The sequence below is a fragment of the Anoplopoma fimbria genome, chromosome 15, assembly GCF_027596085.1.
Source record: "Anoplopoma fimbria isolate UVic2021 breed Golden Eagle Sablefish chromosome 15, Afim_UVic_2022, whole genome shotgun sequence".
NCBI lineage: Eukaryota > Metazoa > Chordata > Actinopteri > Perciformes > Anoplopomatidae > Anoplopoma > Anoplopoma fimbria.
This window is the reverse complement of record NC_072463.1, coordinates 17,074,032-17,218,210: the sequence shown is the minus strand read 5'-3', so window position 1 is coordinate 17,218,210 and position 144,179 is coordinate 17,074,032. Positions and strand designations below refer to the sequence as shown.

Below are 144,179 nucleotides of genomic sequence, written 5' to 3'. Positions count from 1 at the left end.
ATAATTTCATTGTGTACGTTTCCTGTTTACCCATCCCCACAGATGGTACTGCCAGCACTCCACAGTGGAGCCCTCGCACTGTTGTTCCATCGCCCCCGCTTTCTGTGGCCCTTTTGTGACAGTATAGACACAGAGCTGTCATTTACATTCAATAGCCACATACACTGGGGATGGATGACCCGAGCCATGGCAACAACTTAGCTATTTGGAAAGACAAAAAGCAGTTTTTCTGGAAACGGAAAGAAATTGATGATGCTAGCTTGGTGCAGCGCTGACAGATTGCAACGAGTATAATCGTGTGCATACACTGTCTAAGGACCCCCTGACTTCCTGTCGCTCGCCCCTTTTTCCACCCACAGTCCTTATTGAATGACAGCATTCACTTCAGTGTAACTGTAATACCATTGTCTGTGTGGTTGAGGAAATGAAAATAAAGCATTTGACCTTTGTATTCTAGGAACAAGGGCTTAAAAGGCTTCAGTATTCAAATAAAAATTATCTCATATTATAACTTTAATCAAAGTTTCTCGGGGCACCACTCTTCAAAAAGGACAAATGATAATTAATGAATTCAGCTTTGTAAAAGATACTGAACTATCAATTTGTAAGTCTGATTTATAATTAAATGAATAACTAACATTACCATACCAACAGCTGGTAGGATTGTAAAGTTCTGAATAGAACAGGTTGGCAGCATTCACTCTTGCGCAACATGAAATAGACCAGCATTAAGATTCATGAAGCATTTATTTAAAAGATAACAACTTAACTAACATCAACTCAGCGGTGCATATCCATGTCCTGTTACGCTACGCTAATGCTGAGTTGATTGGAAGAGTTGGGAATTATCATGTCGGGTGTCTTTGCAATTCTGTGTTGTGCTGCACACCTCTGTACACCTGGCAGAGTTAGCAATGCGGCGCTAGCTTGGTTTGTTGGCTTGAAATGTCAGCTTGCAGACTGACCGTAAAATAAGAAGTAAGCAGAGAGCCACCAGGTGTGGAGGGAGGGAGGAGGAGAAGAGAGGAGGACGAAAACCCGTTTTGGCTGCTCTTTTTTTGACCTGTTGATGTCATGGGTCATAGGCCCTAGCTAAACTTTGCTCAATGGCTCGGCTGCCATTTTGAGTGTTGGGTTCCTACAGTGGCTTACCGGTGGTGGCCTTCAAACTGATGGTGCAGTAGCATCCCTCCACACCACCACTCTCTCTTTAGTTATACATAATTGTTAAGCTTTCATATCAACACTAAACAGCTTTAATGTATTCTGTCCATAGCATAGCTCGAATTTGCATGAACTTATCAGGCTTAAAGCCCGGCTGCCTGTACTCAGCCCTTCATAGCGTGAAGTGTGCTAAATGTACGCACATGCACACAGCAGCCCCCCATGTCTGCTGCTCTGACACAACACCGTGCTTTGGCAGGGCCAAATGAGAAGATAGGGAAATCGATTTCCACATTGTATTTCACACCCTTTCATCAGGCCCCGGCCCTCGTGGCTGCAATGCTCGTGATTTCAAAAGCACTTAACATACGCCAGCCCCTTTGTTCAAGAAGCAAACTACTTCTGAGGAGACATCAATGCAAATAAAACCAACTAGCAGAGCGAACGGAAACTCAAGCTGAAGAACAACCAAATTACCCGTAGTTAATACGTCTTCATTACAATTTCTCTCCCTCTCTCTCTCTCTCTCTCTCTCTCTCTCTCTCTCTCTCTCTCTCTCTCTCTCAGCACTAATGATTTTCTGGGTATTAAAGAGGCACCCACTGCTGTCACTCTGGATATGAAACAAGAAAACAGATTATTGTCGAGATCACCCACTGTGAACACCCAAATGATACTTAAAAAATAATGATGTTCTTAACCATACTCATTAACAGCACAGTGCAGTGAAAGAACAATACTCTCCTCCAGGAAAGCCAAACAGATTTCAAATTAGAGCATAAAGCAGAGAGGCAATCAGTTTGGAAAAAAAACAAAAACACTGAGGACGGAAACAAAGCAGACGGTGTGGTGATATTCTGTTCCCACGCACGAGGATTTGTGTACGCTAGCAGTGGTTTAAAGTGGCTGAACATTTGGCCATGGCTGTTGGTGTAAACTCTGCATCTTTTGTGTTTCTTAATCACTGCTAACACATGAAAGGCATCCATTGAAAATGTAATCCTGTTTAGAAACTTGCTGCAGCAAATGTCGAATGCCTAGTATCTGCATGACGTGCATATTTCCCCCCACTGTTTTTTATTACAAACATGCTCTTTATACTGTATATTAATATACATCTGTTAAGTTTTTCCTACTGAAATAATTGGCACCATACAGTAAAAAACGAAGTGTAAACAGTATACACAGAATTTATTTTATTTCAACAAGTTGCCAATGAATGAACTAAAGCCTAATTTCCATTAACGATTCAAATGTTGGCCTATAAACAGACAGTAAAGGAAGTCCAATGTTCCATAACTCAACCCTTGTAATGGCGTACTTTCCTGAATAGGACAACTAGGGACACAGTGGGATTGTTCAGCTCTCGCCAAGCCAAAACGATTCTTTGTCAGCCAGGCATAAATAACATAGTGTTGATTGTTCTGTCAAAGTTAATCTGACAGCTCGGGAAGCAGTCATTTATCTAATGACAGAGTTTCTATGACGACAATCGATCCTCCTGCAGTGTCTGTGTGTGTGTGTGTGTGTGTGTGTGTGTGTGTGTGAGTGTGTGTTTGTGTGTGTGGTGCACAAAACATTTGCCATTGACAGTTGTGTAAAACACATTCAGGAACCAGCGGACAGATATGCTTTGTGGTAATTGTCCTTAAAGGTATTCCCTTACTACATTCTTGAGCTACAACAAAGTTTTAATGTGCCGTCTTTATATTTTTATTTTTCATTATTATATCATCACAATACTACAGCATGTCTTGTTTCCACCAGTGAATTGTGCGTGAAACCCTGTGATATCATTTATTGTCTAGCACTGAGGGAAATGAACACTTATTACTGTCATTCAAGTGTAGAAAATCTGACAGTCATGCTGGTATAACATCCAACATCTACATTCTCGCCTTTATTACTAAAGTGGCTGGATCTTTTAAAGCTTCTCTGCAACAGCCATCAAGATCATACAATTATATATATATATCTTTCTAATATCATAAGGGGAGTCTAGACCAGTCATTAATCATAAAGGTTCATATTGTAATGTAGGACAGAGTTTATTTTGGTAATTGTCAGATTTAACGTTATTACATTAATGCAATGATGGCTGCTCGATTAATATGATACATATATGGCATACTTCTGATATTGTCCCCAGTAATATGTAAATATATTCATAAGAATTATTCCAGGATAGTTTGTTGAGCAACACCACCAATGTGAAATTACTTTATCTTTCTAAAACTGCGTTGGATCTGTTCTCTTTTTGAGTCCTTCTCTTTTCACTTTTTCAGTCACGGCTCGGGTCACTGCAAAAACTTCACTCCTGCGAATTAGTGAGAAAAGAAAAAGCAATTTAATGGTCACATTTTTTTTTTTTTGCAGTTTAGGGCAGTTGGGTGTTTTGTGCAGCTGGAGAGAGGATATGCATGAATATTTAAGCAGCTCATATTATATTTTAGTACTCATCTGTGAACGGAGTCAGAGAGATCTCCACTCTTGGACACTCCAAAACACTTAGTTAAATTCTCGCTGTCACGTTTCTTGTTGCACCACACAGGTAGGTCACTGCCACGGCTGTCATGTGACCTTGATGCGTCATAACAATGGCTACGTGGTCTCAGGAAAGTGGGCAACTGGCAGAGAATAGATTGGAATAATCTTGGAAAGGTGTCCTTGTATGCCGCCGTAATCAAAGAAAAACATTTGATGTAACTTTGTCTTATTGCTTGTCCCCAGAGAAAATGAACGACAGCCAGAGGAAGTACACATGCCTTTATGATGATATACATCCCTCATAATGAAATGCATTAGTATTGCGAGAATGCTGAACGTGGTCAAATGCATTTCGGATTATAATGAGTAAAAAGGACATTGTGGAGCACTGAATGACCCAGTATCATTGGGTAATAGCTAGCAGCGGATGAATTAAAGTGTATTTTCTTGGCAGAAGTCTGGGTGCATCTGCTTAGCTCTGTCAGTACTTTTAACATCCCATTACTCTGAGGAACATTCAGCGTATTTAAATTCAAAATCTGCACTGCTGTTGCAACTTGTTTCGTTTCGCCATGAAGGAAATTAAGAAAGACTTGCTATCTGCGTCTGCCTTAGCTAATGTCCAAGTGTCCTGATACCTTGACAGAAGGTGTCAAATTGGGTACGTGCAAGAGAAAGAGGAGAGTTGGAAAAAAATGATATCTAAGACAGAACCTTGACAAATATCATCCATAACATTAAAATGGCCCCTGTTGTCATTACAGACTGAGAGATTAAATTCATCTCATCAGACGTAAGTATGACTGGTGCCTCAATAGGCGGACGCCAAGCGGCAAGCCATGAAGATTAGCAGGGCACTGATATCATTATTTCCGCCTATCAGGGATTTAGCAGGGAGGCAATTGTAATTTCTAGGCTTATTAGTTCACACTCGGAGGAGAGAAAGCCCAGCGATAGAGCCCACTGTGACAGCCGGGCATTCCAGCAGCAAGTGCTGTCACTGTGACACTGACCAAAATGCCAGTGTGCCTCTGTCCCTGTAATCCAGCCTAATGGAGGTTAACACACAATACAAAAGAGGTCCTCATCAAGGATCACAACAATCCACACATTTGCATTTTTTAAGTTTTAAAGAGCGATCACAGAGAAAATTAAAAAAAATTAGGCAAGGCGGTAACTTGTTGAAATAAAGACGAGCGGGTGGGGGGTAAAGGATGGAGGGAATTTATTGGGCGCACACAGCGATGCAGGCACACACACACACACACACCCACACATGGAGTGTATTTTAAAGTTGTGTGGAGAACTGGAGCGGCAATCTTGAGGGTGGCAGGCAGGCAGATCCTCTTGGCAATTCGAGACATCTGCCTCTCCTGCCTGGGCAGCCTGTGCCAACACCGGCCCCTGGAGAGGGCCCCCGCTTCCAGCACACTAAAGCCCAGAAGTGTTTGTCTAGCCCTAATAAATATTGCACAGCGCTTCCTCTTAATCTCATTAATGTTTGTGCATGTCTGTCGGTGGCTGTAGATATAAACAAGGGATGAACATTAAGCCCTTTAAAAAAAAGAATTAAAAAAAAGGACGGCCATCATCGACGCCACCGGCCCCCTCCCCTAGATATACAACTTTGTACGGCTTCCTTTAAGCCAGCGAGACACCGAGCGACTGAAAGACTTAAAGCACACAGGCATTACTATCTGCTCCCTAACACCTGAGTTCATCCCCAGTTTGATTTGTCCCTGTAAATCCTGGCCTGGGACGGGGATGCTGTCATATTTGGGCTACATGAAGATATCTGCGCTCTCTGTTTGGCAACATGTCTCCTTAATTATGCCTAATTTGTAGACCAAATAGCCGCTTATCACTCCCACTGTCTGTGACAGCTTAATAATCTCTAACCTCAGTGTGTGGGTGTGTGTGCGTGTAGGAGAGAGCCGGGGAGCGTGACCGGGACCTTAATATGATTTGTGTGTTTTGGTGTCATGGTTTAACAGCTTTATAAGCCAGCCCTGGTGATAAGTATCATGTTATTAGGGAGTTACATATTTGACTTTATTTTTCTCAAAGGAAGCCACATTGTGACCAATTGTATTACAATGATGGCATTAATCAGGGTCTCCCGGGAGGAGGGGAAAGGTGATTTGCATTGCGCGCAGCTGACAGCTCTCTGTTAATATCTTTGTATGCATAGTGGACTCCCAGTGTACGCTCCACAAAAGCTTATTGGTGGAAGAATAGAAGCAACCTAAATGATTTTAAGCACCATCCTCAGACTTTAAAATGGCATTGTGGTCACACATGATGACAAATAATCAAAGGGGGCTGGTGATTGCTTTAAAAATCATCAACGTTCTGTTTTTTTTTTTGTTCCTCCTCTCGACACATTCCTTCTCTCTCCACCGTTTCTAGTGTGATTGTGCGTGTGTGTGTGTGTGTGTGTGTGTGTGTGTGTGTGTGTGTGTGTGTGTGTGTGTGTGTAACATAAGGAGGGGGTATGGGAATGGAAGTAGAGGTGGGCGAGAGGGCCCTGATGGCCCTGCAATGAAATCTGCCTGAGCTTTCCTTTACCAGCTGCAATTATCATTAAGCCTCCAATGGAACTGGTCCACTCCAGAGACACCTAAAAGCCGCCGTAGACCCACACATAATATTGTATTAAATGGGACCAAAAAAATCAATACACAACGCAAATGAAAAGCAGGGGAGTAGGATCCACTCAGTATGCATATTTCCTGTCAAGTACACTTTCTGACCCGCTGAACGCCGTTCGCGGCGGAACTCAGTACTTTTGAAAATTACTGATGATCTCTTGTTATGAGCCCCTATCTGCCTGCCTGGCACTATTTGTGATACGCTTGTCTGGCATCGTGTGCTGAAAAAACCTGCTCGCTTCCTCGCTGAATTAAAAGAGTTTGCCCATGAACTGAGGGAGAATGTGCAGCTTATGTCCTTTTTGTACACAGTAAATGGAAATGTTGATAAATACCTCCTCCCATGAAGCACTTGTTTTGTGGCGGCTGTGTGCGGCGCACAACGGCACAAGAGAGCTAATTATGAGAAGGATGAGCCGGGGTGAGGAGCAGGGTGGGCAGCTACTTATTTCCCTGCCTTTCTTTCCATTGTGTGCAGATATTATTTCTGGGATGTAAACATTGCATTTGTGTGTGTTTGTATATGTGTGTGTGTGTGTGTGTGTGTGTGTGTGCAGAGGGTGGCATACAGTACATGGAAGAAATCCTCTCAGCAGGAAGGAAGGAAGCGTCTGAATGTCCTCCGTTAGTGCAAACAGATAAGTGCTTATCATATACCTGTAGCCAGGAGGTCATATCCAATATAGCCAAGCAATTCCTCCAAGCTCACTTCCCCTGGTTGAATTTGCAATCTTAACTGGTAGGGTGGCCTCTTCTATTGTGAACAGGGCACACACTGGGTTGTCAAGGTATTCTCTCAGAGGCCCACATTCACTCCGAGATTCATTCTCTCTCTCTCTCTCTCTCTCTCTCTCTCTCTCTCCTCTCTCTCTCTCTCTCTCTATCTCTCTGTCTCTTACTCACTCGCACACATATTATTTTAGACAACTTTTATTTGATTTACCGGAATCATTTTCAGATATCACAATTTGATATCATACATCAGCATGTGTGTCCCCGAAGAAGTAATAGTTTTATTTTCTGTGGTGGACTATGTGGCATCTGTATTAAATAGCTCAATATTGCAACGAATGACGCATTCAGAAATGATGCACAATTTCTGAATGCAAATGTGTAAGTATTTTTTTTTATAAGAAACAAAGTTAAACCATTTGTATTGTTTCTTGATGGGGATTTTAAAAAATTACCAAAATGTGTAAATCACAGTTGTAGAAGTGATTAAAATGTTCCAACTAAGACTCTTCCTCCAAAAGTAATTCATGTACTTTGCTATGTAAAAAATAGTTTGGGGTTTTAATTTGTTCTCATATCAGACCTATATAACATAATAATGTTAAAGTTAAAAATACGTTTTATGAAATCCTAAGTAAAGGGTGAAAATGAAAAACCAACGTATGGTTCACATTTTGCAGTACCTTGTCATTTGCAAGTGCCTTAATTATTTCAAGTATTAATTATGAACAGAAATTCCCTGTACAGACAACCTGTTCAAAAAGTTTAATATTCACTCCACCTTAATTGTTACCAGCTATATTTTAGTACCAAGACATTTAAACAATCTCAAATGAACAGTTTTTCTTTTTCTTATAGTTCATGTCACAACACCAGACACCCCGTAACCTTATATATAAATATTACAGGTAAGTGGCACTATTTTATCACACATCAGTGTCATCATCTCAGAGCAGAGATTTGCTCCCAGATAACACGCTTGTAAAATGGGACTTTACACAAGAACAATGTCAGTGACACTCACTGATGTGCTCTTTCCTTTTCCTCTTTCCCTCCTGCTTTCTTTCTCACACTTTCCTTTATTTTTATTTATTTTTTTCAACTGCACCTCAACGCTAGAGAACATTTGTGAATTTTCTTTTAGGTCAATGGTTATGATGTGAACTCATTATAGGAAAGGTCAGACCCATACATAAATGTATACAAGGCTACCGCGAGCGCGGCCCGTCTCAGAGAAGGATCTCAGGATGCTTAAAGGACCTCGCCCTGGGAAGAGAGAAGGGCAGACCTCACAGGAGGTTCACAGGAGCTGACTGTCTGTCTCGACCGCTCGGCCAATCCCGGGTCTCACTTCGCTGATTATGCACACTTCCCAGACCTCACTGGAGATACTCCACAGGGAGAGGGGCGAAGAAGCAGGGTTTTTTTTTTTTTTTTACACGTTGCCGTGTCTAAATAATGATGTTGGAGCCATGAACAGGGGTGCCCGCTATTCCCCTTGGAGTTTTTTGGTTCATGGCCTGCCGCCTCCCCTGGTTAAGGCTCCTGTCTCTAATGACCCATGTCAAAGACTACCCCCGCACTGCCGTAATGACATATCATACCTCATCACTTAGAACCCCACACTGACAATTATAATCATATATATATGGCTTTCGCTGCCAGATCAGGCCACTAGTATGACAAATTGATATGGTGATGAGAGACGTGGCGGTAGGGGAAGGAGCTGGGGAGAAGGAGGGCAAGAGCAGGGGAATATGTCCGAGCACAGAGCGCAGCTATGAGGGATGGCTGAAGACACCTAGTGAGGGATTGCAGTATCAGTGCTGCTTACACAGGGGCTCATTCTTCACGCAAGTTATTGTTCATTCACACCCTTGCCCCTTAAAGAGTCATATCCTGCCCTGTTTGGCTAAAGAACACTTTCTGTCTGTATGGGCCCTGTCACTCCCCTCTTGTTTCCTACAATGGGGGTTTTAAGCTGCCACACTAGATGTGTAAAGCCCTTCCCTTTTCTAATGGGGGGTGAGGGCAAGGACCACCAGCATACTTGGCCCCTCTGCCCCCACGATGCACCCAAAACAAAAGTGCATTGAGAGTCTCCCCGGTTTTTGTTCCTCGACCTCGAGGTACCGACACCCACGAGGCACTGGACTCGCTTCCTGTGCTGCACTTTGCTGTACATTTATTACCCTGTTCTGCCAATAACATGTCCTTCAAGCTCCAAGATGGATGTTTGCTGAATGAGTTAACCTTGTGTATCTTTGACAGTGGCTATTGGTGGTCCACCTCTTTGAGGACATCTTGGCACAAAGGGGCTTTTTGTTCCCAGATTTTCTGTGTCTCTTCCCTGTGTTCTTCTTGTTGTCCTTTGTTTCCTGCCTCCCAGTCCCTTTTTCCTAAAAAGAAAAAAGAGTAACCTTAAGGGCAGGCTTTTCAGTTCAGCATATTTGTATTCCCTTTGAGATATAATTTTTATATTGCCACAATATCTCCCTCTAGTCCCAGCCTCCCCCAGTTTCTATCTGCAGCCCAGCCTCCATGCCCCAGCCCTGCCTGTCCTGCAGCAGATTTAGCTTTTGTTGGCTAGTGTTAATAGGATTAAAATGGGTTACTAGCTCAATCACAGAGAGCTTCAAACCATCCCTAAATGTAAGTGTCTCATGGGGGTCGGGGGCATTGTGGTTCTGTCTCCCCCCACCCCTCCTCTGGCAGCCCTCCCGATCGGAGGGGAGACCCCAGGCCTGATGGGGGTGGCAAAGGTTTGGCCTCCAGGAAAATCCGCAGGATTATGTCAGCACTCATTACAATGTACACAAAGACCACAGGATCAGTGGGAGCACAAACGGAGCAGTTAAGTCAAATAGGGTGGGCCAGGGGATTCTCCGCTTCCACCCTGACATTGATTAGCCTTTGTGCTCCGGGACTCCCCACATTCAGACTGCAGCCGTCGGGTTACCGATAGGCAAAGTCTAAAGTTGGCGCTACATTAGCTTTTATACTGGCTAGAATCTCACTTTTGAGGCTCAGTCTGGAATTTCTAAATAAAGTCAATCGGTTTCGATGAGCTTCAGTATTTGGCCTGATGTTTCCGTCACAGATATTTTAACTGAGCCAGCCATGATAAAAATCAAACCTTGGCGGAGTGGATATTGCGGGTATAGTGCACTGTGTCCAGCACCCATACATAATTAGACAGTGGGTGAGAATAGTAGGGGATCTATTGTGATGATGTGAGGTCACATGGCTCTTGAACATCCATGATAATGACCGTATCCAATGAAGTTGTATCCATTAGGCACGCTGAAGTGTCCAGTACCTCGTTCACACAGCCCCGAGACTCGCACACACACACACACACACACACACACACACACACACACACACACACACACACACACACACACACACACACACACACACACACGCATGCATGTAACTCATTTGCATAGCGCTTAAACAAAAGTGAAAAGGAAAAAAACATAATTAAAAAAAAATAATAAAGCACAATAAACAGCACGAACAGGATTAATGTTCTGCTTCTCATTATAAACACCACAGAAGCATCCTGGGTGGAGCATGTGCGTGACTACTACAGTGTCACCCTCCAAGGCTGAAAACGCGAGGGGGGCCGGCCAGCGATTGATGTTTGTGTTCATTTGAATAGACACTCAGAGGCAGTGTTCCACCCTACGTTCAGCATTTTCATAGGTGACGATAGCACACTCACACACACATACGCACTTGAAGACAGATAAATACGCGGCGTGTTCATGCACACACACACACACACACACACACACACACACACACACACACACACACACACACACAGGCGCCATCTTCTACCACGCACAAATGCTTTTGTCCATCAGTGTGCACACTCGTGTTAAGCTATGCAAAACGGCAACATCCACACTTCACAAGTGCTTGTGCATGCTAAAAAGGGCTGATGTGCCAGCAGTGTGTATGTGTTTGTGTGTCTGTTTGTCCACTGTGGAGGCGTCACTGCGGCGATGTAACAAAATATGCACCCAAACTGAATCTACTGGGAACATGGATTCATTTTACTGACCAGCAAATATAATACAATCTCCATGTAGCCCCACGTTCAGGCCATTGCGCAGATGTCACATTGCCAATATGTCCTGGCTAAACAACAGGCTGCGATTGAAGGGATTTTGTTTCCATTTCTGCTGCATCAGGTTAGGAAACAATGCACTTGGTCCACATGCAGAGCACACAGTGATTCCTGTTAAAGTAGCTTCTCAGTAAAGATTGTTGAGGTCCTTTAAGAACATTACAGCCATATGGGTTTTCCCTCCACACATATCTGTTTATTTATTTACCTAGATTAGATCATAAAATCATGAAATTACCCTAAAATTGCTTTTTCGAGAATGCACACAGTATATTTATAAATATATATATATTTATATATATATATATATATATATATATATACTTTGCCCCTATCCCCTCCTGTCAGCGTATTCATAAATGTTGCTGGGAAATTTCTTATTCTAGCAATCCTCCAGATAGCCAGAGCCCATTTCCATAGCTTTAAATAATGTCAATCTGGGCAAACCCTGGATTGAAGCCCCTGAGCCGGAAGGCACAATTTCTCCTTTGCCTACAGTCTGATAATTTTCGGAGCTATTGGCAACTTGGGAATTTTGCAGCCTTATCACTTGGGCTCAGCGAAGTTCACTGCCACTAATCGGTGCAGGGATCACTCATTCAAGGATTGCATGATCATGTTTTTTTTCTTTTTTTTTTTTTCCTTCCAGGGCAGTGACAGCTGTCTGCACTGGGGGCATTAGCAATGCAGATGAACCAGCCTAATAGGTTAATGCGTAACACACGAAAATTAGGTTTAATCCCCTGGCGAAATAATCTAACATTTCCAAATTCCTTGATGTGGGAATAGAGACATCGCCTGTGACTCAATTAGGTGCAATGCGGATCAAAGCAAATTTACCTAGAGCATGTGCCCTAGATCCCCAGCACGCAGGCATGTGTGCGAGTGTGTGTGTTTGTGTGCGCATGTGACAGTGAGGGATATGGCAGTGTGCCTGTCCTCATAATGCTGCAGGCAAACCCGGGGCGGCAATAACATCATCATGACAGGACCTCTGCCTGCTTATTTATTCCCTTTAGTTACCTCACTGCTCAAATAATGTCAATGCACACATGCACACGGACGTACACACCCTGACACACACACACACACACACACACATTTGAAAATGAATAGCCTTAGCCGTGGAACCTGCAGAGAGGTGATAACTGAGACGGCGTGAGCAGCCTCCGTCGCAGCAGCAGTGTTTTCAGCCTAATTGGAACTAAGTACCAGACACATGTGGGAGCAAATATATGTGGCGATTCATATGCATGTGGTCGGGTCGGGATATATTTCTTATTCAAATCTAAATTGAATGGGGGTTGGCTGAATCCATTCCAAATGTAGCTCTAATGTTGGATTCTATCCCGCATCATGCACCATGATTACTATTAATAAGCTCCTGCCATGTGTACATCGGAAAGACCCTATACCCTGTAATGGAAATGGAGCATCGCAGGTTGTGTGTGTGTGTGTGTGTGTGTGCGTGTGTGTTTGTATATATGCGTGTGCACATACGTGTGCGTGTATGTGTGTGTATCATTAGCAGGGTGCAGCTGGCCATTAGGGGTCCTAGGGGTGGGTGTTGTTTTGCTCTTCTCCTCACTGTATTCCTGTCGGTTATTCTCTAATGTTTTACTCCGACCACCGGCACTTTGTTAGAGGACAAAACAACATTTCCGCTCACACAAGTGTGTGTGAGTGAGGTCGAGACTGATTTCGCAAAGCAGGTAGCGAGTAATGAAAGACACACTCTGAGCCTTCGCGAATTGGCAACCGAGAGACAAGAGTGAATACTTCAGGAATAAGCACTGTTTGGGGGTGGGACGCGTCAAAACGCACCAATTACTATCCCCAGACAGTTACCCCTCCAAAAAAAACAAAAAAACACCGAAATCAATGAGGACACAAACTGAACAATCAGCTGCAACTAGCTATCAACAATGGAGTGGAATATGCAAAAATGGCAATTAAATGTGTTAGCATACGCACAGGTTTTTTTCCCCTTTTTTTTGTATGATATCCCAACATCTGTGGCATTAGCCATGGCTCTCTTTATGTAAAATAGAGACAGGGAAATGAATACGCAATCTACCACTGTGTTTTCATCATTAGTGCGCTCCAACTCACGGCTCCGCTGCCTCCCAAGCCGCCTGAGTGGGGAGCGAAAGGAACATTTGTGTGCCCTCGCTTGCCAAATTAATTCTTGTCTTGACATCTTAATTCTCAGTTCTTGTGTGTGGTCAAATCAGCCTACTATAGAAAAGCAATCAAGCAATTATTCCCAAATTATATTTGCCCAACACACACTGATTGGTTATTCTTTTCTTATTGAGTAAGCTCATTAATTCTGAGCAGCTTGCTTGTTATGCCTCTGCCATTACTCCTTTCCCCTCTCATCCCCTCTCTCTCTCTCTTTCTCTACTCGGTCTCTCTCTCGCCTCGCCCCCCCCCTCCTGCTCTTCATCATGCACACTCACTCCCAGCTCTCACTCCCACTCTCCCCCTTGCACACACTCCTCTCTCCTCCTCTCTCCAACAGATGCACCCTATCTTCCAGCCCCAGCCTGCTGATGTTGTGGAGATGACATACACTACAAAAGCCCCATGATCTGTGGCATTGTCTAGTCGGCCAATTACTATTCCCATCTCTGATTAACTTTGATGTGGAACCTAATGAGATAAGGCAGCTTATCAAGGCAGCAGCTGATAGCGGTCTCATTTATTCCCGTGCCTGGCACAAGTGACAAAAAAACTAATGAGGAGGAGTTTGTATGGAAGCTCGGGTCCAAGGGAAGTGCTGAAATTGTTCATCCGCAGGTTCATCAGCTCCCGCCCGAAAATGGCCCCGGCGTCGACACTCCACATAACAGCACCATGGCTTCGGCGTGGAACAAGAGCTGCAGAGTTCTTCGGCGTCTGACTCCCTCTCTCCTCCTCCTCCTCCTCCTCCTCTCTCCGGCATCTTTCTCTTATCAGCTCCTTTCCCCCTTCTCCAGGCTCTAATGGTGCAGCTAATTGCTCAGGTTGTTTAGCTGGGAGGAACGGAGGAGTGTGAGCACAAAGCTGCTCCCTTTGCCTGATATCTAAGGGGTGAAACCTTAATTTTCCACTTCTGCCATCTGTGTCTGTTTTTTTATTTCATTCATTAATCCAATCAACGGCGGAATAGGCTGTTGATTGTATTCCTCTATAATATATTTCAGTTTGCTTTAAGCATTCAGTCATGATGCACATGTTTGTTTTTGGAATTTTAAGGAAAAATTTGACAATGTCTCACATTAAATTATGGCGTACAAAAGAGTTAATATCCCATTGTTTCAATAGCGGCGGAGGTAAAAAATAGTTTCTGTTTCTTATTAAAATTAAAATGTGGTAGCTCCTCTAGTTTCTGTGCCGCCGAAAGGCAGTGTAATAATTACTGTCCTTTAAAAGGGTTGTTAATATTTTCTTATCAACAATACCACTACATTGTAATGAAACAGTCCTCTAAAATAATACTTTTGTTGTGAAGCCGCAGAAGCACATGCTTGTAATGTGGTTGATGAAGGAGAGGAAAGAAAAAAACCCGAAAAAAAATAAAAAACCCTGAAGTGAATTGAACTGTGAATTCTCCTGCACGGACTGTGTGTAGAGAGGCAGGAAGTGTGTGCCTTTTGATTTGGAGTATAAAAGTAAATAATATTTGTACATCTAACACATACTCGAAGTGAATGAGCAGCCCCTGAATGTGTTTCTATGAGCAAGTGGAGAGCTCTACAGACTTTAAAGCCGGAGCCCAATTAAGCCTCGCCTCATCGGGAGAGGGAGAGGAGCTGAAAGCTGAATACATAAGATAATGCAGCCGCACTAAAGCAGCCAGCTCGCTCAGTGTAAAATTAGAGAGGGAAGAAAAAAAAAATCTTGATAAAGGGAGAAGAGAAAGCAGGGACAGACAGTAGGGGGAAGAAGAGGGAAAGAAGTTCCTTTGGGCCAATTTCCTTTGAAACTGGTTAACCAAATACAGCTATTCATATTCAGCACAATTAATAGTGTCTCTTTCTTGTTCAGACGGCACATCATAACGGGCAGAGGGGAAGAGAGAGAAGAGGATTTCTTTCTCCCTCCAAATTGTAGCCAATTTAAGGACAAAGCGGTACCCTCTAGTTCCCCAGAATAGGAGTCGCACGCATAAAAGAAGACTGACATCCAAATCTCATTCACGGACGCAATTTCCAAATGCTAATCATAATCTGCAGATGTTGGCCACTGATACATCCGTTTATTTATTTATTTTGGAAGCCCGCCTGTGCCCATTTGGACGGCCTGTGAAATTTGAAACAAAGAGGGGGAAAATCCCTTCTTTTTGAGGCACGTTGAACAGTGTGCGAGAGCGGCCACAGCATGGACATCTGCACCATCCTCAGATGGTGTGTGTTAGCAAGCACACACAAAAAATAAACAGTCATGCGCACACACGCTGAGACGAACAGTAAGGCACATGCACCGAAGGAAACACACTCACACACACACACACACACACATTTGTTTCTTTTTTTTTTACTTCTCTCACTCTCCCTTTCTCTCTGGGTCGTTTTAAAGTACCTCAGATGTGTCATCAGACATTGGTTTCCATCTGAACCTGAGGGAAAAAAAGAAATACTTGTCAGAAAGGTATATAAAAAGAGGACACTCTGAATTTTTGACATTTTTTTGCACAGCTGCTTCAAAATGAGTAGGATGGAGAGGCGCCCAAAAGCAACTCCCAAGACGCGTTTTTGTTTATTTGCTGCCTTTTCTCCCGCTCCTCTTTCAGGGAGATGGAGGCTAGCACAAGGCCACAACTCACTCATCCTTGTATAGAGGGACCGTGAAAGAGAAATAGACTCGGCAAAATTAATTCTGGGATCTGTTCTATTCAGCCAAACTCGAAAAGGATAACCCTTTTTTTCCCTATTTCGATACCAAATGCAAGGTGAAACTCAACCTCTCAGTTGGGTGACATTAAATATGCTGCTTCTTTTGATGGGTAAATAGATACAACAGCAACTGTAGCTGCTAACTAGTAATTAGATTTATTCAAATCATGGCTAGTATTGATCAGTCGTTGTGTGTCTGTCGATGTGCGCGCCTCTAGTTTTGAATTGTCTTCTTAACACACTTTTTATTTTTCAATCTTTTTTTCTTCCTCTTGTTTGCTGATGTAGAATTTTGTTTTCCATCTATATTTTGTGGGTAAATATACAGATAAATGTCCTTGGTGAATAATGCATTAGAAAACATCCATTTTTATTGCTACTTACTATCATTCAACCATTTTCTATTTGACATTCTAATCTGAATACAGATACAGACAGTTCATGTAAAGAGTCTGTGAGAACACGTTGACCCCTAGTCATGACTGCAGTCATGCAGCCCTCCATCATCTCTGATTGGCTCCCTCTTCTTATGTAATAATTAATATTCATACTTCTCTACGTGTGATCCGTCCTCTTATGGCTGCTGATGTTATGGAGCCCATTCTGGCTCAGTGGGGTTTATACTTGACTACAAAAGCTATTGATTGAGGTGACACTAGAGAGATGAGTATTGTGCTGCTATTTGTTATATTTCGCGGTGGCTTAGAGATGCTGTATAGATGCTTGTCTCCTTTGAGGACAGTCTCTGGACGTTTCCAGAGCCACCGTTGGCTCCTGGCTTCACTTTGTTGACTTTGTTCTGCCCCCCCTCCAATAAACAATCCTCCCAGCTGATAGCATGCCAGGTTCTTTTCGAAACAATCAGTACTCGTGCCCCTCTCCAGCATGCCAGGCCAATCAAAAGGCAGGGGAAGACAAACAGAGCTGTGCAGCTGTCTCTCCGAAAACAAAAAAAAGAAGCACTTCCGGGGCCGTTGGGTGCACCCTAAATGGACCATTGTACTCTCCCAGAAAAGAAACCTTCGGGATCACACAGCACCCAATTGTGGGCCAAGTGACACTCCTCCACACCCACACCTACAAATCACACATTTACGTTCATCCCCTCCCCATCTCTCTCTCCCCCTGCTACCATTCACTCCCTCCCTCTCCTGGTCGGTGAGACTTGGTTGTGTTCTTCATGGAGGGAGAAAAGACTCACCCCTGCTACGAACGGATGGAATGGCTTCAGTATATCCCCCCAGTCTGCAGCAGACTCTGCTGCAGACTGTTCCAGCCACCAAAACACTCAACATGCCGCAGCAGTCTGACTGGGGGCATTTTTAAATATTCATATTCAGTGCACCAATTCATTAACATTCTATGGGAGCCCACAATAGAGACTGGAGAGGCTCTGACCCTGCAGTTCCCCGATCAAGGTCAGTAACTAAAAAAATAAAATCTGAATTGCATCCCGGCACACAATTGGATCCTCCAGACCTGCTACATCCACGCTTAAGAAAAAAAAAAAAAAAAATTCCCCACTCCCCCTTCCCAACATGACGAACGCATTCACTGTGTTCTCAATAAGGGCACTTTGGAATGAAAAGGAACACGCTTCAAAAGTAAAAAAATATTATTTTGATCTTACAAAATGAAAGGCAAATTCATCTTCAGGACGAGCATCTGCAGAGCACTTATGTCGTCGCGGTGCCCCTTGTGAATTATGGATTTGTTAAAAGTTTTCTATTTAGGCCCCGCAATAAACACGCAGGCAGGGGTGTGTAAAGGCACTCACAAAAGCTCCCGTTTTTTTTAAGTTCACCCCAGCAGCTTTACAAGCCTTGCCAACTATGTGCATGGTGTCTGTAAAAGGTCACTCTTACTATTTACATCCCTGCACTGCACATATGGACACACACACACACACACACACACACACACACACACACACACACACACACACACACACACACACACACACACACACACACACACACACACACACACACACACACACACACACACACACAAAAGTAGAGTCAAGAGAATAAATCTAGCGGACCAGTCGATTATGTGATTGGGGGTTGTGACAAAGGGTGAGCATGTTGCTAACACGTTCCCTGTCAGTAGAGGGGCTATATATGTGGGCAGACACAAAGCCTCATTAAAATACATACAGAGCCGGTGCTGCTCCGGTGGGTGGGAAAGATGCTCCATCAAGATGTCGTTACAACAAGGCTATCTCCACCCACTGGCATGTATCTCCCTCGCACTGTCCTCCCCCATGCCTGGATAGCACAATGGCAGGCTCCTTTATAGCCAGTGTGGGCCATTCCCTCCATTCCCTTGTGAGGTCAGGGCCTAATCCTCGGGGAGTTCTCACATTGTGTTTTAGCGGACCGGGGTCAAACTGTTTGAAATGAGGGGGTTTAGTTAAACATCTATTAGGCAGGCCCAGTGTGTTGGGGTGCGCTTGATTTATGTGCAAAGCTGTTGTGTTCAGCTGTCTGGATACTCTGCAGCGCATTGGGCTGTATGTTCCGCAAGTCCTGTATGTGTCAGTGCGACACAAAAACAATCCTCTGGCGTACGTCGCCTTAAATAATACGCATTGACCCGACGTTCACCTCAAACACATGTTCACCTCAAACACATGCGATTCGTCTTCCACAAGGACAGAGGAATAGTTCCCGCGTCTGTCATCTTCTCCTGCCATTGAGAGGCGCTGTGCCGGGCGAAAAAGAAAAAAAAGAGGAGGAAAAAAATTAAAGAATAAAAGTTGAAAGTAGCTGTGTTGTCAGCAGTGCCGTGTAGGCCAACTGCCCTGTTAGTGAGGCTGACATTCAAAGAGAGTTGGGACGCCGACAACAATCCCACAACCTCCTGCTGCGAGAAGACATTTCGCATGGTGGCCGACTGCTTTGATACGGCTCTTGTGATCCTCGCTGGCGTGGCTTTGAGAAAGCAACACACACACACACACACACACACACACACACACACACACACACACACACACACACACACACACACACACAGCACAGAGTCCAGGCCATCACCATTACATACCATTTGAACACAGCGCTTTTTATATATTCCAGAATTTTCCATTATTATTGCCATGAAACCACCTTCTTTCAGCTCGGGCATTAAGCGCATGTTTTCATGGAAATGTGGCTTGTCTGATGCCTTTTATTGCCATCTTCATACCAATTTGGGGGTTTCATCTCATGTGTCCATTTCTGAAAATTTTTTTAAAATAGAAAGTATTACACGGTAACTATACAGGTACATGAAAATGTATTTCCACAGAAAAGACCACTTCACTGAAAGTGTCCTCTTGTCATAACCAAATAGAGAATAATTAAAACACGACACAGTCCTCATGCTGCCCATTAATAGCAAGGCTGCCTCTATAATAGCCAAATGTCTCTGCAAGCAATAAGCAGTAATGCAGGTTAGTGAATATGCAACCCACTTTCAAGACTAAAGGCAAACAGGCTCCAGTAATTATCGAGGCACTATGCAGTCATTTTTCTGAGCAAGGGTTACTGAATGGTTGCCTATTACTTCACTCTCCCCTGCACCAAATGCTTAAGATAATGACCAGTTACTAATTGGTGCTTACACCTTATATCAGTTTGTGCCGAATATAATTGCAGCTATTATGGTACTAAATAATCATTGGAATTAGCATCTTTTAGCAAAAAAAACCCGAAAACGTGCTAAATAGAAGTATGGAGCATTTTCCAGTAGGAGGTCTTAGTGTCGATGCACCACCGGTTGATTCATCATTAACTAGAGGGTTCAGGGCAGAAGGAATGCCTTTCCAATCATATAGTGGTGTCAGTGCATCTTCTGCACCAGCTAATGGAGGCACTGATGTAGCACATTCACATCTGTGTGCAGTCTTGTGTGCGTATGTGTGTTTGCCTTGTTCAGTAGCACATCAGGCGTGTTTATGTGCATAATGCGAGTGCATGGGCTCATCGCCGTTTGCGCGCGCTCGCCACGAAGTGCACAAGCGAAACGGAGGGAGGTCTATATTCTATGCAGATCACGCTCCCCGTGCTTCAGCAGCTCCTCCTTTGTGTTGGCCCTTCCGTCAGCTGTTGACTTCCTAAGTGTCTCAGACAGCCGTGTTTCTGTCTGCGCCTCTGTCCACTGCCTTGTCCCGCTCACATTTCTGAAGTCCGCTGACTGCTAATGGCCGTGTCCAGACAAAGAGCCCACTCTGTGGCCACTCTGCAGGGCCAGGACGACGGGGCGGGGGGGGGGCAGGGACAGCCAAAAGGGGGGCCGAGGGGTGTGGGGTCCAGGGAGGAGGAGGGCCGGGTTTGGGGGAAAGGGAGGGTCGAAGCCGGGAAGAGCACCCGGCACTGCCTGCCTCTCTACACTCATGTCACGCTTGTGTGACAACCACTCCTCTGTGCTTGTTTGAACTGTCCTTCCCAATTAGCACTAATAAGTCACTCTGTAAGGATGAGCAAGCATAGTGTGCCCAATCGCCCCCCAGTTCGCATACGCATAAACAGATTTGTACACAAAACACACACAAACACACCATTCTTTCCCCCCCAAGCTCAGCAGCCCATGAAAATCCCAGGAGCACAACCCCGCTAATAGACAGAGGAAGCCCAAAACGCATCTCGTTCCCGGCAAACAAGTGCCAGTAAAGAGGCAAATTAATGACAAGTCGTTTGAAGGGTTTGCCTAAGAGTAATTTTACTCTGGCGTCTCACTACCACTGAAGAATTGATTAGATCCCTGCTCAATCAAAGTGCCTGAATCAATAAAGAGCAGAGCAGGCATGCTCCAGCCCAATTTATTCACAGCATTGCTCTCACATAAGAGTCACAGGGAGACAGAGAGAGTGAGAGAAAGCATCTCTGACAGGTGACCATGCGAGGGCCTCACTGAAACTAAAAGTTAGTGTCAATAGCAGAGAGGCAGGTGTGCCATTGCACTGTTCATGACATTATCTCAAATGACTTGCAGCTTCCATTCAGGGATCCACAACACACCTTTGAATCGTCTGAAATTGTTTCGCTAATAAACATTATGCTGCAAGAATATAGAACCTTGTGGAAATAATTGCTGTTATTTAGTTTTAAGAACAGACAAACTGCACAAGGAAGAAAGCTACAGAACTCTGGAATAATGACTTCACTTGTGTTTCCCCAAAGTACAGACTGGAGGACTTAGTCAAGCTCGGCTGTGCCTGACTGTTTATTGTTGCCCGCTTGTTTATTGTCATGCAGAAAGCAGAGGAGGTATTAAAGGCAGATTCTGCCCTTATTTTAAAATGTGCTGCCGAAGATTAGAGCGCTTGCCAAACACTGTGGAAACACTTAATTGATTTCCTTTGGACTGTTTACCTCTACTGTAGCCCTCCTAGAGCCCAGCACTGGCTCGCACGCATGCACACACAAACACACACAAACACACACACACACACACACACGCACGCACACCCGTAGAGTACAACCCTGGCCCCATTGACGCCAACGCAGGCCTGCCAAGAGCCTCATTAGTATTCACAGCAGTGGCATTTGCCAGCCTGAGCGTTGCCGTGGTGACGCTGCCCACACAAGTGATGATAAATGGTGCTTTCAGCTTCTCTGCCTTCCATAGAGCAGAGCAGGGAGCTGAGGAGTTGCTGGCTAGGACCCAGCTACAGCCACGGCTAGCAGGGCCTCATCCCCGACGCCGGGCAACTGACGCATGACAACACAAGCCCGGGGCTGCTTGAAGGCTTTGGGTGCAGGGGAGTGGTGGGTAAGAGGGGTTTGGTGCCGCATGGGTTGTGTGTGCGGATATGGAGAAAGGAGATTTAGGTTTACGCTCTGTGTGTGTGTGTGTGTGTGTGTGTGTGTGTGTGTGTGTGTGTGTGTGTGTGTGTGTGTGTGTGTGTGTGGGGGGCGGGGGGACGGGGGAGGAGGGGGAATGTTGGGAAGAAGTGTGTGCTTGAACTTGTTATTGTTGGCTGAAAAAAGTGATGTCAGCTTCAGTGTTACTCGAGTGTGTTTTGTTCCCTGTATTTTTCCATTTTGTGATAATCTGATCACAAGTTAGTGACATAAAATATCTGACTTAAAAATCTCTCAAATTGTACCTTTGGTATTGTTGACTTCTATATATATGTATATTGCACCCCAAAAAAAGACTAAACCATTTCAATTGTTTTTGTATTAAAATATGTTTCATTTACACATGGCACTAACATACATTACCATCATGATCCCACAAAATCCTGTATTTTTTTAATACTGAATACATGTAAATATTTTTTTAAATAAAACAATCCTACGTAAAAAATCACTTTATGCATGTTTTTAGATAGGGATGTTCTATGATAAAAAATAAACACATATTATATTAAAGAAATCCAACAGAAAGTTAGTGGGTCAAATCCCTCACTGGGATAAAAGAATACATGCTTATTTTGAATATATATAAAAGTTAAACAGTACATGCACGTAAACCTGCTTAAAACTCTTGCACAAAAGCAAAAATAATTGATTACGGTGTGAATAATTGTTTTATATATGAACTACTCGGATAACAATCGAAGCCACTATGGGCTGATTCAGTCCCTCTCCTGTTTCTTTTGCAGCAGGTGTCACAGTGAGGGTTGTTTGAGCCTTAAATCAGCGTAGACAAACAGAGGGTTATGGTATCCAGCTACACTCGCCTTCCCCAGAGCCCACACATACAGATGTGTAAGCAATGAGGACGAGGAAGCTGGACTGAAATCCTCCTGATCCTAGTTAAATAGAGAGAGACGGTGTTATTCCCACATTATGGTGCACAGATACGTACCGCATTAAGAGCCTGCCTGATTAGAAATCATAGTATCGTATTAGAGATAGTGTGGCAGCAGAGATGGACATCGAGTGTCTTTATTTGATGCACATATCTAGTTTTAGTGTTGGTAGTGATTATGGAAACTTTATTAGGTTTATTGGGCTTGTGTCTATGTGTGTTTACTGTCATAACTCACCAATTTAAAAACACTGTAATATAAATATATATACATATATGTTGTTTTTAATTTCTTTAAAAATTAAGATATTCATCTTGGGTAGGAGGAGACTCAAAATATAAATATTTAGTGCGCCTTAAAAAAACTGCATGAACTACAAATTGTCTCAATAATCCAGATTTTTTTTTTTCTCTTAAGGCTTCTGAGTTGAATCCATAACTGAACCCCTCTTCCAGCATCAAAGTTGAATACAAGCAAACACAATATATCTACCTTACAATTATTGCACAGCTGGCCATTTGCATCACACATTCCTCTTACACAATCCTTCTTCTATATTCGTGGCACGGCCAAGATGCTCTCCTCATCTCTTTATTTTTTTATTTTTGAGTCTGCTAAATTCTAAACTGTGCAGTGAATATGTCTGATGAAATGACAGTAATTCTTACACGGAGCATGAGCGTCGTCCTCCTTGGTCGAACTTGGGGGATGACCGCCCCTTCAAAAGATGGCCTGACCCTTCCAAAATCAAGCCTGATTACCCATCTCTAGGACACTAAGAAGCACCCAACTTCAAAAAGGAGCAGAGACAATCACGGGTGGGGTGGTGGGTGGTGGTGGTCAGGGAGGGGAGGAGGTGTTCAGAAAACCTCAGCCCTGTGCTGTGGCAGGTTCGGGGCCAGACTGAACGGTCTCAGCCAGGGGGGCCGGGGCTATTAAAAGATAAATGTATCTCTCTGTTCCATTATTCATGATGTGAGGAGGTGGTTGGGGGGGGGGGAGCACAGGGAGCCAGAGGCTTAGCACAGCAGTGGATCCCTTCTCGGCCTCGTCAGGGCCGAGGCCCCCACCGCACCCGCCGCACCCACATACCCCAGATGCAGGAGCGGGTGGTGAGTGGGGTGGGGGAGTGCGGGGCGACAGCTGTGGGGTGAGAGAGGGAGATAGACAGATAATGCAACAGTGTGTATTCTCACACATAGGTATTAGGTACCATCATTTAATTTAGTTGTAAAATGAATTTCTTTATCAATATCCCATTATTACATCAGTTTCTGCTCTAGAATTACTCATAAGTGTTTTAAACTCTCATTTATGCACACACACACACACACACACACACACACACACACACACACACACACACACACACACACACACACACACACACACACACACACACACACAGATATCGGAAACTTGGAAGGAGCATCAGACGGTGGCTCTGAATAACCTCTCAGCCGCTGATTAAGTAAAGGGTTTGTGCAAATACTTTGCAGACATATTGGACTTCTACACTGGAGTGAATGGAAAAGTGAGCTTTTGTCCAACTCGTCTCTGATCTGCAAGAAAAGCAGATTAGGATGAACCCAGTGTCACTCATTTGGAGATGAGTCACTGTCAAGAAAAGCCAAACACACTGGAGAGAATGTCAAACAGCAGCAACAGCTAAGCCTCCTTTATTTGCTGCTACATGCAATTATTCCATTTTTCTCCCCTCTTATATTACCAATGAAAAGCATGTTAAAGCTATATTTTTTTATTCTTGATGTGGATTGATTTTTCTTATCAAAGCCAAATTTTATATAGGAATATATAATGTGTTTGAATTATATATGTATAGCATAAAAATCTATCTTTCAGAGATCAAGGCATAAAGCAATAGTTACAATGTGTTCAACAAAAACATTTATCTCACATGCCTCATGATGGGAAAAAGTACCTGTTCACGTTTTTTAATCAAATGCTTTTCAAATTGTTTCATAATTACCTATAATTGAACCCACGCTGTGCAATTTTGCTGTTTCACGCCAGTATCTATTTTCTGCGGTTGCTAAAACCGCACTGGCATTATGTTTGTCTCAACAATGGCACTCACTGTAATCTCTTCGTATTCCTTTTCAAACCTACTTCTGTAAATTACTTTCTTGCAAGATCACAAATGAAACACAAGTGTATTTACGATAGATGTATTGCAAAAATATTATGACATATATAACTTTCACTGACCACAAACCAGTCAATTAAAATTTCATCCATTCAACAGAAAACCTTCTCGCAAGTTAGACCAATGCAGTTCCCATGTCCATTAAAAAGTGCTTTTCCCTCGGCACAAGTGGTCCCCATTGCTTATATTAACAAAATCTGAGATGCATTATACCGGCATAAAATGCACACCAATGGTGGGGAGAAAAGACATGCTCTATGACAGAGTGGAGGGTGGTCTGAACACATCAGTACTCATGACTCCATGCTGGGATCATTTGTTTCCAGACAAGAGGGCACAAGGGTGGGAAAAAAAAAGAAAAGAATATAAGACGGCCGGGAGATGTGGAAAGGGTGGGAGCTGGTGATGAAATGTTTATGTGTGTGTGTGTGTGTGTGTGTGTGTGTGTGTGTGTGTCTGTGTCTGTGTGTGTGTGCGCACACTTGGACAGATGAGGGTGTTTTATCTGTCTGTGTGTACCGTGTTAATGTGGATCACTATTCTTGCTTTGCCACTCTACGCGTACTGGCTTGAATTAGAAACAAGAGACAAAAGGCTTCATATTTGTGCTTGCATGTCAAGGATTACTTGTTCCATTGAGCATGTGTGTGTGTGTGTGTGTGTGTGCCCCCCCCCCCCCCCCATTATCTGCTTATCACTCTCTGTGCTCTTTAATCTCTTTCTTGTCTCTACTCAATGGCTTCCTCTCACTGTCTCCCCATCACAAACGTAGCCTTTCTCCCCCTTCTATTTTTTAACACTTACAAAACTGAAAGGCCTGGCCTGGTCTGGGCCACCTGGAAGCACCAGTGAAGCTTTCTCCCAGGCCTGGCTCCCTGCCACTAGCCAGCTGTAGCATTGTGAGTGGCCCATCTCAATTAATTCCACGCATTGCAATTGTTGCCGGGCACTGTTTACAGCCACCTCCTACTCCGCCCGGGTAGCCCCTCCGATTGTCCCGGGGCCTCCCTTGTTTAATACTGTTTTGCAAGTTATTAAGCCCTGGAAGTCCATTAATCACAGTTCACGGGCTGTGTAAGCCCACACAAGGCAGCCAGGGGTGGGGGATGGGGAGGCACACTCGCTGTCCTCAATGGGCTTAGACGGTGGTCCATTCAGATCCCTAACGAGATCATTACCACTAACTAAATACAAACCTGACCCCGCGACCCGCTGGGAAATTACGTAGGAGCTCCCCGGTGCAAGGCATCAATATACACCCCACCCCTCCCCGTACACACACCCCTACACCCCACACACCCTCCGTCTCCACCCCTCCCGTCTCTTCCTGCAACAGTGTGTAAAACGCCCACCCCCAAAGTCTCCCGGTGCAACCCGACCCCGCTCCCCCGCCCCTCCCCTCTTGTCCATTCTCACTTTCTTGCCAATGGACAGAAAACTAAACCTGTCATCAAAAGGGGCCTAATCACTGCTGTGGTTGTGGTAAACCAAGCCTGACAGACATTTCACTGAGGCCTCAATGGCCACATCAGTGCCACCTCCCTAGCCAGCCCCCCCCCCCCAAAACCCCCGTCTTTCTCTCGCTTTCTCTCAGTCCCTCGCTCTCTCTTTTTACCAGGCCTCTGGCCAATGAGCAACAAACACCCGGGGGCTTTTCAGATTACTTGACACACTGTGTCCACTTTTGGGAGGGAGACCACCTGGTAAGCTCATTTTAATACAAAACCAGTCCAGTCTCCTCTCCCTTTTTTCCCCTACTCGGCTAATTCCGCCTCTCAAGCCAAGCTACCACCATGAATTCTGTCTAATCCAGTGACCCCCACAGAACATTCCTGGTTTTACACTCTTCGGAAGAGGCTGGATTTGGGCGGATTACATGCTTCCAGTTCTGTTAGGAGGCACCTGTGACTGGAAGCTGAAGGCAGGACCAACGATGACAGTGAAACACAGAAAGAGAGGAGACGGAGAGAGAATCCTTCCTTTCCTCTCAACCTTTCACCTTTCATTTCCACTTTTTGAATCATGACAGTCTCCTTTTTTAAGTGTCTACCTGTAACTTTCCCGTTGTTGAACGGCAGTTTGGATGTCCCAGCAGCCACTGGATGCTAACTGCGTAGCCCATGCATGGGGGAGTCGGGTGGGATAGGAGGGGTTAAGAGGGATGACAGAGCAGGGGTGAAGGATGTGGGTGTAAACAGAGGTTGGTGTTGGTTGGGGGGTTCGCTCTGACTTTCACTTTAGCCCCTCAGCTTATGTTAAGATGTTGTCACTTTCACCATCTCAAGTGTTGCCACTTCAGATGCCGGAGCTTAGCTTTTCGTGTTGGGTTCCAGGGGGGTTGAGGGAGGGAGAGAGAAAGCAACAGGGAGGAAGTCTGGGAACACTTCCATTTTAAACAAGCACAACTTTGTCACCTGACAACCATGGCCACCCCCTTTTCAATGTTTCCCCAACTTCCTGTCTCCTTCTCTTCAGCTGCCTCCCTTCATCTTTCTGAAGAACTCTTAACGGCAGCGTTTCCGCCCCGAATTCCTCTGCCAATTTGATGAATTGTATCTCACAGCCTTTTGAGTTTTGCGCTTAATTGTTTCGCCCCCCCAATATCATGGCAGATGCTTAAGCTGTGCGTGCAGTTGTAGATGTGCATATTTTAAATTAGGTGTAATATCCCCCCACTTTAATCCGTGATAAGATCTCAATTGTTCCATGATGTGAAATGGAGATGCAGCGACAACCAGCGCTGAATTAAATCGAAATCTTAATTTACCTGGATATTATACTCCAGTGAAATATAATCACTGAGTGAATAACTGGGCACACCAGCAAATTCTTAATTGACTCTTAATGAGTGTCATGGAACACATTCTTCGGTGTAGATGCAGAGATTAGGGAGAGGCAGCTCGGTACGCTTTATAAAAAAAGAAAAAAAAAGCCAAAACACTCGCATGACCACATGCGAACATAGGCACTCGTATTTTCATCCACTCTGGAATACACAACCATAAATACAAAATGACTCACAAAGTCTCACCGCATAGGCTGGTTGTAGAGTGTCTACCATGGCGTTGTATTGATTGTTCCTCAACACTGACCAATTGTAAGCTCATAATGATGATCTCTGGCATGACAAGTGATTTTAACCCGCCTGTGGGCCGCCCCCGCACCGAGTCACAGATCAGCTGCCCCGCGTAAACAAAAACATTAGGAGAGCGTTCCGCATTTAAGAGCATGCTAATTACAGTCATTCCCATCTGAAGTACTTTCTGCTGCAATTTGCTCAGATCACCAAACCTCCAATCCCTCTCATGTAAACAAATAAACTCTCACGCAACAAAGAGATAAAGCAAATAATAAAATAGACACGGGCGCTATCGGAACTCGCTGGGGGCACTGTGTTTGAAGTAGGCTTCAAATAGTATCATACTACTCTACGGCGCTGAGTCCTAGCGTTGTGCGCATCCCCAGTGAGGAATAATTATAAGGGTTGTTGTTGACGCGCTCAGGAAAACAAATCATTTGCTTTGTAATGGAAGAACGGAGATGAATGCCGTCATAATGCAAGGAAGTAAAGAAATTAATATTTTGACAAAAAAGCGAAATTGTGTTTGGATTTTTTGACGATGACAGTTTCTTAGGTCATAATTCGGAGTTCAGCTAATTGACAAGTTACCTCTCCCTTCAGTTGCCTCTTGATAGCGATTACTTGATTACCACTTCCTACTGGGCATCCCTACAGTCTCATTTGTTCACAACCTCTCACCTCTGCCCATATTAGGCACCGGTGGCTGATCCACGGCAACCAGATACCTGAGTGAATGTCACCGCAGCCCACTCCAGCCCTCCAGGTGAGTGTGCTTCTCCAGCGGTTGGAAGGAAACGAAGCAATAAATGATCGAGTGTTTGTTTTCTGACATTTTGTCTCTCTGCGGCCTCATCAGGGCTGAGCCTCGCAGGCGTCAAGTGTTAATTTAGGGTTCCTGCCGAGCGTGAGCCTGTCAGCGGCGAGGCTTGGAGGAGGGAGGTGAGCTCTTGCAGAAAATGACCCTTCTGGTCTGATTGTCTTCTGGCCTGCAGACTGGCACTGAGAGGAAAAACAAAGACACTGGGAGAGAGAGAGAGAGAGAGAGGGAGAGAGAGAGGAAGGAAAAGTGGTGGCTGAGTGCTAATGCACCTAGCAGCAATTAGAGAGGCTTACCTGACTGCGTGAGCACAGCACGCAAAACACACACACACACACACACACAATGTACACTCTGTAAAGTACACCCCAACCCCTCTCTCTCTCTCTCTCTCTCTCTCTCTCTCTGACACATACTGCACACTCAGGTAAATACATACACACCAGCTGATCCTTCTGATAGAACTTATTCGCTCAGCCGAGCGCACGCACACACACAAACGGACACACACACTTTCACCGAGGCCCGTTCCCAGTGGATGGCTTGCCGCCACCTTTTAGCCCAGTGATTAATAGGCCTGAGCTTACGACAGTTCCAAGCCTTTATTCTGTGAAACTTAAACAAAAAGGACAGGCCTCTCTAAAGATTACAGCAGCACATTAACCACAGAGTGAACCATGAAATTGCTTTTTCCCCTCCTGCAGTGTTGTGACTCTATAGTGGTCAATGCCAGTCACGGGGGAAGGTGCTCGGGCACCGGTGTTACATCACTCACAGACAGCACAACATGGCATCCGGGTGGAGCTTAAGGCAACCATTTCAGATCAGCTGACCAGTAGGTAAAATAAACACAGGTATGGTGGCGAGGTAATAGGCAGTGCTGTTTTTTTTATTCGTCAAAAGAGTGCGGTGCATCAAATTCACAGTGATAAAAAGGGGGTTTAGAGGGCTGTCACATTGGAAGGAAAGGTTAATTCCGTAATTATTTCAGTGTGAAAAATAAATAATGTACCCTTCGCCGTTTTCCATCATTTCCTAATTCGCTTGGAAATTCATTTTCTTTTTTTTTTTTTTCTCACTCCACCTAGCCCAATTCAATCACTTGAGTTCATCTGTCTGTGTTATGCAAATCTGAGCGGCTGAGATTGAACCCATTTGAATACCTGGTTCAACTCGCGAGCGGAGGGGCTGATAGAAAAAGATGAATTCTTCCGTTTCAATGTGTCTCCCTTTTTCACCCTGTCGCGCGGTATCAAGGCTACCTTTTTACACGCTGCTCTCCTTTATTTTAGCATATTGCACAATGCTGCTCAAATATATGAATGCGGAGAGGGAGTCACCCTCTCTCCCTCTCTCTCTCTCTCTGTCGCTCTACAGAGAGGCGAGGTCTGTATCTAAGATCATGGCCACTTGCAGAGGAGACCAGAAAGATAATTTTGAAAAAACACAAGGGGGGGTTCATTGGGAGCTGAGGATTGCCCAAATATCCTTCATTTCTGTCACTGGCATTTTCTTGTAAAAAAATAAATAAAAAAAGGATGGAAAATCTGTTTTTAACATACGAGACACGTGCTGGGCTTGGTGGATATTTTGGATACATGACGTCCTGTCTAACTGGTCATGGTTTTGATTGACAGCCGACAGCCCTGGGCCTGAGTAAAGCTAAGGCCGTTGTCTTGGAGGCATGCAGACATAACACTATTATTCCAACTTATCCCTAGGAATAAGTCCAGGCAGCCAGGGCCGCAGCGGGAGGCTAATAGACTCGCCCCGAGGAGCCCCCCCAGAATCTCCACGCATTGTGTCAAGGCCTTGTCTACTTCACGCACATTAAGGATCACATGCCACAATTTCACAGTACAGCAGGGGGACCGGCCCCCAGCCCCGGCCCCTGATTGGCCTGTGATGGATGGTGTTGACAATTACAAGCCGAGTACCAAGTGGAGCAACACAAAGGTCAAGGTTGAAGCTGCCAGTGTGGTCTGGGTAACAATGGAAGGTCTCCATAGTAGGAAAATGCTGTGTATACTAAACACTAACTATGCGGTGTGTTATATGGGCACAAAGGGCTTTAGTCATTTGAAGCCGTGGTATTTTGTCAAACAGCCATGATGTGCTAGCCACAGTTTAGCATTCAGGGGCTTAGAAGGCCCAAGTGAAAACATTATGATGTTAAAGAGTTCCATTTTAAAGACTTTTAAAGACAAACTGTTCAGAAATGGACATTTGCATGAGGAAACCACCTTGTTCCAGCTAGCAGTGGCCACATGGTTCTGAGAAGAGGGGGAATAAAACAGTTGCGCCCGCCGCAGTGTCCTGCAGGAGTGAATTCTTTTTCAATATAGCACTTCAGGTTGAAGACATTTCTCCTGTCATTTTCCTCCAGTACTTCAGTGTAATTCTCTTCTTTCTATTTTTTCTTTTTTCGCTCTCCCCTCCATTTTTTCCCCGGCGACTGCAGTATGTGGCAGTCTGAATTGTGTGTTATTACCCAGCAGGAGACAATATCATTACCACATATTTGCTGTCAAGGGTCTGCAAAGAATGGTGCTGTCTTGGGCCTCAGTGATCTAACAACCTCACACAGGGCTCCAGAATTACCCACTCCTGGCTGGGGGAAGTCAAACACTACCAGTTAGAGAGGGGAGTGAACAAAAGAGAGGTACCCGCTCACCCCCCACACCCCCCCACAGTCTTTCTCTCTCCCTCTCTCTCTCTCTCTCTCGCGAAGATGGAAGGGGACACACCTCCTCTGCGCCAAAAACGGAGGATGCTATTCTCCTGCACCTTGATAGAAATATATGTTTGGCTCAAGTGTTGAATGATATGAGACCGCAAGGTAGATGTGGACGGGCTGTATGTACGACAGTGTGTCATTTTAGATAAAGACACAAATTGTAATCTCCGGAGATGTATCATTGGTGTTGGATGAGTAAGCTCATAATTACCAGCACTTTTATCAAGTTTTCTGCTTGATGCCACCTCTGAATTCCACACACTATATGCAGAAATAAGAGGACATCTTGTCAATCTGAGGTGTATGCAAAAAAAGAGGGAAACAAAGTCAAGTTACTTTTCTGTTTTCCTCTTAACATATCACATTGTGACAGGGGATTCGGCATTTGAAAGGCTCCATGGAGAGATGACGTCTGACGAAAAATAACTTGAGAATGGACAAACAATCCCTTTCATGAAAACTGCCGTTCCGACTTTGTAGCAATGTCCCTCCTCATAAGACAAATAGAATTGCTATCATTTCTGTTGACAGCATACAACAAACAGGCCCAACAGTTTATGCATACTGAGTGACAAAGCCATCTATTTTCTTTCCGCAAAAATAGGCAATACACACGCTGGCAATTGAACCGCAAATGAGGAGTGAAAAATTCAAACTTCCTCTCCCGTCCGCCATCATTTATACAAGCCATAGAAATATTTGATTGCTCTTGCATATCTCCTCACGCTTAAGGAGGCAGCCAACCAATACGCGGCCACATAAATAAAGTCTTGGACTCTATATGAGCCTATCATTTAAGAATCCAAGCGAATCAAGCTTGCAAACAATCAGGAGCGAGAGGAAGAGAAACTCTGTGAGAGTTTCTTCTTCCAGTGCTTTGAAGGTGTAAACAGAGACCCTTATTTAAGGTAAGATGTGGCTGTGCATCCTTGATACACCTCTGGGCTGAAACAAGAGTCCTTGTTTTTTTCTTCACAACAATAGGGGCCGGCTCTTGAGGAAGACTCATTTATATTCATGAATTCAGGATCTATAGTGGTAAATTGTGAGCATGCAGCTCCATGTGGAACATTTGAAACTTACAAAACCACAGAGTATTCGTATAAAGGTTACAATGCTATATTGTACATTTCTACAGTGTACACAATAGGCAAGGTGAAATTTCTGATTAATTACATTAGATTCAAGGCAGTGTCCTTAGAAATAGAAATATGTAGAATGGAGAAAAGTGAAAACCAGGAATGATAAGGTCAGGCGAAGAGTTAAATGATAAACAACTTGGCATTTGTTTCATAGCGGATTGAAGGATTTCCTGCCGCAGCGCCGTCACATTCACTTTATTCAAAGGTGGACCGCTATCAATTGAAAATGTAATTAATGTGGGGTGTTCCTGAATACTATTCAGCAAGTGATAACCAAGATCATGCATCAGTCACAGGCGGTATCTGACATGGTGGTAAATTTTAACAGTTACACCTTACAAACAGAGAGCACTCAAAGACATCAGCTGATCGGACGATATGATAACGTTTTGAAATGGTTGGTACTAAATTAACCTGGTTCTAATAGGATTTGAGGTAGATAACATGGGAAATTACTGTTTTCTTTTCAAGGCAATATACAAAATGGGAGCGCTACAAATTGATTTCTATTTCCATCCTAGATGCCCCCTCCACCCTCCATCCACACGTTTCTCATAATTTGAGATGAGCCGATATGGCATTAATATTCACCTATCTTATCTTGTCACATCCTGAATTTGTTGGAGAGGGTATGATTAGCTGAACAATAGCATGAGAAATGCACTTTATGAAGGCTATCCAGGTTTTTATGTCAAAGAGAGTGGAGAGGTGGAGAATGGGCCAGGAAGCAGACACGATGGCAGTCAAATGCCCCCTCTTCCTGGATCTTGATTTGTCACAGCGGGCATTTATAAGAGCCCCGGGGCTTGACGATACATGCATGCCCACCGGTGTTGGCCATTCACACGTGATTAGCATTTTATTATTGTTTATAGGCCATTTAGGAAGCCGGAAGACAGCCCAGAGCCAATGGCGCAAGGAGGGCTCCAAAGCGCAGTGTTCTGGACTGGTTAAATGCACCATTAAGCCTTTTAAAATGAGCTCCACCCGTCAGAGACTAAAAACAAACGTGGCTTTCTGGCTATCAATGGGCACCACTTAGAGGAAACAATGCCCTGTTGAGACCCACCAGTTTCCTCATCAATGAACATCAAAGATGAATGAGCCCCGGCTGACAGCTTTGTTTTGACTCCGATACCCACAAAGCCCCGCTCAATATCATCCTGGTCCTTGCTCTCCTCTGGGCTGCCCTAACAGGTGCGACCCCTCTTCTCAATGCACCGTTTGACAAGACCACGGACGGGCAGGGGTGGGTGGGTTGGTAGGGGGGGGGGGGCTTTGGTCCACATCCGCCTTAATCCATCCCACTATAAAAAACACTTTGAAAAACAAACGTTTGTTTGGCCAAAGTCAAAGCTCTGGAGCTTGGGGCTCATCCGTCTGTCTGCCCAGGCTTTCTCCCCCTTTATTCCTGCCCGTTTTTGTCCAGGCTTTTTCTACCTCCCCCCCCCCCCCACTCATTTGGACAGGACATTAAACAAGACCGGAGAGGATCTGATTCCCAGCCATTTTCTCACAAGAGGAATACATACAGTTACAACAGCCAATTGTTTGGATTATGATAACAGCGCCTGAAGAAGAAGAGGAAGAAGAAGAAGAAGAAAGAGTGGGATAGAATGGGGAGGAGGAGGAGGAGGGGGGGAGTCAGAAATCTCACAGAGCAAAACATTCTGTAAAAGAAAAAAAAAAAAAAAAAAACCACCAGCATCAAAAGACGCAGAGCACGGATCAAACCCGATTATCATTCAAGTTAGTCTTTAGATGGGGAGCATTTTAAGCCGGTTAATTTCTGAGCTCCCCCCCCCCCCCCCCCACCCTCTTTCTGCAGTGAGAACTGCACGTTGTTTTTTTTTTCCTGCCAGTGATAGGCTCCCACTACTTCATGGGGAGATTAGAGCTCCTCCACTCAGGGATATAGAAAGGCCTTCAGCCTGGCAGAGAGAGGGGGGAGAGCCAGAGCCAGTGTTGAGCATTTTAATCTAGAGTCACAAAGATAAGATGCAATGGCAGATCAATATGTGCTCTATGGTGGCAGCTCCACGAGAACTTGTCTCTCCGACTGTGCACCGAGAAGCCTTTGCCCTCCGTGTCCCATGGCTTCATTTCTCCCCCACAGACCGGCTATCTGTAGTGACTGTCTCGCGGTGACATCTCACACCGGGGCATGTTTAACCCCCAGACGCCACGCATAACAGACGGTGAATATCTAAATAGGATCACCCCGTGAAATTTGCCTGGATAAATCTCTCCAGGAATCACCCAGTTTTGAATATTCGATATCACATCTGTCCTTGGCTACCTCAGGGGGACGAGGCAGGTGTGATAAGGGGATATTCAGAGGAGTGATTAGATAAAAAGAAAGCTAAATTCTTTTTTGATTGCCGGGAGATGCATAGAAATGGTATTTGCACTCTGCCATGTCTGTGTGACTGAAGTAAAGTGTATAGGTGGCATTCAGGGTGTCATTTTTACTTAATTTCCTCTCCTTGGAATCAGGTGCGGCATTCCATCATTCCAGCATCATCAGATGTTCTGTCAGCGTTGAGGCAGCGTAGAAAAATATCAAAAAAATACAAGATAAAATGAGAAATTCTCCTGTGCTTTTGAGAATCTTCGCGCTGAAAAGTGGGACACCTTGAACTCCTTTAATTTCCAGCCAGATAAACCGCTCCCGCAGCATGCCATTATGTTTCTAAGTAGACACAAAACTCAGCACTCGTACAGACGTCGTTAGCACACACACAAGTGGGTTACGGCTTCTCCCTTTCATGTGTGTCTCCAGCAGCCCACATGCTTCCGTGTTTACCGCCGTCCTTCACACTGCAGCATCCTGCCCCCGATGGGGCTTTTGACATGGCTGTGTCCTAAACAGAAAACAGATCATTAAAGGGGGTTGGGGGGGGGGATGCAAGGTATTTTCATGTTTGTTAATTTCCATCCTGGGCAGCAGTTCAGATACAGCAAAAGGCTCGGTGCCAAACTGGGCTCTGACAACTCACAGCTAAACACTGCAACAACAAGAAAAAAAGAAAAAAAGGAAAGTGCTGAACCAAAATCTGCATTTGTGAGTACAATACATGTGCTGCAAGAGACAACTGCAGTGCTTTGGGTAAAGGGTGGATGCTGCGAGTTGTTTGTTGTTTGTGTGTGCGCACCCTGACGGATGCACGCGCATGTGTGAGTGTTTGTGCGTCTGTGTGTTGTGTGACAGCAGACCTCGCTGAGGAGGACTAGCAATCACTCCATTCAGCATCTGCTGCCACACAGCTCATATTGTCATTCCCCAGTTTAAAGGAACCTTGAGCGGCTTCAAAGATCTTTTCAAAGCCTTAATCCTAATAGGTCGCGGTTTGTTCTGTCACATCAAAAGGGGGGAGAGAGGATGTAGGGGGAATAATGCATCGGGGGCTGGCAGAGATTCTTAAGGACGGAAGATTGGCAGAGGATTTGCAGTGCGGGGAGGACAGAAATCTGAAATATCGGACACAGAATGCCTGCTGTAATAGATATGAAATAGGTCTTCTCAAAAGCATGAAAGGCTGACATTTCCAGAAAGTTTGTCATGAGAAGGCCCTTTTATTCCCTTTCGTCTATCTGGGTTTGTACTGCCACCTTGTCCATAGTGGAAATTCGCAAGTGTCACTCCAACAGGTTATAGAATAGGTTTGGACCGTTTTAGATTTTTTTTTTTTTTTTTTTTTTTGCCTACCTCTTCCATTGCTTTATTGAATGTTTAGAATTTCCTGTGAGAGACCAATTGAGTCAGAGCTATGCAGAAAAACGCTCTCCTGCACGGCACTCAACTTTCTATTTTCATTCTATACCCAGCACTTGTTTCCTGACCCTGTGCTATAGCCAATTTTTACAAACCTCATCGGAGGTATTTGTGAGATAAGAAGGTTTCCTAGATGAACATATATTGCCCTTGGTGTGAAAAGCTTCGGTAGCATGGACGATGAAGCTCAAATCAAGTCTTGCCAAAGCATATGGTGGGTGGGAGACGTGCTAGACCATAAGTGTCACTTACGTGTTTACTCCTCACCTCTCTAACACTTTATCAGCTCTGAAGGTGTCTCTCATGCATTTCACACGATCGACTCGGCAGACAAAGAGATCCGGCCCGTGTTTCAACAGTGCACAAGTGTGCAGCTAATTAGGTGCTCATGGGAAACCGGGCATTGATTTTCTGTCAGCGCGTCTGCCCCCCAAAAAGAAACTGGGCTGTTTGTCTTTTTGTAATGATGCTCCGTGTGCCGCTGATAACAGCGATAAAACAGGCCAAAGGTGTAGCATTAGCAAACTTGGACATACTATACCCGTGGGAACCCATATATAATGTTGCCCTTTAATTGTATGTTGTGGGTTTTTTTTGGAAATAGGTAGGCAGTGACTAGTGGGAAGTAAACAAAGTTTGTCGGGGATGGAAATGGACTGAGTTGTCTGACAAAAACATACCTTTTCAGCTCTGTAAAGGCGTGAAATCCCTCTTGTGCTTGTTATTTCACACTCCTGTGGCTCCGACTTGGGCCAGCGCGGAAAACAAACAAACGCATGTGAATTCACGCAAACCGCAAACCACACACACACACACACACACACACACACACACACACACACACACACACACACACACACACACACACACACACACACACACACACACATACGCACACAGAAGAGAGGGGGTTTGGAAAGACAAGTTACTAATGACCTCCCATTTTCAGGATCCTCACTTGCACAGAATATGAATCCTAGAATCGCACAGAGCATTTTTGCAAGTTATTCAAAAACGGTGCATCTCTGGCATAAATCGAGACACGATCTGGTATTTTTTGGGGGGGGAAATTTTAAAATAACCAAGGCTGTTAATTCCCAGGGTGGGAAACATGGCTTTGCTGAGCGCACAGAGAACCGTTATGTATAAATAATGGTTTCAGTATCACGCTGGATGGTGTGCCAGCCACCTGCTGATCCAACCACACACAGGTAGAGCCAGCCGGGGTGACACAGGGCCGTAGACATGGGCATTCAATCTGCCAGCAAACTAATCAGTGAAAGGGATGAACTCCAAGCTTATCAGAGGGGGTCATGGATGTAGGTGGAGGAGGCAGGGATGTTTTTGCGCAGCCACAGCAGGGTGACACGGGTCCTAGAATGGGAAAAATCACAAATCTCAATGCAGGAGGGCGGAAGAGCGCTAACCCTCAAGGAGGTGAGGGAAGCTTTGCTGCCTACCACCCACACATCACCTGAACATGTCAGCTGCTAACACCTTCAGCTCAACGATGATATCATGAATGCCTGGTTCACTTGGCTTGCAATGGATATCTTGCAGCCACTGTGTGATTGGTAATGGGAATCAGTTGGACAAAAGACAGTATCATGACAAAGAGCAATGTATATCATGACTGCAAAAATATTGGTAGATGATAAAGAAATCTGACCAGAAAAAGTTTATAGAACCTAGACCCCACACGTCTGCTACGTTGGGAGCATGCTTAAGTATTGAATTGTCTCTCAAGCACTGCCTAGTTAAAAAAAAACAAAAAAACAATTCATTTCAAATTCAATAGATGAATTTCTATCTTTGAAATGCAAGGCTCCAGGTTGAACAGTTTGTCTCCAAATCAGAGAATGTTCTTTTGCCTCCGCACAGTGACACGCCGCTGAATGGAGGCATTATTTCAGCGCCTTAACTGATCACCGCTGGAAACCATTCTGTATCAGCATTTAAAGGCACAAGACTATAATTCAGGAGGTAATTTCACATCTTAACAGAATCCAATTAAAAAGCACGGACATTTCAATTAAACGTCCCCCTGGCTGGTCGCTACGGTGTCACGCCGTAAGTGAAATTGGAATCAGATTACGGTGAGAACCTGAAGAAGTAGTTTTCAGCACAATAAGGATCACACATTGCAGATAGAGACCCCTGTCATGCATACTGCAGGGGGAAAAGAAAATAGCCTTTCTTTGCCAACATTAGTCATTTAATTCTCCCTCCTTATTAATTTCACAGCAGATTACCTGGGAAGATACAGAATGCTGTCAGCAAAGAGTTTTAATTAAGTATGGGTTATGCTGCCATGAGTGCCTTATGTGAAACTGCTGCCTTATAATGCTCTTGTTTTAATTACTTCAGAGTGCCCCCTCATTAACCTCTATGGAGATGTGCTACAAACTACAGTGTGCATTACAAACACTAGATTTGGAAATTGCTTATATCCATGTGCAGAGCTTCACATTTGTAGTGTTTGAAAAAAAGAAGACGTCGAGTATTCAACGCAGGAACAAAAGATGTTTCCTCAGTTTGTTGTTGAGAAAGACGGACTCATTTTTAGCGTTTCTGAATAAAAGGAAGAGGCTCTGCCATTCTCAATACTGTGCTTTGAACTTGTTAATTGTGAGATAACCTTGGCGGTTAAGGGCGCCATGACGACCCCTGGTGGGAGCTGTAATCTCAAATTACAGGCTCTTGTTTGTGCCTTATATGTAGAACCGTCTGTTAAGAAATGGCATCACAGATTCGATTCAAAAATGTGTATACCAAATTATAACGGTGGGCCAAAAAATATATTTAATGAATGAAATTTATTCATTTTAATTTGATCAATATATATTTTGATGATAACTCTTCTGAGGGTTAATACAAAAAAATAATTTGAAAAGCGCTTCATATTAGACACTATACGCCTGTGAGCATGCGGCTGACTCAAAACCAGATTTGGTTTTGTTTCATCATTTCATTTCCCGTAGCTCATCTATGTCAAGCAGCTGTGGGTGGTCTCACCATCTAAAAAAAATCAGCAGCCCTGTGGACATTTCCCTTTTGATCCTTTTCATCCTGAAGTTTCTGAATGGCCCAATATAGATTTCAAAAAATGCTCAGAGAGTGGGCTCCTATTCACAATATGCGACTGGATAACCGCGCCACTGTCCACCCCAACACCTTAATGTGGTTTAACAGGATATATTAGCTTTTAATGGCACTTAATTGTACAAAAAGGAAATCCATAACCACATAAGGAGAAAAGTCAAGTATTTCCAAGCTCTTTATAAGAACAATTTAGAGCAGACAAGTGCTTTTCAAACCTTGGATTGGAATCAGTCCGACAGCCTGGCCATCACAAGTCGGTACTACATTTGTGAGGCTGCAGTGCCACCATTTGGTCATGATGGGGCTTTCATTGCATTGCCAGGCCCCGGCAATTGGCAATTCTAGGCCTGTATGAAAAATAATAAATTATGCTGGTTTATACTCTGGAAATCCCATTTTGAAATAAATGATCTCATTCAAAAATAATGTCACAGTTGGCTCCGTAATTGTCTAATTCGGCACTGAACTAATTTTCTACAAAAGCAGTGCAGGGCTCTACGGCAGACTATCAAGTTAAATTGTCTCAGTCTATATGGTAAGTCATTTTAGAAATGAGCTGGACCCGAAAATACGTACCAGGTGCGGGATGAGAGAAGTAAGAAAAACATCCAGTCCCATTGTTATTGTTGATAGATTATCATAGGTCCATGCCATCTTAGATAATGAGCAATAACCTGCACTTCAAGAACAGGGGAGGTTTGCCAAGAAGGAATGGTGATTACAATCAATTAAGACTGGTGACAAAGCACCAACAATAACCCTGTTTGTGTGTGTGTGTGTGTGTGTGTGTGTGTGTGTGTGTGTGTGTGTGTGTGTGTGTGTGTGTGTGTGTGTGTGTGTGTGTGTGTGTGTGTGTGTGAGCTTGTGTTTTATTCACGCATCCTTCCAAACTACCCTGTTTTGTGTAATCAACATCTGTTGTGACAGGCAACCTCCTCCTTCCTCAGAATGGCCCACTTCAGATAATGAGTGTCATACCAAACTGCAGGGCAAAGGCTGATTTTACTCCTCTTTTTTTACTCCTCCTCTTTGGCCTCCGCTCTCACTACCCTCTGTTCCCTCTCCTATCATTCAAGACATCCATTGTGCAGAACCTTGAAAAAGAGAGACAAACACTCTCGCAACATTGCGTGGGCTCAATATGTGGGGGTGGTAGATTAAATAAAATACAGTCTTGTCTTCTTTCTGGAGAGTATAAGATCCCTCACAGTCGACTACTTAACACTGACATTGTGGTCAATGCTTTTCTTTTTTCTTTTTAGTGTTGAGTTATTCTAACAAAACCTACTCCTTTTGTAAGACTTCTCTCACATTTTCTTTGATGAAAGTTCCTCCCTTTCTTGCTGTATAAATGATTTTACACCTATTTCTACACCTATATTTGCAGGATATACACATATGCACTTTTTATTCATGAAACTATATATACTCAATGAGATGTGTAGAATAAATCACCGATGGTTTCGGCGCCATCTCCTGGTAAATTTGGTCATCCCAAAATCTCACTTGACTCTCCCTTGAGCTTTTTGTGAGTTTAATAAATAGAGGATAATATATTTTTATAATAGTGGACTTTATCGTATAATACTAAGTCTGAAAATATAATATAAAAAATAATGTGATATGTGATAGGGGGAACAATGGCACAGTTATGATGCTATGTATATTTCTTTTTTATAAGTAGACTTTAGGTCTGAAAAGATTTCCCAGTCACAAAGTTGAACTCTACAGGCTAAGCCCTGTCTTCAATGAGATGTGTCTAAAATGTGTGAATAAAGTAATTCTCCCAGCTTAGCCTCAAAATTAATTGCCTCCAAAATAAGAGAGATAGGTTCAGACAAGCGAAAGTGTGAGATTGCACGGAATGTCAGTTTGTTGGGGTTGATTAACGGATGCATCCAATTTCTTCAAACTTAAGATTCATCTCAGAACGTAAACACTTGTTTTTTTTTTTCATTTACAAGATGGAATTTGCTGTTTGCACAACCGTGTAGAACAAATTATTTTTGAAAATCCATTAAAGACGCGAGCACACTGAACTCTGTTCAATTTAGCATAACCCTAAGTTCACTTTAACTGCAGGAGAGCTCTGCTATTAAAAAAAAAAATCCCTTGTATTCATATTAATTCATCAAAACCTCTAGTTTAATGTGTCAAGTGGCAGCGGCTTGAGTGAGCAGTGAAGCTGTTCTACCTTTTTTCTCTGTGAAAGTGTCACTGTAGAGGAGTGTGAATATCAAAAATACAAGTGTCTTTGATCTGGAAGTTAGGTTCCTTAGTTCACTCTTAACTGCGTTGTAACAACGGGTGCATTCATTATGGATATTAGTAGAAGGAGTATTTTTAATACAGGCTTTGACTATAACGTGACCAGGGTTCTGAGTTAACTACAGTAAGATTTGATAGGCATTGATGTGCTTTTATACAGCATGAGAAACTACATGAACAAACCGACCATTTTACACTCATACTACAGAATATTGTTTCACATAGAACATATTTACCTTCATTTAATAGACCTTTTTTTATTTTTTATTTTTTTTTACAGCAGACACATAAGCCCTATTTATTCTATTTACTCATAGCAGGAAATGCACAGGTGCATCAATACCATTAATGGTGATTCTGTCCCATTTAGAGCCAACATGCACACTACCAAAGCCCTGGAACTGAAACACTCAAATGGAATGTAGTCATTGTTAATGTTATTGATTACGTCTGTGCTTATCACACATGGCTAGTCCAAATGTCTGCAGTGAAAACTGTCTTGTCTACGAATAAAAGTGCAGACATTGTATTTGTAAGGATAATGTATACATGACAAACATTGAAACCACTCCATTGCGGTTATCAAGTTTCCTCTAAATATCAGACAAGCATATCAAATGTATCCATGCTGCACTGCATATATTTAAATATAGCCTACAAAACACAAGTGTGTTATAAAATGCATTATCATTTGGTTTCATTTTACTTTTTGTTGAAGCTCTTGAGAAGCTGAGAAAGACTAGTATCGAGTGTTAATGAATAGTAGATTAATCGATTAGTGAATAGACAGAAAGTAACTAATATTATTTAAACAACTTTAATTATTAATTTACTGTTGAGTCATGTTTTTTTTTGTTGCAAAAATGCCCCAAAAAGGCTGCTCGAATGAGAATATTTGCTTGTTTTCTACTGTGATATCAAACTGAAGATCTTTGGGTTTTTGACCGTAACGACATTTTATACATCATAACACTATCGAGAAAATGATGTGCAGATAAATCAATAATGTAAATATTTTTGGGTTGCAGAGTGATCCGAAACATACAAGCCATGGCCTAAAACATGTTGTCTATTTACAATAAAGCTCGTCCTGCTCTCCTTTTCATTCCCATGCATTTATATCAGGTGAATTGTGTTTGCCTACTTCAAACACCAGAGGGCGCTTGGGAGCTAATTCACAACCATTCTCCTATTATCAGACAATTGTGTGACATAAAGTGGAATGTGTTGTTTTGGACTGGATATGGGTGACAGCCTTGAAACTAAAGTTCATTGCAAGACATCGCACTCAAGCTTGTAGTTCCCATTTTCTACAGTCCCTGACAAAAGTCTTGTCACTTATCCATTTTGTAGAAACAACAGCTTATAACCTGACTTTTAATTTATCCATTGGTTTTAGAAATGGCTCATATGAAAGCTAAAACCCTCCCAAATTATGTTTAATATACTAAAATAAATTTGCTTCACTGAAGAAAGATTGATCATTTAATGAACACAGAAAGGTCAGATTTTGGCAAGACAAAAGTTTTGTCGCCTACAGAGAGTAATGTGAAAATTGAACAAATAATTTACTTCAAATACAAAAATATGTTGCATAACATCAGTGAATTAAGTAGTGGTGCTGTGAGATCCATATTTAATATCTTGTATGACTTCCATGAGCTTGAAGGACTGCATCCATGCGGTTCGACAATGATTCATACAATTTATTGATGAAGTCATCAGGAATAGCAAAGAAAGCAGTCTTACATGCCTCCCAGAGTTCATCAAGATTCTTTGGTTTCGTCTTCCATGCTTCCTCTTTCATTCTACCCCAGACATGCTCAATGATGTTCATGTCTGGTGACTGGGCTGGCCAGTCCTGGAGCACCTTGATCTTCTTCGCCTTGAGGAACTTTGATGTAGAGATGGAAGTATGCGATGGAGCACCATCCTGCTGCAAAATCTGACCCCTTGTATGGTTGGGAATGTAAGAGGTAGCTAATACTTCTTGATATTTTAGGCTATTGATATTGCCTTCCACCCTGCAAATCTCTCGCACACCCCCATACTGGATGTAACCCGAGACCATGATTTTTCCGCCACCAAACTTAACTGTTTTCTGGGTGAATCTCGGATCCATGCGGGCTCCAGTAGGTCTCCTGCAATATTTGCGGCGGCTGTGATGTAATTCAACCGAAGATTCATCTGAGAAATCCACCTTCTGCCACTTTTCCAACGTCCATCCTTTTAGCAGGCTATGGGCCTTGGCAAATGCCACACGTTTTTTTTAATTGCCTTTTGTTTAGTGCTGGTTTCTGGGCACTGATTCGACCATGGAGGCCATTTCGAGACAGAATTCTACAAACTGTCCTGGTTGACACGGGGACTTGAGGTGACCAGGCCTGGTGGAGCTCTGCTGCAGTGGAAAAGGGGCTGGCCTTGGATTTTCGAGCCAACAAACGGTCCTCCCGAGCAGTTGTCTTGCGGGGTCTGCCGGACCTGGGCTTGTCAAAAACATCTCCAGTCTCTTCAAATCTTTTTCTTATTCTTTGTACTTGACGCTGAGACACATTGAAGGTGTCAGCCACCTCAGCAGTGGATCTGGTCTTCAGCCTCTTGATAATCAACGCTTTGGTCTCAGGGTGAATCTTAGGCATGTTGTCAGAGGTCAAGTTGCAGTTGATGCGAAGGTCTGGTGTGCTGGGGTTCTTTTTATACACACCCACTAATTGATTGATCAATTATTGATCACAGGTGAGGCTGTAATCTAGGATTGGGTGCATCATATGACAAGGCGACAAGACTTTTGTCTTTGCAAAAACTGACTCAGTGGGCTTTACCAAGCTGTGAACGTTAGAATGCTTTTCAGCAGTTTCGTTTGGCACCAAAACATTATTTCAAAAGCTGTTGGGATTGAAATTAGCCATTTCTTGTAAAAAAAAAAAATTGATTACAAATATATTTGAGGGGCACTTAAGGTCAACTTGTACCCAAGCGACAAGACTTTTGTCAGGGACTGTATGAAGTTTATAGTTTGGGAATTCGCAAGTGATGAAACCCCTCTCTGTATAGTGTAAGAGCTTACTGTTACACTATACAATGATGCGTTGTTTTACTGGCTTCCAATAAAACAACGCATCATTTTCAAAGTACTTCTCCTAGTATTCAAGGCCATAAACTGTACCGGTCCAACCTACCTCCTGGACCTCCTCACCCCTCAATCCACATCCAAGACACTTAGGTCAGGCAACTCCAACATCCTTGCGGTTCCCCGGACAAAGCTGGCCACCATGGGAGATCGTTCCTTCTCTTCGCTGGGGCCACGCCTATGGAATAAGCTCCTGGAGAAGATCAGGGCCTTAGACTCCCTCACCGCTTTGAAATCAAATCTTAAAACTCACCTGTTCCTCTCTGCCTTCCCCTAAGGTCTTGGCTTTGTGTAGTTTAGATTGCGTTTCTTGGGTAGTTGTTCAGTTTTAATATATATTCTTAGATTTTATTATGATTAAATTAATTCATTTATTTTATTTTTTATTTGTATTATTATATTTGATTATTGTGATTGTTTGACCCTGTACAGCACCTTGAGATTTCATTGTATTTTAAAGTGTGCTATATAAATAAAATCCATTATTATTATTATTATTATTATTATTATTATTATTATTATTATTATTATTATTATAGCTTGGTGTCAAACTACAAATACAGTACCAGTCAACAGTTTGAACACACCTTCTCATTCAATGGTTTTTCTTTCTTTCTTTTTTAATTTTTTTCTACATTGTAGATTAATATTGAAGACATCCAAACTATGAAGGAACACATACAGTACCAGTGAAAAGTTTGGACACACCTTCTCATTCAACTACTTTGAAGAATCTAAAATATAAAACATATTCTGGTTTGTTGAGCATTTGTTTGTTTACCACATCATTCCATATGTGTTCCTTCATAGTTTGGATGTCTTCAATATTAATCTACAATGTAGAAAAAATAAATAAAAACCATTGAATGAGAAGGTGTGTCCAAACTTTTCACTGGTACTGTATGTAATCCCTTCAGACACAAAATTAGAAAATAAAACATAGCCCACTTTAGGGACCTTAATAACAAGCCAGGTGATCGTGTACTTCTGTGCTACATATTCCCCAATAAATTCATAATAAATTGACTCAAAAAACACTTTACACACAATAATCTTTTGTTTCTTCAATATTAATCTACAATGTAGAAAAAAATTCTAATTAAAATAAAGAAAAACCATTGAATGAGAAGGTGTGTCCAAACTTTTGACTGGTACTGTATATATATATATACATGAAAACAAACCCCTTGGAAGTGCAAGGTGGAGGCTCATAAACAAGGGGGCGTTCCCCTGCTCTCCTCTGACCACGCCCCCGCCAGGCTGCTTCCGTGTTTACAGCCCCAGGACTCCGCCCACCCATCGGCCCGATGTTGACCGAGCAGGCATAGAGAGGCGGTGAGGACGGGGACGGTCGCACTGGAGGCTCGGTGTATCGGTGTATGGTGAGACACAGGTGATTTCAGCGTCCACGGTCGCATCGCACCAGCGGTATGTTCACTCGAAGGGGTCATGGAGACGTCAAGAAATCTACACAGAAAGTTCTGGACCCAAAGAAGGACGTGCTGACCCGGCTCAAGCACCTCCGGTCCCTGCTGGGTGAGTGTGACGTCACCGGGCTCTCTGCTGCTGCGGGGCTAGCTGGCGGAAGCTAACGACAGCTAGCCTCAAACAAGGGCTGCAGGTTAGCTGGCTGTCACTGCGCGGACTCGTGCACGCTTTTGGGGCTGACAGGTTACACATACGTACGCACTTAAAACATAAAAAAAACACCTTCGAGATGGGACGTGTTGCCACTCACCCACACGTGTTCATTGATTTGATTCGCGTGGTAACATCAGGCATGTGTGCTAGCTAGTGTGAGCTAGCCCCCCTTGTGGCTAACTAGCTAGCCGGTGCTAGCCGGTGCTCCACCACAGCCTCTGTTGTCATCCTGCCTCTGCCCCCCACACACAGGGCTCCTTCTGTATTATTGTTGATAAATGAGACTATATCTGTCCTCTATAGCTGTAGCTGGTTGATCTGCTGCCAGGTCACTCTGTATTATGGATGTTTAATGTGGAGAATTAACCAGAAATGTAAACATAAAGACACTAAATTGGTGATCTCCTTTTGTTTCTTTCATTGGACAAGGAAGTGCTGTATTTATGACAGGCACAACACTGTAGTGGGGCTGCTGTCCCAGTTTATACATTTCTTCTACTATTTTTATTCATTGTTTTTATTTATTTTTTATTTAATTGTATTTTTATTGTATAATATGTTTTATTTATTATCTGTTTCTATGTAGTTGAGCTGCTGCAACACCCGAATTTCCCCCATGGGGATCAATAAAGGAATATAATAATACTAATAATATCCTAAAGAGACATTACTTTCCCTGCTGTAGCCTGCATCAGAGTTTTGTGTCACACATAATAGAACCTATTTCCAACCCACATTCATGGTGTCATTCATTGATCCATCTTAAAGAGTCTTACGGTGGATTACATTGTCCCCCTGTGAGTCTGAATGTGGAGTCCCCTTTGCACAATGTAAGAAGACGGCAGATGACATACAGGTTAAATCATTTATGTGCATTCTGTTTTGCTGATCTGAATCCACATGACTCAGGAACGACTCTGTAGTATGACTTTAGCTGTGTTGTAGGTATGCATGTGTACATACAGTACCAGTGACAAGTTTGGACACACCTTCTCATTCAACTACTTTGAAGAATCTAAAATATAAAACATATTCTGGTTTGTTGGCATTTGTTTGTTTACCACATCATTCCATATGTGTTCCTTCATAGTTTGGATGTCTTCAATATTGTAGAAAAAAAATAAAAATAAAGAAAAAACATTGAATGAGAAGGTGTGTCCAAACTTTTGACTGGTACTGTATCTCAGCGCATCCCACCTGAGTAGACTTGTTCTGTTCCATCCCAGATAACCTTCATAGTGCCGAGGACTAGAGCATATGTTTGTTATTCATAGATAAAACGGGGTCAGTAGGTACTTTGGGAGAGTGTGGAAAGGCAGAAAGTTGTCAGCAGGGAATTGTGAGATATGGAGGAAAACTGCAATGGGTTCATTATACGTGCAATATACTGTACAATGTGCTTTCCCTCCAGAATTTCAAAGTAGGTCACTTATGCTCAAGTATTGCTCTGAACCAGAAGAGTTTGTATCTCGTAAGGATTGTAATGCAGTTATATATCCAGTCTGATTGATTCATCATATTTATGCTAGAGGTTGACCAATATGGCTTTTGTCAATAGCTGATTATGATATTTGGAGAGCTGGGAGGCTGATGGCTAGTGGCCGATGTATAATGCAGATATATTGTTGTTGTTGTTGTTGTTGTTGTTGTTGTTGTTGTTTTTTTGCATCTGATAATGGCAACTTAATTATAATAACAAATGAGGCACAACATTGCTGAACTTTAATGACCTTTTATTTAGCACTCCATTGTCTATATGTTCAAGTAGATCTGCACTCTGTCTGCAGTGCACTTATATTAATGAACAAATGTATCATCTAAATAAATGTCCACAGGTAATAAAAAAATAAATGTTGGAATGAAAAACTGAGTTTTAATGCATATTATCTATTGTGATATTTATACCAAAATATTCAAAGTAAAATAAAGGCATGAGAACTGTGAACCACAGTAATATTACACTTGATGTGCAATTATGCACTTTAAGGCAAAGCTTGACAGTGAAGCTATGTCTGCAGTAGCAGTGGAAGTTATTGGAAAGAAGGAATCACCTTTGGTATCTTTTAGATGTTTAGGGTTTGAACTATTTGTTGACTGATGCATGCATGGGTCATAGTGGCATGTGTGCCGTTTTATTGATTTCTTGCACAGTGGCACAGCTGTGACAGACAGTATCAGCTCTACACTTTTCAGTTTGCTCGAACAAAGCTGTTAACACGGCGAGCCTAGATCTTTCTGCTATCGTAGCACACCTTCAATGTCAAGACTAGTGCGACCAAAGTGGAGGTCAATACCGAGCTCTACCCGTTCTCTGTTTTTCTTTGGCTCATGTGCAGTTAGAGATAAGGCCGGTCTGTTTGTCCAGCAGCTGATAGAAGGGCCTGCACGTTGATGTCCTCCTAACCTCGCTGAATTCACTGCGCTTTCAGCTAAGGAAAGACTTCCTCCTGGTGCTGCTGCTTCCTGTGTGGACAGGAAGCAGTGATGAGAAATGGGGTGCTGTGAGGATAGGACAGGGACTTGAGGAAATGTAGCTGGCCTCATTTAATTGCTGACAGTGTTTTTAGTTTTTTTAGTTTTTTTTTAATCCTACTCAGTCAATAGATTTGCAAGAATAACATTTGCCCTGGATGAAAACAAATCTGACTTGATTCCCTCATATGTTTGTTAAATGTATACAGCTATAGTGTATTTCATTGACATTAATCAAGACTATCATAACCTGAAATGGCAGAGAATTTGCTTTAAATGTCATCTTAAATTGTCAAGGGCGCTCGGAAATTCAAAATTTAAGTGTCCTACCAATATTTGTAAACAAGTTGAATTATTGGCAACTTGTTTACCGTGTCGTAGATGCCTCACGATTTGTTTTCTGTTATGCTGTATGATATTTTAGTCAAGTATTTTCTGTGTAGTTCCAGGACCAGAGGTCTGTTAAACCAGCTTGTTGAAACCAGTCATAGTATCGGTGGTATTGGAGTTGAAAGTACAATCTGTGGTCTGGGCTATTTTCAGAGTGGCACTGTATTGGTTTTCTGCTCACTCACTGAGCAGACCTGTGGGATAGAGTGTGAAAGCGGCTGCATGTTAATTTGCTGTTCATGCCTGGCTGGATTTGGCCGAGGTTGTTAATTACAGGAGCCCAGTAAACCACCTGATCATTCACTGCTTCTCTCAATGGAGGCACAAACGACTATTTCCTGCTCAAAGTCGTTCTCTAGCACGGTCCCAAGTCGTTTTGCATTTGTTTCTTGCATATAATTGGCCCAATGCCTGAAATAGAGATGTCAGACATCTTTCACTAATTTGATTGTACAAACTAAAAGGAAAAACGTTGGTCTGGGGGAATACCTATTGATTCCTGGAGGCGATTTTTCACTTGCTCCCTCCGTGGGGAGGTCAAAGACCAGTCAGTGCTGCTGGAGTTACACAATGAGATTTTTGATAAATAATCATCAGTATTGTGAATATAATGACTAAGTGGGTAAATGCAAAAAAATAGAACAGTTAGAACAATCAGGAAAACACGTATCAATCTGTTGAGCATCGGCCCTATGGTTGAAGGATAAATTACTACACCACCTAATCAACTGAATACAGCTACATCTCAAAGAGCTTTTGTTTGTTTCCTTTTGTTCTCTTCAACTGCTGTAAACAAGCTCAGCCTGGACCTGTTGGTGAACTGCATGGGAACAACAGTGAATGTGTGCAGGTGTTGTTAGTGACAACAGTCAGCTGTGTTTGTTTCTAAGAGTAGGTGTGTGAGTTTGTGGCCAAAGTTAATGCTTTTTTTTTTTTTTTTTTCTTTTTTTTTTTTTTTTTTTTTTAAAGGAAGATCTGTACTCATCTTTAGAATAAATGAAATGTAGTGTCATTACACCTTACGTTTCTCAATGTGCATGCTCCAAGTGTTGCTGAGGCCTTGGTCAACTGAAAGCGCTGCTGGTGTAAGAGGAAATCGCAAGGTGAAGCACCAGAGGAAACAATGTGCACAACACTGGAAGGGCTCTCAAACAAGGTCCTCTGTGTGGCTGAAGTAAAGGCTGAGATCACTCGACTTCTGATTCACCCCTTTTTGTAAAACACTCCGGTTAGACGTGTGAATAACGTCAGCCTCTTATCATCTTTTAATCTTTTATTACGCACTGTGTAGACATGATGTTGACTCTTGAGGTTTTTTTTCTTTTTTCGTCAAGTGTTAAAACCACCAGAGTGAGCTATCACAAATGGGCTTTAGGGTGAAAACTTTTTAGGATGTTGAGGCTTTTTCTCTTATTTCCTTTCAGCCTTTCACACACAGAAGTTGAAGCTGCTGACGACCCTGATTAGCACAAATAGACTGAAAATAAAATCTGTCAAAATGTTTTCAATTACACCATTGGCCAAGATAAAAATACAGCATTTGAAGCAGTATGAAACCTACTTTCACAAGTAGAGGGTAAAGACATTATCATTTCGGCATTTGTTAATGACACTGTTAATAGTCTTTAAGGCAAGAGTGTATGCTATTGAGGTTAGGCAATACTAGAGGGCCATAAACAGGCCTATGTGTGGTGTTGCCTATTACGGTAACAGCTTCTGTCATTATGGTCTTGGCATTTGACATCTTAGCTCTTGCCCTTGGCATGAGATCTACAGAGCTGGTTGAGAAGAAGATTTGAAAGAAGAAATAAGGAATGATCCACAAAATCAGCAGTTATAACTATTTTATTTGGAGTGCACTTTTTTTAAAGAACTAAATACAGATGACTTGATTGGGCTTAATGTTGCAGTGAAATGTCCGTGACCAAATTCACCATTATAAACTGGTAATATCTGACTGCCAATATCAGGCAAGCTCTACTTGAGATGGAGAATCTGGGTTTGTCCGCATCTCAATTAAAAACAAGCTGCCTTATTGTGTTTTTTTTGATGGGCTGTAAATTGGTTGAAATAAAAAAATAAAACTCATCACATTACATTAGAACCAGTGCTGGTGAAAAAAAAAAAGAGTCCAAGTTCTGTCCTCTGTCCCACTTCCGAAAGTAAAATATTAGTACCTCGTCATCATTTTAACAAAGATGAAACCATGTTAATTTTGTCAGCATTCATAAGTAACAAAGTAAATGCACAACAGACTTAAAATTACGTTTTAGATATTTATTATTTAGATTTTTTTAGATCATTCTTTTTTTTTTATCTCAAACAGTATTTATGTAATACTCCATGAAAAAAACCTTCAGAGCATTTGCTCTCAATAGGTTGAGAAAATGTTGCTGTTGTAGGAACAGCTGATTTTACAGCAAGCTGACGAGCGGTATTTCGTCTCATATCGGACTCGTTTTCAGATCATTTTTCCTCTCAAAAGTTACCACCGGAATATATAACGAGACACTTTCGGCTCTTAATCGTCTTTAAGCTCCACACTCTTGTTGTTTTATCAGCCTTTTAAAAAGCCCAAATTGGGTGGCCTCTAAATAAACTCCTGTGCCGCATTCCCAGGAGTTTTAAAATAGCAAACTATGATAAAACAATAATATAACACGGTTGCTGGCTCACCAAAACCTCATAGTGTCTGCTTGGATCTCAATGGCGTAGTGGATGCTGCGGTCCACAAAGGCTATGTGTCAAATCATTATCAGGTCTTGTTAGTTAACAACCTCTGCAGTGATGTCACGGGTTTGAATTATGGTTTGCTTTGGTATTCTTTTTAAAGCACCAAAAGGCAAGCTAAGTCATTTCTTATCAGTCTCCATCAAAGAGCAGACTCTGTTATGGTCTGGAGCTTGCATGACATAAATACTTGAGTCTATTTCAATATCTTGTGTCCTTCCTCATTTGCACTTGTATATAAAGAGTAATCATTAACTATTTCAAGACTTTTTCTGCTTAATACTTGGAAGACCTTTTACCTAGTATTTCATTTCTTTCCAGGGAAACCACTATTCATAGAGGGGGATCAGAGCTAACTGGTTATACGTTTATATTTTATTAGGCTGCATGTCGTAACACATGACTTCTAAAAACATTTCGTCAACCTCTAGGAGGTTTTTAGTCCTTCTAAATTGCACAGAAAGCTTTTGAGAGGTTTCTGTTTTTGGGTCTGTGGTATGACTGTTCATGGCTTCCTTAAAACACTTTTCAGATGTGATATAAATCACATGGTTATGAATGAAAGGCTTTATTTTATCTCCTCTGTTGGCCTGCTTGGGAGCTAGAGATAGGAAGACGCCAGTGCTCTTGTTGTGCGCAATTTTACACTGCACACGAAAAACCAGTTTGTCTAGTTCCACTGTGTACCTGTCACGCTTTGAGAATAGCCAAACCTAAACCCAAGAGCTGCAGTTTACTGGGATGCGACTTGTTATGAAGATAGGATCTCAAAGTGGATTTATGTTTCATGTTGCCTTTCTGAATGTCCAAGCTCCCACTAATCTGCTATGGATTTTCAGGTTCAAAGCCAAAAGGAAATAAACACTTAGCCTTGGCTTACAATACAAGCAGATTGCTACACAGAGTTGTCAGAGGGCATATTTTAGGTCGATAGAAAATATCTACATATACACGTTTGTTTTCAAGGCAGCTCCTCTATCTTTTATTTAATGTATTCCATTCTGCGAGCCCCCTGGTAATTTCATTTGTCATGTAAAAAAGTGATGGAACTGCTAAAGTTTAATGGCAATCACCACAACCAATAAAATGAGCTGTTCCTTCAACATTTACTTTTCATTTTAAGTTATAAGTAAATATTCTTGGTGGTTAATTTATTGATATAGTTATTTTTGTTTTACTTTTTTTTACCCTTTTGCTATTACATTATTTATGGCTGATGTTTTGTCTTATGCTACCAATGAATAAAATGCTCCAGGCCACCCTTTCTTTTCACCAGTTTGCATTTTCATATTAGCATTGTAAATAAACAGACATGAAGCACAAGATTTAACTATAGCAAACAATTTTCCCCTTAATAATCAAACATAAGAATAACTTGGAGGCGGCTGTGGCGTAGTGGAGAGCAAGGTAGTTCTCCATTCAGAGGAGCTTCGGCAGTGTAAGTCGCTTTGGATAAAAGCGTCTGCTAAATGACTGTAATGTAATGTAATGTAATGTAACTTGTAGGACGAGTTTCTTGCACATATGTTGAGTTGCTGGAAGGAAAGGTGAATTAGGCAACAATGTAGATATTCTTATATCCCTGTGTACAGTGAAACAAATGCTTTGAGTTCCACTTTCAATTTGAGATATTTTTTGCTGGCCTTCGTTTTGGAGAAGGGGTATGTCCAGACGGACTCATTTTAACAGGGAGACAAATGAAACCCCGTTGTTGATAAAGATGAGGAGATTAGTGCCACCTGATGATGAAGAGTTAAAGTTGCCAGTTTAGCAGCTCTTCAGTGCTAAGCTGCCGAAATAAGCCACTCTCTAATGTGTTAGCTCAGACTGGGATAAGGTCAGGCTTTGCCAGTTCTACCATGACTCTTTCCCACTGTGCTCTCTGTAGTCCCATGGTCCCCAATCTGTTACACAGCGAGACAGACCGCAAGTTGAGTGGCATTCATGGAGCGTTTGGCACAGTGGCATCGTAATGAAATTATATTATGCACCATAAGTGTTGTGATTGCTGGAAAAGCCCTGTTCATAATTATTGCAATTCTTGGATTTGTTTTAATACAGCTGCAATTTGTGCTGAACCCTGAATCACAATCTAATATAATGAAGCTCTGCTGTTACATTTATCCTGAGCTTCCCATTAGTTCTTTAGAGCCATTACACGCCTGTTGACAATTTCAATAAGGTTTAGTTTATTACGGACTGCCATACCTGAGGCTATATGAAATGTTGCCCATGCTGTGCTTCTGTCAACTCAGATAGAGCTGCATGCTAGTTTGTTCCATTGCTTTAGCCTGGCAGTGTGTTAATCATTCTCTGTGGATGCATTGCTCAGAGAGGATGATAAACTGCATAGCCAAGCTAGTTATTCATATTTTTTCCTTGACTCTCTGCGGCGCCTTGTCAGCGGCGAGCCCACTAAAGGCTTTTATGGCTGTTGGTCTACTATTGTGCTATGCTGCAAACTGAAAGTTTAACAAGTTAAACCAATTCATGGAAGAAGGTTCTCTTGTCTGAAAACTAAGTGAACGGGCTCCAATCTACCCCCTGATAAGGAACATCAATTTGGCCCAGCGAGTGATGAATTATGATCGACGTCTCCAGGCTGGCACAGCTTGGAACACAGTCAGAATCAGCTGTGTGCTATCAAGGCCTTAGACGAGGCTCATACAGTCTGCTACTAGCCATTGTAACTGTAACTCTAAATTGAATCATGTGACACACTTGACCTCCTCAGCTGATTTCAACAGATTTATGATTAAACGCATTTTACGTTGGTCACATATCAACTTCCTCACGCAGCCATTGGTCATGAATCAGCTCTTTCTTTTTTTTGTCTTCTCTGCGGCCAAAGAAAACATGACAGAAAGCACATAGAATACAATATGGTGTAATTGAATAGACATTTAAGTATTGTGTTTGAACTTCTTTTAGTGAAGGTATAACATTGAAAGACAAGATTGAAAAACTATGGGGGGGGAATGTGGTCATTGAAAATTGTGGAAAATGTATTTAGTGACTGAAAATGCAAAGCAGCTAAATGTGTAGATTTCTTTCATTATAAAAGGGTAAGATTTAAATGTAGAAACTGGAATCGATGATAAGTATGATTTTGGAACTGGTTAAAGTACCGTGTCCGTCACTGTTCCTTCTGGGTTCTCCCTCATGCATAACTCCAGATAATTGCCAATAAAAAAAATAAAACATCCCTCTGTCCTTGAAATGATCAATCTCATGCAGTCTCTTTAAGTTGGTCCTTCTTTGTTTGTAGAAACCCATTTAAGAAGGGAAGCACCATCTATGCTGCATCCATTAGCTTCCACATTAGCTACCACCCCCTCATCTCTCCTACTATGTGTTGGCACCTTCCAGGCATCCCTCTGCCGGAGCTCTTAAAGAGTCCTCTGTGTCTGATCTGAGCGCACTGCCAAAGAAACCTATCAGTCTTTTCTCTCTCCCCATCTCCTTTCTGGCAAGAATAAAGTGCACCTGCAGTGTAAGCTAGCCCAGAGCTAATGCAAATGAGTGTGTGTCGGATCAAAGGCCTAATTAGTCTGCTTTTTGAGTATGACGTGGCATATTAATGGTTTTGCTTGAGGTACTTTGAATGGTATACATTGTAAGTTGTCCAGAGGGTTAAATGTGGGTTGACACAACCCTCGAACATTAACTGTGAGTACTTATTATGTGCTGATGACGTTTGAACAGGGAGCTGTGGGCAGAGTGGCCAGTTTGGTTTTGATTGTGTAAATATACCGAAGGCTTCAGCTGACTAGATGACCTTCACCCGTTAGGCTAACAAGCCCTATGTGCACACTGCTGTGTGCGCTCTCTTAGTGCTCGCTGGGCCGACCCAGTTTAACGTCAGTTCATTAGAATAGCAAGCAACAGAAAGGGACACTCGTTATTCAGCTGAAGCTTAAAATGATGCTGATTGGCCCACCAGATGGACGGTGTCCTGTGGTTACCTTATGCAAAGTTGTTATGCACCAAAGGCATGCCATAGGTTTATTTAATACTGTGTGGCACTCAGCAGTTCAATCCACCCTTTCACCTTTGACCCCAGAAGTCACAGTGAGACCCTTAGTGACGTGATGCTGCCAGGGGTCGGAAAATAGTGGCATAATCTTTGCACTGACGTTGGTGGGATATTTTTTCCCGTGGAAATGAAAAACATGTTTCTAGAATCCGCTTCCACAGAACATTTTGAGAAGATGCCGTGTTTTTTCTGCCCTTCATAATATCACAGTTTGGACCTCAGCTGTGGCTGCACACTATTATTTTCCAGCTGGTCCCTATCATATGGGGGTTTGGAACATCTGCCTTTCCCTGACATTTAACAGGAAACATTTCACAATGGAGAACAGTGTCACCCAACACAAACCTGCCACGGCTTCTCTGTTTGGCATGTGTTTATTGATCCACTAGGGAAGATTGCCGGTCTCTGCATCATTAAGTTATCACCGTCAGCAGTATCCGGTCCACTGTTCATACCGTTTTTTTTGTCGGTTAACAATAAGGCTGACTTAATATCCCCTTACAGAACAGTCATTTTACTGCAATTAAGGCAGCTGAAGGGCAATAACTGAGTATTTAGCCTCAGTCAATAGGAAGTGGATTACTAAGCTAGCATTTAGGGCAACAATTGACCCTTGGTTGGTTTTGTTACTGAACTTGGCTTGGTTTTCTTATCCCCTTTTATCTGTCCTTCAGTTCTCTCCCCTCTATAAGAAGTGTTTTTATGTGTGAATCTCCATCACTGAGTGTTGGCATTAACGTTACCTCCTCAAACAGAGGGGTTCTGAAAGACGAGGGAGCCGAGCTTTCGATTCATTCAGCTGCAGTCGCCAGTGTTAAGACACACGCTTTCCTCCCACCATGGCGGCCCTGTCTGATCACGGCTCTCTACAGCTGCTGTTCATCCAGCACTCTTTTCCCTGCCATTGACACACCGAGTACTGCAGACGGAGGGGTGTCAATTGAAGGCCACAGTTATCTTGTCGGGCTCAGAGGATACGGTGTCATCCCCTGAATTCCCAGGGCTCCGGAGAACAGGTTCTGTCTCTCTCTGTCCGCATGATGTTACCTGAGAAGGCAGAGGAGCCCATTGAGTGAAGGGCCTCGCTGGATATTGCAGTTCACGATGCTGACAGCCATTGTACAACTTCATCCTTTCAGCCAAGTATTTATTTTACAAAAAGTAAAACTTAAACCAGAGGGCAGGGGAAAAAAAGAGAGATTTTAGTCAGCAAATATTCATTAGTCACAGACAGTTCATGCTGAATATTTCTCACTGGTGTTTATTTATATACAACCTTTTACTTGTACCCCCTTCAGCTGAATCATAGGAAGTAACCAAAACGCATTCAGCCAAGTGCTATTTTAATTATCATATTCTGTTGATCCAATATTTTAGCATGCACAAGACAAACAAGGATTCTGAAATATTTAGAAATTGAATGCTTTTTGTTTAATAATTTAAAGACTCTGTTAATGTCGTCTTGTTCGGTTCATATTGTCTGTATAAAGATTTAGTGAACAGATGGCTTTACTCATACATGATACAGGATTAATGATCACCTTTGACCCTTGGCATACTTTATGCAGCCTGGACAGGAACCTGTCAGTACAGATACACCTTGAACTTTAGAGTTTGACTGTTTTCAGGCTGAATTTTACTTCCGGGAGGCTGATCATTGTCTAGTCAGCCTTTTCTAAGATGGTGAGCATCTGCCTCAGATTCTTGTTTGCTCTCATAAGGCTGGTAGTCTTTTTTTTGAAAATCTTCATTACCCTTGAGTCCTTTCCCTCCATCCGTCATGCTGCAGTGGCTGGTTAGGGGTATTTTGAGCAGATGGGGAGCAGTGAGTCTGAAGGAAGTGGAGCATAAGAGGATGGCCCTGTGACATGCAGCATGACATATGAAATTGACCCACCCCCCATCAACTCGTCACGCCTGCAACAATATTAAAATCAGCTGTATAATTCTTATACACACTTCCTCTCTGTTCTTTCTCTGTCTCTCTCACGCACACAGGTACAACGTTTACTCTGATCAGACCGGTTTGATATTTAGACATGTTCAAATCTTGAATTGAAAATTGATTTAGGCATTACATCATTATCCTTGGAACTGATCTTAAAGAGACAGGCTTGATTATTTGTCTAATTATAGAACACAGACCAACGCAACTCTTAGTTTGTTTGCTGAATGTAGAGTATTAAGCAAGTCGGCTGTAATTTGGCTCAAACCTGTTTTATCTGAACAGCAGCCCACTCTGTGACATGCATGACAAACATGCTCAAGCTGTCTCAACAACAACACACCTACGCTGACCATTGCGGCCTCCGAATTTGGTTTCCTTTACTCTCTTCCACTGTTTTGCTGAGCTTGCAGGCTAACAAGAATTCAGGAACCCCCCCCCATGAAATATTATTAATATTATATTATATATTATATTATAATATATTAATATTATTGTGTCGGTGTGAGCTCAAGGCATTCTCTACAGTTAACTGCACATGTCCAGTATAAGTAGAATTGCTCTGTGCACTTCTTACTGGCTGTAAGACTAAGTCTCTGCATGGAAAGTCATTACTCCCACCATTAAAATTTTCCTGAAACAGGCCCTATTATGCTATTTTCCGGGTGCATATTTTTATCTCAAGTTACACTTACAACATGTTTACATGCGTTAATGCTCATAATCCGCCTTGTTTTTCTCATCCTGGCTGTCCTGCAGCACCTCTTCTCACCCTCTCTGAAACGCTCCGTTGTAGTGTTTGCTCCTTCCCCCAGAAAGCAAAGTCTGCCCTGATTGGTCAGCTAGCCCGCTCTGTTGGGATTGGTCAATGTTTCACATGTAATAAAATTCTTCCTCCGGAGCTTCAGCTCCGTCTCTCTCTTTTGTTGTTTGAGGGCCAAACTAGCCGGAAGGAGTTTAAGTCACTTCCGTAACATTGTGATCTCATAAAGTTACAAAAGTGAAGGAGAGAATTCAATGGCGCCGTTTCAAGCAGCTCAGGAGCTTCTGAGGGGGAGGGTAACTCCTTTTAGGCGTGGACTTCCGGTTTTACACTCTATGGACCTTTTACATGTACAAAAATATATATAACACACTTAAGGAGAGGGAAAAAGTGGAAAAGCCTAATAGGGCCACTTTAAGCTTTCCAGTCAGTGTTTGTTAGGACGTGAAGTTGTGTATGTCTGTGTTTGCACTTTAATGTGAATTAAACATTTCTAAATGTTTATTTCCAGTTGCAGTATATGTTAATGACATTTGATAGGAATCTAACATGAAGTAAACATTGAGCGAAGCTTTTGCAGAGCAATGCAATTCCGTTGAAACACGCTGAAATGGAGCGTTTCAGACAGAAAGTATGTACAGGTATATTGAGACACACGGTATGAGGAAAATAAAGTTATTTCAAACATTTAAAGAATGTAAACATGTTCTAGTGAAACCCAAAATACAAGTATGAACCTGGAAACGAGAAAGATATGTCTCCTTTTACTTTATAAGAGCCAGTCGCCCACTTGGCATCCTGAGACGATGCCTTGCTGGTTTTTCCTACGCCTAGGAGGAAAACTAATGGCAGTCGTGCATTTGACTTGATCTTCCCATCATGCATCATCATTATCTTTGCTTTAATCTCAGGGCAAGGATAATTCATCTGAATCTTTGTCACACACTACATAATTCCAGTACTCCCCATGAGCTGGACTGCTTTTGGGAGTCTTCCAGTTTGCCATGTGGTAGAGGGAGAATTGCAACAGAAGGTGAACCTTAATTGCTGTTAGTGTGCCAGGACTCCTCCTGGCCTATATTTGATTATTCAGACCAGGCCTATCTCATTAGCACGGTTGTTATAAGTATGACAAATGATGGTTCATTTCATGGAGAATTTGGGACTTTGTCAGTGCCAGTGTGTTTCTGACACATGTACTACCTATTTCCCTCATTAACAGTTGCAGCTTGAGCTTGTGTTGCCATCAATGTACCTAAGCCTGGCCTTGATCCTGACCACACCTCTCCATCTCCATTATACCACACAACCACATGAAATAATCCCCGAACTCATCTAAACTGAAATGACAAACTAACATTCCAAATGGTGACTGAAAACCTTTTAAAGAAAATGTCGTTTCAGAGTTGAACATAAGTGGAGAGGCACATTGATGCGAGTTCCCATTCAAAAATGATCGTTTTTTGTACATGAAGTCTTGCATTATGCTTCTCTTTCCACCGCTAACGCTACAGATTTAAGAGGAATTGATTGTACTGTATCACGTTGTCAAAAGAAAAGAGAGGTTTTAGAAAGGTTTTAGGCAAAAGTGTTTCTCAACACCTCCAAAGAGTCTGTCAGCATCTCACTAATGATAACAGGTGAGGGGTAGTGAAGTTAGGCAGTATGAGGAAGTGAGGCAGTTTGTTTTGATGTAAAACAGACGTAGTGTGCGAAATGGGAAGCAAGTGGAAAGTCGTCAGTGCAAAAGTGATGTTAAACAGTGTCACTTTTTAGTTAAAGAGACAGCAAGTCACGTAGCTGCTCGAAAAGAAATAATAACAGCCAAGGGACAGCTCAGAAGCATTCATTTGTCTCCAAATTTGAAGTTTGTTTGTAAGATTTGTAGGCGCAGTTTGATTCAACTTTCTGTACACTGTGATGAACACTGACACATGGACACACGCTACTAACGTGTTATCAATCCCAGTACATCTGAAAAATACTTACAAAATCAAATATTAACCTTTAAAACAATTCAATGATGGAGGACTGTTGGTTGGGAAGATATACAGAAATTCTGAGAAAGTAAATCATCAGCAAAAGTGATATAATGGTCAAACAAGTAGCTTCATCTATTGTTTATTTAAATAAGATGTATTATCGTATTGTATCATTAACTGTTATTCTGCCTATAAAACAACAATAAAATCTATAGCAGGAATAATATGATTGACAGAATTCTAGATAAAATTTGTTTTCATTTTGAAATATTTCTATATGAAGTCATTGCCTTGATCTAGATTTAATGTGCAAAAAGGTATAATGCTCTATATTCATGTAGCCAACTTTGTTTTCCATTTTATATGTTATTGACACTTTTTCCCCTTTCTTTCACAGATATCATTGATAAGAGTGAATTGAAGGCGTTCTTCGAAAGCAACTGTTCTCAGATTTATTTTATCTTCTATGAAAATTTCATTACACTGGAAAGCAACTTAAAACTAAAAGGTGAGTTCAAAGTTTTATTGGAATTTTTTCCAACATCACACTCACTAGTTGCCCACAAATGGTTCAATAATTAACCCTCTCCCTGCTCTCTATGCTACACGTTACAACAAGGCTTTATTTCCCTCTGCCCCACATTTACAGAACAATGAGCATAGAGCACATAGAGTAGACATTTCTGGTTAAATCCAGAATAACTCTGTGTGGTGAGCCAGACTCCAACACTATTGGGGGTAAGGGGGTTAAATCCCTCTGGGAGTATGCTCTCATGGCAACACAAATTCCTTTGAATAATTGTTCACGGAATGCCCTGTATTATTGTTGCATTATTGATGAGGCTAATGCAGTCTACCTCCCCAGCTATGTGTTTAAAAACCCTAAGTACTCTCCTTGTGTTTCAGGGAACAAATCTCAAAGGGAGGAGCTGGACTCTATCCTCTTTATTTTTGAAGTAAGTCATTCCTCCTTTTACTCTGTTACTGTCTCCATCTCTGATCTCCACTGATAGCTGCCACAGCCTCAACCTGTTTACTGCTGATCTCTGGGGCGGAACCGTAGTTTCCATGGTGCCATACTGCATGTACCTCTGGCTACTTCCTGAATTTGCCTTAAATAGCCTGGAAATCATTCGGAGATTGTGCAGATGAAAAAACAAAAAACAAAAAAAAAACGCTGTCAATTCGTTCCTTGTTTCTAAAGCCTAGGTGTGCATGCAAATCGTGGAGGTATGCCTTGTGTCTGTGTGTGCAAAACATTGTTGGTTGGCCCCTCCCTCTGTTCTTCTGAACACTCTTATGTTGCACATGCAGGTTAAAGTCCCCCACCTTGTGTTTTCCCTCCTGACTCCAAAGGCGGCTCCAGTTTCCATTACAAACAGCCAGCTCTCTAGTTACATTTGCTCAGGGCAGGGCTGTTAGGATGGCAGCAGATCAAAAAAAAAAAAATGGAGGGCAGTCTGTTTGCGTCCCTCTTTGTACAGTATGTCTTGTCCTAGTTTTTCTGGTCACCTGGGCGAACTCTGTGGGAGCGTGCCTTGCACTATGTCTAACATAGTGTAAGTCATTCTGGCTTAGAAAGCACAGAAAGAGAAGATCTTAAAATTAGGATTCAGACACACTGACCAATTCATTTGTTTGTTAAAGTAGCATCAGGCCAGACATTGCTGTTATCTGTCTTTAGCTATGGATTCCTAATTTGCTAGGCAGGTTTATCTATTAGAGCTTGCACTCTATTTTAATGTTATCACGTTACATTCATCACATTTTTTTGTTTCTTCAGTCCGGGTGATGCATGTTGTACTTTGTGCATTTCTGTTTGTCTGCTGATGCTAGACTCAATTGCTCAGGTTTGTAATTCATGGGGCTTTCTTAGCTTGCTGTTTGGTAGATATTTTGATAATTGAATAAATGGAAAATCCTCCTTGAGATCAGTTCTTTGCATCTGTTTAAAATATAAGCAAAGGCTAACTCACTAGATGAACTGTAGTTTTCTCCTCTGCTCACTAAGACTGCCTGGCCGCACACATCCAGCCATCTAACCTGTAAATAAAGCCTGGATTCATGCTTCCTACATATTTATGGATATAAAAAAAAAAACTAATATTGAAAACAGCTTAACCCTCATTTGTCCCCTTTTAGCCCCGGCCTGTGCCAACGTGTGCTTTTACCCGTGAGCTGAGAAGATAAGCTTGCTCTGAGTGGTGTGTACAGGACAGATACAGAGTTGCTTTGATCCTGAGCTCCGCTGCACTCTGCAGACTTTCTCTGTACGCCACATTAGGTTAGGCATCTTGGATGATATGTGGTCGTGAATATGATATCAATGGATGCGTTTGTGCTCACAAGCATGCAGTACTAATGTGTGTAGTGTTTTCCCAGTGCTGATATCGCGTAGTACAGGGACATGACAAATGCAGTAAATGATTAACTAACATTACATTTTAAAGCGAGTGGATTGTGCGTTCTAACTTATTTTCTGCAACAAGCGCAGTCATGTGAAGCCAATGTTGAATTTAAATTTGTAGCATTTTTTATCATAAACCCAATTTCTCCGGATAATTCTTTTTTTCTAAGTGCGTATCAGTTGTTTTAGTCACAGAGGTCAACCAACCAAAACATAAACCTTTTCCCAAAAAGCCTCAGAGCGGTGGCTATGAATGGACGACGGCTGAGACAAAGGCCATTTTGCGGCCCCGTGCTTTGCGCCACACTTTAGCGCTGTATGACAGGTTCATGGGAACGACGCAGCACATCACTGTCCCCTCTTCTTTCTGTGTCAGAATTTCCCACTAAATCCACAGTCGTTTCCTCATTTCTCCATACACATGGGAATCCTAGTCCCCTGCCCTCTCCGTCACCTGAGTCCCTTCTTGCATACAAATCTGGCTGGCCGATACAGTACATGTCTCCAGCATGTGTGTTTGCTTTGAGCTGGCTATGTGGGGATTACTCTGCTGTCATGATGAGGTATGTGACCCCCTTTTTTTCCTGGTTTGCCGTAGGGGGGGGGGAGTATGATTCCCCCAGTGCTGAGCCTGTGTGAGTAATAGATATCTAGAGGGGGGTAATCTTTTTGTCCCTCCTCCTTAAACTCTGCTGAACACCCCACCCCCACCGCCAACGCCACCAGCAGCCATTCCCTTCCAGGATCCCTTTGTGTCGGCTGCCACGAAGGCATCCACCGTGGCAGCTCGTGATGCTGCACCGGAACTGACGAGATGAGAGAGACCTGATCTCTGTGAGAATCATACAAGATGATGGATAGAATAGAAAAATGTCCATGTCCTTTTTTACATGACAAGTTAAGTCTTATTGTCCCAATGTGGAAAATACTGCGATGCCCCCCCGTTGCAATAACGCAACTTAATTATCACTGGTGCTGCTAATTGTTTTAAAAAGTCGCATAACAAGTTCAGCGGACATCTTTGTGTAATCAAGGCGTGACAAGTAATTGTATGTGCAATGCACTTACATATAACTGCTCGGCAGTCAATGAAGACAAAGGATCTTTGAGGTCAGTCAAGAAAACTCTGTCAGTCAGTGAGGGATGGGCAGTAGTAAGAGGAGGCTGCCAAGAGCCACAGGGGCCTGGAAGGCTTGTGAAGGTAGAGAGTTGAGGGAGAAAAGCTTTTGCCATTTCAGGACACACATGTTTGCAAAGTTTTAGAGCGTCAATGCTAGGCAGGTGTGTGAGATGATGTCCTTCTCATTGGGATTATGTCTGTTTCCCGTTGGTAGCCATTTCTATTAGAGTCTAGATGCATTCTTTCTGATCGGCTCGTTTGTCGCGTCTTGCCTCTGTACAGAAAATGTTCAAGCAATTGTTAGTACGTAGTGAGAAAGCAACCGGAAAAGCTGTTGTAGAAAGATACTAATTGCGCGTCAGGTGTGCGTACGTGTCATCCCAGAAATGAAACCAGATGAGAATACTTTCTGTGTTTTTGCTGTCAGAAGACTAGATCGAGTTTTTCTGGGTCAGAGGGACTCTGGTTTGTTTACGCTCCCGTATGACTGTAAATGCCCCCTCACTGTCTGAAAGCAGCTCGGTGCTGGTGCCACTGAGGTTATGGGACAGGTTAAGGGACAGCTGTGGGACCAACAAAACTCAGAAGGGAAGTCTGTTCGTATCCACTCTCTCTCCAGGATATGACCTCAGCGTGACCTTGCGTCCGTCATCCGGACCTGACTCAGCATTCTCAATTCCCGCCGTAATGCCCTGTAAAAAACCCTCATCCAGATTTGAGACTTGACTTACCGAGTTGCCTTACATGGGTTTTCCTGATTATTATACCTAGTTAACCTTCTTTGATGTATAAATGTGAATTTAAGCTGTTGTCTTTTGACTGGTTTACCTTTATTCCACCAATATTTCACTTTAGATGGAGATCTAAGGCTCAAAACGACAGCACAACTATCTCCAGAAAACCAATAGAAACCAAAACAGAATGCAGAGGAATTCAGAAAAGGGAGAAAAGGACAGCCTAAAAGCAAGATATTGATATTTCCAAATGACTATATGTTCCAAAGAATTTAATTTGCCCAGTCAGGAAACTTAGCATTCACAAATGAATCCCGATTAAGGAGGAATGAGCCATATTGTTGTGGACCTGCCATAGCTCATGGCAAACAGACGGTTCATTATGACTCTTGTTCATTTAAATGACTCACCGAAATGCACAATTTCAGCGCTGTGTCTGTAAATGTTTAGTAAGTAATTAAAAACAAAGCGTCCTTCTGTGTCATGAAGACCCGTCAACTGTCTTTTTCTGCCGGGTGTAATGGCATCATATTCCTCTCGATGCACATGTTTGGTTGATTCTCTGAAACTCTCCTCTACATGTTGACTAACATGTTTGCTGAAAAATTAACCCAAGGCCATTTGGCTAAGTGATTTGCTTTCCTCCCTGTTTCCTCTTTATGCGGTCCTAGTTATGACTGACAGTTCACCAGCAGGGGGTTACTGGTTAATGCATGAATGCAAATTTACTAAGTGTAGCTCGGGTGTGCACTTGGGGCCGACTGAGTAAACGAATCTTAATGAGGATATGCTTTAACCTGTGCCCATTTTTACCCTTCAAACTCTAGCAGATTTAAAGTTCTGCCACACAATTTATAGATTTCTATTTTTGTCACATCGTATGCAAGATCGTAGACAAGTCAGTTTATTTATTTAACACGCCTGATGGGTTAGGATCTGCCTCAATCCAGGTATACATTAAAGACATACAAAGGTGCATAAAAGACAATGATACATAATGAAATACAGCAATAAAAGGAAGGTAAGCATGTCATAAAATATAGAATAAAACCAATAGCAGATCAAAACAAGTAAGAAGACATTAGAAATGTATTAAGTGGGGACTTGACAAAAGCCATGAGGCAGACTGAACTACAAAAAGTGGGTCTTTAAATTCAGAACACTTGGTGGATGCATATTTTCTTAAATAAATGTACGTCATTTAGCTTTCTTCTGTTGTCCAGCCCTGTTCTAATCATAAAAAAACATTTCAAAATGGTCCTAGAGGAAGCCTACTGCAGCTTGGCTTTCACATAGAGCAAAGAGGAAACCCTGACGGCGATAGTAACCGGCTGTTGGTCGCCAGGAGAGGAGTTTGTTTGCACTCTGCTGCTGCCCCCCACTGGCTGCAGAGGAGAATGAAAACATCTTAGTTATTTTGCTCACACTTCAGTGTATTCTGATAAATTACTCTAAAGTAAAACTCAAGAAAGTAAAAGTTAAATTTAATTATATTTTCGGGTCATATGAGAAATGCACTGTCAGTTTAAATTTACTTATCAACAAATAATGAGGGGCGAGCTTAGAAATTTGGTTAACATGTAAATAAGTAGTCTGGTTTGGTCTGCAGTGTTTGGACTTCCTCTGTAAAGCACTTTAAACAAAGCAGTTGTGCAACTGATGGTTTTAGCGTCGCTGTCTAACTTACAAACAAAGTATGTTTTATTGCAAAGATAATACTTATTAACAGTATTGCACTTTATTCCCTACACTATATAAATATACTGTGCTTTACAATCTTGGATTGCTATTTATACATTTTGTAATGTGATTGACTTGCTGTTCATTGTCTTATTGCTGCGTTGACATCTTGTGTTAGTGGCTTTGCTGTATGTTAGTGGGATAGTTCTTTGTGTCTGTCAGGAGATTCCATTGTCTTTAGACGGTATAATCATCTCTGAGTTATATCAAAGTACCTACACAATATGTAAATGAGTACATTTCTCCTGAGAGTGCTGCATGTCTGTCCCCACCATCAAAAAGCCCTTGTGGACCACCTCTTGGAGAAGTGTATTCTATGTCATGTTCAGGCCCTGCGACTGGAAACCTAAGTGCGGATCATGTAAATGAGTTAAGGCTGTAGTTGTACCGCAGTAATGCTCCCATCTTTATGCCGGAGTACGACTGCAGCTTAGAGTAACTCCACCAACCTTCAGTCCGGCAGACTCTCCATTCGCCTGATACCAGCCAGTAAAGTCCTCATTGTTGCGTCGACCATTCCGGCTCCGCGGGGAGTCTTTCTGAGCTAGCTTCTCCATCTCATTCCCACTCTCCCATCCTGGTGCTCTGTGAGGAGAGAGAGAGAGAGAGAGAGAGAAAGTGTTATTGTGTCTGCTTGCGCACACACACACACACACACACACACACACACACACACACACACACACACACACACACACACACACACACACACACACACACACACACACACACACACACTCACAGGGAAAAGCTTAAGCAGGCTACCCCGCTGTGTTACCGCCCAGCATAATGTGTCGGCTGCCCCAAGGAGACGGAGTGAAGGAGGCCAGTTCGAAGCCTGTACGGTGTTGTGGTAATCCTATGCGGGATCAATAGCGAGGTGCAGCCACGCGCCTGTACACGCATACCATCACGTCTGTGGATCAGAGAGAAATTGAACAGCAGAGATAGTCATCCAGAGCCCCCTTTAAGTGATGTGTGTCTTTCAACATCTCCGCTGTCACTGATAATGACAGAGATTTAGTCTCAGAGGACAAGAAGGGAAAGTTAAAGATGGAGATTGACGAGGGAAGAAGGATGTTGTTGACAAACTGAGACACTCAAAACACGATGACTTCTGGACCACCAAAGCTCTCGGCATGATGTAGTGTAGCACAGGGCAAAAATAAGTTGGCATATACAATCTTTCAGAGCAATTCTATCGTGGAAATATTAAGATTTAGCTACAAAAGAAGATTATTTGGTTGTATAAGTCAACAACAGAAAGAGGCAAACTAATTACAAACTAAATTAAAATGACAGAGAATTTTGTTATTTATAGGTTAAAGATTACAAATACATTTTTATAAACTGCCAAAGATTTGTATCCAGTCTAAGTAAATGTTTTCTATTTCCATTGTTTTATCAACAAAGATAAAAATCCTTGATTATAAAAGCTGTCACTTGACATTTTCTTGTCTCGGATGCCATAAGACAATGCTCCATAGTCTCAGAAGCTTTCCCACATACTCTGTCATCTTTCTTTTTGTCTTTTTTATTCCTCACTCAGACGCTGCTGTAGCACTTTTCATCCGTGGCTGGAGAGGAATTCATCTTTGTAGCTCTTTTTTTTGTAATGCTCCGTATCCCTCTCCTGCCTGTGTTTCTCACTCTCGGGGGCAGATGAGCCTTTTATAATGCCGGCCAGAGTTGTTCGTCTGGTTGAGTGGGTCACAGCCGTATACGTAAAGCAGTAAAGGACAAACTTGACCTCTACATTACAATCATGAAGTCTTATTGGGTCAGTGATTAGGATTTGATAAAAAAAAAAGTGAGCCATTGGGGGCATCAGTTGCTCACAGTGCACCGACTATTAACTAACCCACGCATGCACCCGCGCACACATCCCCCAGACTTTTTTTTTTTTCCTCCCCTCTCTCCAGAGGGACCCAGTTAACCTGTCGCTGCATTCAAGAATAATGATAGGCTGCTGAAAGGTTAGGGCGCTCTAATTGAGTTGTAAAGCGGTTGTTGGCGAGGTGATGACATTTCTCAGTGCCGTCCGGTGTCACAGGGATCTGCAGACATGCGAGGCCAAGTGGAGGGAAAGGGCAAGGACACTGCATGCCTTAAGTGTATACTGCTTTGGAAAAATAGTGCCACTTACCAAAATTAAGTTAGATGTTGTTTCCTCTCTCTTTAGGATTAATTGAAGAAAATAGGGACGCAAACAACAGTTGTTTCCATTATTATCCGCCTAATTATTTTCTTGATTCATCGATTTATTGTTTGGTCTGGAAAATGCCAGCACACAAATTCCCCCGAGCCCAAGGTGACGTCCTCAAATGCAAGCTTTGTCTGATCAACAGTCCAAAACCCAAATTCAATTTTCTATCACAAAAGAAAAACTTGGAACCAGTGGCTGTTTGACATTTTTTGCATGAAATAAATTAATATTCTTTTGATTCATTTATTGAATAATCAACTAATTGTTCTGCTCTGAAAGAAAATGTATTCTTCAGCAAAAAGCCTGGAGATGGTCAGTCAGTACTTAAGGAAAAACGCCCTACTACTGAAATGTGCTAAAACTCTAATAATTTTCAATTTTTTCATCAGAAAATTCTGCAACATCTACCGGAGAAAATCTACAACCGATGGCAGTTTCACAGTATAGGTATGTATTTCTTTTTTGTACCATATGAAATACTTTGAATGCTAAGCTTTGTCTCTCTGTTCCACCCGAGAGGTAGTTCTATACTGTGCATGCGTCTTTCTCCTTGTGCCTCTGTAACCTCCAAGATACACTTTAGGACAAAAAAAATGTTCACCACAGCCATGCCTAAGCCTTTCATTATGAAGAGAAAATAATTAGTCTTAGGAGGGGATGTAAATGGGAAATGCAAATGAGCCCTTAATTTGAAATGCAAATAAGTAATTGAATTATGCTGCCATGATTTCAGTCCCACACACACAAAAAAAAAGGAAAACCCCTTTGCAAGAAGCGATAACCCCAATTATAACTGTTGTGTGTCAGCCGTTGGCAGCCAAACAGTCTTAGGTCTAGATCATTGTTGGAGATTGGCCTTCCCCTCAGGCTTGCAATTGCAAATATCAAGACTCATCTGGGGTCGGATGCTCCAGACAAATTCATCACTTTTTCAGTCATTGCACAACAAATCATCACAGGCTTAAGGCTGCCTCTTGGCTTGTCTTGAACTCGCATTGAATGTTCTTTGGCGCTCATCAGTTCCCGTGTCACTGGTCAAGATGCGGTGCTTTCACTATGTACTTCTGTTTTGAAGAATGCACGGTGGTGGCTCTATAGCTGCTCGCCATACAAGTTTTTATTTAATTGAACAATTTTTTCTTTTCTTTTTTTTTACATTCTACAGGCCGGCTGCATTGCTGAAAGCATTGTAGTACCCTGGGACAAATTCCTTGTGGTGTGTCTGGAAGCCCAGGAATGACATTAATGACTTGTAGTGGTTATGTCCTTTTTAGCTGAGGATTGCAAGGTCACAGACAAACAACTCAGACAATTTAAAGATAATGAAAATCCTTATACCTTTTATCATCCTTTTTCGGCTAGCTTCTTATTCCTTCTCTCCTGAACATAAGGCCTTTTGAAAGGATCTCTTTATGTGTCCAACATAGACATGTTATTGATTGAACCTGACGAGAGGAGAACAATGCAAGCACCAGACAAACGCACTCATAAACTCGCCCACTCAGATGCGAGCACATCAGCTTTTCTTTACTTCTTTAATAACTCAGCAACTTCTTAATGGCTACCACTTAATTGTGTCTAGGTCAAATCACTCAGTTGAGCAAGAGTTCTTTTTCTTCTTCTTCTTGCCTCGGGTGTAGCAAATTTTTCCCCTAATATAATCCCAGTTTTATCCTTAAATATAAAATATCTATAAAAACTAGCCATAAATTTGATCACAGCCTTCAGGGACCTCATAGAAACAGGTGCTGTCTGCAGGCTGACACACACACACACACACACACACACACACACACACACACACACACACACACACACACACACACACACACACACACACACACACACACACACACACACACAGACGCACAGACCCACTTCCACTCAGTGTATTAAGCAATCAGAGCGATGTCTCGTTTGATTACAGCGGAACCCGATTGCCTTCATGAATGCATGTCACTGCCAACTGATGCTAATTTTCATCAGGAAAGAAAGTGAAGCCTCGCTGCTCTCCCCACTAGTTTGTGAGAACCAGCCATTAATGTCAATTTGCCTCAGCGAAGATGACGAGCGGGTTCCTCCTGCTTGTCGTGTAGCAGACTTCTGTTGAATATTTGGATTTTTCTTCCTTCCAGGGTCCATCCTGAAAAAGCTTCTACACACTGGAAATTCATTCAAGGTAAGCATTTGCATTGTCATCATTGCCACAAATCACCATCTTCCAGCTTCATGAATCACCACAACACTACTCTTTGAGTGTCCGTTAATACGTCCCGATCTCGTTCTATCTAGATCCGCTGCGAGGGGATCCGTCTCTTCCTGCTGTGGCTGCAGGCCCTGCGGGACAACTGTGCTGAGGAGCAGTTCCTTATCTTTGCCTGTCTGGTGCCAGGATTCCCTGCTGTGCCCTCCACCAGAGGGCCCTGCACCCTCGACACCATCATTTACAACCCCTTCTCCAACCCCCCTGATGGTGAATACGAATGTTTCTACACGTTTGATGATGAATTTATTATGACGTAGATTCTGAGACATTTCTAGAGACTGCGTTCTGATAAAAGTGGTCACCGAGGTCATCTATACTACAGCAAACATGCTATAGCGTACTATATCTATATCCTTCTAGCTTCCCTGCACTTAACTCAGCTCTTTTGTATCTGTCTATCTGAACAGCCAAGGTGGTGCCTGAGGAGATTACCCCGCTGGTTCCTGCTGTGGTCGGAGAAAAGGCTGCAGATGACCCGACCTGTTACATCCTCGAAACCCTGCTCAAGTACATGGTCATACAGGTAATAACTAATTATGCTAGGAAGAGACTTGGCAACTTTTTTTCACAGATTATCGGCTCTTATTTAGATCTCAAGTTCGAACTGAATCCACTGTTATTATGGGGTGGCATGCAGTGGCACAGGTGATAAGTGATCAGTGTGTGGTGTCTGGTATTTTCACAATGCATATGTGGCCTACATGACCCTGATTCATCCTTTTTTGCCAAAACGCTTTATTGGCAGTTGGCACAATTTCACCCATCCATTATCTTTAACCGGGTTAATTCAGGGTAGCGTGGGAGGGGGGGGCGGGGGGATTGGAGTCGATCCCAGCTGACGTTGGGCGAGGGCAGAGAATTGAAATTGGTGCAATTGAAATAATTGAATCTGTCCTTTTTAAACAGTTTACATTTTAGAGTACCCCGGTAAAAATGGAAATCATGGCAAAAATGCATCACCTGTACATGGAGAATATTCCACCACCATGTATATTTTGGTTAAGCAGTGCGAGTGTGTGTGTTTTCACGGGCATTGTGTTGATGTGAGTGCTCAGGGAGTTTGTGATCTCTGTCTTGTGAGTGACATGAAAAACTAAATACAATCTCAGTAGTTAAGTGTGTTAAGTATGAGTTGTTTTATGTAAAACCCATACGAAACAATTTTCCCTTTTGTGCACTGCATGGAGGTAAAATAATTTATTTCGATAGTGCACTTGTTTGTTAGAGGAACCTTCAAAGCATTGTGTTGCAAACAATATACTGTTGCTTTCTGAGCAATGCTGGAACCATCTTCTCTGCCTGAAGCCTGACCTTGTCTGCCTTTGTTCTCTGTTTGCCAGGCATCCAGTTTGGAATGGCGCAACAAAGAGATCCAGGACACAGGCTTCAGGTTTCTCTTCAGCCTGTTCAAGAAGTACTACCTTCCACACCTATTCCCCTCCTTCACCAAGCTTACAAATCTTTACAAGCCTTTATTAGGTAAGCTGACATGCAATGTTTATGTGTATATATACTTTTATGCACTGTTATGAAACCCCAAGTTGAACCCATCGGCTCCTTGAATTCAAGTGCTGAGTGGAAGCTGTTCAGTAAGTAATTATATTGTGGGTGTTAAAAAATGCAGTAACAATTTAATTAAACTACACAAACAAATCTTTTTTGTATACAACAAATAATGATGTGTGATGTGTGCTGTAGTGACTCCAAAACATGATTCTATAGCTGTAAAACAGAAACAAGTGAGCAATATAGATTGATAAAATGCTGCTTGTTCATTTCCAGAAGTATATCATTATTATTATATTAGTATAATAAATGCTTTTCTGCTTGTTTTGTGAGACTTTATGGTTGAGTGAACAAATTTTGAAGCAGCCGGAAACTGGAGAACCTGGTGTTGACGTCTAATCTCTCCCTCTTTGTCTTTTTTTCCCGCTGTTCTCCTATTGTCCTTCTTTTTTAACCCTCCCTCTCTCACCATCTTCCACTCTTCATCCCACTATATTCTCAAATAGACCTCCCCCACCACAGACCAAAACCCTTGTATGTGCCAGTGACGCGAAACAACGAGAGCACCTTCTGCACCAGGGACCAGTACCTGGCACCCCGTGTGGCCTTCATCACCTGGCTGGTCACCTTCTTCCTGGAGAAGAAGTATGTCAGCAGTGCTGCTGCGGCGCAGAGCGCCAAGAACGGCACCGAGGTCATTCCCAAACTCATCCAGGTGAGCATGAGAGTACCATTCTGTTGATGTCTCATGCTGTCACTGAGGATGGAGGGGGTGGGCTGTTATGAAAGAGAAGTGTTGCAGCAAAACCTCTGAGCCGTATCTGTATGGAGACTCCCTAGAGGCACAGTAATCATGGGAAGAGAAATATGGGAATTAAATGCAAAATTTACATGATTATGATTGCGTGGAGGTGAGAAACATTGTATAGTAATAACCAGTACATTGGCTCATTCCCCATAGAAATGACCATAAATCACGACTTAGGAATCTTTAGTCAATGACACTCTAGGGCCCAATTATTGAACTGTGCGGAGGCAGCCATGCAGCATATTTCACTGTGTCTCTGTGGTGCCCAGACTGTCACTGCAGGCAGTAGCAGCCAGGAGAAGGAGAAGGATAAGACATCAGATGGGGATACGAACGGGCCAGCGGGGGAGCCGGAGAAGAACCACTCCAACAGCAGCACGCTGTCAGATCGACGACACAGCGATTCCAGTTTGTGTAGCATCGAGGAGGAGCACCGCTACGTCTATGACATGGTGCACGCCATCCTGCTGTCAACCAGAGACAATGTGAATTTTGTCAACGAGGTCTTCCACCAGGTACGGTGGTGTCATCAAGCAATATGTCTTTATTTAATGTTGTAAAAAGGAATTACAGTGCAGGTATTGTTTGTTTTTATTTTGGGTCATGATTAGAATGCAGACTGGATGGTGACTCTGTGATATCATGTCCTATGCTGCCCTCTGCTGGCTGTTTGTGAACATAGCTTAAAGATGCCTCCGATGACCAGGCTACCTTTTTTAAATCCATTCACATGCCCGTGTTCTCCCTCCTAAGGCCTTCCTGCTGCCGTCTTGCGAGGCCTCAGCTACCAGGAAGGTGATCAAAGTGTACAGGAAGTGGATCCTGCAGGACAAGCCGGGCTTCATGATAGAGCCGGAGAAAACCACCCAGGAAGACGAGATTGATGACCGCTCTGAACAGATACTCAGCGCAGAGATTAACAGCATTCACGTACAGGTAAAACCTCTGATACAGACAGCCAATTAAAATACATGGGGTCCTATAGCATACATAGATACTAATCTTGTTCTTGGTTGTATATAGTATAAGGGTCCAAAAAGACCTGGTATGTGCGAACCTAAGAAGAAGCAAAGTTTGGATGTTTAAAAATAATGTACATACAATATGTATTAGGAAATCTCTGGTAAATCTTGGGATTGGTTATCTAATCAGCACACATTATTACAGATTGCAAAATAACACATTTTAGGTGCTCGATTTTAAACTAAAACAGCTCATTTGATAACTTTTTTAGCAGTTAGGAATATATTTTAAATGTATTTAATTGTTAAATTGTTTGTGATTCTCACTTAATTTTGCCTGACATGACATACTCACCTTTACCAAGTGGTGAGTACTGGAAACTCAACTCAAGTAAAAGTACAGTTATTCCCTTAAAATAAAAGTAAAAATTATGATTCAAAAAAATAAATAAAGCAATCGGCCAATAAATTGCTTAAAGCACAAGTTACTTTTTGTTTTAATATTGTTTACTGTGCCGAGTCACAAGTTATTTTATTGAAGTCCAAGTCAAGTCTCAAGTCTTTGGTCATAAACAATGTTAGGTCAAGTATCAAGTCTCTTTTTGGAATAATAATTGTAATATTCCCTGTGCATCAAGTTAGAAATAGCCATGATGCAACATGGTTAATTCTAGTGAATGCAGATGTAGCGAAGAGAAGTACAGTTTTAAAAAGGAACAGGACAAGTTACCACCCCTAAAAAAAAAAAAAAAAAAATACCTTTCTTTCTCATTTGCGTTACTTATATTGCGTTACTATCCATCCTTGGGTACACATGACATCATAAGTTACATCAGCCACACTATGGAGGTCTCACAACAGCATAAATAAACAAGTTATGACCATAGGATGTTTAACCATAACATTCATGCAAGTATCTGTCTAAATATCGTAGCTTTTATTGACTGGCCTGCATTTTTTCTACCAGGCGGTAGAGAGTCTAGGCCACAAGCGTTCGTCCAGCTGGGGGAGGACTTACTCGTTCAGCAGCGCCATCAATCGTGGCTTTCTTACTGAGGGGCAGAACAGGGATGTCAAGGCTGGTATCCAGCCCACACTACAGGTCTGTCTTTATCGCTTCATTGTGTTTTTGTCCTGAGATCACAGCATCTCATGATTAGAATCCGTCTCACCTACTTTGTCTCTGTGTCCTGTTGTTTGCTCAACCTTACTGTGTCTTCGTGCACCCATCGGTGTAGGTGTTCCTGACCAACTCATCCAATGTTTTCCTGCTGGAGCCATGCCAAGATGTAGCTAAACTCCTGGATAACCAGGTTGAGGTGTGCAAGGGTGTTCTCAGCATCTACCGGCACATGATCATGGAGCACACGATGAATACACAGACATGGTCAGTGAGAAATTCAGACACATATTAAACAGTTATTCCTCCGTGATCCTTGAATCTGATTTATTTGGGCTCAACACCGTTTGGATTTACTCTCTGTGTTCTGCAGGGAGCAGATGCTGCAGGTACTGCTGAGGATCACAGAGGCAGTAATGAAGAGGCCACAGGAAAACCAAAGAAAAGACAACTTCGCCGAAGGCTTAGCATCTATACTTTTTAGGGTACGTCTACGGGTGCTTAGTTTTACATTAGCTGGTATGCAGTGTTTTTTATTCAAATCATTTAAAGAAAGGGAGTGAGTGTTGCTATGTTATCATACCTGCTCTCAGCATTCAGTCACTGTAGTACACTGTAATTAGAGAACATTAAATGTACATAATTCTGTGCATTTTTTTTTTTTTTGAGCAGCCACCATGATTTGTTGCACAGGGGGGCCTATATGTTGTGGGTGTGTGTATCTTGGATGGATCGGTAGCTGACAAAAAGCCAAAGAGACACTATACCAAATTAGCTGTATCATTAGGAGAATTCTGCTGTCACATGTTATCAGGGGCTGTAAATCAGAGCTGCAACCCTGTCTGTCAATGCTAATTCATCTTTCCCCATCTCGTCTCACATTCAGACCATCATTGTGGCGTGGGTGCGAGCCAACCTGTGCGTATTTATCTCCCGGGAGCTATGGGACGAGCTGCTGGCAGTGCTGTCCTCTCTTACCTGCTGGGAGGAGCTGGTGACAGAGTGGGCCAGCATCATGGACTCGCTGACGGCTGTGCTGGCACGCTCCGTTTACGGCCTGGACATGGCCAACCTGCCTCTGGACAAACTCAGCGAACAGAAGGAGAAGAAGCAGAGAGGACGTGGTGAGGGGGGAGAAATGGGAATCGGGATGGCTAGAATTTGGGTGAAAAAAGTTTTGAAATAGATTTTTGGGAAGATTAGTCTGGTTACTTTAGAGTTTAGCCATTTTTTTTCTGGCATTTGACTATTTGACGGTTGGTTGTGTACGTTTCTCTCTCTTTTATATGAAAAAGTAATTTCTCTTTGATATTTGACTCTGTTCTAAAACGACAGAAATAAACAACTTGCAAAAGTCAAAATGGGGATGAAAATTGATCATTTACACTGGGACAAAATAACAACTCAAATATTTAAGTCGACATATTTTGCATTTAACTTCACTTCTATTAGATTTGGTTCTGTTTTTTGTGTTATACATTTTCTGAACTGATGTTCCAAAAAATAATTCATGCATCATATTCTCTTGCTCAAAGTTGTTTGATTAGTCAATCACCACAATAACAACAATTTGATGAGCGATGAATCAGTTCAATCTGGCATAAAAAGAAGCCAAACGTTCTATTTTCTGCAGCTTTTTAAATGTGAAGATATGTGCATATTTTTCAGTTTTGTGTCATTGTACCGTGAATACTTTTTATGTCAAACTGCCATCCAGCAGTGTGCCCTGCTGTCTGCAAGAGTGTCTTTTCTCATACAAGTCATATCTGTTCAAATACTATTTTTCTGAGCTTTAAGTGTGTACTTGAAAATGAACTCATTCTAGTTCAGATAATACCCGCATTTCATGCAAGTTTAAGGACATTGGCAAACAGAAATTGATGCTGACAGCCATTACAGCAGTGTGTGGGGTTATGTTGTAATATGCGATAACCACAACTGTCCTTGTTGAGACATTCTGTACTGCTGAAAGCCACAGTTAATTGTGTTGCATGCCAGTAGAGGATGAGGGTTCTAAATCCAAGTATGAAGCTGATTATTAATAAATAATGTACACTGACACCTCAGTATTAGCACTAATAAGTGTTGTTCTCTGCATGGCAGGTGCGATGCAGGACTCCCAGAAGGCAGCAGCAGTGGCGCGTTCCTTCTCACTGAGTTGGAGGAACCAAGGGGAGCAGGGCGGGCAAGGAGTTCAGGAGCCCATGAGGATTCGCTCCGCCACTACATCAGGAGCTCCTGGTGTAGAGAAAGCCCGTAACAACGTCCGACAGAAGGCCTCCGGTAAGGACTTGTAATGCTAGTGAAAGCGTTATTGTTGTATTAGTTGTATGTAACTATACCATCAAAGCATCAAAGCCTTCAGAAGACCCTTCGTATGTACGAGTGATGCTATATCCATACTGTATAAATCCTCTGGCAGTGCTGATAAGCCTCCCGGAGCACAGCGTCAGACCCCAGGGTTTATCAGACGTATCGACTGCGTGAGAAAGCCTTCAGACAGGTCCATGTGTACGCTAGTCCAGGTGTCGTTGAAAGGCCCAACACCGGAAGACAAAGAGGCCAGCAGATGGCCCCCATTGTTCCCCCTCACATGTCACTGGCCAATGTCAACATGTTTCCATGTCAGCTCGATTGTAGGCATACATAACAATCCCCCCCCCCCCCCCCAACACCACCGACAGCATGTCAAAGGCCAGCTTTGGACACTCATTGTCATTACCTCATTTCAGACACCACAAACACCCCTTATCTGATGGGAATGTGGCAGGCTAATTAGAAGTTGAGCTGGAAGGCAGTAGAACAGCAACTCTGCTGCAGTGCCTGTCTTGCTCGTCTTAATTTTGTCTTGACAGAATCTTAATGTGGAGGATAAAAGACAGAGACGATGCCTTTTTACTTCGCTGGCCTTCCGCCTCTCCAATTACCACCGACATCCTAAAATGACGAGCTTGTTGAGCTAGGAGCAGATGTATTTGTGCCCGAGAGATGAAGTCTCAGAGGGGGGGTGTGTGTGTTTGTTTGTGTGTACTGCCACAGCTATTATGCGTCTCATGTGCATGTTTATGCACCTATTCAGTTAGTCTGTTTATTTGTATCTACGTGCAAGCGAAGATGGACATTAAAGGCTACCGCTTCAAATTCCCCTTCCTTTCTTTGGCCTAATTGGATTTCTCCCACATTGATCTTCAAAGGCCCGACAGCCCTCCTCCCCACTCCTCAAGAGAGGGCCCACACATCAATTGCACGGCAGTTTTTGATAGTTTCATTAAGAGTGTAATTAATGCTCATTAATATGCATAAATGGGAAGCAGTGGCGGGCTGTAGCAGAGACGATGTATCTCTCTTACTGAAAGGCATAATTAAAGTGTGCTGAAAAGCAGAGAATAGAACCGTCCTCTTCCCTTTGCTCTCTTTGAGATTAGGCCTGAAGTGCTATCCAGACACAATGGCAATGCCTCAGCATAGACAACTGTCAAAACTTGACTGAACTTCTGCATGCAAATACAAACTAATATTGTTCAGATTTGGACTTGCTAATAGAGACAAAGGGCTGGCTATTTAAATATGGTTCTCTCATTAAACGGACAGTTCAATGCAATATCCATTATTCATAGTTTTCCTTTTACTTGTAGTGCTTTTGATTAATCTAGATTGTTTTGGTGTGAGTAGCAGTGTGTTGGAGATATCGACGGTAGAGATGTCTGCCTCTTCTCCAATAGAAAAGAACTAGATGGCACTGATCCTGTGGTCCTCAAAGTGCCCAAAAGACACATTTGAAAAACTCAATAGCAATGTCTCTTTTAAGAAATCATGTCCTAGTTACTCAAGATAATCCACAGACTTCTTTGTGAGCAGTTTCATATAGTAAATGTTTTCTCTCTACCCAACTACACAAGCCAACCGTATCACTGCGCAGACGGAAACATGCATCTTTACTCACTACTGCTCACATACCTAGCACCACTGAACTGGTTGATTTAACATCATAGTTAAAACACAAAATCATCCCATTTTTTTCTTCCAGCAAAAGAACTGAATACACTATTCATCTTATGAATGTGTATCTGGATAGGGACAAGTATGTAGCCTAAACCAACAGCAAACACAACACAGCATTTCCAACCTAAGATCATTTGCAATGTCAGTCCTAGTCTAGATAACCAAAGTAATAAACAGCATGTGTATGTTAGCAGAGGGTTTTTGGTTTATTACAACAAAAAAATACAAGTGATACTTTTAAGTTATGATAGATTTGGCAGAGCAGTATTGCTCAGTGTCAAGAAGTAGTACGAATTAAAATATGACAATTAGGCTTTCAAATTAAAGCTGGGTTTGATAATCTTGAGAAACCAGCAAGAGTACGCTACATTTGAAAAATGTTCTGAAACACCAGCCAATTGTCATTTCCAATCTGAAAGTAGCTAGAAGCATAAGCTCCAGAAGTCACCAAATCTAGCAAGAAAGTCGCCAAGTCGGCAACACTGAAAGCCTGCCCCTTCAGGCCTCTCTCCAAAGCCACTCCCCCGAAATGTTCATTATGATAGTAAACAACAAACATGGTTATTTAATAAATATATCCAATAAAGGAATATATAATATTTCAACAACAAAAAAAGCAGATTTCCAACCTTAGCTTTAATGTTTTCCTCTGTTTTCTTTGTTACTGTTTTTATGTTAATTGTGCTCTATTTGGGGTATTTAAGTCTAAATCTTATTTCCAATTCATTCTCGGAGCTACAGTTGTCATTCTTTCTGGAATTTTCCCCTCCATTTCAACCAACACTTAACTTGCCAAACTCTGGTTCTGCTGTGTTATTTACTCTGCAGGGATGTTTTTATTCATTGAACCACTTTTATAGCGCTCTCTACTTGTGATGCAGTTATTGAATTCTGTCTCCTTCCCCTTTACCTCTTTTCTGTTTCCACTGTCTTTCTTCTTCTACCTCTTCTTTCTTTTTTCCCTGATGGAAGCGAAGCGAAGCCAGTCCATCAGCAACTGTGTCCATCTGTACGAGGCTTTGCCCAATGCTAAAAGCGTTCCTATGCTGCTCCACACTGTGAGCTCTTTCTTGCCTGGTATCTCTTCTGGTAACTCTGCTTGCTCTCACAGACTCTCAGGTAAAGTGTGTTCTGGGAGCTGCATGTGTTTGTGTGCTTGTGACCTCCACCCTGCCTTTCCATCCATCCGTCACTATCTGTTATATGCTGTCAGTGCCTGTTGTGACCGTATCTGGAGCGGAGAGGTTTATGTTTTTACAGGATCTTAAGACTGTCTTGTGCTTACTTAATTAAAAACATCTCTAGGTCAGCACTGCAATGTGTAGGAATACAGTCTATAACACGAGTATGTCTGCATCACCTCTGCATGTGTGCATGTCCTCACTTCCTTCCAATGTTCTCATGGCTTTGTCAACTCCCTAAAGACGACAAATGAGATATTTCATCGTGTTAACATTTGAAGGTTTGTGCCAATGTCTGTTTGGTTCTTGTGGCTCGACCTTACTATTGTGTGTCTTCTTCTCCTCTGTCTGTCAGATGTGGAGGAGTGTCAGCTGTCAGAATGTGGGGGAGAGGAGGAGCTGGGAGGCGGGGATAGCCCTCTGCCACGTAGCAGTAGCACCTCCGACATCACCCAACAGCTGTCTGACACTTTACCAGGTATATGCAAACACCAACTTGATTTCTGTTCCTTTCACGTTTTCCTTCTGATCCTGACAGAAATGACACCCTTGGCCACACACCGTGATTGTCTTAAAATATGATTTAGCTGAGCTAAATGTAAGCCATTGGTTAGCTCTATGATGGGAAAAGTAATTTACCAGTTGAGTTGCCATTTTATTAATTATACAGTATTTACAATTTGATCCAATTCAATCACATAAAAAAATACTTCATGTTCAGTTTTTGGATTCTTACTTTTTGATCATACAACTTTCCTATTTTTGAAACATTTGAGCAAGTTTGGAAAAAAAAATACTATATGTTGCTGTTTCATATGTAGTATATGAATTAAAAATGTTAAATGTCCCTTCGTTACCTAAGCCGTTTTACCTGATGTCTGGAGAATCAGGTCAGGATACACAATGCTTTGTGATTCTGCATTTTTAAGCTTTTCACCAGAATAAAAATATATTTTTACGATAAATAACAGGAAATCCTTTTTCATATTAGTGCTGGCTCCACAGCTGAGCATTCAGGAGCAGTCAAAACAATATCAGTCTAAACCAAACTGATCCCTTACAGCCGGAAGAGAACCATGAAAGATCCACAAACTACATTACTGTGTTCTGAGTATCTGTCCGGTTGCATAGCTTTGCAATTTGTCTTGACAAACTATGACATTTATGCATTATCCACTCTGAGACAACATTGTATCTCTCACTCACTAGTGAAAGTACAGAACACAATGAAAAAATAATATTTTCTAATAAATAGTGCGATATAAACTGAGGTTTAAAGTGATCAGCTTTACTGATCATGATTGGAGGCTCTATATGGCAGCAAATGTCACTTTCCAATGGTTATTAAAATAAATATTCCCTGCCATACCTCCCTTTGCCTGTAGCTAATTTTACACCCCAGCTTCTAACTAAACTAGTCCCCCATACCTATAGAGAGGACATGGAGGAATCATGCATTTAGAGTGTATTCTCGTATGGATTTTGATGCATTTTTATTTATTTATGTGGTATTAGTTGATTTGACAGGGCATGAATGAGCCAGCTAAGCCTTGAAAACAAATTTTCTATTGGCCTTTGCCAGATGTTAAAAAAACCCAAATGTTGCCTATTAAATTCAACTCGGGACAAAAAGGTAGTAGTAAAACGATAAAACCTTTTTAAATTAACCTAATTTTCTGATTTCTTATAATTTGCCCTGTTGCACTTCAGCCCAGAAAAGAGAGCACTCCCCGACTTCCTGTGGCTCTGATAGCAGGACATCTGAGGGGAGGAGAGAGAGCAGTGAACCACCAGTGGTGAGAAGAATCATCTTGCACTATTTGTATTATGTCAAAGTAATGAAACTAGATTATTCCATACAAGTATCTCTTTTTTTAATATTTGCCTCTGTATTCCTAGATCCACATCCGGCGGAGCAGCAGTCCAACTGAAACTGAGTGCAGTGCCGAGGGACAGACAAACTGCACAAGAACCAAGCTCAGAGAGAAAAGTTAGAGATAACACCACTTTTAATAAGCACCGTCATTTCTGTGTAGCTCTGTTTTAATTTACGTGTTGGGCATGAAGAATTACTGTTTTTCAAATTCAAAAGTGATCAGTTAGATCAAACATAGAAGTATCAAACTCTTTGCATGGATTAATGTTAAGCCAGTACCTTTAATCTCATACTTCTCTGTATTTAACTTCTTTCACTTTCTATGTCCTTCATCCATCTCTTTCACCCGCCCTGCCTAGGTGAGAGTATCAGCAGCGAGACATCCAACGGCTACCTCAATGAAGCTGAGGTTACCTGGCAGGCCTTTGATGAGGAAGCTGACACTCAGTCCACACAGTCAGCCCACATGGACGTGACTACCGACCCCCAGAGCCAGGGGAGTCTGCTGCTCAGCCATAATGAGGCTCTAGCAGGTATTGGAACTGATACAAACTCACCAGGAGCACCTTAAACAGATCTCGACCCTCTATTTATTTCAGATGTCAATTTATTTCACAATCTGTACTCCACCTTTCAGGGTACATAGGCTGATCTAGAGTTTTAAATCGGAATGTGCTGTGACCAGGAGCAGGGTACTGCTGATCACAAAAATAAATGAAAAGAGTTCAGCTGTTCCTCTGGTTCTTCTGAAGTGTGTCCCATCTAGCCAGGGTTTCGGTGCCTCCAATTACGTCACTTTTTAATGGATTAGTCATAGCCAGGTAGAGTGACCCGGTAAGGCAACTTGATCAGATTGTAAGTATCTGCTACAGCAAATTTTCTTGTTCACTGGGCCGTTACAAAAGGTTGAGAACCACTGTGCTACGGTTCCTCACTGGCTAAGCCATTACATCTTTTAAATGTGCTTACATAATGTATGCTTATGCTACGTGAAATTTTGTGACGGGGATGTGACCTGTGGTCTACAGTGATTTGCACAGAATTGTTATAGTCGTTTGTGGCTGTTTTGTTTTTTATTTTTCATAGGAAGATAATCACGATGATTTACGCTTCAGCTTTTAGTTCACCCCCTCCCTGGTCGTGGTTGCCCCTCTGCCCCCTCCCAGCCTTGCACGTGAACTTCTGTCGGTGTTGTCCCACATCGTGATCATCATGAAGTTGTCACTCTTCCTTTGTCCTTGTGCTCCCATCCTCAAACCCAATCTTATCCTCCCCCCCCTTGTCGTTTTTAGGTCCCGAGTGTGCCCTCCCTCCCCACTCTGCACCCCTGTCCTACCACCAACACAACCACTACCACTACCCCCAGAACTCGCCCGCCTCACCAGCCCTGCTGGTGCACACAGAGTGCCCGCGGGACTGCCCCCTGGACAACACCATGCATCAGTCTGTCTTACACATGCCACAACACCTGGGTACTGCTCCCTAGCTGCTACTCATCATACAGACCAAAGAGTCCTCATTAACCATTGACTCTCCATGCTCTATATTTTTCCAACTTACATTGACTTCTTTTGTTGCATTACACTATCCATGTTTTGTTTATTTGTTCCCGCTCACTTACTCGATAAAAAGCATAAAATAAAAAATGACATTAACATTTTTCTTAAAGAGCGGAACAATCTTTCATACAATAACCACCTCAGATCTTTTAAACACATTCATTTTTTTGTGTCTTTTCCCGGCCTTTGCTCCCCTTCACTCCCCACCATTCTTCTGATGCCCACTAGGTGGCACTGTCCTCCCAGAACTCCGCTTGTTCATTTTGATCGTGCATGTGACTTGTGCCAGTTTCCCAAATGTCCTTTGATCAGTTCTCGTGGGCAAAGAACTGAGTGCTTGGATTTGGTGAACAACTGCTCAAACAATGACAGATTGGCTTTATTTGTCTTTCAAGGCTCTGAATTTAAAATGCTTTTATAAAAATTGTTCTGCATTTGTTGACTGAATCCCATACCCTTTATAAATGAAATGTGATTCATTTTGTATTAGGTACCTACAGCCTCATTTAAAGGTGTCAGCAAAGAATTGATTCTCTAACCCAAACCACCCCAAACTCTCTCTCTGACCATGCAGACAGTAGTGAGTGTCTGGCTGATGATGTCAGCATAATTGCGGGCGGGACCTTGACTGGTTGGCATGCTGATTCGGCCTTCGTCCTGTGGAGGAGGATTTTGGGTATCCTGGGAGATGTCAACAGCATCCGCTGTCCAAAAATCCACGCCAAGGTCTTCTCCTGTCTTTATGAGCTTTGGCACAAGCTGGCCAAGGTAAGGTGGAGAGATCAAAACCATTATGTAAAAGGAGAAAAAGATATACCCACTCTTACAAAGAGATAGTTTGCATGAAATGTAAGTACGCAATTACTTTAAAGTGAGTGACTGCTAAAAGTGCATTTTGCAAATTGGGGGTCATTTATGGATTTAATTATGTTTTTGTAATAAGGCCTGTTTATTTACGTTAACAGGTAAAGTAAATGGATTTGGCTTTATAGATAATTCATATTCATATCAACTTTATTTTGTACTTTCTCACGCAACGATTATTCGCAATGGTTACATTTATTGAACAAAAGTGAACGTATGCTTCCAGATCCGGGACAATCTCGGGATCAGTGTGGACAACCAGTCTTCTCCCCCCCAGCCCGCCTTCATCCCTCCTCTACGAATGCTGGCCTCCTGGCTCTTTAGGGTATGAACGACACATAGGCACAGCAGACAACATCCAGAAAACAACAGTCACAATAATGAAATACTTTTATGTCTTAAATGAAAAGTGGGCAAAAAAACAACCAGGAAACTGAGGGTTAGATTGAAGGTGTGTTATAGTTTAGTAGGTTTACAGCATGCAGAATAAATAATCAGACTGTCAGGTCCTATAGATAATAATGTGAAGCATTTCTATTGAACACTATAGTTATTTCACTTGTTGCAATCTCAATATGTGGACATCAGCTGTTGTAAACATTAGTTTGTAGGTGTTTTTTCCTGGGAGAATCCTCTAATGCTCAGGAAATCAATTTGATTACAATTCCAGCCGTAGCAGCAAGTAATAAACAGGACTAAATGTTTAACTTAAGCAGCGTCAGACGTTGTGAAAACACACAATTAAAATTAGCTGTATCTAATCGTTCTGTTTGTGCAAAAACATAAAAACAAGAATGTTGCATACTAAAGTCAAATTGATTCCAGTGGTGACAGGTGTAATAGATGTTCAACATGTCAAAGTCTTCATCTCCTCACCTCAGTATCTCTCCCCCCTCCTCTATAGGCCACCATGCTGCCACCTGAGTACAAGGCCGGCAAACTACAGGCCTACAAGCTGATCTGTGAGATGATGACCAGGCACCAGGATGTGCTCCCCAACAGTGATTTCTTGGTGCACCTCTACCACATCATGCATAAGGGCATCACCAGCAACGACCAGGTACATCCAGCAGGTGGCACCGAATGTATGGCTGCCAGTTGTGTCTTTTATTCACCACAAGATGGCGCACCAGTCAAACTCATGTGATGTCCATGCATTGGCCCTGTTTCAAATCTGAGAAATGGTTTGTAGATGCCAATTCGCAATCTACTTTTTCTTGCGCGATGTGACTGATTCCTGTTAGTTTTTGATTTAAATCAGGTCACCTTTGGCTTATCATATTCACCTTATATGTGTCCACTGCCAGTTCTTTTTTACAGATATTTAGGATCAACTTTAACTGAGTCAGTACGGGGGTCATATAGGTGCACTGCAATTTAACATCGTTGAGGCTTTTTTCTCAGCCAGTGATTTTAAAAACAGCTTGCCAACCAGTGGTGATGAAGCCTGGCTCTGTGTTTTGGCATCTTCCACCTCCTTTAGCCACACCCTCCCTTGTATTTAAATCTGTCCCAGCTCCATTCCTTCCAGACGAAGCCGAGTTGAGATGAATGGAGTCCCCAAAAAACAAAGGACGGGGATAAAAGTGTGTGTGGGTGGTGTTTTCGATGCGTGTGTGTGTGTGGGTGTGTATATATGCCCTCCTGGCTGGGTTTCTATTGCTCCTTGGCAGTGCGACAAGCTTATTAGAATGTTTTCCATGTCGTTAAATAATGTTTTGAGCCCCTGCCGCGTATACGTGATTAATTAAGGATTGACGTCTGTCGCGCTCCGTTAGACTGACATGTCGGCCAGGGGCCCAGAGTGGGCTGGGCCTGCCTGCCTGCCTGCCTGCCTGCCTGCCTGCCTGCCTGCCTGCCTGCCTGCCTGCCTGCCTGCCTGCCTGTGTGTATGCAAGTGTGTGAAGGAGCGGGAGGGGAGCCTGGGGAACGTAGTGTAGAGTAGAGCAATGAGGGGGGGGGGGGGCACATTGAGGGACGAGGCAACATTCTCCAGCTTTTGTTGTGGCTCTGTTATAATGCGTCGGGGGGCCAGAGCCAGGCTGGCCACTGAAGCATGCTCAAATTGGCCGGAGAAAAGAGTCCTCACGCCACACAATAGAGGACAGCCGCACGCCTGCTTAACATAAGAAAGTGGCTCTTACTCTCCCCCTCCTCCTTCCTCTCTGCCTCCACCCGCATCCCCCACCCCACCCATAAAAAGGAAAAACATGTACTTTTCCAAATCCATCATACGTGCATATTTTTTCCGTTTTTCCATGCACTCATTTTTCAATTAGCTTACATGATTAAAGTAGCCATCAGTACAGGCTGGTATGCAAATAATCTGATATGATGATGTGCAATTAGTAAACCAAAAAAAATGGTTTGTGTTTAGTTTAGTTTTTTTTTTTTTTTACACATTTTAAGTACTGTACATTTGTATCTTAAAATACTCCAGCATACAGCTTGGGCATTTTTGATTAGACAACCTTTTTCAGGTCATCAAATGTACCTTAACCGCCTTTTGTCATTTAAACAACAGAGGGTTTCCTAGTGTAAATCCTCAGCATTAAATTCAACTAAGCTTAGAGAAAAAATGACAGTTCCCTTGTAGGTAGACAATAGCCCCGACCCTTGGCACTGACGGAAGGAGGATTCCTTCCGTCAGTGCCAAGGGTCGGGGCTATTGTCCCGGTTGTCATCCTCTGGTCACTGGCCACACATAGCACAATAGCAGTAATCCATCTAATAGGTCCACTGTCTGGCCTGCAAGAGTCTACAGCATATTTGTGTATAGTTGTGCACACAAATAAAGCTTTCTACCTAATTATTTTGCATAGGTGAAAGTAAACGTATCAACACCAGTTAATCTTGGGGACTAAAAATGTAATCTGGTAGCTTCAAGTGGACAGACCGTTCTCCCTACCAAGACTAGCTCCTCCTCAACTAAAAAAAATAGGTTTTGTATGATTAACTTAAAGTCTGATTTTAACGTGACAGTTGACCCCTAAGCCACAAAACCTGGCTGTTGATTAAATCCCTCACCTCGTAGTTATGCAGGTGGGTTATATCCCTCCCTATCAGCTCATGAGGGGAAACCCCCAGATATTCATAGTGATGATAAGAAATCTAGCCCATACTAAACATGGATATGACCATGATTAGTAAATAAGACAAAAAAAATATCTGACGAGCGATGTTGAACTGGACTGAACCCTCTCACCCCTGGAGCCAGCAGGTGGACAGAACGTGATTTCCTCGAGATGGAAGGCCAAATGAAAAGGCCTGAGGTGGCTCCATTCAGAGTTACATTAATGCACCTTTTGTTGATGCGGGGGCCTTTCCTACTGCTAACACAGAGCCACATGTGGGGCTCAATTCTCATTTCTGTACACACACACCTCAAAATCAGTTTCCCTCTACTTACACGTACAATAGAAAACACTTTGCATTCTACATTTGTGGCTTCCTCTAAAATGCTCATTTCAGGCAATCAAGCAACAGTTTGTTGCATGCTAATTACCTCCGTCTGCCATGCACATTATGCTCCAGAGGTCAATTACTAACAAAATGAGGGTAAAATGGGCCCTCAATCCGAAAAGCTCTTCCCACCAATTTTCCACATGCAGTGCATCACGTTGGATTGCCTCTGCCTGTTTATTCTATTCCTCTTTTGTTCAGCTACATTCCCTGTTTACCAAAGCCTCAGGTGATTAATGTCCCAAATAGAAAGGTGCTACACTGTGTGTGTGTGTGTGTGTGTGTGTGTGTGTGTGTGTGTGTGTGTGTGTGTGTGTGTGTGTGTGTGTGAGACTAAGATAGATACAGAACTCGTGTGCCTGTGTGTTTGCTAAGGTGCCCTTCGGTTCAGCGAGAAGCGTCTGATGTTTGAACTGTCCGATTTACACAAGTTTATGGCCAAGACGGCAGGTGCTTCTAACGTGGACCTTGCCTTTGTACACAAATATGCACGCGTGTGCCTCAAATCTTTATTGCTTTTACTGATACAATGCATACTCATACCAATAGTTTTCTTCTGTCAGTGAAGATTAAATAGAACCATCTACCTTCTATTGACAACCTGTTAAGAGCTTTCTATGCTCTTGCCTGGGATGATATTACGCTGTACATACTTAAGCACTTTTTTGCCAGGTCTTCTGCCCTACAGCATATGTCAATGTTGAAAGAGCACCCATCTGCCACTGAGCCGCCTGCACCTCAGCAAAACAATGCCTTGTCTCTTGCTGTAATTACAGGTTTGCTTCTGTGTACATACATGGGACTCACGAAAGTCGAGGTCTTTTGTTCCTCATCTCCTCTGTGAGCAATCCATCTGCTGCCCCCCTCTCTCTCTCCCTCTCTCTCTCTCTCTCTCTCTCTCTCTCTCTCTCCATCTCTTCTGTCTTTCTTTGCCAATCTGTTTTTTTCTTTTGGTGACATGTACCGTTGAGCGTCTTAATCTCCTCAACACACCTAAAACGCTTAGCCCACCTGTTAGGGGGAAAAGCTTTCTCCTTGCAATGTCTCTCACATTGTGGCACATTTACCAAATATTGCTACCTCCCTCCACCCGTGCAAAGGGTGCATTCACACCTAACCTGTTTGGTTCGGTCAAACCCAGGTCACATCCATTTCTTCTGGTTAGTATAGTTAATTTGGTCTGGTGTGAAAGCTGACAATTGAACCCTGGTGCGGATAAACACCCAAACTGAAACCACGTCAGCTCGGGTATTTTCCCTCATTAATAGGTCAAAAGCTGTTTAAGGGACTGTGCTTGTATCCGACTCTGTGTTCTTTGCCAATTCATTAAGTCCATTAAAAACAGTGTGACAGAGATTCCACAGTAATAAGCCCTGATTCATTGCTGTAAAAGACGCCTCTTTTTCGTCATGCCTCTAACTGTTACTCATAATTCATACCATGCGGTCGATTTGCAGTCTATTAATTCTAATAATGCTCTTAATCAGTTACTTCTTCGTGAGCCACATCATTTCGTCATGTGGGTCATGTGGATGATAATCACCAAAACTGTTCAGTCAAAGAGTTACCTGCCAGTCTGTATAACTTTAAGTTCAACTCTCTTGGTTTGTTTGTTAAAAATCAGTGTGAACAGGACACGGACCAGAACTGAAATTCAACAATGTATCATTTTTTCCCCCTATCCGGACGAAATGAACCAATCTACAGTTGTAAAAGCACCCTGATAAGATCTGCTTATACCAAATGCAAAAATTCCATTTAACTGTAGAAAATTGCTGAAATACTTGTTTTGGTTCTGATGGATTATAGCTGTTTATGCCTCTTATTAATTCATGTCAGCTGGTGACGGCAAATAACATAAATGTTAAAATGAAGGTTTGACTCCTATCAACCTTTTGTGTGTGTGTGTGTTCATGCTTGTCTTCAGGATGTTTTGAACACCATCATCCGTTCCTGCTCTCCTCGTTTCTTCTTCCTCGGCCTGCCGGGCTTCACCATGCTTGTTGGAGATTTCATCACTGCTGCTGCCTGCGTTCTCAGCTCTGGCTCCGCAGAGGTACGTGCACACTTTTCACATTCAGATTTATCATGCGAATCAAACTGGAATCTAAAAATGGTTTATTAGAAACCAGAAAACGTTCTTAAATATTACGCATATTTAAAGGCTTTCAGGAATGTCATTGAAAACTTCCTGCTCACACTTGTTGATCTTAAGTAACTGTCTCATTCATTCACTCACTCATAACTGATGGCTTTATGAATAAGAATATACATTTTCAGAATTTTACAGCTTTTTGACATTTGCAAAGTCCAAATTATTTTGTCAAATCCAGTAGTTATAGAAGAGAATCTGAGCAGATGTAATGTTTGAAACTTCTTTCATTTGGGAGGCATTATTGTACTTTAAGACAGGATTGTGCAAGTAATTCTGAAGTGAATACCACAAGTTATTTGTTCTCAATATTGCCATAGAATCATTGATTATCTGTATTCCTCCATCTTTGGGAAGTAAAGTTTATTGAACGATTGACATGTAGCACAGAATGATATTGGCATTACTTCAATTTTTAAATTGTGCTGTACCTATTGCCTATGAATAAAACTTGATATAATTGTGCAAATATTTAGCTCAAAAGCCTACAGCTGCTGTATTCATAAAGCAATGAGCAGTTAATTAAAGCTAAAAGAAATAGTCAGACGTATGTGTTTCATTAAATGCATTAGAGCATCGGATCTAAAGTGTTTGATTCATTGTGGAAACCAACATGTTTTTGCAGTCATTGTGGGCTTTGAACGCAGTCGGCATTGTCGCCTCTGCCATTAAAAATAAAAAAAAAAAAAGCATACAGGTGATTCTTGAAAAGCTCTATACACAGTCTCTTGGAATGGTGTGCTGATGTAAATTTACATGCAGGGTTACATGTAAAAATGCCGAATTTGGAAGATTATGTTGACGGGCAAAAAAGATAACCAGGTCACCAGCATTCACAGATGAGTTGAGCTTCAACAGAATCTTGAATAAAGAAGCAATTAATTCTGCTGGATCCCCCCAATCCTTTTTCCCCTGATAGCAACCTGCCCGACTCCTGGCAGAAGGTTGTTTTCACGTAGCTTAAGGGAATGATTAATATGCTTTTTTTTTTTCTTCATCCGTTTCAGGCTCCGAGGATGGAGGCTCAGACGATCCTGGGCTCCCTTGTGTGTTTCCCCAACCTTTACCTACAGATTCCTGTACTGCAGCGTGTGCCTGGCTCTGACGACATCAGCATAAGCGATGAGAATATCAAGGTAAACGGTCAACATGTGCATATTGGATATATGGGACATCTGAATACAAAAACTGCTCACTGCACGTTGTAAGTGTATTAGTCACCTGCAGTATGAAGAATAGTGAAAAAAGTTACTTTTAATGGTGTCAGATCTTTACATTGATTAAATGAAGTGAATGGCCTCAGTTGTCATTCGAGTTACATGTAATCTTGTTGGTTTCTTTGCGTTTCAGGATTATCTGGTCAACATCTTGCTAGAGACGGCAACAAAGGAACACTGTGAAGGGTCCAGGTATGATCGGCAATGTTAATTATGCTTATCTGTTCTTAGGTTACATTTTACTATTAATTTTATTAGTTTGATGTGAATGTGTTTTAAATACATAAGGAATTACAATTAAAAAACTAATTGATGCAGAGCATTTACTAATGTCGTAAAAGTTCTGCGCAAAGCCAGCCGCTCGCTCAGCCGTCTCCATGTTGAGAGCCCGGAGGAGGCAATCCCACAATTAAGCACCTTCTAGTTTAATTGCAGTATATTTTTTTCTGAGTACATTTTGTACAATTCAAATAAATCTTTGATTAACAGGTTAGTTTTCACTCTGCTTCTGTCATTCAGGTGCATTGCTGTGTGCAGTCTGGGTCTGTGGGTGTGTGAGGAGCTGATGCAGAAGAACATCCACCACCAGGTCAAAGATGCCATCAATGTTCTGGGAGTAACACTAAAGGTCAGTGACCCACTGAGGCTAGGAGGCTTGCGTTTGCAGATGGATATCTGCTCACTTATGAGTACAATATGATTTATAGAACACAAGTGCACTTCTAAAATAAACAGATGCATCACGGGCGGTGTTGACGATTGTAACTGTGGCAAAGATTCTGAATAGAAATGATGTTAGCCACACTGTCTTAAAATAAAATTGATATAGGGAGTCTGGATTTTCGTCTTTTTTTCTTTTACCACACAAGCTCTATAGTGTTTAGCTCTAACAGAAATGATAGTTGATTACATAAAAGGCCTGCAGGACAATTTCAACATACTGAGTGGACAAAAAGTGTGAGAATAAAACACGTCCAATGATGTGACTCATGGGCATATTTTGGAAGAGCCCTCTTTTCTCCCTGAGTGAAGAGATGCAGAGAGCCAGTGGTCGCTATTTTTTTTTTTTGTGTGTGTGTGTTTTTTTTTTTTTTTTTTCATGGAAAAGGGTTTTGGGGCGGTGGCGTAATTTCCAGGCTGCCCGCTCTCAGTAGATGTGGGCCAATTTAAGCAGCTACATCTCCCAGCTTCCTGCTCGAGCAACCCCCCTTCTCTAATGGAGCAGTAATCACTCCCCTGTACAACTTGACACACAGACTCAGCCAGCCCCAAAATAGAGGGTATAGGCTGGGTGGGGGATCTAGGGGGGAGAGTGGCACTGAGAGTCTCTTTTCTAAAAGCAGGTGCTGAACTCTCAGGGCCCCCTTTTTGTGTTTGGCCATTTCTGCACTCCCCACATTGTCTGCCCTTGTTACATGTTGAGAGGCATTCAGCTGGAAGAAATGGGAAATTCTATTTCTCCACAAAGAATTTCAAATCACTAAAGAAATCCACGTTTGAAAGAAAATTGTCAACAGCTCAATTCTTTCCTGCAATGAGTCTGGAGAAAATGAACTGTGGTTTGAAGAGGAAATGAAATTATGCTGATTATATGCACAGTAAGTGAAAAACTAAATTTAAGGGAAAGTGCTCAGATTTTTTTCACAGTCTGTGTGTACCTGAACTTTTCCCTCCACCCTACACCGGCAATATTTGTAACAATTATTTATGGGAGTTACAGTTTGGAGTCAGCATTAGAGGCATAGCTTAGTGTACGTTCAGTCCTAATCAATGAGCTACAGTCACCATTGAGCTATTTGAGCAGTGTAAAGTCGCTGTTTCTGTTTAGGGTCATTTGTCATATCGATTAACAGATTGCTGAATATGAATGCAAATCCTGAAGGCAACCGGACAAGATTTTGGTATCAGAAACGTTCAGGTGTTTGTAGTCAGAGTTGTACTGACCAATCACGTTTGAGCAGGCTTTGGTTGCATGCAGGTAAACAGTCTGTGTGAAGAGCAAAATAATTTTAACGCAATGTCTTAAATGCAGTCTCTGAGCCCATCAACTATAACGTGACAACGATTTAGCTTTTTAGTTGCTTTTGTATTTATCTGCACTCATATGCTTATATCCGTTTATAGCAAAGTGTCACTCCAACAGTGTCAAAGCAGTCGCAATAAAAAGCATTCTTCTGTCCCGAGAATTTCCATGTATGACAGAAAGATACTGGTTCATCAACAAAAATGTTCTCTGTGTGAACATTGCCCATCATAAAAGGAGCCAAAGGCTTTGCATCATTGACCAGTTGTGATCCTGTCCTCTTATTTGCTTTTTTTGTCCAGTTTGGGAACAAAGCCGTGGCTCAAGTGGCCTGTGACGTGTTTCAGCTGCTCATCTCTCACTGGGAACATCTCCAGAGGTTGGAGCCCACTCTGCCCAAAAAAATCATTGAGGTAACACACACTTACACACACACATACACACACGCGTGCAAACACACAGTTAAGTTGCCAGTAGCCATTAGGGGCCTGTGAGAACATATTATAAGTAAGAAATTGAGTGCGAAATTACTATCAAGTCACTTAAGCTTCTTAAATGCAAGTCTTACATGAGTCATTACTCGTGCATATGCACACTCAACATCCCGTGGCATCACATCCATTTTAGCACACAGCCCTGACTCAGCTGATGAATAGGAGTGTGTCATCCAATTATCTTTCTCCTTGATTTGTCCCAACACAGATCTTTGTGGCCACAATAGCCTTTTTGTTGCCGAGCGCAGAGCACTCAACAGTGGAAGCAGACAAAAAGGTACGTGTTGGAAAGGAGGTGACGTAGCTGAGATCTAAAGTCCGTTGATCTACCATGTGGGAATTGTGCATTTGCAGAGGAATGTTTCTTCTGAAGTGAATGTTCTTTTTACCTCTCGCTACCTTTTTATTTTCTGTCTTCGCAGTTGTTATCGATTACCTGTTGTTTCTGAGGAACTGCCCAGCTCTCTTTTCCTGTATTAATATATGTATATGTATATTTGATGACCAAACTTCTTCCTCACTTCCACAGTTGATGGTGTCACTGCTGCTCTGCCTGTTGGACTGGTGCATGGCCGTTCCCCTGAGTCTGCTGCTGGAACCTATCACCATGCCTTCGATCGAGGACCGCACATCCCACAAGGCCCCGCTGTTGGACTACATCTACAGGGTGGGTAGCCTCACTGGCAGCTGATAGTGGGGGAAAAGCTGAAAAGTTTACAACAAACAAACCTGGCCATGTTTTACTACTGTGTGCTTTCCAATATATTTGGAAACATACATAGTCTTTGCCCCCAGACACAATAACTTAAGCTTTGACACCTCCACCCCCACCCCACCCAGTGGGCTTGCCACTTTAATTAGACTCACCTCCACCGTGACCTCATGACTATGCCTCATTTAACATTATAGTGACACAACAGCAAAGAAGCACCCGTCGTAGCCGACGCACGCTGTTAGCATTTATCAAATGCAGGAAACCCGTACAAATTGCTATGTTGTAGCATTTACTGCATTTGCTTAAAACAGGCAAAATATGCAGTATTCAATCTACTTCTCCGTATATGTCCCACTAACCCTTTATTTTATGGTCTGACCCAGAGGATGAGGGCCCAGCTTCAGGCACAAATGAATGAGGTATTATTCATTCCCTCCTGTCTGGGCAGATGCGGTCAACGGCAGATCTTTGTAAGGATGTCACCCCTGATAAGAAATGGTCCAATTATTCAAACAGGACCCTTTGTCCAGTTGATAAGCTCAGGCTATAAACGCTTGTCCTGGAAATTTGAATGGAATATGTCTTAATATGAGAGCAACTGCAGCTGCTATGAAAGCAAAGACAATTAGGCATGATTGGTTGTCTATCAGCACACAAAAGGCCTGGCCCCTCTGGGTTTCATTGGAAATAATATATTAAGCAAGGCATCGCAAGGTGTGACAATATTAATGCTATATCAAGACTGAAATCTATACATTTCCACAGATGCCTTGGCTGCTAATTATTCTCTGTTGCAAGTTGAGAATAGCTTCCCTAATAGAAAAGATATCTCCCTTTTATTCCATCAGTTGGCCAGTGTTCCTGACAAGGTAGCAGGGAGGGTCCATTTATGTTTGATGCTTCACCTTCCTTTAATTACTGTTTATATTTAAAGAATAAAATACCAAGCCATCAAACACCAGCCCAATTCTCAGCTAGCAAAAAGGTTATCATGCTATTTGTTCTGAGATGATGAGACAAGTGAAAAAAGTTGTTCTTGGTGCCTAACAGCGTGCATGTCGATATAAAAGGCAACATTGCATTAGACCTCATTGGTTCACTGGAGTTCTGCTCAAGCTTCTCCATCTGCTCTTTCAGCTTGCCTCGGCAGCCAGCTGCACCACCTCCTCTGTGTGTGTCTGTGTGTGGGTGTGTGTGTGTGTGTGTGGGAGAGAGAGAGAGAGAGGGAGAGGATAGATGCATTTGAGCATGTGCACACCTTTGTCTTTGTTTGCGTTTTTATTATTTGATTTATGTGTGTACATAGGCGTACACAGACTATGCGGCCCTCTAACTACAGTATGCTCTGTGAGTTACCTTCCAGGAACTGTTGCTATGCGAAGTGCAGTCACTTAGTTGTCAAGCACAGCTGTGGGTCGTCGTCTCTCCCCCCCCCCCTCCCTTTCTGTCTCTCCACCTCTCCACGGAGGAAGCTCTTTGGGGCTTTGGTGTAGCAGCTGTTTGGTTCAGGTCTTTTCAGCTTCAAGCCTTCAATCCCTCCCCCATGCGCCCAGTGGTCTGCTGGGTAGAATCATCCACATACTGTCTACATTGCCCCACACAATACTGTTTCAGATGTCAGGGCCAGCCTGCCTCTCGGAGCGTCTCTCGGCCAAGTTTGAGTGCATGTGTGTACTGAATGGGATTAGTCTTTGCATGGCTTTACCCAAGTTGCTCCACTCTGAATGAGAGGCCCCCCTCATTTACATACATTAGGCATATGCTTTAGCCACTCGTATGCAGCACCTTCCCTCCACTCAGATTATACAGTATACAGGTGTGTTTGTGTGCGTGTGTGTGTGTGTGTGGCTGAGCGTGCATGTTTGTGGTGGGAGCTGAGCACAGGGATAAAGTCTTAATTAAATCAAACAGTGTAAACCTGTCCAGTGCTGTAATCAACTACCCCAGCGCGCCTTATCTAGCCCTGCCAACGGATGCTCTGCCATCTGTTATGTAGATCGATACACTCGCACATCACAGGAGAAATGGATTAGTGGCAGTAAAGACCCTCTTTTCTCTCCTTCTCTCCCTCCCTTCCTCCATCGCCCTTATGATGTAAATGGACCATATATTCCGCTTTCATATGCTCCTGGTTCATGTCGATCTGTAGCAGGCCCGCAGGACTGTCACTGTGCCGTCTGACCAGACACCACTGTATCTAACAGGGCTGTGTCTTTTACACATCAAAGTTCAAGTCCAGTCATCATAAAGGGCCACTTCACTGTCATTCTGTAAAAAAAAAAAACTACCCAGACACTCGCTGAGTCCTACCCTTTCTCTGTTATTCCTCAGGTGCTGCACTGCTGTGTGTCCGGCTCCAACCTGCACACCCAACAGAGCCACTACCTCCTCAGCCTGTCAGACTTGTCCAGCGACTATGACCTCATGTTGGGTCAGGTAAAGAGCTTCGATCCGCCACCCTCCCAGACCAACAGCAGCGACTTCGGCAACCTGCTCACCGTAGCCGAGGGTGAGAAAATGGAGCCTTCCGGGGGTTTATTTTAGTTTTTGTTTTACAACCTGTAAAATTGTACTGGACTGGCAGATAAAATGGCGATGCCGATTTTTTTTTTTTTTTTTTTTTTGGAGACATAGTATGTGTCCGTATGTATGGATGTATGAGAGAGTAAAACCTGTCTGTTACTGGATGATGTCAGCTGTGACATTATAGCTTTTCCTAAGATGACAATCTGTGATCACATTTTTGACACACTACTTTATTTCAGCTCCTGCCGTGCTTCTGACAGACCAGAGAGACACATACCCCCCCCCCCCCCCTCCCTCCCTAAAATAAATCCAAAAAAGGATTACAGGGAAAAGCAAAAACTCTGAGTAGCCCATCCATTTGGAGCCTCTCCATTAAATGTCAATATCTTATTAAAAGTATAAAAAGGAAATCAACCATCAGATGTTCGCATTAGTACTCAGCCCTTTAGATAAATATGTGATTTTTTTCCCCTTCTTTTTTGTGACCTTGTGATTCCATTAGGCAATGTATTCCTCTCTCTCTCTCTCCCTCTCATGCCCTCAACTTCTGAAAAGTCCTTAGAGAGCCCAAATACAACGTGCAGTCTACTGAAACAATGTAAGAAAATTTGAGCTGTAGCTTTCACCCGGAAAATTTCACCACACCTCTGCTTTCTGGTGCACAGCTGCAGAGATTCTTAGTAGAAATAACAAAACAATATCAAAAGGGCAAACCAAAGAGTGCCGGCCTAGTTATATTCATGTCCCCACCTCATATTGATCAAGTCACATCAAAGGGCCAGTACATCTCTAATGCAGCTTGGCCTGCTTTCTAAAGAGCTTTCTCCACTTTGATGGGGGATGATGGTATTGATAGCACTGTCACAATGCAGGAGTGCATCTTCTTGTTTTTCCCACATCACTGCAGAATAGAGCACGGCATGCCTTTCACTCGGTAGTAAAAACCTGTGCATTTACATAAACGCAATTCACTAAGTAGAGTCGTATTAAGCAGCATGTAAAGATGGTGGTTCTCATTAGCACTCAGCCAGTCTCAACGCTTATGCATTGTAAGAAGACTCAATGGGCTTTTGAAAGTTGTCCCATGATTAGATGCTACCTACTCAGAGGTGTGCTGGCCAAGCTATTGTGAGATATGAATAAAGTACCCCTATTAGTAATCATGAATGAGATTTGGCTTTGTATAAAGAAGAGCTAACAGATGATAGCATGTCTACACACAAATGTGGGGCTTTGAGATATGGTTGGCAAAGGGTGCGTACGACGTATTACAAAAGAAAGCCCCATGTGCAGCTTTATTCTAAAACCATCAGTAACTTTAACCATTTACTAGGTTTTACTCTTTCTCACGTGTATTTTACATGGTCTCAGTATTTTTTATCTCCCTGCCTTCATTCTTTCACCAGAAAAGCGGCGTCGGAACATGGAGTTGATTCCCCTGACGGCAAGGATGGTCATGACACACCTAGTGAACCACCTGGGCCACCATCCACTCAGCGGCGGCCCCGCGCTTCTCCATAGCCTCGTGAGCGAGAACCACGACAACCCGTATGTGGAGTCGTCCGAGCTGTCGTCCGAGGTCTTCAAAAGCCCCAACCTGCAGCTTTTTGTCTTCAATGACAGCACGCTGGTGTCCTACCTGCAGATCCCCGCCGAGACCCCCACGGTCGGACAGCCGCCCCAACCGTCCTCCCAAGTCCGCGTCATCGTCCGGGACATCTCGGGCAAATACTCGTGGGATGGCGCAATCCTCTACTGCACCACCCAGGAAGACTCTGTTGATGCGGGCGTTTTTAATGCAGTTGATCGCCCTCTCTCCACTACCACTACTGACTCTCACAGCGGAAACCAACCCAACTCTCCAACAAAGGGGCAGTACAAAAATCACTGCTCCGTCTCGGACTCCCTTTCTGACTGCTGTGAGGAGGAGGAGGCAGATATTTTGGATATGCTTTTGGAGAACTTGGGCCACAGCAGCCCAGAATGCCTGCCCCAGCCACAGCTCAGGCTCAACCAGCCGGCCCCCTCACCCCATGGCATGAACATAGAGCAGGAGAGCGCCATCCTGGAGGCCATTCTGCGTCAGACTCATCAGGAGGAAGAGCAAGTGAGGAGGTGGGATGCTGATGTCAGCTTTCGGGCTGCCTGCCAGAGGGAACCCTCCCACCAGGAACCAAAAGCTCCTTTCTACTTCTGCCGGCTGCTGCTCAATGACCTCGGCATGAACTCTTGGGACCGCAGGTACACTACCAAATGAAGTTGGCCACAATAACTACTCTGGTTTGCATTGTACTAGAACAAGAAAGAGACACGGGGGGGTTGTAAGAAGTCATACAGGGGCATGTTGCTTATTTTTTCTCTCAATGTATTTCTTTATCATTCAGTCTGCAAAGCACATCTTAAATGTAAGCGGCATGACAGAAACAATAACGCACAACATTGTATTTTCCATCCTCAAGGTAACTCAGCTGTTTGCTCGTTACTCAAAGAGAGAAAGAGCAAAGCTAAAAGCACTGTGGAGTAGAGTGTCTTAATCTCCTCTCCACGGGATAAAAGTGCCCAGCTGTTTTCACTAAGGTCTACCTTGCAGAGCCACATCTTTGCCATGCTTCCCCGTAAATGAAAAGCTTACACCTCTCAATGGTGATGGTGCAACGTGCACACAGCTAGTAGGAGATTGCTGTTTGCACCTGTGACTTTTTTGCCTTTGTTAATCATGTCTGAAAAACTAAACTTTGGTTGAAAACCTTTTTTTCTTTTAAGGGCAATTTGCTTGTAGATCAAGCCACTTTATTATATCACAATTTGCTGTTCATTGTTTTCTGAATTGTCTTAGATACAGAATTGAAAATATCAGGTTTAATCGATACTGTTTTTTGTCAAACAGGAAAAGTTTCCATTTGTTGAAGAAAAACTCCAAACTCTTAAGGGAACTGAAGAACTTGGATTCCAGGCAGTGGTAATACCTTAATCTGTTTATCTCTCTATACCTCCATATATCTGCTAATCATCAAATTGTCACTGCAGTCCTATGGTTAACCTATTTCTACATTAAATTAACACAGGTTATAAATCAAACAGTTGGTCCAAGCAGATTATATTGCCCCCTCCCTCCCTTCCTCCCCAATTATCTGTCTAATGTGTACCATCTCCTGTTGATCACAGCCCTGGAAGTCTCCCACTATCACTCTTGCTGTCCTTCTCTTACTGTGTCTCTCTTAGTCCAATCAATAAGTACACGACACATTGCTAATGACAGGAGCTTATTAAAGATTTCCCTCAGGACTAGACTTCATTCTCCCAGATGGCCAGACTTGGTTGCGCAAAAAGCAACCTGTGCGGAAGCATTCAAAGTGCCCTAAATCTACCCCAGCGTGATGTACTGCCATGGCAACAGGGAAAGTAGATGGTGGCCTTTGCTACCGCCCTTTTTAAAATCATGTTAGAGCTGAAGGGGTAGTGATAGAATGTGCAGACAAACTTGTTTTTGTCCTGATTTTTAACAATTCAATTACATGTATACACACAATTTACCAAGGTGTAGTCTTTTGAGTCATTGGAATTGCATTTCAAAGCAAGTGGCAAGGGTAGTGAGAAGCTTTTTCAAGTTCTGTTGTGCTTATAAAATTGGCTGATGTGTTTTTGTGTTCTGTAGCCGAGAGACACACAAGATTGCTGTGTTCTACATTGGAGAGGGCCAAGAGGACAAGTGCTCCATCTTGTCTAACAGCGCAGGCAGCCAGGCCTATGAGGACTTTGTGTCTGGACTGGGATGGGAGGTGCCAGCAACCACACCCTCAAATCAACACATCCTCTGCATCCACAAATACAGCCTTATTTTGAACACACTCACAGGCATTAAATTGTACATGTATCCCTCAGGTGGACCTGGCCACACACTGTGGCTTTATGGGCGGCCTCCAGAGGAATGGCAGCACGGGTCTAACAGCTCCTTACTATGCTACCTCCACTGTGGAAACCATCTTCCACGTCTCCACTCGCATGCCATCTGATTCTGATGACTCCCTCACCAAAAAGGTTTGTGTTTTGGATCTGTTTTTAACAGCTGTTATGATAACCTTCCCGCCTGTCGATGACATTTGGATTATCATAATATGTTTTGTGTTAATTGCAAACAAATACTGCTTTGCCTGTTTGATCCGGTGAAATGGCTACACAGTCCTGACTGCCCATAGCAGTATATTGTTGTAGCCTTCAGCTCTGTGTTAAGCTGTAGTCAGGAGGTGTGACTCCGGAGTGCGGGCATTGATTAGTGACCCCGGCCATTCAGACCTGAGGGGTAGTGAGTCGCAGGCGCGTGAGTGAAGAGAGGGCATGTGCCGCTGCGGTAATGACTATGATTCTGCTAGCCCATGCCCCCCTCCCTGTGTGCTGTGACCAGGGCCTGGATTCAGCCATTAGCTCTCCCTGCTAGGGCAGGCGCCGGCCGGATGCCGGCAGGATCCTTTTATCCAATTCCTGCTGCCGCCACAGGAGCGATCGATTGGGTTCTGCAGTGGGATTCTGAGCTGCAGTGTACCAGTAGCAGTTAGCACGAAGAAATGAGCCGCAAGGCCTCTGCCCGTGCTGCCAATCTTCTCATACAGTACCCTGCTGAGAAGGGAAATTCATCAGACTCCTCATATCCAACCCCCCTCCAGTCCTCCACAGACCTACCTCCTCTCAGTCTCACAAATAACCCCATACTCATTCCAAACTCATCCTGAACATGTGCTTAGTGGCCGCAAAAAATTTGTTAGCCTAAGTAAAGATTTTGACAATTGTTGGCCAGAGTGAGGCGCTGGAGGGGTGGCCATGCCTAGAGTGGAGTGTGCTGCCACTCCTCTTCCATCCATTTCACAGGGAACTTCTGTAATTGCTCAAGCTCACCTTGCACCGATCTCTCACAGGCTGCACAGAAATTGGCAGGCTGGCTGCATGCATGGATGCATCAGAAAATGATGGCAGGGCAGTGAGAAGAGAAAGTGGGATGAAGAAATTGATTGAGAAACGGACTTCGTCTGTGTCCAAGTAGGATGTTTCCCTGTCAATTTAAAAATAACACTTTTAGTCCAGCAGTCACCCGCTTTACTGCCTGTAGCCGTAGAGGCATACTGTGGTGGGAGTGACTGAGGGGGGAGCTCTCGCTGGGCAGATTGCCTGTTTGAAGACGATGGAGGGTAAAAAAAAAAAGAAGAAAAGTGAAAGAAAAGAGGAAAAAACGTGAATTCCTCAATCCAATTGTGGGTTTTAGGGCAGTGCAGGCTGCAGCAGTAGCAGCTGGCTTCAGTAATGCGGTTATAGAAACGACCTGCAGGGTTGGGGTCAGGCCATGTAGACTGCGTGCGTGTCTGTGTGTGTGTGTCTGTGAAAGAGAGGGAAATAGGCGGGTGCCTTAGCTATCACATTCACCCCCAGGCACCAGAGCTTAACTGGGCTGCTGCAGGTTGTTTTTATAAGGAGCCTCTTGTGTTCTGCGGTCCTCTGCTCTCTCCATATGTGTGAAGCCCATTGGCTGGGTGGGAGGTCAAAGAAGGCTAATTGGACAAGTGCCTTTGACTTGAATCCCTTTTTATAAAAGAAGTCTCAAACATTTGGATGTGATTACCAAAAGAGTAAATAGATTGGTGCAGAAGATGATTGACTAGAGCACAAGCATCCTCATTAAACTTGTTATTAAGCTCATCCAAATGCTAATATCTTAACCTAAATTAACATCCCAGTGTTTATTGTCTACCGCAAATGCATATTCAACATTTTCTCTGAAATTGTCCCAGTGACTGACCTGTTTGGTACCTGCTGATCCTTGGACAGAACTGGCGAGCTCCAGTAATCAGCATGCCGTGGATTTGTTTAAGATTACCGTATTACCATAATTAAGGGCTTATAATAGAATGTGCTAATTGCATTTTTGGTGGCGAGGGCATGTTTCTTAATGGCTCATTAGGCCCACAGTACATTGGCAGATGTTTTCTTCTGAGTAGAGGCTCACTTTTCAGTGTCCATGATACCCCAGAAAACATCACTGGGCTATCAGCTACTATCCACAGTGGAAAACGAAATAAAGAAAAGGACCTGGTACCGAAACTGAGTCGAGTCGAGCCCCACCATGCAGTGGAAATGAGGAAAAAGTGATCTACAGAATACAACACTCGAATTTCCCCCATGGGGATCAATAAAGGAATATAATAATACTGCGAAAATATAATGTAACTGGTTCCCACTATTTCACTTTGGGAAAGGGGGAGCTGTTTACCTATTTCAAGCTAGCATCCATCAATTTCCTGTCATTTAAGTATACGTTCTTGTCCTGCCCAGTTTCATTTGGGTTTGTGAATAGTGTGGAAATGGGAAGCAATTTAATCTATGATTGGGAAAGTCAATTGGATTTGAATTATTTGGTTTTGAAATGCTCAATTTTGCTCATTTTGTGTCTGCAATTTGAATTTGTAATGAAAAAGCTATGAAAAGAGTCAAAACTAGAGCCCAGTCGCTTATTTAAACCATTGTTTTCGCACAAAGTTTGTGATTAAGGCTTGCGGTAATCAGTCACCCTGCTCTCCCACCTGCTGCACCAATGTTTTATATTTATACATACAGCAAATTATGTTTTATTATCCCCTTTCACATACCTCTTACACCTCTTACCTAAGTTCACTCTAAGAGGTGAGAGCTGAAGGTACTGGCTGGATGAACCCAGTGACATCAGCACCGTTGGGATGAAAATTACCTGCACTCGCCAGGAACTTGATTAGACTGATTTTGTTTGTTGACAGCTGCGTCACCTGGGAAATGACGAGGTGCACATAGTGTGGTCGGAGCACAGCAGGGACTACCGACGTGGCATCATCCCAACTGATTTTGGAGACGTGCTGATTATCATCTACCCAATGAAGAACCACATGTATTTCATCCAGATCATGAAGAAACCACAGGTAAACAACTGCCGTTAGTGGGGGTTTTATTAAGACTACAATCAACTATACACATACAAGATCGATCAACTCATTGGAAGTGGGAAGATACGTTTATTTATATGTCAAACATTTTTTTAATTAGCTTTTTTTCTTTTATACTAACATTTTTTAGATTAGAATAGATGGGTTTATTTTGATAAAATAAAGAATATGTAAAAAATACCTTGAATTTTAAATACACCAAATTAATAAATATTATGTATTTCATAAGGTCCCACACCTCTCTATGACTTAAATTACTTCCTATAATTAATAAACAATGAACTTAAAGATTTACTTCAAACTTAAGCATGTTTTAAAGCTTTAAACTGTATTTTATGACATATCAACGCTGCTTTTTAATATTGATATTTCTTACCAAATGTATTAAAATCAGCATTTCACGGTTAAAAAAAATGCCTCAAAACACCATCTACTGTTTTTAAAAACCTTAATCTTCCAAAGCCAATTCTGACATTGGTTTTGGACTAATCTGCATCATGAAACCTCTACTCAGACCCCCCTCCTTGCCTCTTCTCACAGCGTCTATCGTTTTTACTTTTACCATAACTACTGTGTAACATTTAGGCATGGACGTGAGGGTGAAGTTCCACTTTAATGTTTAACATGACAAAGTGTCTTAGTTTCCCAGCACAAAAAAAACACTCGGGCTATTTTGAGCACTGCACTAATTCCCAGTCTCTGTTTACCAGTTAAAGCAGTCCACTCTCCTTGCTTCCTATTCAGACTTTGCCATGAGTTTCATAGATCCTTTCTCCTGTTAGGGTTTCTGACTGAAGGCCCTCAGTTTCCCCTACTCCAGCTGTGCATTATTACCCACACTGTGGGTATGTGCTCTCAGAGATGGTTACCATCCTTTCCTGACTCGCTTTCATCTTGGCTGCTCTGAAGTACAGCACTCGATGTGTGGCCTTCCAGAGAATAGTGGAATTTCTTTGTCTGAGAATGTCTGCCTTCAGATGTTCAGATGTATTCACAATATTTTCTATATGAACGTGATTCAGATGAAAAACAATTTAATGTCATTTAATTTGTATTACTCACAGAAGGCATGCTCATCTTTAATGTTGTCTTTTAAACTAGTCATTTTTCAAAGATGACCAAAATACATAATTTTATGCAAAACACTATAGAATCTCAGCTTAGTTTTTTTAGGACAGTAGAAAGTATAACAACAGCCCTATTGGACCAAATATCCTATAAAGAAATTACTTGATATTAAGCATGGAACATTCCAATCATTGTGTTTGGATAGTCATATGTCAGCCCCTAGAATTCACTGTAATGTATTAATATAGTGGGGTGTATCTCTTTCAAATGGTGTTCATTATCTTACCGTTATTTACTCTGTTACCTTTACCTTTCCTTTCCCCTGAGTGACTATGACAAATTATCCAATAACACACAATGACAAGTGTGCATCACGTTTAAATACTTCAATGGTTGCAGATGGTTCAAATATAAGTGCATAAAACATATTCCAGCCTCAGATTGTCTCAACTGCCTAAGCCCCATAACCACACCCCATGCAAGCCAGTGAATTATTCCAAAATTGGAAATCTTAAACTGCTTTCTCCAATTCTGATGTTATTTTACACAGTGTCACCCCGCTTTTCTAGCATGTGATTAAGTTAATTGGTCCGTATCATTTCTAGTTAATATCCATTTAGTGCATAATTTCACTGGTTATTATACTAGCTGAACTACCAAGTTGAAGACAGCAGGACCTTTTGGAGACTTTGACATTCACGTCAACTTCCAGGTCAACGACCATTGAGCTTCAGTGATTAAGGGCCCCCTTCCAATATGCATGAACAGACGCGTGTACCCACACACAATCACACGCTGCCGCTAAAATGCATATTGCCCCTTTGTGTTTGTTCGGTAGCTCAATATGAGGGCTTTGTTTAGTATTGATTGTCATTTTAATTTCATTTGCCTAACATTGATTCACATTAGATATGTGTGGTTGTCATGCAAAGTTAGGTAAAAATCCAATTTCATCTTGAACCCTTGCCCTAAACAGATGGAGAAACGGTTAAATAGGAAAGAAAGGGGAACAACAAGATTTTTAATCAATCCTTTCTGATTTTTGGACGCTTACATATACAATGATAGGACACTGACCAAATAAGCTTAGGATCAATGTGGAAGTTTTGATGCCTCAATTTCTTATTCGTTTTTTTCTTTCTTCCCCAGGTTCCTTTCTTCGGGCCGCTGTTTAACGGCGCCATCATCACTGGGACGCTGCTGCCAAGCTTGGTGCGGGCCACCTGTATCAATGCCAGCAGAGCTGTCAAGTCCCGGCTGACTCTCTACCAGAGCTTGTATCCTTTACTCCTCATGCCTTCTGCTTCGTTTAATGTTCACCGTCCCATATGGGGGCACGGCTCATCAGAGGAATTCAACAATTCTTTCAAAATCAACCATTGATTGCACATACAGCTGAGAGCCATTAAGGTTATGAGCATACATTTAGCTATGTTTTTATGATGATTGCATTAGATGTATCACACCACTGAGCTTAAATGTTCAGCACCACCAGTGGCCCATTTGGGTAAATTCATTGAGACATGTGGCGTGCCTGTCACGTCAGCCAACGCACACAGCTGAGTGCTGACAGTGATCTTTATGGGCTTACTGATTTACATACAGCTATTAGGCCGAGGCTGTTTCACAGCCTGGAGCAGCATGGGAGGTTGTGTGAGGCCGTTTTGGGCAGGAGCACAGATAATGTGTCATCATCTATCACTACCGTTTTATGGAGCACACGGAGAGCCAAAATAAGAGCACCCTCAACAAATACATACAAGTGCATGCAGACACAGGCGTACACATACACACACACACACACACACACACACACACACACACACACACACACACACACACACATATACTCGCTCTCATCCCTCCACCCATCCATCCAACAGTGTGCCGTTAAGAGCCTGACTCCAGCTGTAGTTGTCAGTTGGTTTAAAGGGAGTGTAATCACCAATGGAGATGAATTAGCATGTGAATGCCAGCAGCGCAGAGTTGGGGGGTGAGATGGGGGGCAGAGTCGGGATGGCCCCTGGAGGGGGGAAACCTGATCTCCCTCAACGCCCAGCTCCTCCTCGGACAGCATGTACGGCACCGCCTCACCAGAACCACGCTGCCCCTCTGGCGGTTGCTATAGAAACCTCCCCCGAGGACGTTTCATTTGGGTGGAAGGCTAGCTTCTATTGTTTTTGAAACATTGACATATTTGAAAAGGCTGTTGTTGTTGTTTTTGGATTATTATGAGGTCTTTGAATCCATGTCATTCACCAAAAAAAGGCTTTTGGTCTTTAATTATCCTACAACACACCTTGCGTATGTTGTTTACAGTTGGGTATGTGTAAGTATGTGTCTACTCGTATGCGTTTCACAGTGCATCACATCCCCTGGCCCTCCCACCCCTACATCAGGCCTTGTCTGTGTGTCCCCGGGGGAATCCTGAGTGACAGATGTCTGTTACCCGACGCCAAGTGAATTAGCCCAGTGTGACTCTCAGTGCCAGAGGGGGGCCAGCCACAGGCCTGCCTGCCTCTGTGAGCCTCAGGGGGTAGCGAGAGGGTGGGGGGGGGCTGGGACAGTACCGGGACTGTGCTGGGCCACAAAAGCCTTACCTGGCATTCCTTAGCAGAGGAGCAGACCGCACAAACGCATGATCTATGAGAGGAGATAAGCGCTGCCTCTAGAGCTCTGGCACTGATAGGCTGCCAGGCCTCACACACTCCAAGAGTGGAGATGAATGAATGTGCCAGGAAAAGCACACTGCCAGCATGAGTATCTGCATGTCTGGGTTTTTTTTCTGCCTAGCTTGAGAGCTTGTGAGGACAGAAGCAATGTATTAACTAATGAATAGCCAAAATGTTACGTGTGGTGTATGCCATGTGATAAGCAAGTTTTTAGGTTTTAAGAGAATGTCCTAGCCGGCACAATGTCCAGCTCTGGCATAAACCATACGCAAAAGTCTTGATTAGCATGGGGAGTTGCTCTTTTATATTTCCATTGGATTTGCTGTTGAATTACATCAGCCTTTTGCACTTTTCCCTCTCCAGTTGTCATTCTTCCATCTTCTCAGGTTATGCGGCTCTTTATCTCTCACAGGTTGGAACAATGACCCAACCTTTTTTATTTTTTCTGGGATGTGTTTTTTTTTTTGTGCAAGATGGGAAATCCTCATCCTTACTTTACCCCTTCACAATGCCTTAACAATCCACAGTCTGCCCTCTGCCTGTGAGGCCACTCTCTAAGGTAATTAGTTGAATATTTCTTCAAAGAGAAGCTATATGACCCCTGTGTGTCCAGATAAAAGGCCAGTATGGCACTGTGGCCCCCTCTCTCGCTCTGTCACAAGGCTCGAGAGGACTCCAGCAGTCTGCCGCAAGGCTCACAGGATCTCTCAGGCTAATAGGATTTGATATTGAAAAATGACCTCCAGCAACATTTTTTGAAAATAGACAGATAGGTTTGAAGAGTGTTTTTCAGATAGATACCCCCCCCCCCCCCCCCCCCCCCCCCTTGCTGCCTTTCTCATCACATCCTCTGTCTCCTCCTCTCTCCTTTTCCTCAATCTCTGAACTGTGAGGGTTTGTTAAATCTGTGTACTTGTTGTATCGTACAGGGTCCAGCTCTCATTGTCAGTTAGAATTTGTGTCAGTTTCTTCTGTCAAGACACAACCACGGCCTCGCATCGTATCACAAGCCTCACAGACGACTCATAATGTATCATCTATTATTTACGTGCCTGATGGAAAATGCAGCTGGTCTGGCTTTGTGTGTCCTAAGTGTATTGCCTGCAACTAGTCCAGCCTTCAGAGCAGCATTTTTGAATAATTGAGACCGCAAAACGTTCGATCTAAAACAACTTAAACCGGAAATTCACCACCTTTTTATATGTGATGGATGTCCATTCAGTGTTGATGGTAAATGTAGTATATTGAAGCAATAGATTCCTCAGTGTGTTTGCAGATGCATAGTCAGTGCTTTTTATTGCATATGACGTGTCAGTCAAGCTTGACTTATTAGTCTCTGCCTATGGATAGCCATAGGCCACCATCAGCACTGATTGGACATCCCCTGATTGGTAGGGGACTTTTCCCTTTAAAGTTTTCACCATCCTTTTTTTATTAGCAACGGAGTACAATAGATGTTATGGTACTTACTGCATGCACACAGTGTTTGATAAATTGGGGAAGACACGATGAGTCTGTTTGTGTCACCTGAACCCGGCCCGTCACTAAATGGCTCTGCTGTCTGCTGCCATTTACTGTATCATGAAGATCCCTCATACTGTCACTGTCAAATAACGTCGTCACCCAGAAGCTGAGATTCATTTCTCTCTTCAACAAGCACTTGAGTTTGATGTGCCGTCCATCGCTCTTTGTGATGGGGGTATTGTTGAGGGTAAAAATTGTCTGCGTGTGTGTGTTGGGGAAACGGCAAGTTTCTAATAGGTGAGACAGTGTAGAACTGACCTTGATTCAGAGACATAGCCTCCCTGCTGGACAGAATCAATAGTTTTTGCACACTGCCCTTAGTCCCAATCCTCTGCTCTGACACACACGTAAACACACACACACACACACCCGCACACACACACACAGATCCATCTCCAGGCAGCGATCAATAACCATAATCTGTTTCTGCCCATCGCCAGTCATGCGAGCCAGGCTTTTAGGTGGTGTGTGTGTGTGTGTGTGTGTGTGTGTGTGTGTGTGTGTGTGTGTGTGTGTGTGTGTGTGTGTGTGTGTGTGTGTGTGTGTGTGCAGTAGCAGAAAGAAGAGAGGGATGCTTGATCCTTTCAGTGCTGAAGTCTGTCATGTTCCCTCACAGGCTCGTGTGAGCATATCTACAGTCCCACAGCTCCCCTGAATGCCAAAACCAGATATACATAATTTCAATGGATGTATACTGAAAACATAATAGATATGATATCCTGTATGCACTCCTTTGTGTGCTGTTGCACCCCCCCCCGACGCCTTCATAATTATTACAGTCACTGCATTGGCAATGACATATTCTCACACCCCTTCTGAGCAAGTTATTGTCCCACTCTCGCTGTGTCTTTGTCCAACGGCGGTGCGTTCTTTTGTATACTGTAAGATTCCTCACCTAGCGGAGATGAAAGTGCGCCTGTATGCATGATAGGATGTCGTGAATAGGATCTGCCATGTTAGTGTTGTCTCACATGAATTATTTAGCATCGTTGATAGGTCTAATTTGCCAGCTGTTGTGCCATAACTGTCGGCAGTCTCATAGATAATACTCAGCAGTCTATATCACTGTGGAACACAATGCTTGACTGGGCACAGTGAGACGCCAGGCTAGTCATTATATGCTGGTTTCATGCAATGGTCTGAGCTGATATGAGTATAACTAGCCAACTTCCTGTTTATGGAAACAGGACAGGCCAACTAAAATGTCTTATAAAAATGCCAGGAGTAGTTTTTAATATACAGTAAAACTCTTGAAGGGAGGCTTAATAAATCACAATGACATGTTATGCCACTTATATTAACTAACTAGTAGTGTATCCGTATTGACTGGATACAAACCTTTTAGTTGGAGGCAGTTGGCTGCTGTGGAGTGGGTAGGTAGTTGGGGGTTGGGCATTTCTGAGTTGAAGTGTCCCTGCTTGGAGTTGGCCAGGGTGGTTTGGGCGGAGGCTGGCATTGGCTTCGATAGAGCGGTTGAGAGTTTACGCAGTATTTCGGGGGGCTACGCGGAGAGGAGGGGGTCCTCTCCCCCTGCTGAATGTTTTAACCTAATCCCATTATCAGTGTAGCGCACTGCCTCCCATCTCTTCCCACTCCTTATCCCTACCCCCCCTCCCACTCTGCTCTCCAGCTGACCAGCTGTTCCTGCCGGGACTCACGACAATGTCCGATGTGTTCAGATCACTGAGTACCCCCCCACCTCCCTGCCCCCTCCAACACGCACACACATATACACAGAGCGCAGTCCATGCACAACCAAAGCAATTGGCCTAGCCCATTGCTGGAGCCTAGGAAAGGCCTGGAGGGAGGAGGGTGTTAGTTAGGGGAGAAGGGGGTAGCGCTGGGGGTGAGGAGGGGGCGAGCACAGGCCTGTCAAACCAAGAGCCCTGACTCAGGAGGCAGCCCAGCTCGGATGGCATATGGCGTCTAGCTTCATACAACATGCAAAAGTATTCTCTCCCTCCGCCGCCCCCCTCTCACTGTCTCCCTCCCCTGCTGCTAATGCAGAATGACTCATAGCATTACTCTTTTTTTATTCCCCCTCCGTACCCGACCCCCCCGACATTAGTTCCTCCTCCTCTTGCCACCCAGCCTGTAACAAAAGGCGTCCGCTGCATGGCACCCACACCATAGAAAGCCCCTGGGGGCCCAGCCCAGCCTGCACTCTGAGGTCTGAGCACGGGGGCCGCCCCTTTTAAACACAGGTAGAGCAGGCATGGAACCAGACGGCCAACAGCAGGGACCCAGAGCCCCGCCTGGGGTGGCGTACACACACACTGCTGGTGTCAACTGTTGTGCCTAGTGTTAGTGTGTTTGTGTTTGTGTGCATACGGAAGCTGCCTGTATTTTGTGGTGCCTCTGGTGTTTACTGAACCACGGGTGTGTCATACATACATTTTTGAGCACTGTGTGTTCTGTTGGTGTCAAACTGCAATTTCAGAGAAATAACAGTTGTGTTTTAATTGCCATAATAATAGAAGTGTTCATTTCAAGTGTAATTTTACTCCAGGGGTAATTCAACTTTTAGATTTTTTAATTTATTTTCCTACCTTTTGATTAGATACTATTAATGAACCATTTTATGGTGGGAGGGAGCTTTCAGCTGCCAGAATAAGCCCGTTTTTATACATAGAATATAAAAAAAATGAGTAGAAACAGCATGTCATGGTGTAACCCCAGAATTGTCATGCTCTGTGTATTTTTAAACTTGAACCCCCACCCTCATGCCCCTCCCCTTCTCTCGCCGTCTGTTACGCATTCATGTCTGACATCTGTGTGTTTGTGAGCGGCAAAGTGAAAGCCAGCAAGACCGCCAGTTTTGTGTGGGGTCGTCCAACCTGTCCCATCCACTACTCAAGCTTTGTGTATCAGGTAGAATAACATAAACAAAGACCCTCACAACTATATAATAATTTCATACATTTTTGACAGCTGCTTGGCCTGTATCAATTTTAGAGCATATTAGTATTTTCTATAAGTTGCTGATGCAGATTTTTGAAGATTTCCACTAATATCGATTACTTAAGGTCAGGCATTAAAATAATAAATGAAAAACATGTCATTAGTAATAGAAATTACAAGTGGTCGAGTTGGTGGTCAAATTTATATTTTAAGTACAGAAAGCATGGCAACACAAGTTGCTGTTTATTTTAATGCTATGTTTTTATACTGCTGCTGATGAAGAAAAGTCTCATAGTTCTACTAATTTCAGGCTCGATAGAGTAAATTCCCACCAAATGAACAGAAAAAGAAGATAGCACGTCTTTTATGGCTTTTATTACGTTTTGTATACACTTGAACATTTTGGCCCAACAGTGAGTAATCATCACAAATTGGCTACTAATATGTAAAGGAATGACTGCCTGTGTCGGTTTGGATGTAACACTAATCAAGACCTCCCCCTTGGCAAGACTGTTAAAAAAAAACTACAACTCGCTAAATATCAACAAAAAATGAAATTTGCTATAAAGACTTTCTCGCTAATAGGTGAGTGGTCTCTGTGTGCATCAGCCAGAATAACCTGACCCCAGTGTCACCACTGGACTAGTACCGACTGCATTTCTGTTAAGAGGACATGTTCATAGTGATTGATGTATGGTGGTGATGCTTCTAGCACGGGTGTAAAAACCTGTCTGTCTGCTTTAAGTGATAAGCATCCAGCTAGCCATTCCATCTGTTCCCCCTAGCCCTGTTTAATTAATGAACTTTCTTTCTCCGCCCCGTTGCCAGCCAGCGCAACACTAAAGTAAAAGCTGTTAGCCCTCTCAGGTTATCCAAATGGATGCGTGTTCTTGTCTCTCCCCCCCCCAATGGGTGCGTTCTCATTGATTAGTTATGTTTTGTTTTCCCCTCTTTTGTCTCAGGGTTCTTGAAGGGAGGGTTAATGAGCTTTCCTGGCAAGCCGAAGCGCTTGGAATCCGGGGATAAATGGGAATAATTTTGTTGTTTTTTTTGTTTTGTTTTGTTTTTTTGTGATGAGCTTGGCAGAGATGTGAAGCCTCGTGCCACTGTGTGCGTTTGTGTGTACGTGAATGATAATGTGTGTTTGTTTAGACGTGTATGAATGGCTTTGAGGCGGGGTATATTGCATTTCATCCCTGCTGGTCCATTATTCCTCTTCAGAAGCAGGGAATCTGGAACACTCTTTAACAGTTGGGTCTGTCACTATTCATCGTTCAGCCGTCTCAGCACAACTCTTGTCCTGTCCTCCTTTTCCACCAAGTACTCTCTCCCTCCCTTTATGTCCCCTCTTCCTTCCGTGTCTCTTGTTACAAGGCAGTGGACAGCCCTTTGTCCAGCTAAAGCTGCCCTCTTTTGTTTGTGCGGCCTTTTTTATCCTTGTGCTAATCGCCGTGGTCGTGTGCCTGAGTTGGACCCCATATATCACGCTCAGCTCTCCTTTGTTTGACACACCGCCCCTGATAAGAATCCCAATTCTAGGGCCTCTCTGATATTGAAATCCAACAGCGGCGTAGAAAGAGCCTTCAATCATCCATTATCTGTGCCCCAGTGATTACCATTCAATCTCCCAGGATCCAGGCTCCTCATCACCGGCCCCAGAGCTGCGGCGTCCCCTGAAAGAACCCGCATCCCTTAACGCCTGTGTCACATGCAAGCATATCCATAGACATTTCTGATGCTGTCTTGAGACAGCCCTGTATTGAATGCTGCTGGGAAATGTCAGTGAAATGTCACCCACCGTTCTATGCTGGAATCTCTTGGTCTCTGATTTGGTCCTGGGTTTTTTGGGACTCCTGTGAGGACACCTTGTGACATTATTGGGTTCTTTGTCCCTAAATGGCCATTGCATTTTTTTCTTTTTCATTTTACACGGGTTGCGTTGCTTTTAATGTCACATACTTAATTGGATGTTTTAAGAAGAAATGAGTTGATTATTTATAAGTTGCACATTAATGCCTCTTTAAAGAGTTCAAAGGCAGTGTCTGCTCCTCTGCTTGCCTGTGGCCATTGTTCTCTTTTAGAGGATGTACTTGGTCCCCGCTGCATTTGCATTTTTGCACTAAATGGAATTTTCTGCATTGACAGACAAGGCACGGAAAACAAAGCAATAACAAAAACGAAACATTTAAGTATGCATCGCTGTGCATTGTCGGCCTCTTCTTACAGAAAGCAGCCTTTGATGTGTTAATACTGATAGTCTGTCTTTCATTGTCAAGTGGTGGATGGGGCTGAAAGAGAAGCACTGAGAAATATTGGCCAAATCTTCCTGTGGCTCTCCACTGCAACAGGCTGTAATAATATTGAGTTGATGTCAAACAAAGAGAACGAATTGTTGGTTGCAGACACATGCACAACACATTCTAATTGTAGGATCCCCTTATCTTAACCATTATATGCATCTTTGTCATACAGTATAACATAAAAAGAAAAGATTGATACTACACATGATTCTAATGGTAATGAAATTTTTAGAAAAGCTTTGTGCTGCAGACATCCACTTATCCAACACTCTATGTTGAGATACACAACAGCTCTCGGTACCTTTGTTTAATGTAGTGTACACATCTTCATTAGTTATGTATAGCCTCTAATTACTATTGATGAGACTCTAGCTGATTTGGGTACAAATCTATAGCTTTTGTTATTCTAATGAGTGTTATTTACCCTCAGATCTCTGAGCCAGGGGGCTTCGGAATGGGGCTTTGTGCAGGCAGATATAGCCGGGGCAGCTCTAGCTACACCCACTTGTTTTTTGTATCTGCCGACTTTGACGAAATCCAGTTTCCCTCCCCCCACATCATCACCCGTCTGCATGGACGTATAGCACTTCCCGCTCCTCCATCTGTTTTTGTCCGCCCATGAAAAGGTCCATTATAATCTGCAGGATGCACAGTTGATGTGCCGCGAGCTCCGCTTGAGCCAATCAAGGCAGTGCGCTGAACTTAGGCCACGAATCCAAGAGGCTCTAACCCCTCCCCCAAGTTCATTTTGATTATCTGGGCTCTCTGAGATCTTCAGTTGAACAAGTTTTTATAACAACATTGTCTCCATCATCCCTTTCCCCCGCCTATAAAAGCTTCCAGTCTGAATTGGGCTCTATGCTTGCCCACTGGATGATGGCAGGCTCCTGATTAACCCTGGAGTGACTAGCTAATGTCATTGAAGGAGGGCCACCTGGCTGTGAGACTGTACAGTCAGCTGCCACTGAAGGGCCAGAATAGGAGACGACCAGGTGTTGGGCTCCAGCCCCCCTAATTGTTGCCATGTAATAGCCTGCTTGACTGCACAATATAGCCCAGGGGCGAGGATTAGGAAAAAAGCTGTTGCCAACACAGAAGTCCATTTTCTTTTTTGCCCAAGGTTTTGTGTGTGGGTTTCTCTCTGTGTGCATGCTTATGTGTGTATACATATATACATCCCCTTTGCCATCGTCCTCATCCATTACAATTACAGCAGGTAGAAGGCTGGGCCCCCTTTTCCAGGCTGTCACCCAGACCTTCACCGTCCCAGCACGTTAATGTCAGACGTACACCATAACTTGCTTTAGACTGGGAAGGATTTAAGACCCAAATAAACGTACCAATTATTGACGGTAACTAATGCCACAAAAAGTCACAAAATATAATTTCCTAATATCATATCACATCCTCAACAACACATTTTTCATCCATCAATATCATTATTATTTTGACAAAAATACATGAGCAACCTTGCCTGGCTGGTGTCTTCATATGATATTTTAAGGTAATCACAATAGAATTGATGGAAATATGTCCAAAATTGCAAACGTGAGGCCAAATGAAATCCCTCTTGCCCCCGGTAACTAACCCTCTCTGCTCTGTGCATTCACCACAGCTGTGATCATATGTAACCCAGCGCTAATCATTATCATTCCCGCTAAATGCCTGGCATTTTGCATAAGGCCAAGCAGCCTAATTGGCCCGGTGAACCTTTCACAGAGGGGGCAATGGAGGAACAAGACACTTCACGTGCAGCACGCCTTGGCGGCGAAGGCAGACAGAGGTGCTTGGCGTTAAGGCATCACAGTTATTCTGCTGCACATGCCACAAGCATCATTAAAATTGCAAAAGCCTCTGTTCATTTTGTTTTAATATTTCATCAGTGCTTGTCTGAACAGTGTAACCGTAGGGTTAAAATCAGAGCCATTTGGCATGACCCAGAGTTGGCCCGCTCCTCATTAAGTGTCAGAGTGGTTTTCTAGATGTGTCAAATAGATTATAGAACATAAGGGTACTTTGATTGCTACCACGCTTTGAGTTGGGCAAAGGTGGGCTTGAGTTTGAGTCTGTAGCCTGATGATGATTATCACACTTTAAATTTCATCTAGAAAGTTTAAGAAAGAAAAGGTGATTTGCCTCATGAGTAATCAGATGAATTTCAAGCAACGTCTCGGTGGAGTGTGCCCTTCCCGGTTTAATCTTTGACTTTTTTATTAAAAGTTCAAATTGAGATCAGATAGATGCTGCTGTCCCCTGTCTCGATTTCTAAACAATTCAAATATCAGGAACTGGAGAAAGAAAAATGACGCATATTCACCTCAGATAACTCATAAGATGCACACCTTTGTCCTGACCTAATAATGTTTCGATATGGCTGAGGCATTCATGTCACTCTGGCCATCGTCACTGACAAAGGAGACCTTCAGAGAGAACTCTCACCCAGCCGGTCACAGAACTGTATCTGTTAATCTTCATCCCTATGAGCCTTTGCTCATCTTATTATGACTTTCTGTTAATGCACGGTGGGGGCCTGTGTGACTGTCTGGCTGTAATGGGCCTGTGTTTGATTAATCATGATGATCCATTGTGCTTCACATCTAAGGCTGCTGTGTTACGACTCATCAATGGAGACCAGAGTCCTTTGAAAAGGAGATTGGTTACAGACTCGGCTCATCTGAATACACAAGCCCAGTAGGCTTTGATGGCAGTCATGTCGTGTTGAACAAACCGCACGACAACAAATTATGATGTCACCATGTATCTTGTGGCTATCGTGTTTCTCTGTGGTGTAAGGAAGACTTGTTGCATTTTCATTTATGTTTTTTGAACCCCCAACAATCTGTCCTAACATAGTTTAGGGGTCATCATTGACTTTTGTGTAGGTGCTGTTCTTATGATTTGTTGTGGAACAGAAATCGATTTTTAGTGTCCCCCAGAGGAATGGTGGGCTTCCAGAGACTTGAGAAAATGGGTGGCTACTTCCTCCAGTCAGCTCATAAATAACCTGGTCATGCCAGCTAGCAGACATCAGATTTTGTCTGCAGCAGTGGCAAACCCGTGTGAAATCACCGACGGGCAGTGATGATGTCACAGGTTAGGAGTGATGTCACAGCCATAACTTCCCATCCGGCTGTCTGAATGCCAGATGGACGGTAGAGAGGTGTGGAGGTTGGAGCTTAGAAAGCACTCGCTGTGGGGAAACTCACCCATCAGGAGGTGTCATTAACCTGGGCTTACTGTTTGACCCGACTCCTTTGGGGCTCTGAGCTCCAGTTTCCTGGACCTGCTCCTAATTAGGCCACTTGTTAAAAAAACTCTTCTGAAACCAGCTATTCCTCTAGAGCATCTGATCTCCTGTATGGACACACAAACACCTCCACTCATCATAATGCATCTGTGACACATTCAGACATTTTCTGTCCTGCTGCTGTGTCTACAGCAAAAAAGCTGTTTAATGAGACACCAAGGTTTGAGTAGCTGCCATATAAAAACGGATTGGGACACACGTGCACACTGTAAAATCACCCTACTGGCTAGTTTCTGTCATACACGCTCTCACTTTATCCATCTCAATCTGTTGTTCCTTCCCACCATGCCATTATTCCAGCAGCCAGCTATATTGCCACATTCACTCTCTCTGTCCCCATCTTTCTTTCTCCCCGTGTCTCTCCGTCTAAATGTCTCTGTCTTCCTCCCCGTTTCCCCATAATCACCTCACACCTCTGAGGGCCTCTGCTGAGACGAGCTTCACACCTCAGCCCTCGTTGTGACAACAGGTACCGCTGGCACTCACCGCCTGGCCTCTCTCCAATCAACACCTGCTCGGCTTTATCCCTCTTTCTTCCCTTCCCCTTTTCCATCTTCCCCACTCACTCCTCTCAATCTCCGCCTTCTTTCCCCCCCCCATAGTTCCATCCCACATTTTAGTGTCACCGCCAATTATTTTCGCTGTGTATCCCCTCTTTACATTTCCCGGCCTCTCTTCCATTTTTCCACCTCTTATCTCCTTTTCCATAATGAGCAACAGACCATCCATATGCAGTCCAATCCATTTCTCCATACCAATGCCTCCTGGAGATGGCACTGTGATCCCCTGTTGATTTAAACATATTTTTATGTGACACTTGTCTTCTTTCATTACCTCATATGGCAGCAGCGTAATGACTGGCAACAACAGCCTGTATGCAAGTCATTTAAAGGTGTGTCTAGCCTGATTTTGCCACCAATCATTTTTGAAATCTGACACTTTCCCTTCTAGTTCACCACCTAAGCACAAGACTTAACACCTAAATGTATTTGTATAGATGGAAGGTATTTTTGTGTTATACTGCTATGAGCTATGAGAGTGCATGCAGTATGAGGACTCGAGGCACTGTGACTTTCAAAAAGAATAATGACCACATCTGCTTTATTTTACCTTGCTGCACTGGCACTGCGGGACAACCAAGCCCCCCCCCATCCCTTCCTCTCAACAGGCCAATTATGTGACTGCTGGGAGTCAATGGTGATACCAGCTACTCCTGAGCTCTTCTCCTCACCAAGGTCAAGCTGATTGGCCCAGGTTAATGGGCAGATGTGGGGCTAAGAGAGGAGGGGGTCAAGCACCTAGAGGCACCCTCCACCTCATCTCTAAACTGTCCCTCTTCACTACAAGAGGCCTTTTTACCACCAGCGCTTCTACAAACAGGATTAACCTTGGCTGCTGCAGCGGACGCCCGAGAAGCGTAGGAGTGTTTCCTCCCCTAGCATGTTTTGTTTTTTTTTTTTTTTTTTATAGGGCTTGAGGTATTTTAAGGTGTGATGGTCGGTCATGTGTCCTCTTTGAGAATAATGTAAACAAACCTTATAATCCGCATTGTTTCTATCATGGGTAAAGGTGTTGTTTTTTTATTTAAACTTGATAAAATACTTTTTTTGACTTTCAATCAGCAATCTCTCACAGAGGGCGTAGACAGGGTAGCCCGCACAGTTTCTAATGAGGATAAGGCATAATTCACAGACAAGGACTTCTAAACTGCTCTGCATGTCTCTTGATTGCTGACTATTGTTAATGTATCACTCAAAACTGGCACTGCTCTAAGACTTGGGCTGTGGTAAAACCTACTTAAAAAATACACTCCTTGAACCAGAGTCTCTGAATAATTATTGCCCAGTCTCCAACCATTCTTTTCAAAAGTGCTAGAAAGAGCAACCTTCGGCGCACATATTTAACAGTAATCTTTTTTGAACCATTTAAATCTTCTTTCAGGGCCTGCCACTCCACCAAAACTGCACTTACCAAAGTGGTGAGTGATGTTCTTCGTACTGTGGACTCAGATTCCACCTTTGCACGTCTATTACTGGATCTCAGTGAACCTTTTGACACCATTGATATTTGTATACTCCTGGACTGACTGGAAAACCAATTTGCTGTCTCTGGCCGGGCACTCACATGGCTAAAGTCTTACTTCTCAGATAGAAACACAGTGCGGTTCCTACATCAAAATGTGCTGATGTGAAATATGGAGCACCTCAGGGCTCTGTCCTTGGCCCTCTGGTTTCAATCATTTCCTGACAAAGCCCTCTATAACATAACCTGAGATTGGCCACATGGCCTGTTGAGGCCTTTATGTCCATTTCAGTTAGTTGCTTATTCTTTGATTATTTTAGGCCTTGTAACTTTTATCATGGTACCATAATCCTTTCAGCAGGTTGATCTCATTATCGGTAATATCTGCAGCTGTTCTTCACACTATATACCAAACCCTTATAGGCAGAGATAAGGTTGATAATTAGCAGTTTCTCCTATTAAGTCTAGTCATTTTAGACCACATTTGTCCTGCTGTTTACAATCTTTCTATTATATCTTCGTCTGCTTTCGCTCTCCCTGAAATTCCCCCATTCTTTCCTCTTGTTTTGTTTCAGGGTACAAGGGATGAATAGATTTGACCTGACTATAAACCTTCCTCATCAAGCAAAGAGATTTTAACCTAGTCACTCAACATGATCAGGGCATCTTTGACAAAAGCGCAGGGGTCAGGCACCCTGCAGCACCCGTCATCTTACTTAGAAGTGGATAGAACAGGAGCTTAAGAAGTGAAATGTCAGCATGGTGCATCTTAAGACCCCTTCTAATGCTCGATTGCCTAATCTAGACCTTCACCCTCTGCCTTGCCTTAATCAACAGAATAGCAATGTGAGTCTCTTATCTGTCTGACTTGTTCACTCTGTTCAGTAGTGCCTATACTGGATAATGAGAGTAAAGACTACAAACAAAAAGGACCAATCTTTCATTGTATTTGTACAAGAAAAGCATTGGTTGCAAAAAACAGTGATCCATTATGGGATTTTGGAAGACACTCAGGCTTAACCCACTTCAGTCTTCACCAGTCTCCGAGTCCCTGTTGCTTTACATTACATTACAGTCATTTAGCAGACGCTTTTATCCAAAGCGACTTACAATCAGTAGTATATTACATATCATTCACCCATTCACACACTGATGACAGGCTACCATGCAAGGTGCCACCATCAGACTCTAACTAACATTCATGCAACATCCAGTCCACACCGATGGCAAGCCTTCGGGAGCAACTTGGGGTTAAGTGTCTTGCCCAAGGACACATCGACTGCCGAAGCCGGGTATCGAACCACCGACCCTCTGATTGGAGAACTACCTTGCTCTCCACTACGCCACAGCTGCTTGCGGCCATCCCTACAGCATGATGGTGCAACCAATGCAATTCACAATGGGGAAGACATTCCCTATCTTCTCTTCACCAGATATACCACTGGTGTTCACTTGACATTCAGACCAAATCGTGTTTTTCCCATCATGCTCTCAGAATCACTGAACTTCAATTTGGCAAACTGCAGATGGGCTGTCACACGGTGGTCATTTGGTTCGTATTTGCTGACCAAGACCTCTGTGACATTTCCTGAGATTGGCCACATGGTGAGCTCTAGAAAGAATTGTCATGCTTCAAAACATATTACATTTGACAAAGATAGTCCGTACTCTGCTCTTGGGGTACCTTCCGTTCTCAAACTAATGCACTTATAATAATTACTTTTCTGGAATCTGTGTTTCGAGACAGTTCTATCTCAACCTGGAGCTCTTTGAATTCTATGGCTGTGAGACCTTTTACTGAAAGGTGTTTGCCAGTCATTTTAACTGAACAAAGGTTGACTCATGATGTAGACTTATTGCAAGCATAGGTAAATGAGGTATTCTTCCAAACGTTACTGCCATAACAGTCTAGTTTTGATGCTCTGTTTGTATCTAACACAAGGATGCACATGTATGAGTATAATACACGTGAAAAGCAATACAAATTCCTGCTGATGGTTCGCACATTTGTATTGATTGACAATTTGCAGTTACCCATTAAGACTTGTTGCAATGCTCCAGGACTGCCAGCACTCGTAAACATTAATGTTAAGTTCACGATGCAGTTTTAACCTAAAATTTTAACACCTAATATTTTATGGGAAGCGAAATACATTTGCACATATTTATTTCAAGGATGCACACAATGTGTTGTTGATGAGAAAACCCTGAATATAAACTGTTTACATTCAGAGTACTTTCAACCTAAGGCGTACTCTCTGAAGCCATGAACATCCCTGCTGGCTGTGTGTGTGTGTGTGTGTGTGTGTGTGTGTGTGTTTAAAGGCTGTTGAGTGTGTGTCAGAGGCCAGTGGTGGCGTGAGGCCTTTTGTCAACAGGGGGACTGAGGAACACAAAGACGGAGGCTGGATGTTCAGGATGCTGCTCTCCAGAGAGACACCAGTTCAGAGGTCAACATAGGCTCTTTTGGGGAAGTGTGTGTGTGGGTGTGTGCTGTGCCTACTTATGCACAAACGCCTGTGTGTGAGCATGTGTACGTGTCCGCATGCGCTGGGTGGGGTTACACAAGGCACAAAACTGATCCCGGTGGACGGATATTTTCAGGACAGGTCCCTGTGGACGCAGATAGAAAAAGGGGAGCGAGATGATGATGAGGGGTTGGTGGCGTTTGGCGATGGGGTCCAGCAGGGATGGAACAGCCTGCTAATGAAGAGCCATCTGAGGCCTCCATTCACCTTGAACATGGGCCACTGCAGCTGCCCTGACCTTGGCTTTGATCCACAAAGATGCTTGACCCCCACCATTCCCCCAGAGCAACCCCCCCTGCCATCTGGAAGACACACATGCATATGTATACATATACGTCCATGCACACACCCACAGATACATATGCATGTACACGTAGCCTGACTCATATACACATGCACATATGCCTTTACAGGTTTCATGTTGTTGGAGTCTGTCTCTGGTGGTGTTTTTCAAGAACATAACACCATTTGTGTTTTTTATGCATGTAGTTTGCATTTTGTGTGTTTGGGCGTAATTGACCTGTGCGTCTGTGTACCAGTGTGTTGTTTTGGATACAAACCTGCTCTCAAACATGACATGCCAACCATAAGTCACTGGCTTTGTCACCAAGGAAGAGAGGGCAAGCAGGGATCGGGGTGGTTAAGGACCGCAATCCACTAAAAACACATTATCCCAAATGTGTAAATGTTGTAGTTAATAACCTGAATTTACCTTTTATACCTAATACTCCTTCTCCACCCTCATAATTCCCTCACCACAACCTTCACGTTTCGAGACATCAGTCCGCTAACTGAAGTTGTTTCACATTAACTCAGAACTCTGAGGTTTTTTTATTTTCTTGTTACTATCCCAATGGTTGCCACGCTCCATTGTCATTGGTTCCCCACTCTTCTCCCTAATAGGAATGCAGCGGCTTGGAACGTAGGGGTTCCTTGGAAATTCCCAAAGTGGCGCAACACACTTTTCTCCCACACACTGGCTTGTCTTGCCTGTAAATGACAGTTATGTCACGGGTGACTTGGGTTGCAGTCCATCTGTGGAAATGTAGACCTGTCTGCATTTTCCTTTTCACATATTTCATACCTCGCTTTATGAGTTTTTAAAGCAGAAAGTATAGAGGAGCTTCGTTCAATATAGTAATATTGTCATTCAGAAAAGGCTTTTGCACCATATAACATTTTCATAAAGTATAAAATTTTGTATTTTCTGATCCATCTTTCGAGAGAATGTTCTTATTTTCCCCGGGAAAAGTAGGTCAGTGTCAGCGGGTTTGGTGTCCATGACATGGACATGTTCTTTGCATCACCGTTCTGGAAGTGTCCATTGATTAAGTTACTGCATGGAGGCAGCCGCATCTGTGCATATGCAGGGGAACAAGCTGTGCCCATGGCTTAGTAATTAGAGACAAACAGAAAGGAGAGGAAGTGGGAGAGAGAGAGAGAAGGAAAGATTACCCCTCACTGTGCATCAGGTCTGATTTCTGTGCGGCAATTTTTTTTACCCACAGATAGCATCATACATTTACTTAAGTGAGCTGATTATGGCTCTTGCTTTCACTCATCTCCAAAATACCTTTTATTAGTCTCCCTCCCTCGCCGCCAGTCTTTCTCCCTGGCAGCCTGTCATATATTTTCTCTCGGCTCTAGATAATTCTACACTATCTCCCTCCATTTTATTCTTTGAAGTTTTTTTTTCTCACCCACCATAATCCATTTGTCTAACTTGGATAGAGGGCAGAGGAAGGAAGTGGTGGAGGAGAGGCGTGTGTCAGAGTCAGAGAGAGCGCCTGCTCCAGCTGGAGTCAATATTTGCTTTAGGAATCTCAATAACAGGCCTCCAGTCATCTGCATCTCTGATAATGGACAGCCATATGGCTCTGTTGACCCACGCTGTGCGGAAGGCTCTCTTTCTCTCTCCTCGTCCTCCCTTGTCTTTCAATTCTCAGCTTCCTTCTAACTTTTTCCCCATTTCTTTTCATTAAGTCCTTCCTTCTACTTTATTTTGTCTTCCACTTATCGCCTATCTGGGCACATTTTGTTCTTTTACAAACATCCTTTCTCTGTGTCTGTTATCCATAAAAGCCTGGATATGACCCACCACACAAAGCTGTGACCCAAGTTACCATGGCAGCAGATGCTGGGATGCCCACTCTTTGTCCAATACTGTTTCCAGGAAGTGACAGAAAACAGTGACATTGCATGTCAGGGTATGACTAGAAGAGCTCAAGAGTGAAGTGTTTTTACATGCTTCAAGTCCTGCTGCTTTGCTTCTCTTAATGGAGACCCTGGCCTTGTCTTTTCCTACTTAAAACAGGAAATATCAGCTTTTATTTATAAGGGATTTCTTGGTGTTCCAGACAAACGTCCAATTCTTGTGTTTATCCAAGAATCTCATTTTGCACCAAAAAATGATTATTAGTTGAGATCACAATATTTTTTTTACCTAGCCTCGGAAGTATTCAACCTTCACTTGGTTCAATTATGCTTTTCAGCTTTTGCTGTTTTAAAAAGACATGGACTGTAAAAAGACTATATTACACTTCAAAGGATGTGTGGAACAGAACATCACGACCATTTACCAGTATACGAACCCAATCCCCATCTTCCACTGTTACCCTATCCTTTGTCTCAGTCTGCCCTCTGTCCAGCTCTGTCTGTCCCTGTGAGCAGCTTGGCCATCGTACCCTCTGGTGCCTCCCGGCTCAGGTGCCCGTCACCCCCGCTTTGCCACGGTTCCCTCAAAGCCATTGGTCATGGCTGCCTTGGCCCCTGCTGTGGCGGCATGTGCCCACAGCAGGCCCCCTGCCCAGTCACTGTCTCGTCCTATCTATCTAACCCAGACCAGAGCCACTCGGCCCAGTCCAGCCTATCTCAGCTCAGCCTGGTTCAGCCTTGGCTTCAGCAACAGCCCAGTGCCACTCCACCCTGGCAGTTGTAATGAGATGAGGGGGAGGGAGCCTCTGGGTTGAGGGACTAGAGTTGTTTGTGTGTGTGAGAGAGAGACAGAGAGACAGAGAGAGGGAGAGAACGCATGTGTTTGTCAAGCAATTTGTTAGGTGTCGTCTATCAAAGAAACATGGTCACAACAGACAGCCGTGAGAATAATCAGACTCATTGTCAAACATGCACACACCCTGTTAAATCTCAAAAGTGCCATCAGACAGACCTTTTCACTCCAATAGCTCACTGCACCATATTTCATCCAGCACTTGCTTCCATTCTGCAACAGACTTAGCACGATATATCTATGATAATGATATGATAATGGCCATCAGAATGTTTTCCACCCTCATCCGGCAGACATTTTGCAGGCTCACTTATTTATTTATTTATTAATTTGAGCTTTCCCCATTTTCAAATCTGGCCATCCATCCATCCTGCATGCTGGCTGCCCAGGCTCCAGTCACTGCTTGTCACTCTGAATTTCAAATGGCTCCAATTTTCCCCCTGATGGCACGGAGAAGTGGCAGGCAGCACATCGGGGAGGGTGGTCCTAGACATGCTGCCTGCAGCAGGGTTCTATTAGAGAGAAGAGAGGGGACGAGAGGGACGAGAGGAGAGCTTTGGAGCATCACGCCAGTAGTGATGTATTCTTTCTTTCTTTTTGTATGATTATTTTTGAGTCTGCTTTCTTATTTGGGGCTGTGTGGCATGGCTGATTGGGCCATCTCTGCTTCAGGCTAAGTTGCTGATGATAGAGCTGCCCTGCCTCACACTCTCACAGTACATCTGTATGCAGTACAGCACAACAACAACAAAAAAATGTTTTGATGACATTCTGAAATGAGATTATTTTGTGAGTTTTAGGTTTAATAGCAATGCAAAGAATAACTCTACCTTGCTGCTTTAATCTTCTCCAACATGCCATCATGTTTTGTTCCTTAACGAGCGCTAACCAGCTATGAGGAGCGGGCGCTCTACCTGGAGGCCATTGTTCAGAACCACAGAGAGGTCATGACCTTTGAAGACTTTGCCTCACAGGTCTTCTCTCCGTCTCCTGGCTATCCAATGAGTGGGACAGGTGAGAACTGAACCACACTGCACCTACGTCCTCCTTTTGTGTTCTTTCCACTCCATGTCTTTTGCTTTTCTTATTCCGTCTGTGTCCATCCCAATGTTACGTCATCACCTTCGTGCATTTTCCCCTCCTGCCTTTCTTTTGCCCTCCTGTATCAGACTCTCCTCCTCCTCCACAAAACACCTGTGTGCCCCCTTCACCCCCTCCACCCCCCTCATTCTCTCCACTCTTCTTCCACGCCTACGCTCACTGATGAATATCAAACGACGGGCCCCGGCTCTTCACGCCGTCCGACTGACTTCAAACACTCCGCTTTCTCCACTTCCTCAAGCCCCACTCACGCTACTTTGTTCATCTCTTCTTGTTTCAAAACTGCATCTTTCCCTGCAATTACTTTCCTATGAATATAAGCAGCCTTGTTAAATGGCAGCCGCAGAGTGCAGATATGTGTGTTTGTGTGTGTGCGCGCGTGCACGCGTCTTCATGAGCTCATTCACCAACACTTACGGGATCCGACCAACAAACAGCAGCTCGCGGATGTCAGCACAGCGCCCTTATCAGTCCATGATGAATACAATGGAAAACGTGTCTTATCGTGTTCTTCCTCCTTGTACCAGCTCTGATCGATCTGCAACAGCACTGAAATCAATACGGAATTGCACTTTTCCACTCTACTGGATCACGACACTCATTCTGTTTTGACAAGAAAAGCGCTCCACAATACCACACCATAGATGTCTTGTCATTTTCAAATCTGTCAGCGCTTATATGCTCTAAGGCTGGTTGACTATGTATGTAATATTTCTATCCTGTGTATGCTGATATGTGAGAATGATATGTCTGAATGTTCTATTGTGTGTAGGACTTCACATTCTCAGACGGCAGGTGTGATATTCAGGCTGTTGAGGGCAGGCAAGAGGTAGTCACCGACATTAACATACTGTTTGCCAATAAAATCTCCTCAGACTGACCCCCTCTCATACCCAGCACCAAACCAGCTTAAAGTGAAGGACTGAGAGAAAAAAATAGATACAGATACAGAGGAATGTAGCGGAAAGGGAGCTGGCAAAGGAATAAGAGAGCGAGCAAGAAGTACTAGCTGACGTTGTAGACTATTTCAATTGTGGGCTCCTTTGTTGCTTGAAAGAAAGAGAAGCGTTAGAGAGGTTAGCCAGGCTTGAGAACAATGTTTCACAGCATGGGACATACAGTGTGGCTAATGTGAGAGACCATAACATAATGAAGTCTGTACGGCAGTTGTGTCACCCTCGCTGCTGCGGAAACTCGTTCTGAACAGCAATTTGTATTTCTCCGGAATCTACGCAGTTAAATAGATTACAAGGTGTGTGTGTGTGTGTGTGTGTGTGTGTGTGTGTGTGTGTGTGTGTGTGTGTGTGTGTGTGTGTGTGTGTGTGTGTGTGTGTGTGTGTGTGTGTGTGTGTGTGTGTGTGTGTGTGTGTGTGTGTGTGTGTGTGTGTGTGTGTGTGTGTGTCCATTCATATTTTATCCAGGACTCACTTGCACCATACAATACTGTAACACACTCACTTTCTTGTACGTTAACCATTATACCACAAATCTCCTTTGCTGCTGATGTTTGTCATTTTAAATACTGACATTACCCATCTTCTGGGTAATTTGTCCAAATCCACAGAACTGTATTTAAATTTAAGTGCTGTTTCCAAAGTAAGCACATCTCTAACTGTGATTTTCCGCAAAAAAAAGATCATTCTAGAACATATGTATTTTATGTTATGTTGCAGCCATGGAAACGTCTGACTATTTCACGGTTTATGATAAGGATCAGTTAACCTCACTGAAGTGCTTGTGAATCTGTGATTTGGGGTGAAAGAAGAGTTTTTCTCTCTAATTTTAAAGAAAAATAAATTATTTACAGAAAATCTAGAATTTAAGCCTAATGTATTAATAAGAAAACACACACACACACACACACACACACACACACACACACACACCAGGAGCGCCTACTGGGGGATATAAGGATATGAGTTAACCAGCTAAATTCCCATTTGCCTAAGCTAGAACCAGTGAATGTTAGCTATTTTTGCTTTAAAAAATGATAAACAATTATTTGTTTGTCAAAATGGTTGCAGATACATTTTCTATCATTCAATCAGTTGTTTAATTGACTTTAACAATAACCCCTAGCCTCCACAGTTGTGTGTGTTTTCATGTAATCTTCTCAACTGTATCCATAAACTAAAGGCTGCTCTTTAGCTTTTCAAAATCATAGGCATGTATTTAATGCTGTAGGCCACATGAATAATGCATCCTAGTATTCTTTATCGTTGTAGTTAATCATCCTGATCTTTTGTGTCCCATCAAGCATATAGCTTCAATGTATCATTAATGGCTGGCCGACACTGCTCCTCATTCTCACCCTTCTGAAATGTACTTTACTGCCCGTGTGTGTGTGTGTGTGTGTGTGTGTGTGTGTGTGTGTGTGTGTGTGTGTGTGTGTGTGTGTGTGTGTGTGTGTGTGTGTGTGTGTGTGTGTGTGTGTGTGTGTGTGTGTGTGTGTGTGTGTGTGTGTGTGTGTGTGTGTGTGTGTGTGTGTCCATCTATCTGTCTGTCCTTCCATCCTGCACTGGCGCCCATTGCTGCCACTAACATGTCATCCATGCTCCACGACAGCGTGCAGGCGTTGGCCGGGGATGGTTTGGGACATGGAGTACCCCTGGGCCAAACTGGACTGTAAGACTCTGCCTGCTTCCTCCACACTAGGCATGACGCCCAGCCACAGCCCACCAGCATCCATCCATTCATTCATTTAGTTCACTGTGAACCCCGCCGCCATCAAATAACTGGGGGCTGAGCTTGATTTAGCCCTTGTATAAAAGAAAAGTAACGCTCAAATTAGATGTACAGTTTCTGCATGCTAATTGCTAAATGAGGCGCTCCCGCAGTGTTTCACCGTTTCCCTGTGAAAGGCATTTAACCTCAGGCCTCTCTTGTAATTTCTTTACATTTTTTGGCTTGTCAGCATCCTCCACAGCGTCGTCAAACCATGATCCTGAATGCAACCTCACTTTGACCCTGTAACTTCACACCGGCGTCATGGCTTCCTGCATGAGCCAGTCCATCTGTCATACAGACAGTGCTCTGCTCTCGTTGTGATACACCTGCACTGCTTTGCTCAGTTTTTATTGTTCTGTTTTAATGTTGTGTGTTTTCATCCAATAGAATAGAAAGCAATTCTTTTTTTCTCGTGGATAAAACAACTTGAAATCTCCCATGACCCTCGGTGGTGCCCCAGCATCTTCTACTCTCTCACCCTAACCCTCTCTAAAAGTAACACTGGTGGTAAATGTTTCTGTTGTTGCCATGTGAACTGCCCACAATTCATGCTTTGGATTTCAAAATTGGCCTGATTTTGAAATGTGTGAATTGGACAAATTAATCAGGTTTCATCAGACATGACCTTAAAGGTGGCTTCAGGAACAAAATTGCACTTGCTGATTTACTCATCAACCAAATCAGTTAACCTTGTGTGACTTTTAAACCCTCCAGTGACGACTAACCTCGACGTCACACAAGCTGTCTGAAAATCCAGCTAGTCCAGCCCTTCAGATAGCTGACTCTTCAGCAGCGTTGTGTTGTGTTGTGTTCCGCTGCAGTGTGGTACGGTGTGTCTGTGTGTCCACTGCTCTCTCACATGATGCTCTACTCTGTTTTTCCCTTGTAGATTAAAAATATCTTAAAGGTCCAAATACTGTATATGGCGAAGGTAAGCCCCGAGTCAGACCGGAAGCTTGTTTCCGTCCAGCGGCCTACCTACACCCTCGCTCGATCGCTCATCTTGGCTGTTTTTTCCGCCCCACCCCTCCTTTTTTCATTCAGCATTAACCAAGCTTTACTTTCTGAGTGCTTTGACAAAGAGAAGGGGACAGAGAAACCAGGCTGTTTATTTGGGGGGGATGTCCTACTGTTTAGGCCAGGCTGGTAATTGAAAGTGATGCACGGTGGGGACAATTAGCACCTGACTAAGTAGCAGCATGAACAATACGGCTACACTTCTGGCCCTCGCTTCTGCATGTGGCGCGCCTTTATCTCTTCCCCCAGCAAACACTTTTCTCTTTTCTTTCTTTCCTTTTTTTTCCACCCAATCCCTCCACCTCCCCCCCCCTCATTTCCTCCTGTTGGAGTGTGCCTGTTTGCCTGGGGCAGACTGAGACTAACACCTGCCGCACTGGAAGATGTCTTTGTCATCTAAAGCCTTGTTTGAACTGCTGCGGAGGGGACCAATGGGATAGAAGGGCCATTTTAAAGACCCTCTTTGTTTTCTTTCTCACTCAGTCTCTCCCTTCTTCTTTCCATTTGAAATTAACCTCTCTGTAAAGCAGATTGGGCTGAGTAAGGAGCGGAAATGCTGGGTTCTTATGACCATAGTAATGATACATTAGCTCCTCTGGATCTGGGTTATTTTTCCACTCAGTAACTTACTATGAAAATGAATTCTTACATAAGGCCATACAGTGAGGAATGACATTTAGAAACTGATGTAACCACAGTCATTAAGTGCCTCGGTGGGAGTGATGACTGTTTAGTGCAGCATGTTTTAATAGGCGCTAAACGAAAAGGGAAGTCTGTTGAGTGGGTGGTGAACTGTACCACACTATTGTCCGTATACAGAGGATAAAATAAGTATTGAACACGTCACCATTTTTCTCAGTAAATATATTTCTGAAGGTGCTATTGACATGACATTTTCACCAGATGTCGGTAACAACCCAAGTAATCCATACATACAAAGAAAACCAAACAAATCAGTTCAGAAATTAAGTTACGTGTAATAAAATGGAATGACACAGGGGAAAAGTATTGAACACGCTTACTGACATTTATTTAATACTTCGTACAAAAGCCTTTGTTGGTAATGACATGGCATGCATTGCTAAGGTGTGATTTTGGCCCATTCTTCCACACAAACAGTCTTCAAATATTGAAGGTTCCGTGGGCCTCTTCTGATCTTTAGTTCCTTCCATAGATTTTCTATTGGATTCAAGTCAGGTGATTGGCTGGGCCATTCTAGCAGCTTTATTTTCTTTCTCTGAAACCAATTGAGAGTTTCCTTGGCTGTGTGTTTGGGATCATTGTCTTGCTGAAATGTCCACCCTCGTTTCATCTTCATCATCCTGGTAGATGGCAGCAGATTTTCATCAAGAATGTCTCGGTACATTTTTCCATTCATCCTTCCTTCAATTATATGAAGTTTGCCAGTGCCGTATGCTGAAAAACAGCCCCACACCATGATGTTCCCACCTCCAAACTTCACTCTTGGTATGATGTTTTTGGGGTGATGTGCAGTGCCATTTGACCTCCAAACATGGTGTGTATTATGGCATCCAAAGAGTTCAATTTTGGTCTCATCTAACCAGACTATTTTCTCCCAGTATTTCACAGGCTTGTCTAAATGTTGTGCAGCAAACTTTAAACGAGCTTCAACATGCTTTTTCTTCAGCAATGGAGTCTTGCGTGGTGAGCGTGCATACAGGCCACGGCGGTTGAGTGCATTACTTATTGTTTTCTTTGAAACAATTGTACCTGCTAATTCCAGGTCTTTCTGAAGCTCTCCAAAAGTGGTCCTTGGCTCTTGGACAACTCTTCTGATAATTATTTTCACTCCTCTGTCAGAAATCTTGCGAGGAGCATCTGGTCGTGGGCGGGTTATGGTGAAATGATGTTATTTCCACTTCCGGATTATGGCCCCAACAGTGCTCACCGGAACATTCAGAAGTTTAGAAATCCTTCTGTAACCAATGCCATCAGTATGTTTCGCAACAATAAGGTTGCGAAGGTCTTGGGAGAGCGCTTTGCTTTTACCCATCATAAGATGTTTCTTGTGTGACACCTTGGGAATGAGACACCTTTTTATAGGCCATCAGTTGGGACTGAACCAGCTGATATTAATTTGCACTGACAAGGGGCAGGATTGCTTTCTAATTGCTGATAGATTTCAGCTGGTGTCTTGGCTTCCATGCCTTTTTGCACCTCTCTTTCTTCATGTGTTCAATACTTTTTCCCTGTGTCATTCCATTTTATTACACATAACTTAATTTCTGAACTTATTTGTTTGGTTGTCTTTGTATGTATGGATTACTTGGGTTGTTACCGACATCTGGTGAAAACTTCATGTCAATAGCACCTTTAGAAATATATTTACTGAGAAAAATGGTGACGTGTTCATTACTTATTTTACCCGCTGTATATTAGCTGTAATAGGTGGTTTCCTTCCTCCTGTCTATCATGTGTCTTTGCAGCTCATGCAGTCAAAGTTTACTTTATAAAACAAAGTATTTACTGTAGGAATGAGCTGAAGAATACGGGAATGCAGGATTTGTTCTGTCCATCGGGCTAGCCCACATTTTAAAGCCAAGCCCATCCCCTTTTTTTTAGATTCATATGCAGATTTTAGAATTCATGTAAAGACCCCCCCTCCCCTTCACCTCCCTCCCAGCCCTTTACAATGCACACACCCAATGTTTCATCCATAGCCCAGCCCTCCTCTCCCAACGAGTCGCAGGCCCTGGATGCTGTCGGTGTCCACTGTGCTGCTGAGTGTCTGTTACTCCAGCCATCTGCCATTCCTTTTAGCCGCTGCAACTTGAGATGCCTCAGAAAAAAATGGCAGGAAATAAAAGGATAGGAAAGAAAATAGGCAACCAGATGCCATCTCGACAAAGCAGAAAAGTTGTTTAAACTCGGAGCATGGGGGCTGAGGCGGGTGGGGGTGGGGGGCCCCGCGGCCTGGGTTTGGTCAGGGGCACACTGAGTAAGTCAGGGCAGCGTTCACAATACTTGATTGTCCCCACCAGCGGTCCATGCCCACCTCCCGGCTTATTACAGTTTGCCATCCCCTAATCATGGATGTGAAGTTTTTGAAAAAGGACAATACTTGACAACGGGAAGGCTCCACATGTTCACAACAAGAGCATAATGTGCAATTTTATTTTCATTCAAAGCATTCTGCTGTCCCACTGTGAACTGAATCCTTTTTTTTTCTTTGCCCATAGCTGCAAAGGTTACCTCGTTTTTTTTTATATACAGCGGGTAAATTAAATATTGAACACGTCACCATTTTTCTCAGTAAATATATTTCTAAAGGTGCTATTGGCATGACATTTTCACCAGATGTTGGTAACAACCCAAGTAATCTATACATACAAAGAAAACGAAGCAAATAAGTTCAGAAATTAAGTTATGTGTAACAAAATGGAATGACACAGGGAAAAAGTATTGAACACGCTTACTGACATTTATTTAATACTTCGTACAAAAGCCTTTGTTGGTAATGACATCTTCAAGACGCCTCCTGTATGGAGAAACTAGTGGCATGCATTGCTCAGGTGTGATTTTGGCCCATTCTTCCACACAAACAGTCTTCAAATATTGAAGGTTCCGTGGGCCTCTTCTGATCTTTAGTTCCTTCCATAGATTTTCTATTGGATTCAAGTCAGGTGATTGGCTGGGCCATTGTAGCAGCTTTATTTTCTTTCTCTGAAACCAATTGAGAGTTTCCTTGGCTGTGTGTTTGGGATCATTGTCTTGCTGAAATGTCCACCCTCATTTCATCTTCATCATCCTGGTAGATGGCAGCAGATTTTCATCAAGAATGTCTCGGTACATTTTTCCATTCATCTTTCCTTCAATTATATGAAGTTTGCCAGTGCCGTATGCTGAAAAACAGCCCCACACCATGATGTTCCCACCTCCAAACTTCACTGGTGTTTTTGGGGTGATGTGCAGTGCCATTTGACCTCCAAACATGGTGTGTATTATGGCATCCAAAGAGTTAAATTTTGGTCTCATCTGACCAGAATATATTCTCCCAGTATTTCACAGGCTTGTCTAAATGTTGTGCAGCAAACTTTAAACGAGCTTCAACATGCTTTTTCTTCAGCAGTGGAGCCTTGCGTGGTGAGCGTGCATACAGGTCACGGCGGTTGAGTGCATTACTTATTGTTTTCTTTGAAACAATTGTACCTGCTAATTCCAGGTCTTTCTGAAGCGCTCCACAAGTGGTCCTTGGCTCTTGGACAACTCTTCTGATAATTCTTTTCACTCCTCTGTCAGAAATCTTGCGAGGATCACCTGGTCGTGGGCGGGTTATGGTGAAATGATGTTATTTCCACTTCCGGATTATGGCCCCAACAGTGCTCACCGGAACATTCAGAAGTTTAGAAATCCTTCTGTAACCAATGCCATCAGTATGTTTTGCAACAATAAGGTTGCGAAGGTCTTGGGAGAGCGCTTTGCTTTTACCCATCATGAGATGTTTCTTGTGTGACCCCTTGGTAATGAGACACCTTTTTATAGGCCATCAGTTGGGACTGAACCAGCTGATATTCATTTGCACTGACAAGGGGCAGGATTGCTTTCTAATTACTGATAGATTTCAGCTGGTGTCTTGGCTTCCATGCCTTTTTGCACCTCCCTTTCTTCATGTGTTCAATACTTTTTCCCTGTGTCATTCCATTTTATTACACATAACTTAATTTCTGAACTTATTTGTTTGGTTGTCTTTGTATGTATGGATTACTTGGGTTGTTACCGACATCTGGTGAAAATGTCACGTCAATAGCACCTTTAGAAATATATTTACTGAGAAAAATGGTGACGTGTTCAATACTTTTCTTACCCGCTGTATATCATATTAGCATCTGGCAAAACTGTATTGGGAAGAAAGGCAGCTTTTCTTTTAACAAGCTTTTCTTTTTCACAGCATGTGAAAGAGGCATGTCATTTCTGAAATATTTTTGATTCGCTCTCTCACAGCTATATACTAATGACTTAAGGGGTAGAAGAAACATTGAAAGTTATGTGAATGTTGGTGAAAATCCTATGAACTGGGTAATCTTGGTTGTGGGAGCAGCCAAATGCATGACAAAGCATGCTGGGATGAACAGCAATCACACAATCAGCCCACTGAACCCCACTGCCACATCTAACAAGCTCCGTCTCTCTCCATCGTTGTCTTTTCCTTTCTATCCACAAACTCTCCCAGGCTCCTTCACCGGCAGCGCGAGCACAGACACCGGAAGCACCGCGGCAACGACGGACTCTGTCGACCAGGTTTCTCCCACAATGCCCCGTGCCACAAAGAACCGAGTTTCCGGAAAACTCCGCCGATCAGCCAGCGCTATAAGCAAATCCTCCAACTGAGCTCTTCAACCCCTCCACCCCCCACCCCCTGAGTGCAGCCTTTAATCTTTCCTCGAAGAACCTCAAACACCCAGCCGTGACTGCAAGAATTGTTTCCTTTTTTGGGGCGAGTTCTTTGTTTTATTTTGTGTCATATGAACATGTAACTGGAGCATATTGCAATTTTTTTAATTTAAGTGGCAATCATTGATTTCGTTGATACATTTCCATTTGATGTGGTGTTTAACTGCTCAATCGAGATGGACATGTGACTAAGCTATTTATGTTCACCCTGGTGGTTTCAGCTTAAGGATCAGCAGCATAGGAAGACATGGGAGTCTTTAAGCAACCTGTGATAACAATGTCATTTTTATTCTCATTCACTAGTGCAGTCTGGATGCACTAGAGAAAAAAAGTTCTTACTACAGTAAAGGATTAGGAGCCTGCTTCACTTTGTTTCTGTATCTCATCTATCTCAACACTTAATGCGATAGAGCACTGAATGACACAGCTGTAAATGGCACCATGCTGAAACTGCACAAAAGATTGGTATCCATCTATAAATGTGTCTGCCTTCTTACCTCCTCCTGCACCTGCCACAACCTTTCTGTGTCAAAGATAACCACTTCCGTTGGTGACTGGATGATGTCGTTGTCCTGCTCGTTAGCACCAGTTGGACTATGTTCGTGGACCATTTCCCTACACTGAAAAAGGAGAAAACACTGATGCATGGGGAATACGTCCCAAGAACGATTTGTACTCACTGCACTACTACACAGACTTCCTGGGCACGGAGTCCCTGCAGTACGAGCAGTCAGAGGCTTTTTTAATTGTTTCGAACCCAGAGTGGACAATCAATGACGTCTTTCTAACTTGAGCTGAAAAGAAATTTGTTTTTGATTTTTTCCTTTTTTTTTATCACTCTAATTTTCCTTTTTAAATGAATTCCGATGGATTGTGTCATGATTTGATTTATGCAACTCTGCAGGAATGAGGAAAGACTGCGTTTGTAATTGTTTTCTGATGTCGTTAACATAGGCTCATGTCCGGTAATTGAATAAGTTCCTCCTGTCTCTTTCCTCTGCTATCAGTTTCCCTGTCCTGTGAAGCTTAAGACATCGACATTCCAACGTTCCCCGACCAACGTTTTTTTGCACTCACTGTCATTGATTTAACTAGCATTGAATGTTTCTCTTTGTGTTCTTGGATGTAAATTGCTTTAAATTGTATTTGTCTGTTGCTGGATGTACATAGAAAGGACTATCTGATGAGTTATTTTGGCTGTTCTGTTTTATTATGTATTCATGTGGTGTTTAGAGGAAAAATACCGCCAGAGCCTCAGGTGAATCTTACCTCCATGCACTGGTGTGTGTGTGTGTGTGTGTGTGTGTGTGTGTGTGTGTGTGTGTGTGTGTGTGTGTGTGTGTGTGTGTGTGTGTGTGTGTGTGTGTGTGTGTGTGTGTGTGTGTGTGTGTGTGTGTGTGTGTGTGTGTGTGTGTGTGTGTGTGTGTGTGTATGTGTGTGTATGTGTGTGTTATGTATGTGTGTGTGAGAGTCTCAGAGAGAGCTTCTCACAGTGCCTGTGTAATGTCTGTCCTGTAAGATGCTGTCCAACACCACCTCTCCCCCCCATAATCAGATTTTAGTTTCTCCTCTTCATAGTCTGAGACAAACCATGGACACCCTGCGTCACATCTCCCCTTTAGCAGCGTTAACTCAACGTTTTTTTTCATGTCCTGTGTGTCTAAAGGTCACTGTCTTGTGCTTCCGACAACAAAAACAACAGCGAATTCATTGGGAATTGAGGGTTTCTCTGTTTAGTCTTTATTACAGGTGGCGTAGTGCTCTGTCTTTATCTGTGAATGGATCAAGTTGCACCAACTCCTCCTCCTCTTTCCCATGATCCTCTCCCCATGTCGCCTCCTGAGGCCTAAGGAGGGGGTGGCTGTTCTGGGTTTAGGTGGCATGCCAGAGCTGAACTCCCAACAGCCCTCCTAGCAACAGCCAGGCCCGACGCTCTCACTTCTCCAACCTGCCCATTGGGGTTGTCATGGTAGCCAGGTGTTCCCACACACACACAAACACACACTGTACACTCACACCCTCTGAGGGCTCCACCCAAGCTGCAACACTATCCCCATCTGTTGCACTACTATGCCTTACTTTCCCCCATGCTCTCCTGTCATTTTTCTCTCTTCCCTCACATGTCGCCTCCTTTTGTTGGTTTATTCCCCGAGCAGAAAAATGGGGAATCCAAACAGCAGGAGCATGGACGGATCAATTTATTTGTGCTTTTGTTTTTTTGAAGAATGTATAGATATATAGGCCTGGATCACATCTATGGTTTTTATTTCCCCCCCCAAAGCCACTTGAAGGAATGCTGATCTTAAAGATTGTAGATTATAGATGATGTACGTTAAAAGGGGTCTGTGCTCCCCCTTTGGTGGCTTAGACGCTGGAGATGTTAGTTTGGACCAGGATAAGGATTGTGTGTCTTAAATACGTGAAGATAATGAGCTAGTGTTAGGCCTAGTATGTTTTTTTTTCTTTTCTTCTCGTTTCAGAAATCCTTGTACATTGTGTCAAATTTGAGGGTTTGAGCGCCCTCTGAATATAAATATATTAATGCCTGTATTATAATCTTTGTATAAGAGAAAGAGGAAAAAAAAAGCTTGAAGATTTCATCCTTGTCAACATATCAAACTGTTTTTAACGACCGAAGTCCTGCTATCTTTATTAGAAATGTGAAAATTGAAACATTTCATTAAATCAATTTGAAATTCTAATTATCTTTGTCCTTTTTCCTTCTGAAAAACACATCAGCTAATTGTGTGACCTCAGAATTTGTGCAGTTGTGTGCGTGTGTGTGAATGTGTGTGTGTATGTGTGCATGCTGACATGATGGTGCTGTTACCATGGCTTTCTGACCCTGGCCAGGCCACGCTAGCAGCAGCAGGGGTAACCTGACCCTCCTCCCATCTGTCTCCCCTGCTGCTCAGCCCTGCTTAGGGAAGGCCAGCATAATGGAACCTCACCAGGAGGTACAGGTGCAATGGTTGCAGCACCTACGGGTGCCCTGCCTCGCCTGGGTCACATAAAGACACACAAAAAGCACTTGACTGTAATTGGAGCCCTAAAACTGTGTGTGAGAGAGTGTGAGAAAGAAGCCTTTAATGTTACCTCATTTTCACCCTGCTCAGCGCTGTCTGCCTGTCGTTGACTATGAGGTGCTTTACAACACAACAGGCAGGGTCTGGGTGTCCCAGCCCCTCTGATGGCTGACATGCTCTGTTATTACTACCCGATTGTATTATTCCATGTGTTTAATATTTCACACTGCTCCCTGTAGTCTATCTTCACACTTCTAATACCTCTCTGTCTTGATGCATTGTCACGGATGTAACACTCATTTAAAAAAAAGTTTCTTTTTCTTTTTCTTTTTAAGGCCTAGAAGGGTGTATTGAATTAATGAGCAGGAACAACTGTAGTGGCAAAAAAAAAAAAAAAGAGACACAGTAGATAAAGACAGTCAGAGTAAGGGTTTTTTTTTTTTTGATCCTTTAAACAAATGGAGCATTTTTTTCCAGAAGGTGATAATGCTCTGAGGTGAACACACTGCTGACAGCATGTGTCTATAGGTCTGAAGTGACACAGTTGGAGGCTTCCGGCTACATTACAACTGACTTAATGCTTTACAGGTTCTGGAGGTCAGATATGAAGCCAACTGAGCCCTGATGTGTCCTAAATCAGCACAAATCGAGCTGCATGAGTCTTCGGAAGCAGACAGATGTTTTACTGCTCCAGAGGTGAGTCTGATCCACCACCTCTTTGTCCTCCTGTCATGTCCTGACATGGTATTAAGGAGGGAATTTATGATTAGCCCCTAAGTGCTTCTCTGTGGCAGCAGCGAAACGGCGTCTATTGAGCCACTGCAGCAATGATTTACTGCGCATCAGTCTGATAAACGGGGAATGGAAGGCAAAGGTTTGTCCAAGGGGGCTCCTGAGGTTTCTTTTTTCCTGTTGAGGACGAGTTAATAGATCCGCACTATTTTGGAGTGTGGCCCGTTGATGGAGAGACTGTGCCGAAGAGAAAAGAGAAGTTTGATGCTAACATTGTCCACACTTTAAGGGTGTTATATTATACTTTTATTTTCCATGCTTAAGAAACCTCAAGAGGCTCGGAAAAGCCCACCTTTGGGAGTCAACTTTAAACCACCTCATCGGACGTAAAAGTAGGATTTAAAACCGCCCTTCACCTCATTTGAACAATTTTGTGTGGTATAGAAAGAAAATGTATTTACAGATTTTATGAAATAATGTCCTTAATCCGTACAAAACTTTCAAAAATGAACTCCTAAATGAAGTAAAGATTTGTTTCAGTTTAAAGGTCATTTTGAAAGATCTTTTACGCAAAGTTGTATGCAGGGTTATTGTCTAAATGTGGGTCCTGAGAATGAGACCGAGGCCTTATTCCAACATCTGAAAGTAGTCCATGTCATATTTAATCTTTTCTACATGTATTCATTTCCATGTCATTATGATTATTTAGCCTATTGGAAATAATTCGCCTTAGACTTCCCTAAAGAGGAACAATCCCAGAGACACAACAATCAAAACAATAAGTATTATTTAAACACTTCAATCATTCACGTCTTCAACACAAAACTCCCTTCAAAAACATGGTGATTCTTTTTAAGAATTAAAGTTCATTACTGTCGTGTATTTTATCCACTCCGGAAAAGTTAAGCCACCTTGAGACACGTGTCCTTTTGAAAATATTTTTTATTTCGTCAGACAACAACGATATACACATACAATCAAAGCGCTATAAAAGCCAACATTTAAGAAAAATAACTTGTCCTTAAAAAAGATTGCATCTAAGGTAAGAGCTTTACGTTTTTTTTTTTAGTTTTTTTTTTTAACAAGAGCTGTGGAGATTGAAGAATAAAACCCGACCCACGACAATTATCACAACTCGTGAATTCGACCCAAAAGAAGGAAAAAAACAAAAAACAAAAAAAAAAAAAAACATTTTGGCTATACGACATGTAAACTGCCAGAACGATTCACAGAAGAAGTCACAACAAACACAACAATAAGTTACATAAAATAATTAGAATAATAAATAAATAAATAAACATATGATGGAAAATATTGCAACAATTCTTCAATAATAATAATAATAATAACATAATAAAATATGTGCCAGCTTTCAAAATGAAAACAGTCTATGTTGACTTTTTTTTTTTTTTAAGGCAGTTATACAGCGGGATTTGGATGTGTATGAAGGCTATGTCGGACTAGGCTTACCTGTATACTAAAGGCATTCGTGGTTCTACTAAACAGGGAACGCTTCAGTCACTCTGTCTCCCACCAATACAAAGTTAAGTTCTGTCATCACAAACCAGCGTAAAGCTACAGCGAGAGAGCGACCACGGTCTGTGAACTGGAAAAGGCTTCGATGGGGGGGGAAAGGATTTCTGAGAATTTTAAGACATTTCTTAGGTCTAGAAGCTATCATTGAACACATGTGCTGTCCTAGAAAAATACCCTTTAACAGTCAAACTAACGCTTTGTATTCTTTTTTTTTTTCTTGATAAACTAATTTGAGAAAGAAAAATCTCAAAATAGGCCTATATGTAATTCAAATATAGAGAGAAGCATTCAACAATCACTGATTGGCATGAAAAAGACACCTCATTAAACACCACTTAAACATCAAACCGCCCTGCCTTTCATTGGCCTAAAGTTATGGCAGTGAGCATCACAAACTCTTCTTCTTTTTTTTTTTAGCCCCAAAGCCACTTTTTTTTTTTGTTTCTCTTCTTTTTTTTTCTCTTTTATTTCTCTCCCCCAATCAAAGGCACGAGTTTAGTGTTCTCTTCAGCAGGCCGGGCGCACCGGCATTTGGAGCAGGATGACCTGCCTGTTCTCCGACGGGTGGCACTTGTTTATGTGCCTGGTGAGCCCCGGCGAGCTGTAGAGAGTGGCGGGGCAGTACTTGCACGGGTAGATCTGGGAGGAGTGCATGAGGCGCAGGTGTCTCTCCTGGCCGGCCCTGCTGGTGAAACTCTCCCCGCACACCGGGCACAGCAGGCAGTCCACCGGGCTCAGATTGAGAGGGCTTTGGTTTGAGGCTTCCTCTGAGGATGATGATGCTGCTGAGGAGGAGGAGGAGGAGGAGGAGGAGGAGGAGGAGGAGGAGGACGAGGATAAGACCGGAGCCTGCTCTGCCGGGCGGTCGCCGGTTTGAAACCCGTGCTCCTCCAGCACTTTCTTTTGCAAGGCCTGGTGTGCCATGATGTGTTTTCTTAGGTATGCCTGTCGCTTAAACCTCTTCCCGCAGTACTGGCAGTCATAGGAGCCGTCTTCAGAGCCCGACTCGGACAGCCCTGGGCTCGGGGTGTCTCTGTCGCTCATGTCTTTGGCTTCGTCGGTGACTGACTTGACACCTATCGGTGGCATTTTGGCCATTTCGGGTTTGCTGCCCTGCGCCGCCGGCTGCATCGCCGCTGCGCCCGTGGTTCGGGGTTTGTGCCAGCGGCGATGAGAGGCGAGGTTGGCCGGGCAGCTGAACATCTTGTCGCACTCGGGACACCGGTACTCGACCCGGACGATGCGGGAGCACTTGTGCTGAGCCAGAGAGAAGGGGTCCGCGTACGCCTCCTTACACAGCTGACACACGAACTCCCCCAGAGGCTGGTTCCCTCCGGAGGTCTGCGACCTCGGCTTCACCTCCAACGGCCCCTCTTTGATTTTGAGACCAAGCACGGGAGAAGTCGTCATCTCGTCTTCAAAGTTGAGTTTCCTAATGGCTTTGGGTTTCTTGGAGGCGGGCTTTGATTTGCGCTCTGCGCCGTCAGACGCGGGTCTCTTGGTGCCGACCCGGTTGCTTGGTGCCGGGAGGCTGCTGGTGGTGCCGCTGCGGCTGCTGTTGCTGGTGCCGATTTTCAGGTCGACCGGGGCGTACAGGAGGTGGTCCAGGCCGGAGAGGGAGGCAGGTGTCGGGAATGACTCGGCAGAAATCGGCGAGCCCAGATTGAAACTTCGCTCAAAATATCCCCTGTCGTGCTCCTTGCTGACGGGCCGGGTGGGGCTGTAGAGGGCTTGGCACACCGCCTCTGGGTTACCGAACTGCAGCGGCTTCTCCAGTCTGGGCACCGGCAGGTCAGCTGCTGTGAAATCCGGAGATGCTGCGGCGCGATCTGGACTGGACGCCACGGACATCGGCGGGGACGGGTCCACATAACTCGGGTAGGCAGCTGGGATGGGAGGCTCCCGGAGGTCATCTTCTTCCGACCGATTCCTGTAGGAAATGTGTGCAGATTTCTTGTTTCTTTTTACCAGGAATCCTTTGGGCATCTTGGCGAGTAACAGCAGAAAGGCACTTCGCAGTCTGGAGTATCCAGGTTTGTTGAAAATATGGCAACTCTAGAAGCTTATGGGACTTTATCTCCCCGGTATATCGATTCTTCTGTTGCTGAAATGTTTTCCTCTCCAAGGCATAGCTCCACTCTTTTTATGCCGGAATGATGCTATTGTTCTCGCCCCCCCCTGTTGCAGAATCCCCGACCAATCAGATGAAACCAAGATCCCAGTGGATTGGATTGTGGGAGGGCTCAGAGCCGGGGTTTGGTGGATTTCGTTGGAGGATGTGCAGATAGCTCAGCAGATGTACTGGCGGTTTATTACATTAATGTGTGCGCTCAGCCCCTCCCCGACAGAGGCACACGCCGGGACCCTCCTCTTTTTACGGTCTGATGGGCCCCCATACAAATGCACACGTGCCACGGC

At 43.1% G+C, this 144,179-nt stretch overlaps 2 protein-coding genes across 4 annotated transcripts; one reads left to right on the top strand and one right to left on the bottom strand.

The window, feature by feature from the left end:
* The first annotated feature begins 46,344 nt into the window (after positions 1–46,344).
* Positions 46,345–139,156, top strand: ralgapa2 (Ral GTPase activating protein catalytic subunit alpha 2). 3 transcript variants are annotated; one of them, XM_054614586.1, is made up of 41 exons: positions 46,345–46,559; positions 61,380–61,490; positions 61,889–61,938; positions 69,579–69,636; positions 71,325–71,368; positions 71,482–71,662; positions 71,863–71,978; positions 72,796–72,934; positions 73,468–73,676; positions 74,039–74,284; positions 74,523–74,705; positions 75,699–75,833; positions 75,970–76,118; positions 76,225–76,336; positions 76,738–76,975; positions 77,955–78,134; positions 81,390–81,512; positions 82,745–82,830; positions 82,934–83,024; positions 83,270–83,443; positions 84,203–84,382; positions 85,044–85,237; positions 85,560–85,658; positions 86,238–86,393; positions 90,723–90,851; positions 91,955–92,083; positions 92,298–92,356; positions 92,684–92,792; positions 94,490–94,600; positions 94,890–94,958; positions 95,211–95,348; positions 97,728–97,905; positions 99,329–100,163; positions 100,810–100,881; positions 101,578–101,701; positions 101,805–101,960; positions 104,699–104,857; positions 107,099–107,226; positions 127,103–127,224; positions 130,928–130,969; positions 136,247–136,334. In XM_054614586.1, exons 1-40 carry the CDS (start codon positions 46,454–46,456, stop codon positions 130,930–130,932), a joined length of 5,883 nt encoding a protein of 1,960 aa, XP_054470561.1. In that variant the 5' UTR covers positions 46,345–46,453; the 3' UTR covers positions 130,933–130,969; positions 136,247–136,334. The 3 variants fall into 3 exon arrangements, with proteins under 3 accessions (XP_054470561.1, XP_054470560.1, XP_054470562.1); XM_054614585.1 differs by lacking the exon at positions 130,928–130,969 and having other exon boundaries at positions 136,247–139,156; XM_054614587.1 differs by lacking the exons at positions 84,203–84,382; positions 130,928–130,969 and having other exon boundaries at positions 136,247–139,156.
* Positions 139,157–142,211: 3,055 nt separating this feature from the next.
* insm1b (insulinoma-associated 1b) lies at positions 142,212–143,883 on the bottom strand. The gene has a single exon (XM_054614526.1). It carries the CDS (start codon positions 143,745–143,747, stop codon positions 142,269–142,271), a length of 1,479 nt encoding a protein of 492 aa, XP_054470501.1. The 5' UTR covers positions 143,748–143,883; the 3' UTR covers positions 142,212–142,268.
* Between the last annotated feature and the right edge of the window lie 296 nt (positions 143,884–144,179).

Coding starts and splice junctions, on each gene's coding strand:
- ralgapa2 (XM_054614585.1), top strand. CDS start 46,454: ATGTTCACTCGAAGGGGTCATGGAGACGTCAAGAAATCTACACAGAAA. Junction 46,560..61,379: donor GCACCTCCGGTCCCTGCTGG/GTGAGTGTGACG, acceptor TTTCTTTCACAG/ATATCATTGATAAGAGTGAA. Junction 100,882..101,577: donor AACTTGGATTCCAGGCAGTG/GTAATACCTTAA, acceptor TGTGTTCTGTAG/CCGAGAGACACACAAGATTG.
- insm1b (XM_054614526.1), bottom strand. CDS start 143,747: ATGCCCAAAGGATTCCTGGTAAAAAGAAACAAGAAATCTGCACACATT.